Source organism: Pristiophorus japonicus, chromosome 23 (assembly GCF_044704955.1).
Source record: "Pristiophorus japonicus isolate sPriJap1 chromosome 23, sPriJap1.hap1, whole genome shotgun sequence".
Taxonomy (NCBI): domain Eukaryota; kingdom Metazoa; phylum Chordata; class Chondrichthyes; family Pristiophoridae; genus Pristiophorus; species Pristiophorus japonicus.
In genome coordinates, this window is record NC_091999.1 from 17,001,544 (window position 1) to 17,145,722 (window position 144,179).

The 144,179-nt window shown below is 46.7% G+C and overlaps 2 protein-coding genes and 1 pseudogene across 2 annotated transcripts; 2 read left to right on the top strand and 1 right to left on the bottom strand.

The window, feature by feature from the left end:
- Positions 1-2,376: 2,376 nt before the first annotated feature.
- LOC139235407 (zinc finger protein 850-like) lies at positions 2,377-114,768 on the bottom strand (the record flags this gene model as incomplete). Its single annotated transcript, XM_070866536.1, has 3 exons — positions 2,377-2,716; positions 31,455-32,300; positions 114,023-114,768. Coding segments are annotated over 3 exons (1,932 nt in total), but the record flags the coding sequence as incomplete, so codon positions are not given.
- LOC139235311 (zinc finger protein 229-like) lies at positions 75,719-105,399 on the top strand (annotated as a pseudogene).
- Positions 114,769-129,834: 15,066 nt separating the features above from the next.
- On the top strand, positions 129,835-139,032 carry LOC139235408 (probable G-protein coupled receptor 139). Its single transcript, XM_070866537.1, has 3 exons — positions 129,835-129,874; positions 136,175-136,270; positions 138,134-139,032. The coding sequence occupies exons 1-3, from the start codon at positions 129,835-129,837 to the stop codon at positions 139,030-139,032; spliced, it is 1,035 nt and encodes a 344-aa protein (XP_070722638.1).
- Positions 139,033-144,179: the final 5,147 nt, after the last annotated feature.

A 144,179-nucleotide genomic window follows, 5' to 3' on the forward strand; every position in this document is an offset into this window, starting at 1 on the left:
TATAAATTGATCCTGTACCTCTCCCCATTAATCCTGAGCTTCACACGGGTCAAATACTGCTCCTGCTTCCCTTTCTGTAACAACACTGAGCTCAACACAGACCAAAATGATCAGGGCTCAGGGAGGTTGGTTGCTAGGCACTTTAGTGATGTCATAAAGCAGGGCCATCAGCCCAGCTACTCCTCTCCATGTTCCTTTAAAGGAGGAGAACTGGGACATCCTGTCTCAACACACATCCCTCTGTTCATACTGAGAATCCCCGGGAAAGGCCCAAGGCCCATAGTGTGGAACACAACCAAGGGGGAAAGAGGAGCAGAGCTGGGATATCCTGTCTCACCACACATCCCCCTGTTCATACTGCGAATCACCGGGGAAGGCCCAAGGCCCAGAGTGTGGAACACAACCAAGGGGGAAAGAGGAGGAGAAAAGGGGACGTAAATCAAGGAGTGGGGACTGAGGGCCACCAAGCTTCAGTTTTAGAGCCTGTAGACTTCAGGAGGGTTCAGCGAGTTCTGTAGTTTCAGGATCCAGGGAGAGAACAAGGAGCAGATGGGGAGACTGGTGTGGATTCCAGCACAGTGAGGATGCAGGGCGAGAGTGATTGTGTCGGGCCGTGTATTAGGGATGTAGGAGGGACAAGAGAGGAAAGGTTAGAGGAGCAATTACTGCAGCAGTGTCCATCAATAGTGAGAGAGAGAAGGTAGGGGTCAGTGTGGGCCCTGGACAGGCCGGTAAACTGTTTGTTTGCTGTGACCAGCTTTCCTTCTGTCACAAATAGCCTCCTGTAGCCCACTGACAAAAACAGCCCATTAAACGCCCAATGTCCTTTGGTCTGGTGAGGTCTCCCTTTGTGAAACATGGGTTGTTGTTAAAGCTTTTCATTCTGACTCACTAGTGACACAGTATCCGCTGTCCCTTTTATTACATGGACTTCATCTTTGCCGGTATTGGTAACACGCCCGGGATCACTAAACACAAAACGCAGTCTGTTAATCACTTTCAGCTACTTGACTTATTGTGTGCTCCACAGCATCTCTCTCACCTTCAATGTGTGAATACAGCATCACGCCCGCAAAGCTGGTTTAAGTTTATTTCCACGCAGCAAATCTATTTAAGAAAAGCCTGTCGGCCGATGAGACACTGTTCAGGTGCCAGTGTGCTGCTGGTTTGTCCGGCATTTGGCCTGTAATGGAAAATAACTGAACATTTCTCCCAGTGTAACCATTGCTGTAATGAAATGTGTCTTTTAATCAGCCTCATGTCCTTGCTCATGTCTGCTGCAATTGTGCAGAAAGGGGATGTGTGAACAGATAATCTTTGTATTGAGATGTGAAACAAGGAAACGGTATCTGTGTGTGGCAGTGACACAGCCTTGTGGTCAGACGCAGAACCATGCGCCGATATCCTTGTGCTTATGGTTTGAGCAGGGTTAGTTCATGAATTCTCAAGCTAAGAGGTGCCAGGCATTGGGAGCAGCGGCAGTCAATAAAATCTAAATGCAAATTCCGATGTAGTTTATCTTCATTTATTCCTATTTTAATGGCTTTTGCTGAATGTGTCCCATGCCAAGTGCCAGGATATTGGATCAGGCCCACCCGAGAAAATGAGTTTGACATCCTGAGGTAGACAATGTCAACCGGATTCCCCCATCCACATCCTGACAACCTCTTTACAAACTCAAGCTAGTTTGTAAGACATGACCTTGTTTTCCGGAATCCATGTTCAGTATCTCTAATGGCCCCTTCACTTTCCCCATGATGGAAAACAGCATCTCTCAGGATCCGTTCAAGCACCTTCCCAGTGATGGAGGTCACGTTGATGCGCCTTCAGTTCCCGAGCTCTGACTTGTGCACAATTGAAAAATGGGATCTACATTGGCTGCCTTCCAATCTCAGGCAACAACCCATGAATCTACTGAGCTGTTGGCGATATGGGCAAGTGGCTGGCAGAGCACCCATCCCATCTCTTTTAGCACCCTTGCGTGGATATCATCCACACCTTACACTGTCAAGATTAACCCGCACGGGTTGCTGTCAGTGAAGAGAGATGAGAAAGACCAAAGTGCCATTTGCCCCTCTCAGTATGACCCTGAAGAGCTGTGTCCATGCTGAAGTTCTTCCCCCATATGATCCTCCCCCCAGCTTGTCCTCTCTGAGCTCCAGACAGGTGATGCTAAACACTCGGGTAGGAAAGAGAAAAATCTACAGCAATGTGTTGAAAGCAACACGAATTTATTTGTCTCCATCCCTAATATTAAACTGCAGTCCAGTTACAGGAGTTTTCATCAGCGGAAACAAACCCCAACTGTAAGAATGAACACGGTTCAGTCGGATTGTGATTAACAGCAGCAATAACAGCATAATCCAACCCCGACAATCATTTGTGAATTCGCTGGAGCCTCAACACATGGGATGACCGAGTGAATCCCTTCCCACACTCAGAGCAGGTGAATGGCCTCTCCCCAGTGTGAGCTCGCTCGTGCCTCAACAGGTGGGATGACTGAATGAATCCCTTCCCGCAATCAGAGCAAGTGAACGGCCTCTCCCCTGTGTGAATTCGCTGGTGTGTCAGCAGGGTGGATGACTGAGTGAATCGCTTCCCACACACGGAACAGGTGAACGGCCTCTCCCCAGTGTGAATTTGCTGATGTATCAGCGGGTTGGATGACTGAGTGAATCCCTCCTGACACTCGGAGCGGGTGAACGGTCTCTCCCCACTGTGATCTCGCTGGTGTGTTTCCAGCTGGGACGGGTAGTTGAAACGTTTCCCACAGTCCCCACATTTACACAGTTTCTCCGCAGTGTGACTGCGCTTGTGTCTCTCCAGGTTGGATGATCGGCTGAAGCCTTGTCCACACACAGAGCACGTGTACACTTTCTCCCCGCTATGAACAGTGCTTTTTGTATCCATCGTTGCTGGATGATAATCCATTCCCGATGAATCGAGTGATTTCGTCAGATGTTAATCTGATGTTTGGTTTGAGCCTCTGGTCGATAAATCCTCCCATTTTAATACCCTGAAAGGTGAATTTCAGTCAAGAAAAAGGGTGGATGAGAGAGAATCCACAAAAACACAAAGGCACTTTGAGAAATTCAGCTTAATGAACTTGGTAATTTGTGGGGCCAGCACTCGAAATAGTAACCATGAAAATTGCCAATTTGTGGTAAAACCCAACTGGTTTATCAATGTCCTTCAGGAAATGGAACCCACCTTCATTGACTGCCCCACATGGGGAATTGTTGGTCCCACTGGGCCCAGAAATATTGGGGGTGAAACCCAGCAGCTTCTCCTCCATCTCCACTCCAGCTCAAACAGATGCAACAAACAGACCCACACAGGAGGCCAGGTATCCAAAGCGTCTTTCTAACATATGCAGCATAGTTGAGAGGCGATTTATTCTAATTTGTCCGAGATTTGTAGACTTCAGATTCTAGATTTTACATAAGAACATAAGAACAGAAGAATTAGGAACAGGAGTAGGCTATCTAGCCCCTCGAGCCTGCTCCGCCATTCAATAAGATCATGGCTGATCCGGCCGTGGACTCAGCTCCACTTACCCACCCTCTCACCGTAACCCTTAATTCCCTTATTGGTTAAAAATCTATCTATCTGTGACTTGAATACATTCAATGAGCTAGCCTCAACTGCTTCCTTGGGCAGAGAATTCCATAGATTCACAACCCTCTGGGAGAAGAAATTACTTCTCAACTCGGTTTTAAATTGGCTCCCACGTATTTTGAGGCCTTGCCCCCGAGTTCTAGTCTCCCCTACCAGTGGAAACAACCCATCTGCCTCTCTGTTGTCTATCCCTTCCTTGATTTTAAATGTTTCTATAAGATCACCCCTCATCATTCTGAACTCCAACGAGTAAAGACCCAGTCTACTCAATCTATCATCACAAGGTAACCTCCTCTTCTCCGGAATCAGCCGAGTGAATCGTCTCTGTACCCCCTTCAAAGCCAGTATATCCTTCCTTAAGTAAGGTGACCAAAACTGCAAGCAGTACTCCAGGTGCAGCCTTACCAATACCCTATACAGTTGCAGCAGGACCTCCCAGCTTTTGTACTCCATCCCTCTCGCAATGAAGGCCAACATTCCATTCGCCTTCCTGATTACCTGCTGCACCTGCAAACTAACTTTTTGGGATTCATGCACAAGGACCCCCAGGACCCTCTGCACCTCAGCATGTTGTTATTTCTCCCCATTCAAATAATATTCCCCTTTGCTGTTTTTTTTCCCAAGGTGGATGACCTCACACGTTCCGACATTGTATTCCATCTGCCAAACCTTAGCCCATTTGCTTAACCTATCCAAATTTCTTTGCAGCCTCTCTGAGTCCTCTACAAAACCCGCTTTCCCACTAATCTTAGTGTCATCTGCAAATTTTGTTACACTACACTCTGTCCCCTCTTCCAGGTCATCTATGTATATTGTAAACAGTTGTGGTCCCAGCACCGATCCCTGTGGCACACCACTAACCACCGATTTCCAACCCGAAAAGGACCCATTTATCCCGACTCTCTGCGTTCTGTTCGCCAGCCAATTCTCTATTCATGCTAATACATTTCCTTTGACGCCACATACCTCTATCTTGTGCAGTAACCTTTTGTGTGGCACCTTATCGAATGCCATTTGGAAATCTAAATACACCACATCCATCGGTACACCTCTATCCACCATGCTCGTTATATCCTCAAAGAATTCCAGTAAATTAGTTAAACATGATTTCCCCTTCATGAATCCATGCTGCGTCTGCTTGATTGCACTATTCCTGTCCAGATATCCCGCTTATTTCTTCCTCAATGATTTTGCTTTGTACTGGAATCCAGGTCAGCGATTGGAGCATGGGCAGGACCATCGGAACGGCCCAGGTGCAGCAGGCGATGCGGCAAGCAGCAGAGGAGTGGTGAAGTCGGGGTGGAGTAGCGCCGGGAGATCGGGCCTGAGAGATTGCGGCCTACAAGAGGCGAGAGTTCGGGGCTGAGAGTTTGGGGCCAAGGAGAGGCAAGAGTTTGGAATGGAGAGATTGGGGCCAAGGAGAGGCGAGAATTTGGGGAGGAGAGATTGGAGCCAAGGAGAGGCGACAGTTCGGGGAGGAGAGATTGGGGCCAAGGAGAGGCTAGAGTTCAGGCCATAGAGATTGGGGCCCACAAGCGGCGAGAGTTCTGGGTGGCGACATTGGGCCCCATGAGAGGCGAGACTTCGGGCGGAGAGATTGGGGCCCTCGAAAGACGAGAGTTCGGGGCGGAGAGATTGGGCCCCACGAGAGATGAGAGTTTGGGGTGGAGAGATTGGGGCACAAGAGGTGTGAGTTCGGGGCCCGGAATCGGCAAGGGTCCAGGGACAGCATGGGCCAGACCGCACTGCGATCTATGGGCATTGCAAATATGTGCACCAGGTCTGTGCAGCAGAGCTTGGTCACCAGTCGTCTTGGTTAACCTTTGCCGCTGGACCAAGACCTCACTTTGTTCAGCCCGTGTGGTGGCTGGTGTGCAACGGTTACCCACGTTAAAATAATCCACACACAAGCTTCTTTCACACTTTAATATGTAGTTCGGGACCTGGAATATCAGGTCTCATCGTGAAACATCTGTGAACTCATGCGTTTTGGTGTGGAAGTGGGTCATCATCGATGCAAGGGACTGCCTAATTCTATACTGTACAGGAGGCCAGGGAGTGACTTCCGCATTCAGTGCCCACCCTGATACGGAGCAGCTGGGAATTGCTGGACATGCTGTATAAACGCAAGTATTTGTTTTCGTGGTGTGGGGGAGGCACTGCCCCCGGGGTTTGCTGGTGCCAGGCCGGAGGCTTTGACACGCAGGCTGAGAGCCGCATTCGGTGTTGCCCGGGACCTGAGAGCCACACTCGGTGTTGCCCGGGGCCTGAGAGCCGCACTCGGTTTTGCCCGGGGCCTGAGAGCCACTCTCGGTGTTGACCGGGGCCTGAGAGCCGCACTCAGTGATGCATGGGGCCTGGTGCATGGGGCCTGGGAGCCACACTCGGTGTTGCCCGGGGCCTGAGAGCCACTCTCGGTGTTGACCGGGGCCTGAGAGCCGCACTCAGTGATGCATGGGGCCTGGTGCATGGGGCCTGGGAGCCACACTCGGTGCTGCCCTGGACTAAGAGTCACACTCGGTGTTGCCTGGCGCCTAAGAGCCACACTTGGTGATGCTAATGCCATGCTCGCTACAATCAGTTCCCGGGAGCCTCTCCGCACAGGGGCGTGCTCTCCAGGGACCAGCTCTACCCAAGTTGCCCCCCTGCTGATGGAGATAGGGCGTATTCCGACGGGCGGAGCATTCTGGGTAAGATCATCCGCCATTGTCCCCGAGAGGACGGCACAGGAGGCCATGCAGCCCATCCTGTTGTACCGGCTCTTTGGTAGGCTGTTCAATGAGTCTCACTCCTCTGCTCTTTACCCATTGCTAGATATATTTTTCCCAGCAAGTATTTATACAATTCCCTTTTAAAAGTTACAATTCAATCTGCTTCCACCACCATTTCAGACAGTGCAATCTGGATCATAACAATTCGCTGAGTAACAAATGATCCCACATCTCACCTCTCGTTATTTTGCCAATCATCGGAAGTCTGACTCCTTTGGTTACCTACCTTAATGCCACTGGAAACACCTTCTCCATATTTACTCTATCTAAATCGTTCATAATTTTGTACATCTCCATCAAATCTCCTTTTACCATTTCCTGCTCTCTGGAGAAAACGTCACCAGGCTCTCCACATCACGGAAGTCTCATCTCCCTGGCACCATTCCTTCTGCACCTTCTCTAAAAGCTTGCCATCATTACGAAAGTTTGGAGCCCAAACTTGAACACAATTCTGCAGCTGAGGCTTAACCAGTGTTTTATAAAGATTTAGCAAATTAAACATCAAATGCTGATATTTCTCTGATGGGGTTTAAAGGGCGAGGTCCATCTCGTCACTTGGATGTGTCAATGAGACTGTGAACCTAAAGAAGTGCATTTAGAGTGGAGAGCCAGGACATGCTGTGTAACCGGGCGCAAACACTCCTGCACAGCCCACACATCACTTGTTTCCCATTTGGCATGAAAGTAATGTGTTAATTGCAACAATTAATTTAATTTGATTTCAAATAGTTTAGGATAGAAATTGAATCATGTGTCTATGATTTTTCCCCAAATCAGATTCAAGGCCTCAATCTCAAAACCTGAGACTGTACATTGGGATTCCAATCCTGGGACTGAACATGGGGATTCTAACCCTGGGAGAGTACTTGGGCATTCTAACACTGGGAGAGTACATGGGGATTCTAACCCCGGGACCATACATGGGGGTTCTAACCTAGGCACTGTAAATGGGGATTCTAACCCTGGGACTGTACATGGGGATTTTATCCCTGGGTGAGTATGTGGGCATTCTAACCCTGGGAGAGTACATGGGGAATCTAAACCTGGGACTGTACATGGGGATTCTAGCACTGGCATTGTACATGCGGATTCTGACACTGCGAATGTAGAGAGGGATTCTAACCCTTGGATTGTACATGGGGATTCTGACCCTGGGAATGTACATGGCGTCCAGGCATTCGAGCCCCCTTCAGAGATGACTGAGCCTCTACTTCCCCGCAGTGCTCCAGGTGTAGTCTAGCCAGGGCTTTGTGCAGCTGCAGTGGGATGGCAGCACCCATGGAACAGTACGAAGGCAGGTAGGTTACTACTGACTTTCATTTTAAACTTTTAATCAACTTGGGAAAACTTTTAAAACTTCAAGAGAAACTTTTAAACAACTTGGGGAAACTTTTAAAAACTCTGGAGAAAATTTTAAATAATTTGGAAAACCATTTTTAAAACTCCTGGAGAAACTTTTAAAACTTCTGAAGAAACTTTTAAACAACATGGAGGAACTTTTAAGAATAATTTTCTTTTAAAAATGTTTTATTAAGCAATTGAATACTGTACCCCAATCTAAATAGAAAATAGTTTGATGTGTTTTATTAGCATCATTTTCAGCCGTTTGAAAGCAGGTTACTCACGACGACGCCCAGCAAGCAGGTGTGCCTCCGACCCGGCAACCGCGACATCACCCGGCCCTTCCTGCGGTGGGCCTACATCCCTCGAGCGGCGGGTTTTCGTCCCTCCAGCAGCGGGCCTATATGTCTCTCCTCGTCGATGGCTGGACCTCCCCTTCCCCACTAGTGGCCTGGCTATGATTCTTTAACCCTCCTACTCCTTGCTGACCTCCCACTTGGAACTCCAGCAGATAACTGACTTCCTAATGCCTGCCCCCAACTAAGCCTCGGACCACTTACCAACAAGGGTGCTCCTCAACGCCGAGATTGCAGCTAACATTTCGCCTTAGGCAATTCGGCTCATACAGAAGTGCCTGGTCTCCAGTCGTCTTGGATCCCTTGCCACTGGACCAAGACCTTGCTCAGCTATGCCGCCCCACGTTAAAAGAACTCACACACAGGCATCTTCCACTCCGTTAACATGAAGTTCGGGACCTGAAACGACAGGACTCGCATTGGACAGGCCAGAATGCAGCACCACCATAGTTGCCCGGGAACTTAGAAGCTTTGACATCGACATCGCCACCCAAAGCGAGATCCGGCAGGCAGGGGAAGGCTAGCTCAAGGAACAAGATGGAGGTTACAACTTTTTCTGGAAAAGAAAACCAGAGGAAGAACGCCACCTTCATAAAGTCGGCTTCGCCATCAAAATGAGCTGGTCGACAGCCGCAAAGACACCCCTTTGTGGTTAACGAACGCCTCTTGATGCTTCAACTCACCCTATCCCGGAACCAATGCGCCACAGTCATCGGTGCATATGCCCCAACACTGGATGAAATGGATGAGACCAAAGAGGGTTTTTATTCCAACCTCGAAACATCCCTGTCCTGTGTCCCCGCAGGTGACAAACTGATCCTCCTCGGTGACTTCAATGCCAGGGTCGGCAAAGATACAGCCCTCTGGGGATGCGTGATTGGCAGTGAGGGGGTAGGGAAAGCCAACTCCAGCAGTATCCTACTCCTGACAAAATATCTAGAACATGAACTTCTCATCACCAACACTTTGTTCCGCCAGAAGGAAAAATACAAGGCATCGTGGCAACACCCTTGCTCCAAATGCTGGCACCTGCTCGACTATGTCATCGTCCGAGCCAGGGATCGCAAGGGTGTGCGCATCACCCGCGTAATGACAGGAGCTGACGACTGTTGGCCGGACGACCGCCTGACTCATCATCGACATTAACCCCAAAGTGGAGGGGACAGCAGAAGCAGTGCCACAAGAAAGTCAATGCCGGGGCACTTAAAGACCCAGCTAAGACAGCCCTATACAGCCAATGCTTCAGAGCTAACCTGACGTGACTTGATGACGCTGAGATGCTGAATGCCCACAGTTCTTGGTCTGCACTCAAGGCCTCATAACCAGTGCCTGTGAAGAGACACTTGGTCAGTCAACCAGAACACACGAGAACTGGTTTGATGAGAATGATCAGAGATCCAAGAATTTTTATTTCTGAGGCTCAAGCAAAAACCCAACTCAGGAGCAGCAAAGCAACACTTCAGGCGGCTCAATGCTGAGGTCCAACAAAAAATCTGGCACCTAAAGAACAGGTAGTGGATGGAGAAAGCACAGGAGATACAATAACTAGCCAACAGCCCTGATGTGCGAGGATTCTTCATATCAGTCAAGGCCACCTACGGTCGAAACGCCCAAGGCCCCACCCGACTGCTGGCCAAGAATGGGGAAACACTCATCAAGGACACCGAGGTTGTCAAGGCCCGCTGGAAGGAGCACTTCGAAGATCTCCTCAATCGACATTCTGACTTTGACTTGAGTGTTCTCGACTCCATCCCACAGCATGCGTCCCACCCCCACTTCAGTGAAACACCAACGTTGCATGAGGTAGGAAAAGCCATAAGACAGCTCAAGAACAACAAGGCATCGGGAGCGGATGGAATCCCTACTGAGGCGCTAAAGCATGGCGGAGATGTGCTGTTGGCATGGATACATGACCTCATCGCTCTCATCTGGAGGGAGGAAAGCATGACGGGAGATCACAGAGATGCAGTGATCGTGACCATCTTTAAAAAAAGGGGGGCAATTCCAACTGCAGCAACTACAGAGGGATCTCACTGCTAATCAGGCACTGAGAAAGTTTTTGCTCGAGCCCTCTTCAACCGTCTTCTCCCTGTGACCGAGGAGCTCTTCCTGGAATCACAGTGCCCCACGGGGCACTTCGGACATGATCTTTGCAGCGCGACAGCTGCAGGAAAAATGCAGGGACCAGCGCCAGCCGTAATACATGGGCTTTTTCAACCTTACAAAGGGATTTGACACTGTGAACCATGAGGCTCTATGGAGCGTCTTTCTCCAATATGGATGCCCTCAAAAATGTGTCAACATCCTTCGCCTGCTCCATGATGATATGCAGGTGATAATCCTTACCAACGGATCCATTACAGACCCAATCCACGTCCGGACCAGGGTCAAACAGGGCTGCATCATTGCTCCCACCCTCTTCTCAATCTTCCTCGTTGCCATGCTCTACCTCACAGTCAACAAATTCCCTGCTGGAGTGGAACAAAACTACAGAAACTGCAGGAAGCTGTTTAATCTTCGCCGCCTCCGGGACAAAGTCCAAGATAACCCCAACCTCTGTCGTTGAGCTACAGTACGTGGACAACGCCTGTGTCTGCGCACATTCTGAGACTGAACTCCAGGATATAGTTGACGTATTTACTGAGGAACACGAAAACATGGGCCTTACGCTAAATATCCGTAAGACAAAGATCCTCCACCAGCCAGTACTCGACGTACAACACTGCCACCCAGTAATCAAGATCCACGGCGCAGCCCTCGACAACATGGACCATTTCCCATACGGCGGGAGCATCTTATCAACAAAAGCAGACATTCATGAGGAGATTCAACACCACCTCCAGTGCGGCAATGCAGCCTTCAGCCGGCGGAGGAAAAGAGTGCTCAAAGACCAGGCCCTCAAAGCTACCATCAAGCTCATGGTCTACAGGGCTGTAGTAATACCCACCATCCTGAATGGCTCAAAGGCACGGACCATGTACAGTAGACACCTCAAGTCGTTGGAGATATATCACCAATGATGTCTCCACAAGATCCGACAAATCCCCTGGAATGACAGGCGCACCAACATCAGTGTGCTCGTCTAGGCTAACATCCCCAGCATTGAAGCACTGACCACACTCGATCAGCTCCGCTGGGCAGGCCACACAGTTTGCATGCCAGACATGAGACTCCCGAAGCAAGTGCTCTTTATGGGGGTCCTTCTTGGCAAACGAGCCAAACGTGGGCAGCAGAAACGTTACAAGGACACCCTCAAAGCCTCCCTGATAAAGTGCGACATCCCCACTGACACCTGGGAGTCCATGGCCAAAGACCACCCTAAGTGGAGGAAGTGCATCCGGGAAGGCGCTGAGCACCTTGAGTCTCAATGCAGAGAGCATGCAGAAATCAAGTGCAGGCAGCGGAAAGAGCGTGCGGCAAACCAATCCCGCCCACCCCTTCCCTCAACGACTATCTGTCCAACCTGTGACAGAATCTGTGGCTCTCATATTCGACTGTACAGCCGCCAATAAACTCACGTCAGGAGTGGAAGCAAGTCTTCCTCGATTCCGAGGGACTGCCTATGCTAATGATGAGATGGAGATTCTAACCCTGGGACTGAACATGGGGATTCTAACCCATGGATTCAATATTTCTGGCCCTTCTCTGTTACAATTATGTAGGATTTAACCCATAAGGTCGGTACTAAGCATCGCCTTGAGAGGAGATGGTGAGAAATTCGAGGTGTCGAGAGTGAGAATAAAATATCTGAACAATTCCTTTACCCACTGGGACCCGGTTGGAAACACAGTCATCGCTCACTTTGTTCCTGAACCAAGATGGTCGCGCATGTGCGCGGTGCGACTCACCGAATCAAGCTGGCCGAGCGCTGAACCCGCCTTCCTGCACGAAGATGGCCGCCGTTAGCCTGGGCCTGTGACCGGGAGAAAGTCCCAAAACTGCAACCGCCGATATGCCGGTTATTATTCCGGGCTTGCGGCGGGCACCGGTGCTTTATGAAGCCTCCGACGCGACCCGCTGGTCCATTGCTCCCCTCCACCTGCTCAAATGGAGCCCTTCTGCGGAGGTCATGTTGCCCGTTTCTCCTTCGCCACTACATTCGCCGCGCATGCTCCAAAACCAGCCACGACGCGCGCCTGCGCACTGAACTCCTGTAGTTTGGGTTCGGCACCTTCTCGCCCGTGGTGCATACTGGGTAAATAACCCGCCATTTAAAAGCTGCATTGGTGAATAGAACAGGATATAATTTAATTGCATTGGGCATTGAACGATATTCATTCTGGCAGATATTGTTTGTTTCTGCTGATCTTAATAACCCCTATACCTGAGCTGGAGATTAATGTTCTATATAAATATTGAATAAATCAGCTTGGTTCAAACACAGTGTGTCGAATGTTTGATTTCTCCATAATAATATCTACTTAATGTTCTGTTACCGACTGTTCCATTTTGGGCCTTTGCTTACTGTAGATTATTTCACTTCTCACCCAGTTCATCTTTTATGACATAAAATTCCAATGATGTTCTGTTTGAGTATACGGCTTGTGGGTGTCATAAATTGAACCGGAGTGTCTCACGTTACACTCATATGACGTTCCTTTCAACCAACTATTGATTGAACTATGATGCTTTAGACTTGAAATCTATTATTTTATACATTGTTTAACGATTTTTGAATGTGGTTACTATATGTAATAGTCTTTGAAATGTGTGATCTTTGTAACTGTCTTTGTTGATTTTGAAAGTTTTGTTCATATATATTCTTGTTACTTACATAGCTTGCAGAATTTCTTGCATCAAGATAATTGTTTAAATATTTCCATTATCGGGTCTTTAGCTCCTCCACTGATCCCTGTGAATAACCTTTTGTTCGGGACTGGGTTTGGGTGCGAGTTTAGGATTTAGTGGTTGTGGTTTTTTGTTAGGATTGGGGTTAGTGGTTGGGATCGTCAGTAGGATATTAGGCACCTTGTAATCCCTGACCAAAGACCACCGTAAGTGGAGGAAGAGCATCCAGGAGGGCGCTGAACACCTCGAGTCTCATCGCTGAGAGCATGCTGCAAACAAGCGAAGGTAGCGGAAGGAGCATCTGAGAAACCAGACTCCTCACCCAGACATTCCATCAATGACTGTCTGTTCTACCAGTGACAGTGACTATAATTCCCATATTGCACTGTACAATCACCTGAGAACTCACTTTTAGAGTGGAAGCAATTCTTCCTCAATTTCGAGGGATTGCCTATGATGATGATGATGGGGCTTTGGAGATAGTAATTCTCTGAACACCTCGAGTCTCAACACCGAAAGCATGCAGAAATCAAGTGCAGGCAGCAGAAAGAGCGTATACAAACCAGTGCCACCCACACGTTCCCTCAACAACTATCTGTCCCATTTGTGACAAATCAGTGGCTCTCGTATCGGACTGTTCAGCCACCAAAGAACTCACTACAGGAGTGGAAGCAAGTCTTCCTTGATTCCGAGGAACTGCCTATGATGATGAGCAATTAACTTAGAAATCATTATTGACAATATAAGTGACACTGGACGTGTCCTTTTCCATTTCATGCCTTTAACCTCATGCAGACGAGTCACAAAACTGCCTCACAAATTGTTCATTCAAAGAATCTTCTTCCCTGCAAGCCTCATTTCATCCCTTCTTCCGCATCTCTACAAATCTCAACCAACGTTTAATTAGTGACATTCGATTTTGGTATTTTGGAACAAGAACAGACGGATACATTTGCTGCGCTGGTTACATCAAATTATCAGCATGTCTGAAAAGTTCTTCTGACAATAACCTATTACAAAATTGAAAAAAATAGAAAAGCAAATTATAATTTAAATGGAGAAAAATTGCAAAGTGCTGCAATACAGAGGGAGTTGGGGGTCCTTGTGCATGAAACACAAAACGTTCTATGCAGATACAGCAAGTAAACAGAAAGGCAAATGGAATGATGACCTTTATTGAAAGGGGGATGGATTATAAAAGCTGCGAAGTCCTGCTACAACTGCACAAGGTATTGGTGAATCCAAATCAAGAGTACCGCATACAGTTTTCATCTCCGTATTTAGGGAGGAATATGCTTGCATTGGAGGCGGTTCAGAGAAAGTTCACTAGGTTGCTTCCAGTGATGAGGTGATTGACTTATGAAGATAGGTTGAGTAGGTTGGGCCTATACTCATTGGAGTTCAGAAGAATGAGAGGTGATCTTATTGAAAAATATAGGATCATGAGGAAGCTCGACAATGTTCTTGCAGAAAGGATATTTCCACTCACAGGGGAAACTAAAACTAGGGGACAAAGTCTCAGAATAAGGGGCCGCCAATTTAAAACTGAGATGAGGAGGTATTTCTTCTCTCAGATGGTTGTAAATCTGTGGAATTCTCTGCCCCAGAGAGCTGTGGAGGCTAGGTCATTGAATAAATTTAAGGCGGAGATACATTGATTTTTCAGCAATAAGGTAATAAAGGGTTATGGGGAACGGGCAGGAAAGTGGAGCTGAGTCCATGATCACATCGGCCATGAGCCCGATGCCTGTTCCTACTTCTTATGTTCCTGTACCAGGCCCCACGAGTCACCACGTGATTCCACCGTCATATCTTCATCCATTACTCAGCTTTTGCCCTCACTAGAGGTGGTTTCACCATCATGACCATTGCCCACACTAAGACTCTCTAATTCCCGAATGGTGCACAAACGCCAGCATGGACTGGTTATTCCGAATGGCCCATTTGTGTACCGTATATCCTATGTAATTTTGTAGTCTCAGTGTAAGTGGTCCCTGGATTTGGTGCCTCAGTGTAACTGGTCCAAGGATCTCGTGTCGCAGTGTAAGTGGTCCCTGGATTTGGTGTCTCAGTGTAATTGGTCCCTGGATTTGGTGTCACAATACGAGTAGCTTTTGGAGTTGTTGTCGAAAGCACCTCGTCACTGGGACTGAGTGCAAACCCGCAGCCCAGCATTGTATTCAGCACAGAATGATCCCACTCAGTCTATTCCCAATTAACACGGTCCACATTAATTCAACAGAAACAACCCAGTGCCCACAAGTACCTGCTGCCCCACATTTAACTTCAGTGAAACACGCAATTCTAAACATTTTAAAATAAAAATGAACCGCATCAAAGCACAACAGAAGTGATTAATTTCAGTAAATCGCCCTCACTCATACACCTCCTTCACCCCGACTCTTCAACTCCCTCTCTAAATACAACTCCTCTCCCCAGCTCCTCTTTCACCCATACAATTTCATTTTTACCATCAGTTACAGCAATGATCCACACTGGAGGTAAATCTCAGGAGCTTCTGTGTGACGGTGCGATGATCACTGGACAATAAAGCGCAGAGACGGCGGGGAGGAGCGGGGCGGGGGGGGGGGCTGCTCATTATCCTCGATGTGATTTAATCCGCTTTCCCAATGATTACTGCAGACAGACATGGTCACCGTGTAACAGAATGGTCAGTGTGACGTCACGTTCTGAACAAGAGCACACAAGACAATGTGTCATCAATAAATGGTAAAGTTATTAAACACCCCGCAATTGCATTGTAAACAAAATGGAAATAAATTGTTGGAAAATAATTGGCGAAGATAATTATTTATCTCTGTGCAATTGACCAGCAAACATTAAGAGTGTCGTGTTTTGTTTACAAACACACATAAATATTTATATATATAGCAAAGACTCTGTGTGTGCCCTTTTCAATTGTTCTGCTCAACCCTACAATAATCGATGTGGAATTTAGGACCCTGCGGCAGCCCATCCGGCGGTGCTTGCTGGGTCAGGATACAAAGAGACCGTGCGCTGTTCCTCCTCCCACTGCCTGGAGGAATGGGGCAGATATTTAAAGGGACAGGGACTCCCCTTTCTCTGCTACTTTATAGTTAAAGGGACAGTCCAGTTTATCTTGGGTTGTCGGAGGACTTCACTAACCGAGCTCCCATTAACAGTCTCTCCCTTCTGTACTGTGCAGTGAATGGAAAGCTGTCCATTTCAGTGACTTGAGCATTTCTAAAATGTCTCACTGATTTTGATGATCCAATTGTATAATTTGGAAAGAGTCCAGATTTGTGCAGTGTGACGAAGATTTCATTTAAAGGTGGAGTAAAATTTGTTTCAAAATATTCTTTTCTAACCGTTCCCCAACCCCAAAAAATTTTAGAACATTACAATACTGACTGGGAAGGTCCCAAGTTCAATCCTTGATCTGGGCTGTTGGTTGACCTCAGCCAAGGCAGCAGTTCAGGGGTTATAATTGTCCTCAGTACCATTGGCTAAATAAGAGTAAAAATCAGACACTGCCCCTGCTCTTCAGACCGATCAAGTGACATCAACTGGAAAGTGTGTGGATGTCATTTGAGGACAGGATTTGAGGCTGTGATGCCTACCACAGTGGGAATCCTGCTGGCACTCACTGTGTCGACTGACGGTGAGGCACGAGAGGTTTTCTAATGTCTGTGGAATTGCACCCAGCCAGATTCAGCATTTCTGGAGATAATACAATTCAGGCGATGAAAGGAATGTTGATTTTAGAGAGTGAGGATGGAGGGGAGAGCCTTGAATAAGGAATTTACAGCTTAGCGGGGACAGGAGAGGACAGGATGTTCTGTAGAATCTGGAATAGTGTGTTCTGAATTTCAATCCTTTACTTAAAGTAACAACGTTTGTAATCACCATTTGCAGGGTATTAGCAGCTGGGAAACTCAAACCAGACATCACGTCAAGATTTGACAGATTCCCTGGATTAATCAGGATCACCTTATCATCAGCCTTTGTAAAAACACCAATCACAGCGGGGAGAACAGGACACATGTTGTGTGTGTGGATGTACCTGAAACAATCGTTCAGCCTGTGAGACTCGTGCGCCCACCTGACTCAACACTGCAAATGTGGGGACAGTGGGAATGGATGCTGTTGCACGTGGACAGTGATTCAGTCGCTCATCTCACCAATTGACATTCGAGGCATTAGATAACAGACTTTCTCCTGTGAATATAGAGCTAGGTTATTAGGCTGTGATGTGTTTACTTATTCATCTAGTTGATTCTAAACCTTTGCCAATTATTTGATGTGATTGGTTTAGAGAGAGATGCTGTGAGGTGTTTTGGAAAAATATTTCCGAGATTGTATAATATATAAAGAGAGGTTTATTAAATCGGAGACAAAGCTTTGGGAGAAGTGTTAGATACCCCTGTCTCTGAACCAGCTTCTCAATTTGATATCTCCAGTGAGGTTCTTTTATCTTACAAATTACGTCACTTTACATCACGTGCTTTAGCACTAGTCCTTAAGTCCAATCATCGCATTACAAGGTTTACAAAGCTTTTCATACAATTGCTGTCCAAGGCTGAGCTCTTGATATAAACCAGCCTCGCATTGTGACAGGAATTATATACATCCAAGAGGATTAGTTCCCCTTTTAGCAACAAAAAAACAAGTGGCAGGCTTTTTGGCACCGGTATAGACAAACATACCCCCACTTATCTCTCCAGTCGTTCATTATCTCACTTTCCGATCTTCATAACGCAAGGTCAGCATATCTTGAAGTCTAACTGTGTGTTTTTGTATAAAGCATATTGCATCAGTATTGTCCCTTACAAAATTCATTCAAGGGGAAAATAAAAACAAATGTTTGGTCCCGTATACTAGTCAAGTATATGTCCAAAAATCCGCTCCAACAATATTCCCCCTTTTGGTCCTGGAGGATGTTCACAAAATCCAGATGATCACAATGATAGTAGCATGGTGTCATATATTCGTCCTTTGGGATATGTTACTTCCCTGATGTTCCGTATGTCCACCTTGCCTGTAGCTCCAGGCTACCCTTCAAAGATAGTGGTCGGTGTCAACGTCGTCTGTTTCTTCATCCTTGGTGTTTTCATGTATTTCCATCAGGTGTGCTGCTGTATCTTCGGCGATTAGACTGGCTACTGGATCAGTCGGGCCATCATAACTTTACAGCATTTATTAAAACACCCGATAATCAGACAGCAAGTAATTATTATTACAACCAGAATAATTACTCCATGCATAAGATAGGACCCCCAGGATTCCCCTAACAGCCAGTCAAACCAGCCAGATCCTCCTGCTGTCGTGGATAACTTCTTTACCTCCCTTCTTATGTGATCAGCGAGATTGGTTGTTTTCTGAATTATCGGGAATGTAAGTGCAACATTCAGCTCCAATTAAGGCACATGTGCCCCCACTTTGTGCTAGTATCTAGGGCCAAACGGTTCTGGAGTACCATTGTGCGTATGGCTACCATTTCAGCCGTTATGCCCTCCATTGCTTCAGCAGTGTCTTTAACTATCTCTTCCAGTACCCTATCTCGGTTACGTAATTCATGGTACGTCCTATCCTGAATGGGAGCATCATGACCCCAAGTAACCTCTCTACCGGGGTTAGAGCTCGTCTTATTCGACCTGGTGTCTGTACTTCTGCTAAAGTATGTACCCGTCTGACAAAGGGGACCACATATCCCAAATAACAGGACCCCCTCCAGTCCTGTGGCAACCAGGGATAGGCCTTGTGCTCGCACACAAAATAAGTGCCATTGTATGCTGTTAGATTCGATCCCAATCTCTCTCTCTCAGCTCCCGTCGCCACCTAATCTTAGGTCCCATACCTGGCTACTTGTCTGATTCTTCAAAACCTCCATTTCAAGGAACCCCTGGTTTATTGTTTCGCTGTCTGTTATGTTCCAACTGGTGAGGTTAAAGTATTGCGTACAATTGCTATATCCTGCTCAAAACCTGTTTCCTCATCAGTCAGGTTTCGAGTGAAACAAATGTCAGCGGTGGGTCTTCCAACTTCTGAGGTGTTGATCAAAACCAGGAACGGGGGTCGTGCCGAACTATTGTATTCTGGCTGGTACCATCCGTCAATGTATCCAAAAGGTAACCCCCCCCCCCCCCCATCTCCATGTTTCTTTATTACCCACTCCGCTACTTCCGAAATGTTAAGGGAGATTAACCTCAAAGGGATGCCTCCTTTGTTATGTATGGGGATGTGCGAACATACCCAGCAAGTGGAAAAGTTCCCATTTTGCGCATAAACATAAGACATGTACAAAAAGGTATTCACATGTAACTCTCGTTTCGGTCTAGCTAGCAGGCCGGACCAAAAACGAACTATGATAATCGCACCGATCGCAATATATAGTTTCATCTTATTACTCTATAATTAATAAATAGTCAAAATGGCCATATGGCTTGCTTGAAGAATCTTTTGCTGTCAATCTGTAAATAGACAAACAACAACAACTAATACGTGTGCTAAACGGCTGGTTCAAAAACCTTAAGCTGGGTCCAATGCTTCCATTGTCCGTTCCCTTTAACATCGATGCAGGCACAAGTGTCCCTGCTGATTGTAACCTCATATAGTCCTATCCATTTTGGGGCAAACCCCAGTTTTCCCAGGAGGACCCTTACCATAACGTGACTTCCCGCCAACGGGACTTCAGGGAGCTTTGTAAGCTCTGCTTCTGCGTCTCTTTCTTCCTGATTGTCCCTAACTAATTTATGCATCCCTTTTAATTGAGTACTTAGTTCCAAAACATACCGTTTTATTTTGTCTTTTAATGGGCCGACATCGGCCCCACCTGTTATGATGTTCTCTGGTAATTGCATCGCCCTTCCTGTCATTAGTTCATAAGGGGTTAATCCGGTTGTCCGGTTTGTCGTGGTTCTTAACTTCATCAAAATAATGGGTAATACTTCCGTCCACGTTTTACCTGACGTTTGCATGGCCTTTTCCAGGGCGTTCTTAAGGGTATGGTTCATGCGCTCTACCATCCCAGAACTCTGCGGGTGGTAGGGGATGTGGAATTTTTGTTTTATGCCCATCAGCTGGCATATTGTTTTTACAATCTTCCTGGTGAAGTGGGTGCCTTGGTCAGAATATCCTTACCACTGTTGAGGCAGTGCAATCACGTGTGGGGACAGCTTCCACCCACCGGGTAAGTTGATCTATAATCACTAGGCAATATCGTTTTTACATGGGATGGGGACAAAGGACCTGTGAAATCAATGTGTACATGTTCCCATGGCCCCCGTGGACGGGGCCGGTGTCCCATTTTAATTTTAATGGGCCGGCCTGGATAATATTGTGCGCACGTAATGCATCGATGGCAATGTTTGGTGATATCTCTCCCCATCCCTTTCCACCACCAATCTCTCACAAGACTCCCGGTCATGGCCTCTCATCCTGAATGAGACAGGCCATGATGCAACTCCAATAAGGTATTCTGTATGCATTCAGGCGCCATTACCTTGTCGTTTCGTCTCCAAACGTTATCCTTCCCTTGCGTTGCGCCCTGCTTTGTCCACATACCTATTTCCTCTTCAGAAGTGTCCTGGTATAGTTTCTCAATACTTATCTGTTCGTCTCGGGCCCCAGCAACACTGACTTAATTTTAATAATTTAAAATCATTATCAATGGAGAGTGTTTTTTACCTCTTCAAATTCTTTTTTTTCCCCAATTAAACCAATATCTTTTTCACAGCTGATATCAACTGGTATTTAGTAAGTTATGTCTTTATCCATCGCAAACAACTTTATTTTTCCAGCACCTATTTAGTGCATTACGTCTTTTATTTTTAGATCACCTTTCTTCAATTTAGGTTTTGTATTTAAAATCATCAGACAATCGAAGACACTTGTTCTTTCCAATTGTTCAATTTGTTTATTTTCAAAGTTGCGTCTTTATCTTTTTCTTTTCTAAACTGCTAAAGTTTACTGTTTTAGTCTTTTGCAAAGTCCATTTTACACCTTCACAGATAGCTCACCACTCGCCCAGGAGTTTGACCTGATCCCTGAAGGTATTTCTAGATTGAAAACTTTTTTTTTTTTACTGATCTAGAAGCTTTTGTGTCAAGGGTTTACACAAAGGAAAATGCGAGCGTTTTAAAAGGCATTCTTTATCTCATTCCTCGACTAAATTTATGTCTTTCAACCCAATTGCATGTTTTCTTTCGACAAGTAAGTGAGCGTGACAAATAAATTCTTTATTTTTTTACTACCAGGACCATGAATTTTTATATTTTATTCAACAAACCTATCCTTTGTGCATTTCCTAGCTCTGTAACTTATTATCCGTATATATCCACACCTGCGTTTCTAACTTAAAATGTAATACCAGAAGGTTCACACTTTCTTAAACTTCCCACATACAGGACAACACTACGAAGAGTTAAATAAACTTTCACTCTGTTTGGAAAAAGTGGGTGGAGCTAAAACAGGCAGCCACTCCATACCTTACCAAACAGGCTTTTCATTCATTCCGCTGCCAAAATCACACAAGTATTCTCATTCAAAATAGGCATCACAAAAGTCTCTCTTCATTCAACAAAGCTTAAGTATGGCCAGTTCTATTTTTGGATCCATATGTCACTTAAGATAGTCACTATCAGCTTTCTTATGGCATTATGTAATTACGCAAGTTGCAATTAATGTTAGGAATTAATTAATGACCCAGGCAGCCCGCGTTTTACATTCCCTTCTTTACCTTCCATGTTCGTCAGTCTCGGACGCTTCCCTTTGTTTCTGTAATACTCGCGGCCACGACTACTCTGTGGAGACCCTTTGTCTTCGCAACAAAGCTAGCGTGTTTCCTTACCACCGGAGTTTCGCCTCATGGTTGGAGTGATCAGCTCCCTTCTGCACCGACCTTATTTACTAAAGGGACAACTCAAACTGGTTAGTCAGCCTCCTCCTGCTATCTACTTACTCGTATCTTATGCACTATCCCGTCGTGCTCATACACCTCTCTCTCAGTCTCTAACACCAGATTCCAGATACTGTCTTAAGTGATCACTTCTGATCGGACAGTATCCTGTTTGTGACGCCATTTTGTTGTGGAAAAATATTTCCGAGACTGTATAATATATAAAGAGAGGTTTATTAAATCGGAGACAAAGCTTTGGGAGAAGTGTTAGAGACCCCTGAACCAGCTTCTCAATTTGATATCTCCAGTGAGGTTTTTCATCTTACAAATTACGTCACTTTACATCACGTGCTTTAGCACTCGTCCTTAAGTCCATTCATCGCATTACAAGGTTTACAAAGCTTTTCATACAATTACTGTCCAAGACTGAGCTCTTGATATAAACCAGCATCGCATTGTGACAGGAATTATATACATCCAAGAGGATTAGTTCCCCTTTTATCAACAAAAAAAACAAGTGGCAGTCTTTTTGGCATCGGTAAAGACAAACATACCCCTGCTTATCTCTCCAGTCGTTCATTATCTCACTTTCCTATCTCCATAACTCAAGGCCAGCATACCTTGAAGTCTAACTGTGTTTTTTTGTATAAAGCACAATGCATCAGTATTGTCCCTTACAAAATACATTCAAGGGGAAAATAAAAACAAATGTTTGGTCCCGTATACTAGTCAAGTATATGTCCAAAAATCCGCTCCAACAGGGGCACACATTCAGTCCAGTATCTGAAAGTGATTAAGAGACTGGGTTTTGTGTTTAGTGATCCCAGGCATGTTTCTGACACCTTTGCTCGATACCAAGGCAAGGAGAGGTACTCTGGAAGGTAAGAGGAACTGGGACTTGTCCCTGAGAGTAACCAAAGATATGAGACTAAAATAATGTAGAATTAGAAAGTAGAAAATGCACAAAATGGTGCAGTCGGTAACAGGAAATAACTTAGTCCTCTCTTATCTTGGAGACATCAAATATCGACACACTCTGTTATTTAAAATATCAAATTATTAAAATCCAGCCCAGTTATAGGGATTATTCTCATCAGCAGAAACAAATTCCAACCAACACAAGAAACAAGATTCAGTCAGGAAGCCATTAACACCAGCAATAACAGCAGAATCTAACCCCTGCAGTCACTTGTGAACTCGCTGGTGTGTCAGCAGGTTGGATTACTGAGTGAATCACTTCCCACACTCAGAGCTAGTGAACGTCCTCTCCCCAATGTGACTGTGATGATGCATTTCCAGTTTACAACATTGGGTTCAGTTCTGCACCCGCTGTGCACAGAGTGAGAATAAAATCAATGAGCTGCTGATTCTCTCTGCTGGACACTGCATCTTTTGTGCTGGTCCAATAGGGTGAGCCCATGCTGCCCCAATAAGGTGAGCCCGGGCTGGCCAGCAGGCTGAGCCTGGGCTGGCCCAAAAGAGTGCAATTGAGTGGCCCAATAGGGTGAGCCCGTGCTTGCCCAATAGGGTCAGCCCATGCTTGCCCAATTGGATGAGCCCATGCTGGCCCAATAGTGAGATCCTGGGCTGGACCAATAGGGTGAGCCCAGGCTGGCCCAATGGCGTGAGTCCGGCTGGCCCAGAGTCACCAGGCAACAATCAGCACAAGAAGACTCCCTTTCAGGGGCCACTGACCTGGTCACAAACATGTGGTCCAATCAAACTGACAGACAACCTGAAGCCCCGCCCATCCATTGTCCCTGCTGAAAAAGTCACGCATGCGCCACGAGATCCGCCCAGACCAAGATGGCGGCCGCTCAGCACGATCTCCCACGCCCCACCCTGACCAAGATGGCGAACGCTGAGCCCGCTCCCGCCACCTGACCAGTATGGCGGCCGCTGAGCCTGCGCGCCCCGCCCTGACCAAGATGGCGGCCGCTGAGCCCACTCCCCCGGACGCTCATTGACCGTGTCTGTAACCGGTGGGTAAACACGGGGTCTGCAGGCTGTGATTCGGGGCCTGGGGACGAGCCCGGGTGTGTGTGAAGCGGATGGTGCGGAGTGTTGTCTCTCGGGCCTGGGCCCACACTCGGGCTGTGTGACCCCTCTCACTCCCCAGGTTTATTAACCCAGGAAACTATTGGTTCTGCACTTTGTGATTGACAAGCGGCAAGCCCCGCCCCCTCCTGGCCCGAATCATTCCATGCAGGTGGTGCAGGGAAATAGGACTTGGAGAAGGCACTTCGGCTAGGGGAGACATGTACTGGTACTGGGGGAGGGATACATTGGGACTGGGGTAAGGCACTTCAACTGGGGGAGGGATACAGTGGGACTGGAACAATGCACTTCAACTGGGCGAGGGATACACTTGGACTGGTGTAAGGCACTTCGGCTGGGGAGGGATACACTGGGACTGGAACAATGCACTTCAACTGGGGGAGGCATGCACTGGGACTGGGGGTAGGCACTTCAACTGGGCGAGGGATACACTTGGACTGGGGTAAGGCACTTCGGCTGGGGAGGGATACACTGGGACTGGGGTAAGGCACTTCAAATGTTGGAGGGATACATTGGGACAGGAACAAGTTACTTCAACTGGGGGAGGCATACACTGGGACTGGGGTAAGGCACTTCAACAGAGGGAGGGTTACAGTGGGACTGAGGTAAGGCACTACAGCTGGGGGAGGGATAAACTGGCACTGGGGTAAGGCACTTCAACTGGGGGAGGCATACATTGGGACTGGAGTAAGACACTTTGGCTGGGGAGCGATACACTGTAACTGAAGGAAAGGCACTTCAACTGTGGGAGGGATACACTGGGTCTGGAATAAGGCACTTCAACTGCGGGAGGCTTACACCGGGACTGGGCTAAGTCACTTCAGCTGGGGAGGGATACCCTGGGACTGCGGTAAGGCACTAAGGCTGGGGGCGCATATACTGGGACTGGGGTAAGGCACTTCAACTGGGGCAGGGATACACTGGACCAGGGTAAGGCACTTCAACTAAGGGAGGGTTACACTGGCACTGGGGTAAGGCACTTCAACTGGGGGAGGGATTCCCTGGGACTGGAGGAAAGGCACTTCAACTGTGGGAGGGCTACACTGGGTCTGGAATAAGATACTTCAAATGGGGGAGGCATAAACTGGGACTGGGCTAAGGCACTTCAACTGGGGGAGGCATGCACTGGGAATAGGGTAAGGCACTTCGGCTAGTGGAGAATATACTGGCACTGGGGTAGGGTACTTTGGTTGGGGGAGGTGTGCACTGGGACTGGGGTAAGGCACTTTGGCTGGTTTAAGGCACTTTGGTTGGTGGAGGAATATACTGGGACTGGGACAAGGCATTTTGGCTGCGAGAGGCAAGCACTGGCACGGGTGTAAGGGACTTCGACTGGCAGAGGTGTGCACTCGGACTGGAGTAAGGCACTTTAACTGGGGGAGGCATGCACTGGGACTGGGGGAAGGCACTTCAACTGGGGGAGGGATACACTTGGACTGGGGTAAGGCACTTCTGCTGGGGAGGGATACACTGGGACTGAGGTAAGGCACTTCAAATGTGGGAGGGATACATTGGGACAGAAACAAGGTACTTCAACTGGGGGAGGCACACACTCAGACTGGGGTAAGGCACTTCAACAGAGGGAGGGTTACACTACGACTGAGGTAAGGCACTACAGCTGGGGGAGGCATATACTGGGATTGGGGTAGGGCACTTTGGCTGAGGAGGAATGCACTGGGACTGGGGTTAGGCACTACGGCTGGGGGAGGCATATACTGGGACTGGGGTAAGGCACTTCGGCTGGGGGAGGGATACACTGGGATTAGGGTAACGCACTTCAACGGGGGGAGGGATACCTGGAACTTGTGTAAGGTACTTCAACTGGGGGAGGCATGCACTGGGACTGCGGTAAGGCACTTCAACTGGTGGAGGGATACACTGGGACTGGTTTAAGGCACTTTGGCTGGGGGAGGCATTCACTGGGACTGGGGTAGGGTACTTTGGTTGACGGAGGCATGCATTTGCACTGAAAAACGCTACTTCGGCTGGGGGAGGCATATATTGTGAATTGGGTAAGGCACTTCAACTGGGGAGGGATACAGTGGGACTGGGGTAAGGCACATCGGCTCGGGGAGGGATACATTGCGACAGGGGTAATGCACTTCAACGGGTGGAGGGATACACTGGGACTGTGGTAAGGCACTTCAACTGGGGGACGCCAACACTGGGACTGGGGTAAGGCACTTCAACTGGGGGAGGGATACACTGGGACTGTGATGAAGCACTACAACTGGGGGACGCTAACACTGGGACTGGGGTAAGGCACTTCAACTGGGGGAAGGAGATACTGGGACTGGGCTAAGGCACTTCACCTGGGGGAGGCATGCACTGGGACTGGGGTAAGGCACTTCAACTGAGGGAAGGATAAACTGGGACTGGGGTAAGATACGTCGGCTGGGGGAGGCATTCACTTGGACTGCATTAAGGCACTTCGGCTGGGGGAGGCATGCACTGTGACTGGGATCAGGCTCTTCGGCTGCGGGAGGCATATGTTGTGACTGGGGTAAGACACTTCGGCTGGGGGAGGCATGCACTCTAACTAGGGTAAGGCACTTCGGTTGGGGGACGCATGCAATGGGACTGGGGTAAGGCACTTTGGCTGGGGGAGGCACATACTGTGACTGGGGTAAGGCACCACAGCTGGGGGTGGCATGCACTTGAACTTTGGTAAGGCGCTTCGGCTGGGGGGGCGCATGTGCTGGGACTGGGATAAGGTGCTTCAACTGGGGGATGCTAACACTGGGACTGGAGTAAGACACTTCAACTGGGGGAGGCATAAACTGTGACTGGGCTAAGGCACTTCAACTGGGGGAGGGATACACTGGGACTGGGATAAGGCACTTCAGCTGGGGGATGCATATACTGGGATTAGGGTGAGGCACTTCGGCTGGGCAAGGCATGCACTGCGACTGGGGTAAAATACTTTGGCTGGGGGAGGCATGCACTCACACTGTGGCAAGGCACTTCGGCTGGGGGAGGTGTGCACTGGGACTGGGGTAAGGCACTTAGGCTGAGATAGGCATAAACTGCGACTGGTTTAAGGCACTTCGGTTGGTGGAGGCATATACTGGTACTGGGACTGGGACAAGGTACTTTGGCTGGGAGAGGCATGCACTGGCACTGGTGTAAGGGACTTCGGCTGGCAGAGGTGTGCACTCGAACTGGAGTAAGGCACTTCAACTGGTGGAGGCATACACTGGGACTGCGGTTAGGCATTTCAACTGGGAGAGGCATGCACTGGGACTGGGGTAAAGCACTTCATCTGGGGAGGGACACAGTGGGACTGGGGTAAGGCACTTCAACTGAAGGAGGGATACCTGGGACTTGTGTAAGGTACTTCAACTGGGGGATGCTAACACTGGGACTGCGGTAAGGCACTTCAACTGAGGGAGGGATAAACTGGGACTGGGGTAAGGCACTTCAGCTGGGGGAGGCATATACTGGGACTGGGGTCAGACAATTCGGATGAGCGAGAAATGCAATGGGACTGGATTAAGCCACTTCGAGTTGGGGAGGCCTGCACTGGGACTGGGGTAAGGCACTTTGGCTGGGGAAGGCATATACTGTGACTGGGGTAAGGCACTTTGGCTGGGGGAGGCATATACTGGGACTGGGGTAAGGCACTTTGCCTGGGGGAGGCATATACTGGGACAGTGGTAAGACACTTCGGCAGGGAGAGAAATGCAATGGGACGAGGGTAGGGCACTTTGGCTGGGGGAGGCCTGCACTCGGACTTGGGCAAGGCACGTTGGCTGGGGGCAGGTGCACTAGGACTGGGCGAAGGCACTTCAGCTGGGGGAGGCATGCACTGGGACTGGGGTAAGGCACTTCAGCTGGGGGAGGGTTGCACTGGGACTGGGGGGAGGCATGCACTGGGACTGGGATAAGGCACTTCAGCTGGGGGAGGGTTGCACTGGGACTGGGGTAAGGCACTTCAGCTGGAGGAGGCATGCACTTGAACTTTGGTAAGGCCCTTCGGCTGGGGGAGGCAAATACTGGGACTGGGGTAAGACACTTTGGCTGGGGGAGGCATGCACTGTGACTGGGGTAAGGCACTTAGGCTGGGGAGGCATGCACTTGAACTTTGGTAAGGCACTTCAGCTGGGGGAGTGATACATTGTGACTGGGGTAAGGCACTTCAGCAGTGGGAGGCATATATTGGGATGGTGGTAAGACACTTCGGATGAGGGAGAAATGCAATAGGACTAGGGTAAGGCACTTTGGCTGGGGGAGGCCTGCACTGGGACTGGGGTGAGGTATTTTGGCTGGGGGAGGCATGCACTCTGACTGGGGTAAGGCACTTCGGCTGGGGGAGGCATGCACTTGAACTTTGGTAAGGCCCTTCGGCTGGGGGAGGCATATACTGGGACTGGGGTAAGGCACTTTGCCTGGGGGAGGCATTGACTAGGACTGGGGTAAGGCACTTCAACTGGGGGAGGCTTATACTGGTACTGGGGTAAGGCACTTTGGCTGTGGGAGGCATATACTTGGACGGTGGTAAGATACTTTGGCGGGAGGAGAAATGCAATGGGACTAGAGTCGGGCACTACTGCTGGGTGAGGCATGCACTGGTACTGGGGTAAGACATTCAGCTGGGGGAGGCATATCTTGGGACTGGGGTAAAGCCCTTCTGCTGGGGGAGGCATGTATTGGGACTGGGGTAAAGTACTTCGGCTGGGGGAGGCATGCACTGGGATGGCGGTAATGCATTTTGACTGGGGGCGCCATGCACTGGGACTGGGGTAATGTACTTCGGCTGGGGGAGGCATGCACTGGGACTGGGGTAAAGCCCTTCTGCTAGGGGAGGCTTATCTTGGGACTGGGGTAAAGCACTTCGGCTGGGGGAGGCATGTATTGGGACTGGGGTAAAGCTCTTCAGCTGGGGGAGACAGATCTTGGGACTGGAGTAATGTACTTCGGCTGGGGGAGGCATGCATTGGGATGGGGCAAGGTACTTTGGCTGGCCCTTGCTATCTTATGGGGAGCTCTGTCCTCTGTCACTTCAGGAATTCAAAGTGGATCAAGTTACAATTTGCAAAGTCAGTGAGACCTTGGGATGGGCGGTTCCAGTTACACATTCCAGTGAAATCTCAGGGTGTGGCTTATCCTCCAAGGGACCAATCATAGACAAATAGTGCAGCGTGGCGGCCATTTTGGAAGTACAAATAATCGCGTTCTTTATTAACCCGCTCCCTCCCTCTGCCCATCTCTCACCTGCCGACTCACCCACTGTGCATGCTCAGCTCACACTGCCTGGCTGATTGACAGCAGCTCCCGACCAATAGGGAGAGTGGGGGCGGGGCTGGAGGACCAGGCAGGCGGTTGATCCTCCAACCAATCACAGTGTACGAGAGGTGGGGCTTGCAGCCCCGCAGTGGGCGGGGCTGGGTCTGGATCTCGCTCATTGGCTGAAACTCTGCCCCATTGTTAAAGCTGATGTCCCTCAAACTCCAGGAGGAAATGGGACATTTCTGTCGTGGCTTTAAACAGATGGAACTCTGTGGGGTGGAGGAAACATTGCAGCATTTGGTAGTGACATGGATTCATTCAGGCCAGACAGCGGGGATTATTTCAGGAAGTAACACAGTGTAGTTGTTTCTGTTGAAACAGATGAAACCCTGTCGTTGTGGAGCAACCACACTTCTCGTGTCCTGGTCAATCACGTGTGCAACAAGTGTCGTCATGGAAGTAAAGGATGGTATCAAATTGGAAAAAATGGCAGATAATGTTGTGAAGGACAGTGGAAGGCCAGAGGATTGGGAATTTTTAGAAACCTGCAAAGGACAACTAAAAAATGAAAAAGACAGAGAAGATAGCAGATGAGAGCAAACTAGCAAGAAATATAAAAACAGACAGTAAGAGCTTCTACAGGGATATAAAAAGGAAACGAGTATCTAAAGTAAACATTGCTCGCTTAGAGGATGACATTGGAGAATTACTAATGGGAAACACGGAAACGGCAGAGATTTTGAACGAATATTTTGTATTAGGCTTCACGGTAGAGGACACTAAAAACATACCAACAGTTGCTAACCAAGGAGCTATTGCGGAGGGGGAGTTGGGGGGGATGACTTAAAACAATCACTATCACGACAGATAAAGTGCTAATCAAACTAATGTGACTAAAGGTGTACAAGTCCTCTGGACCTGATGGCATGCATCCTCGGGTCTTAAAATAATTAGCTGCAGAGATAGTGCATGCATTGGTTGTAATCCACCAAAATTCCCTGAATTCTGGAGAGGTCCCAGTGGACTGGAAAACTGCAAATGTAACACGCTTATTCAAGTAAGGAGGGAGACAGAGAGCAGGAAACTATACATCAGTTAGCTTACCATCTGTCAGTGGGAAATACTCGAGTTCATCATTAAGGAAGTACTAGCAGGACATTTAGAAAACCATACTGCAGTTAGGCAGAGTTAGCATGGTTTTATGAAAGGGAAATCATGTTTGACAAATTTGCTGTAGTTGTTTGAGGATGTAACTAGCAGAGTGGATAAGGGAGAACCACTTGATGTTGTATATTTTGATTTCCAGAAAGCATTCAATAAGGTGCCACACAAAATATTACTGCACATGCTAAGAGCTCACGGGGTTGGGGATAATATATCAGCATGGATAGAGGATTGTTGAACTAACAGAAAACAGAGAGTCCGGATAAATGGGTCATTTTCAGGTTGGCAAACAGTAACTTGTGGGGTGCCGCAGTGATAAGTACTGGGGTCTCAACTAATTACAATTTATATTAATGACTTGGATGAAGGGACCGAGTGTAACATAGCCAAATTTGCCGATGGTACAAAGATAGGTGGGAAAGCAAGTTGTGAGGAGGACGCAAAGAATCTACAAAGGGATATAGATAGGTTCAATGAGTGGGCAAAAATCTGGCAGATGGACTATAATGTGGTAAAATATCAGGTGATTTCATTTGGTAGGAAAAAAAAAGCAAATTATTATTTAGATGTGGACGATTATAAAATGCTGTTATACAGAGCGATCTGGGGATTCTTGTACATGAAACTCAAAATGTTTGCATGCAGGTACAGCTGGCCTTTATTGCAAAGGGAATGGAGTCTAAAAGTAAGGAAGTCCTGCTACAACTGTAAGACCACACCTGGGCTACTGCGCACAGTTTTGGTCTGGACTTGTCTCCATTCTCGTGCCGAGAGGATTGACACACCCAGATGGGAAGGACAACATTTGGGTACACTGATTCCCCACCAATTCCTATTCCCCTTCTTTCTGGTGGATATGGAGGGGCCACTGTGTGTAATGAGCAAGTCATTAAGAATTGTCAGCAAGCTCATTCCAATTGGAGATTTTATTCACTGGAAACTTTCACACACTATTCTAGATTTTGTACCAAAGATCAATTTAGGATTAAAGTAAAAGTTCATAATTTTATTGCAAACTAAATTTCTGTTGAGAATTGCTGAATTAAGGGGAAAGATAACCAACAGTGTTTCTTAAATGGACACTGCAGCCCCGAGAACACAATCAGCAATATATCCAGAATATTAAAGTCCAGCCCAGTTACAGGGTTATTAACATCAACAGAGACAAACCACAACTGTCAGAATGAACATGGTTCAGTCAGGATGTGATTAACAGCCTCAATAACAGCAGAATCCAACTCCTGCAGTCACTTGTGAACTCGCTGGTGTTTCAGCAGGGTGGATGATTGAGTGAATCCCTTCCCACACTCCGAGCAGGTGAACGGCCTCTCTCCAGTGTGTACTCGCTGGTGTGTCAGCATGTTGGATGACTGTGTGAATCCCTTCCCACATTCAGAGCATGTGAATGGCCTCTCCCCAGTGTGAACTCCCTGGTGTGTCAGCAGGTGGGATGAACAAGTGAATCCCTTCCCACACTCATAGCAGGTGAACGGCCTCTCCCCAGTGTGAACTCGCTGGTGTGCCAGCAGGTTGGATGAACAAATGAATCCCTTCCCACACTCCGAGCAGGTGAACGGCCTCTCCTCAGTGTGCACTCGCTGGTGTGACTGCAGGTGGGATGACTGAGTGAATCCCTTCCCACACTCAGAGCAAGTGAACGGCCTCTCCCCAGTGTGAATTCGCTGGTGTGTCAGCAGGATGGATGGCTGAGTGAATCCCTTCCCACACTCCGAGCAGGTGAACGGCCTCACCCCAGTGTGAACTCGCTGGTGTGTCAGCAGGTTGGATGAACAAGTGAATCCCTTCCCACACTCTGAGCAGGTGAACGGCCTCTCCCCAGTGTGAACTCGCTGGTGTTTCAGCAGGTTGGATGAACAAGTGAATCCCTTCCCACACTCTGAGCAGGTGAACGGCCTCTCCCCAGTGTGAACTCGCTGGTGTTTCAGCAGGTCAGATGATGCAGTGAATCCCTTCCCACACTCCGAGCAGGTGAATGGCCTCTCCCCAGTGTGAACTCGCTGGTGTTTCAGCAGGTCGGATGACTGAGTGAATCGCTTCCCACACTCAGGGCAGGTGAACGGCCTCACCCCAGTGTGACTGTGTTGATGAATTTCCAGGACAGATGGTGATCTGAATCCCTTCCCACAGTCCACACATTTCCACGGTTTCTCCATGGTGCGGGTATCCTTGTGACTCTCCAGGTTGGACGATCAGTTGAAGCCTCGCCCACACACACAACACGTTTACAGTTTCTCCCCGCTGTGAATGGTGCGATGTTTCTTCAGGCTGTGTAACTGGTTAAAGCTCTTTCCACAGATATTTGAAATCTTTTCGCACAGACAGAACAGACAAACATTTCTCCTTCCACTTTCAAAGGCCGATGATATTCAGGTCCTGATGAATCGATTGACTCCATCAGATCTTGACACGATGTTTGATTTGTGTTTCCTGTCTGAAAATCTCCCCTTCTAATACGCTGTAAAAGGAGATAACAAAACTCATCATTGTCAGTACAAGACACAAATTCAGGATAGACACATCTAGTTTCCATTGAACATTCTTTCCTCTCTTGTTCTTCCAAAGCTGTAAATCCCTGTTCCACACATTGTCCCTCCTGCAGCGCTGAAATCCAAATAAACACACATTTCTAGCATGTTTCTCCTCCACTCCCAGTTTTCACCACCAATTCTGGTTGGGTTCACTTCTGTAGTCACTGGTTCCCGTCCCGCTCCTCCCCTGAATGTTCTGACTGTGGCTGGGTTCAGGTCGACACTCACTGGTTCCCCACTTCCCCTGAAGATGCTGAGTCTGGCTGTGCTCAGTTCCGCACTCACTGGTTCCCCTACATCTGCTCCCCTGATGGGGCGGTCTCTGGCTGGGGTCATTTCTATAATCACTGGGTCCTCTCCGTCCCTCCACCACTGAAGATGCTGACTCTGGCTGGGTTCAGTTCTACACTCACTGGTTCCTCTCCCTTGAAGGTACTGACTCTGGCTGGGTTTAGTTCTACACTCACTGGTTCCTCTCCCTTGAAGGTACTGACTCTGGCTGGGTTTAGTTCTACAGTCACTCGTTCCCCTCCCTTGAAGGTACTGACTCTGGCTGGGTTCAGTTCTACACTCACTCGTTCCCCTCCCCTGAAGGTACTGACTCTGGCTGAGTTCAGTTCCAGACACTGACATCATTAACTTTGTTCCTGCACCAAGATGGCCACGCATGCGCTGTACTGCTCAGTAAATTAAATTGGCGGCGTGAACATGCCTTCCTGCACCAAGATGGCCGCCGTTAGCCTGGGCCTGTGACCGGGAGAAAGCCCCAAAGCTGCAACGGCCGATATTCCGGTTATTATTCCGGGCTTGCAGCAGGCACCGGTTGTTTATGAAGCCTCCCCAGCTCCCCGCTGGTCCATTACTCCGCTCCGTCCCACTGACAAAGACACTTCTTCGGAGCCTGTACAAAACGTGTCTCCTCCGCCATTACACGCACCGTGCATGCTCCAAACACAGCCAGGGCCCGCGCCTGCGCACTGAGCTCCTGTAGTCTGGGTGCAGCACATTCTCCCCCCGGGGCATGCTGGGTACATATGACCATGAGAAATAGGAGCAGGAGTGGGCCACCCAGACCCCCGAGCCTGCTCCCCATTCAATAAGGTCATGGCTGGTCTGATCATAGGCTCAGCTCCATTCCCTGCCCACTCCCCAGAACCCTTTACTCCCTTATCGCTCAAAAATCTGGCTATCTCCACCTTAAATATATACGATGATCCAGACTCCACTGCTCTCTGGTGCAGAGAATTCCAGAGATTTACAACCCTCTGAGAGAAGAAATTCCTCCTCATCTCAGTTTTAAATAGGTTGAGGAGAAAGATTGCATTTGTGACTAGAACACGATGTACTGTGATTGCATTGGGCACTGAACCAAGTTCATTCTGGCAGCTCTTGTTTGTTTCTGGTTATCTTAATAACCTCTATACCTGAACATAAGAACATAAGAAATAGCAACAGGAGTAGGCCATACGGCCCCTCGAGCCTGCTCCGCCATTCAATAAGATCATGGCTGATCTGATCATGGACTCAGCTCCACTTCCCCGCCCGCTCCCCATGCCCCCATATTCCCATATCTTTTAAGAAACTGTCTATTTCTGTCTTAAATTTATTCAATGGCCCAACTTCCACAGCTCTCTGAGGCAGTGAAGTCCATAGATTTACAACCCTCTGAGAAGAAATTGCTCCTCATCTCTCTTTTAAATGGCGGCCCCTTATTCTAAGATCATGCAATCTAATTCTAGACTCCCCATTATTAGTGGAAACATCCTCTCTGCATCCACCTTATCAAGCCCCCTCATAATCTTATACGTTTTGATAAGATCACCTTTCATTCTTCTGAATTCCAGTCAGTAGAGGCCCAAACTACTTAATCGTTCCTCATAAGTCAAACCCCTCATGCCCAGAATCAACCGAGTGAACCTTCTCTGAGCTGCCTCCAAAGCAAGTATATCCTTTCATAAATATGGAAACCAAAACTACACGCAGTATTCCAGGTGTGGCCTCACATATAGCTGTAGCAAGATTTTCCTGCTTTTATACCCTATTCCTTTTGCAATAAAGGCCAAGATACCATTGGCCTTCCTGATCACTTGCTGTACCTGCATACTATCCTGTTGCATTTCATGCACAGGTATCCCCAGGTCCTGCTGTACTGCAGTACTTTGCAATCTTTCGCCATTTTTTTCTGCCAAAGTGCATGACCTCACACTTTCCCACATTAGAGTCCATCTGCCAAATTTTTGCTCACTCACTTAGCCTGTCTATGTCCTTTTTCAGATTTGTTCAGTCCTCCTCACACATTGCTTTTCCTTCGATCTTTGTATCATCAGCAAACTTGGCTATGTTACACTCAGTCCCTTTTTCCAAGTCGTTAATATAGATTGTAAAGCTGGAGATTAATACCCTCTATAAATGTTGAATAAATTATCTTTGTTTCAAATAGAGTTTGTTGAATATTTGATTCCTCCATGATCAGAGGAGATTAATTGATGTTCTGTTATGGACTGTTCCTTTTTAGGGCTTTTTCTTAATCTAACTTATATCACTTCTCACCTAGTTCGCTTTCTAGTATATCAAACCCCAAAACTTGTTCCATTTGCATACATGAGTTGTGGTTGTAGTAGACTTAACTGCAGTGTCTCACTTTAAACTCAGCTGAAATCTTTTGAACCACCCCTTTATTGAAATGTCTTGCATAAGATTTGAAATCCGTTAATTTCTAGATCAGTTAACCTGTTTTTGAAACCAATTGAATATTAAAAACTCATCCACACATTTTGCACGTGATAGCCTGTGAAATATTCTGATATTTGTAATCATCATTACCACAAGCTCCGTTCCCGAGTGACCGACTCCATCCCTCTCCCCAACTTCTGTCTGAGCCTGAACCAGACTGTTCGCAACCTTGGTGACATACTTAACCCTGAAATAAGTTTTTGACCACATATCCACAAAATAACTAACAATGCCTATTTCCACCTCTGTAAAATCGCCCATCACCGCTCATGCCTCAACTCATCCACTGCTGAAGCCCTCATCCATGCCTTTTTTACTTCTGGACTTGACTATTCCAATGCACTCCTCCCACATTCTGACCTACATAAACTAGTGTTGATCCAAAACTCGGCTGCCCATGTCCTAACTCGCACCAAGTCCAGCTCACCCATCACCCCTGTGCTCGCTCACCTACATTGGCTTCCAGTGAAGCAACGCCTTGATTTCAAAATTCCCGCTCACACTGCCTCCACAACACGCCCACGCCCGCCGCTCCCGCCCATGAGATATCAGTCTTACTGAGTATCCCTGATTATAATTGTTCAACCATTGGTGGCTTTTGTGGCTGTGCCTTCTGTTGCCCAGCCCTCAATTCTGGAACATCCAGCCTAAACATTTCTGTCTAACCCCTGCTGTACCTGCCCTGGCAGTTTTTAATGGGATAGTGTAGAGCACATTTTTCTCTGTATCTACTCTGTGCTGTATCTTCGCTCAGAGTGTTTGATGGGACAGTGTAGAGTGATTTTTACTCAATATGTAACCCGTGTTGTTCCTGCCCTGGGTGTGTTTGATGGGAAAGTGTAGAGGGAGATTTACTCTGTATCTAACCTGTGCTTTATCTACCCTGGGAATGGTTAATGGGACAATGTAGAGGGATATTTACTTTGCATTATAACCCTTTCTGCACCTGCCGTGGAGTGGCTGATAGGACAGTGTATAGGGAATTTTCTCTGTATCTATCATTTGTGTACTTGCCCTGGGAATGTTTTCTGGGACAGTGTAGAGGGAATGTTACTCTGTTTGTACCCAGTGCTGTACGTGCCCAAGGAGTGTTTGATGGACAGTGTAGAGGGAGTTTTACTCTGTATCTAACCCGTGCTGTACCTGTGATGGGAGTGTTTGATAGATCAGTGTAGAGGGAACTTTACTCTGTATCTAACCTGTGTTGTACCTGCCCTGGGAATGTCTGGTTGAACATTATAGAGGGAGATCTCCTCAATATCTAATAAATGCTGTATCTGCCCTGGAATGCCTGGGACGTTAGAGGGAGATGTACTCTGTGTCTAACCTGTACTGTACTTGCCCTGGGAACTGTATAGCGGAAGCTTTGGTCTGTATTTAATCCATGTTGTACCTGCCCTGAGAGAGTTTGATGGGACAGTGTATTGGGATCCTTACTATGTATCTACTCATATCCGTTATACCCCTTGGAGGACGAAATGTGCACTGTGACTCCGGGAGGAGCTCCTCAGCCGGAGTGACTGGAGTGCATCATCACCCCCAGCAACCAAATTTTAATTTGATTTAAGTTTACTGTCCAAAGTTTAATTGGTTTATTTTGTTGGTTATAGTGCCCCCCCACCCCCCCACCCTCCCACCCTCCCGCCCCAGCTTCAATCAGGGGGCACTTGATTTACAGATCAACAACAAAATAGTTGTGCTTTACCTGCCTTGGGATTTTTTTATTGGAACAGTGCAGAGGGAGTAATTATCCCGTGCTGTTCCTGCCTGGAGTGTTTGTGGGACATGTACTCCATATGTGCTGTACCAGCCCTCGTCTGTTTGTTGCGACAATGTTGAGGGAGCTTTATTCTGGATATAACCCATGCTGTACCTGCCCTGGGACTGTTTAATGGGACTGTGTAGAGAGATTTACTCTCTGTTTAAACCGTGCTGTACTTCACCTGAGAGTATTTAATGTGGCAAAGTAGAGTAGCCGGAGCTCTACACACTGTATCTAACCCATGTATCACATCATGGGCCACCCCAACCTGCGAGAGAACATCTCCACAGGTTGGGGCTATAAAAAGAGATCGACCAATGGGCTCTAGGATATCGTGGGCCACCTCAACCTGCGAGAGAACATCTCCACAGGTTGGGCTATAAAAAGAGATCGACCAATGGGCTCTAGGATATCGTGGGCCACCCCAACCTGCGAGAGAACATCTCCACAGGTTGGGGCTATAAAAAAGAGCAGGAGCGAGCCACTGCAGCTTCAGTGTGAGCAGACACAAATGTGTGACGGCTTCGAGGTAGACGACTGGGTGACATCATCAGGGCCCAGATTGCCACTTGGAGCGTGGGCAGGAGCATCGGCAGGGCCCTGGTACAGCAGAGGAACATGGAAGGTTGTGCTGGACTTGCGACGAGTGATCGGGGCAGAGAAGTGATGAGGGAGCATGCCTGAGATTTGGTGGGTGATCGTGATGGAGGTTCAGTGAATGTTTGGTGCAGAGATGGGGCAGGAGATCGTGGCGGAGGTGCGGCGAGTGTTTTTTTGGAGGGAGAGCGGAGAGGGATCGTGGCGGAGGTGCAGTGAATGTTTGTGGTGGAGGAGTGGCGAGAGATCGTGGCGGAGCTGCGGCGAATGAGGGTACCGGGTGCAAAAGAGGCGAGAGCCCAGGGGCAGCACGGACCAGCCCACACTGTTATATTTGTGCACACTAGCTCCGTACAGCAAAACTGGTCTCCAGTAATCCTGATTAACCTTTGCCACTGGACCAATCCTAGCTCTGTCATGCCCGTGTCGTGGCTGGTGTGCAACGGTCACCACACGTTAAAAACAATCCACCCATCGGCATCTTCCACCTCCTCAATTGGAGGTCAGGACTGGAACATTGGGTCCTTCATTGAAACATCTGTGAACTCATGTGGAAGCAAATCATCCTCGTTCGAGGGGCCAGCTATGATCATCTAACCCGTGCTTTACCTGCCCTGGGATTGTTCAGAACAGTGTAGAGCGAGCTTTATTCTGTATCTATCCCATGCTGTAGTTTCCTCTGGCACTGACTCTCACTGGGGTACAGTTCCTTTGGCACAGATTTACTGTATATTTAATTCGTGCTGTACCTATCCTGGGAGTGTTTGATAGGATAGTGTAGAGTGAGCTTTATTCATTATCTAACCAATGCAGTATCCACTCTGGAAAGCATGGGACAGGTTGAGGGAGATATACTCCATATCTCCCCTTGGAATGTCTCGTGGGATAGTGTTGAGGAAGCTTTACTCTGTATCTAAGCAAGGCAAGGATATCCTTCCTGAGAGAAGGAGACCAAAACAGTGCACAGGTCTCCAGGTGTGGTAAGGGAGTGAAGGGTTCTGGGGAGCGGGCAGGGAAGTGGAGCTGAGCCGATGATCAGACCAGCCATGACCTTATTGAATGGGGAGCATGCTCGAGGGTCGGGGTGGCCCACGCCTGTTCCTATTTCTCATGGTCTTATGTACCCAGCATGCCCCGCAGGGGAGAATGTGCCGCACCCAGACTACAGGAGCTCAGTGCGCAGGCGCGGGCCCTGGCTGTGTTTGGAGCATGCGCGGTGCGTGTAATGGTGGCGGCAACACGTTTTGTACAGCCTCCTCAGAAGTGTCCTTTTCAGTGGGAAAGAGCGGAGTAATGGACCAGCGGGGAGCCGGGGAGGCTTCATAAACAACCGATGCCCGCTGCAAGCCTGGAATAATATCCGGAATATCGGTGGTTGCAGCTTCGAGGCGTTCTCCCGGTCACAGGCCCAGGCTAACGGCGGCCATCTTCGTGCAGGAAGGTAGGTTCAGCGCTCCGCTATTTTGATTCAGTGATTAGCAGAGCGCATGTGTGGCCATCTTGGTGCAGGAACAAAGTGAATGATGTCAATGTCTGGAACTGAACCCAGCCAGAGTCAGTACCTTCAGGGAAGGGGAACCAGTGAGTGCAGAACTGAACCCAGCCAGAGTCAGTACCTTCAGGGGAGGGGAACCAGTGAGTGTAGAACTGAACCCAGCCAGAATCAGTACCTTCAGGGGAGGGGAACCAGTGAGTGTAGAACTGAACCCAGCCAGAGTCAGTACCTTCAGGGGAGGGGAACCAGTGAGTGTAGAACTGAACCCAGCCAGAGTCAGTACCTTCAGGGGAGGGGAACCAGTGAGTGTAGAACTGAACCCAGCCAGAGTCAGTATCTTCAGGCGAGGAAAACCAGTGAGTGTAGAACTGAACCCAGCCAGAATCAGTACCTTCAGCGGGGACAGGACAGGGAGGGGATAATAGTTCATGGGGTTGGGGGTAATATATTAGCATGGATGGAGGATTGGCTGACTAACAGAAAACAGAGAGTCAGGATAAATGGTTGCTTCTCGGGTTGACAATCAGTAACTAACGTAACGAAGCCAAGTTTGCTGATGATACAATGATGGAAGGAAAAGCAATGTGTGAGGCGGGGACACGAATTCTGCAAAAGGACATAGGCAGGCTGAGTGAGTGAGCATAAATTTGGCAGATGGAGTATAATGTTGGAAAGTGTGAGGTCATGCACTTCGGCAGAAAAAAAATTAAACAGCAAGTTATTATTTAAATGTTGAAAGGTTGCAAAGTGCTGCAGTACAGCGAGACCTGGAGGTACTTGTGCATGAAACATAAAAGGATAGTATGCAGGTACAGCAAGTGATCAGGAAGGCCAATGGAATCGTGGCCTTTATTACAAAGGGGATGGAGTATAAAAGCAGGGAAGTCTTGCTACAGTTGTACAGGGTATTGGTGAGGCCACACCTGGAATATTGCGTGAAGTTTTGGTTTCCATATTTCCAAAAGGATATACTTGTTTTGGAGGCAGTTCAGAGAAATTTCACAAGGTTGATTCCAGGGATGAGGGGGTTGACTTATGAGAAAAGGTTGAGGTTGGGCCTCTACTCATTGGAATTCAGAAGAATGAGCGGTGGTCTTAACGAAATGTGTAAGATTATGAGGAGGGTTTGACAAGGTGGATGAAGAGAGGAATTTCCACTGATAATGGGGAGACTAGAACTACGGGGCATAATCTTAGAATAAGGAGCCGCCCACTTAAAAGAAGAAATTTCTTCTCGCAGAGGCTTGTAGATCTGTGGAATTCACTGCCTCAGAGAGCTGTGCAAGCCGGGACATTGAATAAATTTAAGACAGAAACAAAGATTCATAAACGCTTAGGGAATAAGTGGTTATGGGGAGCGGACAGGGGAGTGGACTCTAGTCCATGATCGGATCAGCCATGATCGTATTAAATAGAGGAGCAGGCTCGAGGAGCCGTATGGGCTATGCCTGCTCCTATTTCTTATGTTCTTATGTTAACTCGTGAGTGCAGAACTGAAACCAGACAGATTCAGCATCTGCATTGGATGAGAGGGGAGCCAGTTAGTTTGGAACAGATTCCAGCCAAAGTCAGCACCTTAAGGGGAGGGGACCGGTGATTGTAGAACTTGATCCAGCCAGAGCTGACACCTCTAGGGGAGGAGAGGGAGGGGAACCAGTGAGTGTGGAACTAAACCCAGACAAAGTCAGTACCTACAGGGGAGGAACGAGTGAATGCAGAACTGAACCCAGCCAGAGTCAGTACCTTCAGGGGAGGAGAGGGAGGGGAAGGAGATTGTAGAACTGAACGCAGCCAGAGTCAGTACCTTCAGGGGAGGGGAACCAGTGAGTGTAGAACTCAACCCAGCCTGAGTAAGCACCTTCAGGTGAGGAGAGGGATGGGAACCAGTGAGTTTCGAACTGAAGCCAGACAGAGTCAGCATCTTCAGTGGAGGAGTGAGGAGGCAGTTCAGAGAAGGTTCACAAGGTTCATTCCGTAAATGAGGGGGTTGACTTATGAGGAAATGTTGAGGAGGTTGGGGGCAATATATTAGCAGGTACAAAGGATTGGCTAACTAACAGAAAACAGAGTATTGGGATACATGGTTCATTCTCAGGTTGGCAACCAGTAACTAGTGGGGTGCTGCAGGGATCAGTGCTGGGACCCCAACTATTTACAATCTATATTAACAACTTGGAAGAAGGGGCCGAGTGTAACGCAGCCAAGTTTGCTGATGATACAAAGATTGGAGGAAAAGCAATGTGTGAGGAGGACACAAAAAATCTGCAAAAGGGCATAGACAGGATAAGTGAGTGGGCAAAAATTTGGCAGATGGTATATAATGTTGGAAAGTGTGAGGTCATGCACTTTGGCAGAAAAAATGAAAGAGCAAGTTATTATTTAATGGAAAAAAATTGCAAACTGCTGCAGTACACGGGACCTGGGGGAACTTGTGCCTGACACGCTAAATGTTAGTACGCAGGTATAGCAAGTGATCAGGAAGGCCAATGGACTCTTGGCCTTTATTACAAAGGGGATGGAGTATAAAAGCAGGAAAGTCTTGCTAAAGCTATACAGGGTATTGGTGAGGCCACACCTGGAATACTGCATGCAGTTTTGGGTTCCATATTTACGAAAGGATATACTTGCTTTGGAGGCAGTTGAAAGAAGGTTCAGTAGGTTGATCTGGAGATGAGGGGGTTGGCTTATGAGGAAAGGTTGAGGAGGTTGGGGTTCAGAAGAATGAGAGGTGATCACATCGAAACGTTAAAGCACATGGGATTGGGGGTAGTGTGCTGACATGGATTGAGAACTGGTTGTCAGACAGGAAGCAAAGAGTAGGAGTAAATGGGGACTTTTCAGAATGGCAGGCAGTGACTAGTGGGATACCGCAAGGTTCTGTGCTGGGGCCCCAGCTGTTTACATTGTACATTAATGATTTAGACGAGGGGATTAAATGTAGTATCTCCAAATTTGCGGATGACACTAAGTTGGGTGGCAGTGTGAGCTGCAAGGAGGATTCTATGAGGCTGCAGAGCGACTTGGATAGGTTAGGTGAGTGGGCAAATGCATGGCAGTATAATGTGGATAAATGTGAGGTTATCCACTTTGGTGGTAAAAACAGAGAGATAGACTATTATCTCAATGGTGACAGATTAGGAAAAGGGGAGGTGCAAAGAGACCTGGGTGTCATGGTACATCAGTCATTGAAGGTTGGCATGCAGGTACAGCAGGCGGTTAAGAAAGCAAATGGCATGTTGGCCTTCATAGCGAGGGGATTTGAGTACAAGGGCAGGGAGGTGTTGCTACAATTGTACAGGGCCTTGGTGAGGCCACACCTGGAGTATTGTGTACAGTTTTGGTCTCCTAACCTGAGGAAGGACATTCTTGCTATTGAGGGAGTGCAGCGAAGGTTCACCAGACTGATTCCCGGGATGCATTAAGACGGATTGCAAAAGTTTCTATAGATATGTAAAGAGAAAAAGGTTAGTAAAGACAAACGTAGGTCCTCTGCAGTCAGAATCAGGGGAAGTCATAACGGGGAACAAAGAAATGGCGGACCAATTGAACAAGTACTTTGGTTCGGTATTCACGAAGGAGGACACGAACAACCTTCCGGTTATAAAAGGGGTCGGGGGGTCTAGTAAGGAGGAGGAACTGAGGGAAATCCTTATTAGCCGGGAAATTGTGTTGCGGAAATTGATGGGATTGAAGGCCGATAAATCCCCAGGGCCTGATGGACTGCATCCCAGAGTACTTAAGGAGGTGGCCTTGGAAATAGTGGATGCGTTGACAGTCATTTTCCAACATTCCATTGACTCTGGATCAGTTCCTATGGAGTGGAGGGTAGCCAATGTAACCCCACTTTTTTAAAAAGTAGGGAGAGAGAAAACAGGGAATTATAGACCGGTCAGCCTGACATCGGTAGTGGGTAAAATGATGGAATCAATTATTAAGGATGTCATAGCAGTGCATTTGGAAAGAGGTGACATGATAGGTCCAAGTCAGCATGGATTTGTGAAAGGGAAATCATGCTTGACAAATCTTCTGGAATTTTTTGAGGATGTTTCCAGTAGAGTGGATAAGGGAGAACCAGTTGATGTGGTATATTTGGACTTTCAGAAGGCGTTCGACAAGGTCCCACACAAGAGATTGATGTGCAAAGTTAGAGCACATGGGATTGGGGGTAGTGTACTGACATGGATTGAGAACTGGTTGTCAGACAGGAAGCAAAGAGTAGGAGTAAATGGGGACTTTTCAGAATGGCAGGCAGTGACTAGTGGGGTACCGCAAGGTTCTGTGCTGGGGCCCCAGCTGTTTACACTGTACATTAATGATTTAGATGAGGGGATTAAATGTAATAACTCCAAATTTGCGGATGACACTAAGTTGGGTGGCAGTGTGAGCTGCGAGGAGGAGGCTGTGAGGCTGCAGAGCGACTTGGATAGGTTAGGTGAGTGGGCAAATGCATGGCAGATGAAGTATAATGTGGATAAATGTGAGGTTATCCACTTTGGTGGTAAAAACAGAGAGACAGACTATTATCTGAATGGTGACAGATTAGGAAAAGGGGAGGTGCAAAGAGACCTGGGTGTCATGGTACATCAGTCATTGAAGGTTGGCATGCAGGTGCAGCAGGCGGTTAAGAAAGCAAATGGCATGTTGGCCTTCATAGCAAGGGGATTTGTGTACAAGGGCAGGGAGGTGTTGCTACAGTTGTACAGGGCATTGGTGAGGCTACACCTGGAGTATTGTGTACAGTTTTGGTCTCCTAACCTGAGGAAGGACATTCTTGCTATTGAGGGAGTGCAGCGAAGGTTCACCAGACTGATTCCCGGGATGGCGGGACTGACCTATCAAGAAAGACTGGATCAACTGGGCTTGTATTCACTGGAGTTCAGAAGAATGAGAGGGGACCTCATAGAAACGTTTAAAATTCTGACGGGGTTAGACAGGTTAGATGCAGGAAGAATGTTCCCAATGTTGGGCAAGTCCAGAACCAGGGGACACAGTCTAAGGATAAGGGGGAAGCCATTTAGGACCGAGATGAGGAGGAATTTCTTCACCCAGAGAGTGGTGAACCTGTGGAATTCTCTACCACAGAAAGTTGTTGAGGCCAATTCACTAAATATATTCAAAAAGGAGTTAGATGAAGTCCTTACTACTAGGGGAATCAAGGGGTATGGTGAGAATGCAGGAATGGGGTACTGAAGTTGCATGTTCAGCCATGAACTCATTGAATGGCGGTGCAGGCTAGAAGGGCCGAATGGCCTACTCCTGCACCTATTTTCTATGTTTCTATAAGATTATGAGGGGGCTTGACAAGGTGGAATCAGAGAGAATGTTTCCACTGATGGGGGAGACTAGAACGAGAGGGAATAATCTTAGAATAAAGGGCCGCCCATTTAAAACTGAGATGAGGAGGAATTTCTTCTCAGTTGTAAATCTGTGGAATTCACTGCCTCAGAGAGCTGTGGAAGCTGGGTCATTGAATAAATTTAAGACAGAAATAGACAGTTTATCAACCGATAAGGGAATAAGGTGTTATGGAGAGCGGGCAGGAAAGTGGACCCGAGTCCATGATCAGATCAGCCATGATCGTATTAAATGACGCAGTGGGCTCGAGGGACCGTATGGCCTACTCCTACTCCTATTTATGTTCTTCTGAGTTTGGAACTGAACCCGGCCAGAGTCAGCACTTTCAGGGGAGGGGAACCAGTGAGTGTCGAAATGAACCCAGCCAGGGTCAGCACCTTCAGGGGAGGGGAACCAGTGAGTGTAGAAATGAACCCAGCCAGAGTCAGCACCTTCAGGGGAGGGGAACCAGTGAGTGTCGAAATGAACCCAGCCAGAGTCAGCACCTTCAGGGGAGGGGACAGAGGGCAACCAGTGATTGTCGATGAAATTGGATTTTAGAATCTCACTGTCGAAAGACCCTGGCAATAGTCAAAGTAGGACAGCAGCAAACCCGGTTGCCTGAGCAACAGGAGGATGGAGCTGTAATAATAAAGTACATCACAGACAATGTTCCAAGAAATCGCATGGGACAGGATGTTCGGCTGCGAGAATATAAACCAGTCAGCTGAGACCGCGAGGTGTGCACGTCTCTGTAAATGTCACAGACATTGTGGTTGAGATGCACAAACCACACAATTCGAGCAAAGTTTTATTAATGCACTATCAACACCATGTTTTAGAAGCAATGTTAAATGTCATGAAAGCTTGCGTTAGGCCGAGCAGGTGTGTCTGACCAAAATATGTCAATGTCGCTGTAAAACTGAACCCAGCCAGAGTCAGCACCTTCAGGGGAGGGGAGAGATGGGAGGGAGGGAGAGAGATGGGAGGGAGGGGGAGAGATGGGAGGGAGGGGAAGCATGGAGTATAGAACTGAACCCAGCCACAGAAGGTACCTTCAGGTTCACTCCCTGGTTGACCTCCCGTCTGGTGTAGCAATCCCCTCAGCACGGGAATGGAGACAAGTCCAGACCAAAACTGTACGCAGTATTCCAGGTGTGCTCTTACCAACGCCCTGTCCAGTTGTAGCAGGACTTCCCGACTTTTATGCTCCGTCCCCTTTGCAATAAAGGCCAGCATTCCATTTGCCTTCCTGATTACTTGCTGAACCTGCATACTAACTTTTTGAGTTCCATGTACAAGAAACCCCAGATCCCTCTGTATAACAGTATTTTGTAAGCGTCCATTTAAATAATAATTTGCTTTTTTATTTTTCCTACCAAAGGGGATAACCTGACATTTACCACATTATAGTCCATCTGCCAGATTTTTCCCCACTCAGAGCCTGTCTATATCCCTTTGTAGATTTGTTGCGTCCTCCTCACAACTTGCTTTCCCACCTATCTTTGTATCAGCAACAAATTTGACTGCATTACACTGGGTCCCTTCATCCAAGTCATTGATATAAATTATAAATAGTTGAAGTCCCAGCGGCACCCCACTAGTTAGTTTGCCAACCTGAAAATGACCCATTTATCCCGACTCTGTGTTTTGTGTGTTACCCAATCCTCGATCCATGCTGAAATAGTATCGACAACACCGTGAGCTCTTCGACTGTGCAGTAACCTTTTCTGTGGCACCTTATTGAATACTTTCTGGAAATCCAAATATACAACATCAACGGGTTGTACTTTATCCACTCTGCTCGTTACATCTTCAAACAACTCCAGCAAATTTGTCAAACATAATTTCCCTTTCATAAAACCATGCTGACTCTGATTGACTGTAATATGATTTTCTGAATGTCCTGCTACTACTTCCTTAATGATGGACTCCAGTATTTTCCCATTGACAGATGGTAGGCTAACTGGTCTATAGTTTACTGCTTTCTGTCTCCCTCCTTTCTTCAACAAGGATGTTACATTTCCAGTTTCCAGTCCACTGGGACCGCTCCAGAATTCAGGGAATTTTGGTAGATTACAACCAGTGCATCCACTGTCTCTGCAGCCGCTTCTCTTAAGACCCTGGGATGCATGCCATCAGGTCCAGGGGACTTGTCCACCTTTAGTCCCATTAGTTTGCTGAGTACTTTATCTCCAGTGACAGTGATAGTGATTCTTCTAAGGTCCCCACCCCAGCAATAACTCTTATCAACTATTGGGATGTTTTTAGTGTCCTCTATCGTGAGGACCGATAGAAAATATTTGTTCAAAGTCTCTGCCATTTCCGTGTTTCCCATAATTAATTTTCCAGTCCCATCCTCTAAAGGACCAACGTTTACTTTAGCTACTCTCTGCAGAAGCTCTTACTGCCTGTTTTTATATTTCTTGTTAGTTTGATCTCGTATGCTATCATCTCTGTCTTTATCATTATTTTTAGTCGTCCTTTGCTGGTTTTTAAACATTTCCCAATCCTCTGGCTTTCCATTGTCCTTGGCAACATTGTATGCCTTTTTTTTTTCCAATTTGATACCATCCTTTGCATCCTTCGTTAGCCAGGGATGGTTCATCCTTCTCTTAGTATCTTTATTTCTCTGCTGAGATTATGAAATATCTCCTTAAATGTTTCACAAAGCATTTCTACAGTCTTACCCTTGAACATATTTTCCCAGTCCACTTGGTGTCAGTGACAAGGATTGGTTTATATCACATGGGAGGAGATTGGTGTCAGTGACTGTGGGGTTAATTCAACCTTCTTTGACCTGACCAAGGCCTTTGACACTGTCAACCGTGAGGGATTATGGGGTGTACTTTTCAAATTCGGCTGTCCGCAAATTTGTCACCATCCTCCACTTGTTTGGTGATAACATGCAAGCTGTGATCCTGAGCAATGGATCCACCACAGACCCAATTCATGTACGGACCGGGGTGAAGCAAGGCTGTGTCACTGCACCCACGCTCTTCTCCATCTTCCTTGCTGCATTGCTACATCTCACCGTCAGTAATCTTCCCGCTGGAGTGGAGATAATCTACAGAATAAATGGGAAACTGTTCAACCTCCATCACCTTCAGACCAGATCCAAGGTCGTGCCATCCTCTGTCATCGAATTACAATATGCAGATGATGCTTGTGTCTGCACTCGCTCAGAGGACGAGCTCCAAACCATCGTCAACACGTTCACCGTAGTGTCTGAGAGCATAGGCCTTACACTAAACATCTCCGTAAAAGAAAGGTGCTCCATCAACCTATCCCCACCACACAGCACTGCCCTTCACACCCACCCCACCCCGGTGATCAAAATCCATGATGAGGCCTTTGGCAAAATGGTCCATTTTTCATAACTCGGGAGCCTACTGTCAACAAGGGCACATATCAATGACTAGGTCCAACACCACCTTCTGTGTGTCAGCACAGCCTTTGGTCGCCTAAGTCACAGAGTGTTTGAAGACCAGAACCGTAAAACCAGCACAAAGCTCATGGTCTACCGAGCAGTAGTGATACCTGCCCTCAGACACGCTTCTCAGACATGGACTATGTACAGCAGGCACATCGAAGCACTGGAGAAATAACATCATCACTGCCTCCGGAAGATCCTGCAAATCCATTGGCAGGATAGACAAACCAACGTCTGTTCTCTCACAGACCAACATCCTCAGCATTGAAGCATTGACCTCGCTCGATCAGCTACGATGGATGGGACACATCGTCCACATGCCCGATACGAGACTCCCAAAGCAAAGTCTCTACTTGGAGCTTCAACATGGCAAGCGAGCCCCGGGGGCAGAGGAAACGCTTCAAGGACACCTTCAAGGCCTCCTTGAAGTTCAACATCTCCGCCGACACCTGGGAATCCCTGGCACAAGATCGCTCAAAATGGAAGAGAATAATCCGTGAGGGCGTCGAACACTTCGAGTCTCTCCACCTGGAGCAAGCGGAGACCAAGTGCTGACGGCGGAAGGAGCACACGACAACCCAAGCACTTCAACAAACCGGCACTTTAACCAACGTACTTTCAACCACCGTCTGTCCAACCTGCGACAGAGACTGTAGCTCCCGCATTGGACCGAACAGACATCTGAGACCTCATTTGTAATGTGGAAGCAAGTCATCCTCAACTCCAAGGGAGTGTCTATGATGATGGTTGGTTTATATCAGACAGAAGGGGATTGGTGTCAGTGACTGTGGGGTTGGTTTATATCAGACAGGAGGGGATTGGTGTCAGTGACTGTGGGGTTGGTTTATATCAGACAGGAGGGGATTGGTGTCAGTGACTGTGGGGTTGGTTTATATCAGACAGGAGAGGATTGGTGTCAGTGACTGTGGGGTGGGTTTATTATCAGACAGGAGAAGATTGGTGTCACTGACTGTGGGGTGGGTTTATATCAGACAGGAGGGGATTGGTGACATGGAATCATAGCAGTTTACAACACAGAAGGAAGCCATTTGGTCCACTGTGTCTGTGTGGCTGAAAAAGAGCTATCCAGCCAAATCCAACTTTCCAGCTCTTGGTTCAGAGCCCTGTAGGTTATGGCACTTCCAGTGCGTATCCAAGTACTTCGGTAAATGCGATGAGAGTTTCTGCCTCTACTGTTCTTTCAGGCAGTAAGTTCCAGACTCTGGAGGTTATGCTAGGACTGTGTAAAACACTAGTTAGACCACAGCTAGAGTATTCGCACAGTTCTGGTTACCACAGTGCAGGAAATATGTCTTTGCACTGGAGAGGGTACAGATGAGATTTACAAGGATGTTGCCTGGACTGAAGAATTTTAGCTGAATAATTTTAGATGGGCTGGTGTTATTTTCTTTGGAATAGAGAAGGCTGAGGATAGAATTGCATACAAAATTATGGAGGGTCCCAGATGGAGTGGATAGGAAGGGCACAAGAACATGAGGACAAATAAATAGGAGTAGGCCATCGGACCCCTCGAGCCCACTCCGCCATTAAATAAGATCATGGCATATCTGATCTGATCTTGGTCCCAACTCCACTTCCCTGCCCTCTCGCATAAACCGGTGACTTCTTTGTCTATCAAAAATCTGTCTATCTCCACCTTAAATATGTTCAATGACCAGCCTCCACAGTTCTCTGGGACAAAGAATTCCAAAGATTCACGACCCTCTGGGAGAGAAATTCTTCCCCATTTCCATTTTAAATGGACAACCCCTTATTCTGAAACTATGCACCCTAGTTCTAGTTTCCCTCACGAGGGGAAACATCCTCTCTGCATCGACCCTGTCAAGCCCCCTCAGCATCTTATACATTTCAATATCACCTCTCAGTCTTCTAAACTCCAATGAGTACAGGCTCAACCTATCTTCATATGACAACCCCTTCACCTCAGGAATCAACCTTGTGAACCTTCTCTGAACTGCCTTGTGAACCTTCTCTGAACTGACCTATTTCCCTTCGCAGACAGGTCAATAACCAGGGGGCACAGATTTAAAGTAATTGGTAGAAGGATTAGAGGGGAGTTGAGCAGAAACTTTTCACCCAGAGGGTGGTGGGGGTCTAGAACTCACTGCCTGAAAGGGTGGTAGAGGCAGAAACCCTCACCACATTTGAAACATACTTGGATATGCACTGGAAGTGTCATAACCCACAAGGCTGTGGAGCTAGAGCTGGAAAGTGGGATTAGGCTGGATAGCTCTTTTTCGACCGGTACAGACACAGTGGGGCGAATGGCCTCCTTCTGTGCTGTAAATGTCTCTTATTCTGTGGTCGTTGAAATCCCCGACTATTGCTGCCCTATTGGTTTTGGACTTCTCAGAAACATTCCTCCATATTTGCTTTTCTATCTCCCTCTGAATGTTTATAGTACACTCCCAACATTGTGATTGCCCCGCTTTTGTTCATCAGTTCAACACATATGGTCTCATTTGATGATCCTTCCAACATCTCATCCCTCCTCACTGCTGTAACAACACCTCAGCTTATCTGCCTTATTCCCTAGACTTCTTGCATTGAAGTATAAACCATTAAGCACGGCCAAACTCCTTTGTCGTCGATTTTCCAGCCTTTGTTTCCTCTGCCTTCCAAACTCATTTACGAATTTTCTGCTCCCATTTCCAAGCTTTGCTTCTCTCCCTTCTGAATCTACGCTCAGGTTCCCATCCCCCTGCCAAGCATGTTTAAACCCTCCCCAACAGCATTAGCAAATCCCCGGGAGGATAATGGTCGGGGCCCTGTTGAAGTGTGACCTTATCCGGCTTGTACAGTCCCCAGCCCCTCAGGAATCTGTCTGTTCACCCTCACCCCTCAGAATGACCTGCAGTCTCTCAATGATATCCTTGACCCTGGCACCAGAAAGGCAACCTACCATCCTTGGGCCAGCACAAAAGACCCAATATAAACAGAGACCGGGACTAGTGTAATATAAACAGAGACCGGGTCTAGTGTAATATAAACAGAGACCGGGTCCAGTGTAATATAAACAGAGACCGGGTCCAGTGTAATATAAACAGAGACCGGGTCCAGTGTAATATAAACAGAGACCGGGTCTAGTGTAATATAAAGAGAGACCGGGTCTAGTGTAATATAAAGAGAGACCGGGTCCAGTGTAATATAAAAGGGACAGGGTGTAGTGTAATATAAACAGGGACCGGGTCTAGTGTAATATAAACAGAGACCGGGTCTAGTGTAATATAAAGAGAGACCGGGTCTAGTGTAATATAAAGTGAGACCGGGTCTAGTGTAATATAAACAGAGACAGGGTCTAGTGTAATATAAACAGAGACAGGGTCTAGTGAAATATAAACAGTGACAGGGCCCAGTGTAATATAAACAGAGACAGGGCCCAGTGTAATATAAACAGTGTCAGTGCCCAGTGTAATATAAACAGTGTCAGTGCCCAGTGTAATATAAACAGTGTCAGGGCGTAGTGTAATATAAACAGAGACAGGGCCCAGTGTAATATAAACAGTGTCACGGACCAGTGTAATATAAACAGAGACCGGGTCTAGTGTAATATAAACAGAGACCGGGTCTAGAGTAATATAAACAGGGACAGGGTGTAGTGTAATATAAACAGGGACCGGGTCTAGTGTAATATAAAGAGAGACCGGGTCTAGTGTAATATAAAGAGAGACCGGGTCTCGTGTAATATAAAGAGAGACCGGGTCTAGTGTAATATATACAGAGACAGGGTCTAGTGTAATATAAACAGAGACAGGGTCTAGTGAAATATAAACAGTGACAGGGCCCAGTGTAATATAAACAGAGACAGGGCCCAGTGTAATATAAACAGTGTCAGTGCCCAGTGTAATATAAACAGTGTCAGGGCGTAGTGTAATATAAACAGAGACAGGGCCCAGTGTAATATAAACAGTGTCACGGACAAGTGTAATATAAACAGGGACAGGGTGTAGTGTAATATAAACAGAGACAGGGTCCAGTGTAATATAAACAGAGACAGGGTATGGTGCATTAATAACTGGCACAAAGCCTAGTTTTACACTAAAAACAAGTCTTTAATATTGAAATAATTTTTTTGGCAATAATAATTGAAAGAGGTGATAGTGTCACACTAACAGAAGCCTTTAACACTTTAACAATACCAGAAACATACTCTATAGAATATAACAGAGACACAATCTACAGTTCTAATAATAGAAGTGTGCACTAGAACTGGAACTACAGGGACAGGTTATTTTCAGGTCTCGTGTAACAATTCCAGAGACAGGGTCCAGAGTAATAACAGCAAATGCATGGCCCACTGAGAGTAACAAAGACAGTGTTTGATCCAATAATAACAGAGGCAGACTCTAGTGTAATACTGAACACAATGCTGGATCTAGTGTGATGGTCACACAGGCAGTGTCTAGTGCAACAAAATAAAGATTGGGTCTCCTCTAATAGTGTGTGCAAGTCGGGGCCTATTGCTATAACCTCATTCACCCATCCCTCTGTGCTCACTGACCTACATTGGCTCCTGGTTAAGCAACGCCTCGATTTTAAAATTCTAATCTTTGGTTTCAAAACTCTCCATGGCCTCGCCCCTCCCTATCTCTGTAAACTCTTACAGCCCCACCACCCTCTGAGTTTCTGCACTCCTCCAAATCTGTCCTTGCCCATCCCTGATTTTAATCGCCCCACCATTGGTGGCCGTGTCTTCAGCTGCTGAAGCTCTCAGCTCTGGAAATCCCCCCGAAACCTCCACCTCCTCTTTCAAGGTTCTTTTTAAAAACTACCTCTTCAATTAACCTTTTGGGAATCTGTCCTGATATCTTTCTCTGTGGCTCTGTGTCAAAAATGTTTTCTTATTGATATCGATCGTGTTAAGCACAGTGAGATGTTTCATTGCATTAAAGGCGCTATATTAATGTAAGTTCTGGTTGTTTCCTTGTTGTAACAAATGCTTTGCCGAATGTCTGATAACAGAGTCAAGGCCCACTGCAGTATGAATGTGTGGGTCAGTGAAATAACACCGGCACGGTCTAGTGTAACGGGAACAGGGAACAGACCCTGTCAGCCTTTGCTCAGTGGTAGCACTCTCGGCCGAGTGAGGGTTCAATTCCCAATCCAGAGGCCGAGCACATCATCTAGGCCCAGACTCCAGGTGTCAGTACAGAGGGAGTGCTGCACTGTCAGAGGTGCCGTCTTTCAGATGAGACATTAAACCGATGCCCTGTCTAGATTTTAAGTTGGATGTAAAAGATCCCACGGCCACGATTCAGAGGAATAACAGGCAGAGTTCACCCCAGTGTCCTGGGTAATGTGTATCCCTCAACTTACGTCACTGAGAATGGATTGTCTTGTCATCATTACATGGCTGTTTGTGGGATCCTGCTGTGCACAAATTGGCTGTGGCATTTCCTACATTACATCTCCTCCCCAAAACCCCCACACCCCAACCCCTCCTTCACCCCTACTCTCCAACCCCCCTCAGCCCAACCCCTCCTTCACCCCTACTCTCCAACCCCCCTCACCCCAACCCCTCCTTCACCCCTACTCTCCAACCCCCCTCACCCCAACCCCTCCTTCACCCCTAAACTTCAACCACCTTCACCCCAACCCCTCCTTCACCCCTACTCCCCAACCCTCCTCACCCCAACCCCTCCTTCACCCCTACTCCCCAACCCCCCTCACCCCAACTCCTCCTTCACCCCAACCCCCTCCTTCACCCCTACTCTCCCACCCCCCTCACCACAACCCCTCCTTCACCCCTACTCTCCAACCCCCCTCACCCCAACCCCTCCTTCACCCCTACTCTCCAACCCTCCTCACCCCAACCTCTCCTTCACCCCTACTCTCCAACCCTCTTCACCCCAACCCCTCCTTCACCCCTACTCTCCAACCCTCCTCAACCCAACCACTCATTCACCCCTACTCTCCAACCCCCCTCACCCCAACCCCTCCTTCACCACTACTCTCCAAACCTCCTCAACCCAACCACTCATTCACCCCTACTCTCGAACACCCCTCACACCAACCCCTCCTTCACCCCTACTCCCAGCCCCTCTTGTGTCTGAATTGCCTTCACTGTAATGTAAACTGACAATTGGAACCGGTCAGGATTTGAATGATATTTACAACAGATTCGAGATGTTCTGAGAGTTGGTATCTTTCTCTATTCTGCCAACTTGAGGAGTTAGATGACCAACTTTTTCCTGTGAATATAGAGCTGGAGTATTGGGTCGTGATGTATTCACTAGTTCATCCTGTTGACTCTAAATATTGAGTCTTGTGGTTTCAGACACCAGATAATCAAGCTCAGAACAACAGATTGACTTTTACTGACGTTATTAACAGCACTGCAAACATACAGACAGTATAGTTACCGGATCCGGAGAACAGGGATAATGGAGTGGGTTCCCAGGGCTCCTCTCCCCAGGTGTGTCTAACAAGCTGCGGTTACACTGGCCATATTTATACTGAACTGGTTTGCTACATTCCAGATCTGACCCTGCTCAAACCATAACCTCAAGGATATCGGTGCATGGTTCTGCCTGTGACCACAGGCTGTGTCACTGTCACACACAGTTTCCTTGTTTCACATCTCCATACAAGCATCATCACTTCACACATCCCCTTTATACACAATTACAGCCGACATGAGCAAGGACATGAGCCACATTAAACTACACAAACATTTCATAATAGCAAAGGTTAAACTGGGATAAATGTTCAGTTATTTTCTGTTCAGGCAAAATGCAGAACAATCCAGCAGCTCACCAGCACCTTAACAGCGTCTCATCGGCCGACAGGCTTTCATTAAATCGGGGCCGTCTGGGGGGTGAGAGGGGGCAGGGCCGTTGGGGGTGGGGAGGGGGGGGAGATGGGCCGTCGGGGGGGGGAGAAAGAGGGGGATTGGGCCGTCTGTGGGGGATGGGTGGGGAGGGGGGAAGGGGCCATCTGTGGGGGGGGCGGTGGAATGGGCTGTCTGGAGGGGGGAGGGGCTGTGGGAGGGGCGGTCCGGGAGGAACCAGCTGGTGCAGGGTCACAGCCCAGCGGGTCAGTGATTGGCTGGTGGATTGGTAAATCTTTTTCTTTTGCTTTTCAGTAGGAAACCTTTCGCATTGTTGTAAGTCGGATCTGCCAGTAAATATATGAGAACTTTATTATCGAAGGAGAGCCAGTTAATTAAATCAGCGGATTGCTGAGTAGTTGCTGGGTGTATTTCTCTAAGGTGTAGAGTTTAGTTCTACGTGATAGTTGCGAGTGTAACTAGAGGGATGACAGGACAGCTCAGTCCCGTGGATTACACATCCTGTGGCATGTGGGAAATCCTGGAAGCTTCGCACAGCCGGGACGACCACATGTGCTGGAGGTGTCTCCAGCTGCACCAACTCCAGCTCCGCGTTTTGGAGCTTGAGCGGCGGCTGGAGTCACTGCGGTGCACCCATGAGACTGAGAGCTACGGGGATCTCACGTTTCTAGAGGTGGTCACCCCGCAGCTTAAGAATGTGCAGGCAGATAGGGATTGGGTGACCCCTGGACAGAAGAGGAGGACTAGGCAGGTAGTGCAGGAGTCCCCCGAGTCCATCTCGCTCTACAACTGGTTCTCTGTTCTTAGTACCGGTGAGGGCGATGGTGGCTCTGGGGAGTGAGCCAGAGCCAAATCCACGGCACCACGGGTGTCTCAGCTGCCCGAGGGGTAGGGGGGAGGAAGAAGAATGGAAGATCTATAGTGGCAGGAGATTCAATAGTCGGGGAGCAGACAGGTGTTTCTGCGGCCACAGACGTGACTCCAGGATGGTATGTTGCCTCCCTGGTGCCAGAGTCAAGGATGTCACTGAGCAGCTGCAGGGCATTCTGGGGGGAGAGGGTGAACAGCCGGAGGTTGTGGTCCACATCGGGACCAATGACATGGGTAGAGGAAACTAACAATATTCCGATAGTGGATAGTCAAGGGGCTATAGGGCGGGGGAGGAACTTAACACAATTACAATCACTAAGGAGGTGGTACTCAGCAAGATAATGGGACTGAAGGCAGATAAATCCCTTGGACCTGATGAATTACATCCTAGGGTCTTAAGAGAAGTAGCGGCGGGGATTGTGGATGCATTGGTTGTAATTTACCAAAATTCCCTGGATTCTGGGGAGGTCCCAGCAAATTGGAAAATTGCATATGTAATGCCACTTTTTAAAAAAGAAGGCAGACAAAAAGCAGGAAACTACAGACCAGTTAGTCTAACATCTGTGGTTGGGAAAATGTTGGAGTCCATTATTAAAATAGCAGTTGTAGGACATTTGGAAAAGCAAAATTCAGTCAGGCAGAGTCAGCATGGATTTATGAAGGGAAGTCATGTTTGACAAATTTGCTGGAGTTATTTGGGGATGTAACAAACAGGATGGATAAAGGGGAACCAGTGGATGTGGTGTATTTGAATTTCCAGAAGGCATTTGACAATGTGCCACTTAAACGGTTACTGCACAAGATAAAAGTTCACGGGGTTGGGGGTAATAATTTAGCATGGATAGAGGATTGGCTAAGGAACAGAAAACCGAGAGTCGGGATAAATGGTTCAATCTCTGGTTGGCAACCAGTAACTAATGGGGTGCCGCAGGGATTAGTGATGGGACCCCAACTATTTGCAATCTATTAACGACTTGGAAGAAGGGACCGAGTGTAACGTTGCCAAGTTTGCTGATGATACAAAGATCGGAGGAAAAGCAATGTGTGAGGAGGACACACAAAATCTGCAAAAGGACATAGACAGGCTAAGTGAGTGAGCAAACATTTGTCAGATGGTGTATAATGTTGGAAAGTGTGAGGTCCTGGACTTTGGCAGGAAACAATCGAAGAGCAAGTTATTATTTAAATGGAGAAAGATTGCAAAGTGCCACAGTACAACGGGATCTGGGGGTACTTGTGCATGCAAAAAGGAGAGTATGCAGGTACAGCAAGTGATCAGGAAGGCCAATGGTATCTTGGCATTTATTGCAAAGGGGATGGAGTATAAAAGCAGGGAAGTCTTGCTGCAGCTATATAAGGAATCGGTGAGGCCACACCTGGAACACTGCGTGCAGTTTTGGTTTCCATATTTACGAAAGGATATACTTGCTTTGGGGCAGTTCAGAGAAGGTTCACTCGGTTGATTCCAGGGACGAGGGGGTTGACTTATGAGGAAAGATTGAGTAGGTTGGGCCTCTACTCATTTGAATTCCGAAGAATGAGAGATGATCTTATTGAAATGTATAAGATTATGAGGGGGCTTGACAAGGTGGATGCAGAGAGGATGTTTCCACTGATGGGGGAGATTACAACTAGAGGGCATGATCTTAGAATAAGGGGCCACCCATTTAAAACTGAGATGAGAAGGAATCTCTCTGAGGGTTGTAAATCTGTGGAATTCACTGCCTGAGAGAGCTGTGGAAGCTGGGACATTGAATACATTTAAGACCGAATTAGACAGTTTCTTAAATGATAAGGGGATAAGGGATTATGGGGAGCGGCAGGGAAGTGGAACTGAGTTCATGATTGGATCGGCCATGATGGTGTTAAATGGCGGAGCAGGCTCGAGGGGCCGAATGGCCCACTGTTGCACCTATTTCTGATGTTCTAACCATCCAAGATGGCGGCCAGTGACCCCGCTGACCCGGGCCTATCACCATGGGGCAAACCCGGGGTCTCTGGGCTGTGATTGGGGCCTGGGGCCTACAGCAGGTGTTTGACGTTCACCCGCCCACTCGTGGCTCTAATTCCTGCCCCGCACCGACAGTCAACTGTCTCCTGTCCGACATCATCCGGGTTCCACCAACTGTGGCCGCCGCAGCTCATGCAATCTCAGTGTGGGAGATCCGGGCCCAGCCCCGCCCACTGTGGGGGCCCGCAAGCCCCGCCCCTCGCTCACTCCGATTGGTTGGAGGACCAACTGCACGCTCGGTCCTCCAGCCCCGCCGCTCGCTCTTCCTATTGGCCCAGAGCTGGCCTTGCCAGTGACACCCATATCCCATGTCCCATGAACAAATAAAAAAACAGATCAGCTTTGTTTCAAACGCACAGTTGAGTATTTGTTTCTAATTGATGTCCTGTTACCGACTGTTCAATTTTGGGACCTTTTCTCCTTTCTAACTCTGGATTATTTCAGTTCTCATACCTTCGGTTACTCTCAGGGACAAGTGCCAGTTCCCCATATCTTCCAGAGTCCCTCTTTTAGCTTTGGTATCAAGGGAAGGTGCCTAAAACACACCCGGGATCAATAAACACAAAACCCAGTCTGTTAATCACTTTCAGATAGTGGACTTAGCGTGTGCCCCACAGCATCTCTCTCACCTTCGATGTGTGAATGGAGCAGCACGCCTGCAAACCTGGTTTTAAATTTAAATACACTCAGCAAATGTGCTTCATGAAAGCCTGTCGGCCGATGAGACGCTGTAAAGGTGCTGGTGAGCTGCTGGATTGTTCTGCATTTTGCCTGAACAGAAAATAACTGAACATTTATCCCAGTTTAACCTTTGCTATTAGGAAATGTTTGTGTAGTTTAATGTGGCTCATGTCATTGCTCATGTCGGCTGTAATTGTGTAGAAAGGGGATGTGTGAAGTGATGGTGTTTGTATGGAGATGTGAAACAAGGAAACGGTATCTGTGTGTGACAGTGACACAGCCTGTGGTCACAGTCAGAACCATGCACCGATATCCTTGTGGTTATGGTTTGAGCAGGATCAGATCTGGAATGTAGCAAACCAGTTCAGTATAAATATCGCCAGTGTATCCGCAGCTTGTTAGACACACCTGGGGAGAGGAGCCCTGGGAACCCACTCCATTATCCCTGTTCTCCGGATCCGGTAACTATACTGTCTGTATGTTTGCAGTGCTGTTAATAACGTCAGTAAAAGTCAGTCTGGTGTTCTGAGCTTGATTATCTGGTGTCTGAAACCACAAGACTCAATATTTAGAGACCACAGGATGAACTAGTGAATACATCACGACCCAATACTCCAGCTCTATATTCACAGGAGAAATTTGGTCATCTAACTCCTCGAGTGGGCAGAATAGAGAAAGATACTGACTCTCAGAACATCTCGAATCTGTTGTAAATATAGTTCAAATCCTGACTGGTTCCAATTGTCAGTTTCCATTACAGTGAAGGCAATTCAAGGCACAAGAGGTGCTGGGAGTAGGGGTGAAGGAGGGGCTGGGGTGAGGAGTTGGGGAGTAGGGGGGAAGGAGGGGTTGGGGTGAGGAGGATTGTGGTGAGGGGTGTTGGAGGGGTTGGGGTGAGGAGGGTTGGGGAGTAGGGGTGAAGGAGGGGTTGGGGTGAGGTGGTTGGAGAGTAGGGGTGAAGGAGGGGTTGGGGTGAGGGGTGTTGGAAGTAGGGGTGAAGGAGGGGTTGGGGTGAGGGGGGTTGGAGAGTAGGGGTGAAGGAGGGGTTGGGGTGAGGATGGTTGAAGAGTAGGGGTGAAGGAGCGGTTGGGGTGCGGTTTTTTTTTGTTGAGATGTAATGTAGGAAATGCCGCAGCCAATTTGTGCACAGCAAGATCCCACAAACAGCCATGTAATGATGACAAGACAATCCATTCTCAGTGATGTAAGTTGAGGGATACACATTACCCAGGACACCGGGGTGAACTCCGCCGGTTCTTCCTCTGAATCGTGGCCGTGTGATCATTTACATCCAACTTAAAATCTAGACAGGGCATCGGTTTAATATCTCACCTGAACGACGGCACCTCTGACAGTGCAGCACTCCCTCTGTACTGACACCTGGAGTCTGGGCCTAGATGATGTGCTCGGGCTCTGGATTGGGAATTGAACCCTCACTCGGCCGAGAGTGCTACCACTGAGCCAAGGCTGACAGGGTCTGTTCCCTGTTCCTGTTACACTAGACCGTGCCGGTGTTATTACACTGACCCACACATTCATACTGCAGTGGGCCTTGACTCTGTTATCAGACATTCGGCAAAGCATTTGTTACAACAAGAAAACAACCAGAACTTACATTAATATAGCGCCTTTAATGCAATGAAACATCTCACGGCGCTTAACACGATCGATATCAATAAGAAAACATTTTTGACACAGAGCCACAGAGAAAGATATCAGGACAGATTCCCAAAAGGTTGATTTGAAGAGGTAGTTTTTAAAAAGAACCTTGAAAGCGGAGGTGGAGGTTTAGGGGGAATTCCAGAGCTCAGAGCTTCGGCAGCTGAAGACACGGCCACCAATGGTGGGGCGATTAAAATCAGGGATGGGCAAGGACAGATTTGGAGAAGTGCAGAAACTCGGAGGGTGGTGGGGCTGTAAGAGTTTACAGAGATAGGGAGCGGCGAGGCCATGGAGAATTTTGAAACCAAAGATTAGAATTTTAAAATCGAGGCGTTGCTTAACCAGGAGCCAATGTAGGTCAGTGAGCACAGGGGGATTGGTGAATGAGGTTATAGCAATAGGCCCTGACACTATTAGAGGAGACCCAATCCTTGTTTTGTTGCACTCGACACTACCTGTGTGACCATCACACTAGATCCAGCATTGTGTTCAGTATTACACTAGAGTCTGCCTCTGTTATTATTGGATCAAGCACTGTCTTTGTTACTTTCAGTGCGCCATGCATTTGCTGTTATTACTCCGGACCCTGTCTCTGGAATTGTTCCACTTGACCTGAAAATAACCTACCCCTGTAGTTCCAGTTCTAGTGCACACCTCTATTATTATAACTGTAGATCTTGTCTCTGGTATATTCTTTCGAGTATGTTTCTGGTATTGTTAAAGTGTTAAAGGCTTCTGTTAGTGTGACACTATCACCTCTTTCAATTATTATTGCCCAAAAATTATTTCAATATTAAAGACTTGTTTCTAGTGTAAAACTAGGCTTTGTGTCAGTTATTAATGCACCATACCCTGTCTCTGTTTATATTACACTGAGCCCTGACACTGTTTATATTACACTACACCCTGACACTGTTTATATTACACTGGGCCCTGTCTCTGTTTATATTACACTGGGCCCGGACACTGTTTATATTACACTGGGCCCGGACACTGTTTATATTACACTGGGCCCTGACACTGTTTATATTACACTACACCCTGTCTCTGTTTATATTACACTGGGCCCTGTCTCTCTTTATATTACACTGGGCCCGGACACTGTTTATATTACACTGGACCCTGTCTCTGTTTATATTACACTGGGCCCTGTCTCTGTTTATATTGCACTGGGCCATGACACTGTTTATATTGCACTGGGCCCTGACACTGTTTATATTACACTAGACCCTGTCCCGGTTTATATTACACTAGACCCTGTCTCGGTTTATATTACACTATACCCTGTCTCGGTTTATATTACACTGAGCCCTGTCTCTGTTTATATTACACTAGACCCTGTCCCTGTTTATATTACACTAGACCCTGTCCCGGTTTATATTACACTAGACCCTGTCTCTGTTTATATTACAGTAGACCCTGTCTATCTTTATATTACACTTCACCCTGTCTGTTTATATTACACTAGACCCTGTCTCGGTTTATACTGGGTCTTTTGTGCTGGCCCAATAGGTGAGTCCAGGCTGGCCCAAAAGTGTGTGCCGCGCCTGGAACCGGGGGGTGAATACGGGGCCTGCGGGCTGTGAGTCGTGGCCTGGGCCCGAGCCCGGGTGTGTGTGAAGCGGATGGTGCGGAGTGTCGTCACTCTGGCCTGGGCCCGCACTCGGGCTGTGTGACCACCCCCTCCCTCCCCGGGGTTTATTTAACCCAAGGGAACTATTTGTTCTGCACTTTGTGACCGACAGGCGACAAGCCCCTCGCACTGTCTAGCCCCCGCTCCCACTGAATCATTCCATGCAGGTGGTGCTGAGAAACAGGACTGGGGTAAGGCACTTCAGCTGCGGGAGGCATGCACTGGGACTGGGGCAAGGCACTTTGGCTGGGGGAGTGCATTTCAAGAGATGGAACCCTGTGAGGTGGAACAAACATTGCAGCGTTTGGGAATGACATGGATTCATTCAGGCCGGGCAGCGGGGATTATTTCAGGGAATAACAGTGGAGTTGTTTTTTGTTTAATCAGATGAAACCCTGTCATTGTGGAACAACCACGCTTCTCGTGTCCTGGACAAGTACATGTGCAATAAGTGTCGTCATCTGGAGGAGCTCGATCTCCGGGTTTCAGAGCTTGGGCAGCAGCGAGTGTCGCTGCATCCGCGAGACTGAGAGCTACGTGGATAGCACCTTTCAGGGGGTCGTCACCTCGCAGCATAAGAGTGTGCAGGCAGAGAGGGAAAAGGTGACTGCCCAGACAGACATGGAGGACCAGGCAGGAAGTGCAGAACACCTCTCAGTGCATCTCACTCTCTGTACTGGTGGTTCCTCAGGGAGTACAGCCAGAGCCAAATCCAAGGCATCATGGGTGGCTCAACTGTACGGAACGGGGGTAAGGGCAAGGTCAGGTAGGCAATAGTGAAAGGGCTTTCAATAGTTCCAGGAACAGACTGACCTTTCTGCGGCCACCGACATAAATCCAGGATGGTCGGTTGTCTTCCTGGTGCCAGGGTCAAGGATATCATTTAGAGGCTGCAGGACATTCTGAGGGGCGAGGGTGAACAGACAGATTCCTGAGGGACTGGGGACTTACAAGCCGGATAAGGTCACACCTCAACAGGGCCCCGACCATTATTCTCCCGGGGGTTTGCTAATGCTGTTGGGGAAGGTTTAAACTTGCTTGGCAGGGGGATGGGAACCTGAGCGTAGATTCAGAAGGGAGAGAAGCAAAGCTTGGAAATGGGAGCAGAATATTCGTATATGAGTTTGGAAGGCAGAGGAAACAAAGGCTAGAAAATCGACAACAAAGGAGTTTGGCTGCGCTTAATGGTATATACTTCAATGCAAGAAGTCTAGGGGATAAGGCAGATAAGCTGAGGTGTTGTTACAGCAGTGAGGAGGGATGAGATGTTGGAAGGCTCATCAAATGAGGCCATATGTGTTGAACTGATGACCAAAAGCGGGGCAATCACAATGTTGGGAGTGTACTATAAACAGTCAGGGAGATAGAAAAGCAAATATGGAGGAAGGTTTCTGAGAAGGCCAAAACCAATAGGGCAGCAATAGTCGGGGATTACAACGACCACAGAATCATCGACATTTACAGCACAGAATGAGGCCATTCGGCCCACTGTGTCTGTACCGGTCGAAAAAGAGCTATCCAGCCTAATCCCACTTTCCAGCTCTTGCTCCACAGCCTTGTGGGTTATGACACTTCCAGTGCATATCCAAGTATGTTTCAAATGTGGTGAGGGTTTCTGCCTCTACCACCCTTTCAGGCAGTGAGTTACAGACCCCCACCAACCTCTGGGTGAAAAGTTTCTGCTCAACTCCCCTCTAATCCTTCTACCAATTACTTTAAATCTGTGCCCCCTGGTTATTGACCTGTCTCCGAAGGGAAATAGGTCAGTTCAGAGAAGGTTCACGAGGTTGATTCCTGAGATGAAGGGGTTGTCATATGAAGATCGGTTGAGCCTGTACTCATTGGAGTTTAGAAGACTGAGAGGTGATATTGAAATGTATAAGATGCTGAGGGGGCTTGACAGGGTCGATGCAGAGAGGATGTTTCCCCTCGTGAGGGAAACTAGAACTAGGATGCATAGTTTCAGAATAAGAGGTTGTCCATTTAAAATGGAAATGAGGAAGAATTTCTCTCCCAGAGGGTCGTGAATCTTTGGAATTCTCTGTCCCAGAGAACTCTGGAGACTGGGTCATTGAACATATTTAAGGTGGAGATCGACAGATTTTTGATAGATAAAGAAGTCGACAGTTTATGCGAATGGGCAGGGAAGTGGAGTTGGGACCAAGATCAGATCAGCCATGATCTTATTGAATGGCGGAGTGGGCTCGAGGGGTCCGATGGCCTACTCCTATTTATTTGTCCTCATGTTCTTGTGCCCTTCCTATCCACTCCATCTGGGACCCTCCATAATTTTGTATGCAGTTCTATCCTCAGTCTCCTCTATTCCAAAGAAATTAACAACAGCCCATCTAAAATTCTTCAGCTAAAATTCTTTAGTCCAGGCAACATCCTTGTAAATCTCATCTGTACCCTCTCCAGTGCAAAGACATATTTCCTGCACTGTGGTAATCAGAACTGTGCGAATACTCTAGCTGTGGTCTAACTAGTGTTTTACACAGTCCTAGCATAACCTCCAGAGTCTGGAACTTGCTGCCTGAAAGAACAGTAGAGGCGGAAACCCTCATCGCATTTACCGAAGTACTTGGATACGCACTGGAAGTGCCGTAACCTACAGGGCTCTGAACCAAGAGCTGGAAAGTGGGATTAGGCTGGATAGCTCTTTTTCAGCCACAGACACAGTGGACCAAATGGCTTCCTTCTGTGTTGTAAACTGCTATGATTCCATGTCACCAATCCCCTCCTGTCTGATATAAACCCACTCCACAGTCACGGACACCAATCCCCTCCTGTCTGATATAAACCCACCCCACAGTCACTGACACCAATCCCCTCCTGTCTGATATAAACCAACCATCATCATAGGCAGTCCCTTGGAGTCGAGGATGACTTGCTTCCATATTACAAATGAGGTCTCAGATGTCTGTTAGGTCCAATGCGGGAGCTACAGTCTCTGTCGCAGGTTGGACAGACGGTGGTTGAAAGTCCGTTGGTTGAACTGCCGGTTTGTTGAAGTGCTTGGGTTGTCGTGTGCTCCTTCCGCCATCAGCACTTGGTCTCCACTTGCTCCAGGTGGAGAGACTCGAAGTGTTCGACGCCCTCACGGATTATTCTCTTCCACTCTGAGCGATCTTGTGCCAGGGATTCCCAGGTGTCGGTGGGGATGTTAAACTTCTTCAAGGAGGCCTTGAGGGTGTCCTTGACTTATGACTTAGGCGACCGAAGGCTGTGCTGACACACAGAAGGTGGTGTTGGCCCTAGTCATTGATATGTGCCCTTGTTGACAGCAGGCTCTCGAGGTATGAAAAATGGACCATTTTGCCAAAGGCCTCATCATGGATTTTGATCATCCGGGGTGGGGTGGGGGTGAAGGGCAGTGCTGTGTGGTGGGGATAGGTTGATAGAGCACCTTTCTTTTACAGAGATGTTTAGTGTAAGGCCTATGCTCTCAGACACTACGGTGAATGTGTTGACGATGGTTTGGAGCTCGTCCTCTGAGTGAGCGCAGACACAAGCATCATCTGCATATTGTAATTCGATGACAGAGGATGGCACGACCTTGGATCTGGTCTGAAGGCGATGGAGGTTGAACAGTTTCCCATTTATTCTGTAGATTATCTCCACTCCAGCAGGAAGCTTACTGACGGTGAGATGTAGCAATGCAGCAAGGAAGATGGAGAAGAGCGTGGGTGTAGTGACACAGCCTTGCTTCACCCCGGTCCGTACATGAATTGGGTCTGTGGTGGATCCATTGCTCAGGATCACAGCTTGCATGTTATCACCAAGCAAGTGGAGGATGGTGACAAATTTTGAGGACAGCCGAATTTGAAAAGTACACCCCATAATCCCTCACGGTTGACAGTGTCAAAGGCCTTGGTCAGGTCAAAGAAGGTTGAATTAACCCCACAGTCACTGACACCAATCTCCTCCCATGTGATATAAACCAATCCTTGTCACTGACACCAAGTGGACTGGGAAAATATGTAAAAGGGTAAGACTGTAGAAATTCAGTGGCAAACATTTAAGGAGATATTTCTTAATCTCAGCAGAGAAATAAAGATACTAAGAGAAGGATGAACCATCCCTGGCTAACGAAGGATGCAAAGGATGGTATCAAATTGAAAAAAAACACATACAATGTTGCCAAGGACAGTGGAAAGCCAGAGGATTGGGAAATGTTTAGAAACCAGCAAAGGACGACTAAAAATAATGATAAAGACAGAGATGATAGCATACGAGATCAAACTAGCAAGAAATATAAAAACAGGCAGTAAGAGCTTCTGCAGAGAGTAGCTAAAGTAAACGTTGATCCTTTTGAGGATGGGACTGGAGAATTAGTAATGGGAAACACAGAAATGGCAGAGACTTTGAACAAATATTTTCTATCGGTCTTCACGATAGAGGACACTAAAAACATCCCAATAGTTGATAAGAGTTATTGCTGGGGGCAAGGACCTTAAAAGAATCACTCTCACTGTCACTGGAGATAAAGTACTCAGCAAACTTATGGGATTAAAGGTGGACAAGTCCCCTGGACATGATGGCATGCATCCCAGGGTCTTAAGAGAAATGGCTGCAGAGATAGTGGATGCACTGGTTGTAATCTACCAAAATTCCCTGAATTCTGGAGCAGTCCCAGTGGACTGGAAACTGGAAACGTAACATCCTTGTTGAAGAAAGGAGGGAGACAGAAAGCAGTAAACTATAGACCAGTTAGCCTACCATCTGTCAATGGGAAAATACTGGAGTCCATCATTAAGGAAGTAGTAGCAGGACATTTAGAAAATCATATTGCAGTCAAGCAGAGTCAGCATAGTTTTATGAAAGGGAAATTATGTTGGACAAATTTGCTGGAGTTGTTTGAAGATGTAACGAGCAGAGTGGATAAAGGACAACCCGTTGATGTTGCATATTTGGATTTCCAGAAAGTATTCGATAAGGTGCCACACAAAAGGTTACTGCACAAGCTAAGAGCTCACGGGGTTGTCGATACTATTTCAGCATGGATCGAGGATTGGGTAACACACAAAACACAGAGTCGGGATAAATGGGTCATTTTCAGGTTGGCAAACTGTAACTGGTGGGGTGCCGCTGGGACCTCAACTATTTATAATTTATATCAATGACTTGGATGAAGGGACCCAGTGTAACGCAGTCAAATTTGCTGCTGATACAAAGATAGGTGGGAAAGCAAGTTGTGAGGAGGACGCAACAAATCTACAAAGTGATATAAACAGGCTCAGTGAGTGGGGAAAAATCTGGCAGATGGACTATAATGTGGTAAATGTCAGGTTATCTCCTTTGGTAGGAAAAATAAAAAAGCAAATTATTATTTAAATGGACGATTACAAAATACTGTTATACAGAGGGATCTGGGGTTTCTTGTACATGGAACTCAAAAAGTTAGTATGCAGGTTCAGCAAGTAATCGGGAAGGCAAATGGAATGCTGGCCTTTATTGCAAGGGGGACGGAGTATAAAAGTCGGGGAGTCCTGCTACAACTGGACAGGGTATTGGTAAGACCACACCTGGAGTACTGCGTACAGTTTTGGTCTGGACTTGTCTCCATTCCCGTGCTGAGGGGATTGCTACACCAGACGGGAGGGCAACCAGGCAGTGAACCTGAAGGTACCTTCTGTGGCTGGGTTCAGTTCTGTACTCCATGCTTCCCCTCCTTCACATCTCTCCCCTCCCCTGAAGGTGCTGACTCTCGCTGGGTTCAGTTTTACAGCGACATTGACCTATTTTGGTCAGAGACACACCTGCTCGGCCCGACGCAAGGTTTCATGACATTTAACAATGCTTCTAAAACATGGTGTTGACAGTGCATTAATACAATTTTGCTCGAATTGTGTGGTTTGTACATCTCAACCACAATGTGTGTGACATTTCCAGAGAAGTGCACACCTCGCGGTCTCAGCTGACTGGTTTACATTCTAGCAGCCGAACATCCTGTCCCATGCGATTTCTTGGAACATTGTCTGTGATGTACTTTATTATTACAGCTCCATCCTCCTGTTGCTCGGGCAACCGGGTTTGCTGCTGTCCGACTTTGCCTATTGCCAGGGTCTTTCGACAGTGAGATTCTAAAATCCAATTTAATCGACAATCACTGGTTGCCCTCTGTCCCCTCCCCTGAAGGTGCTGACCGTGGCTGGGTTCAGTTCTACACTCACTGGTTCCCCTCCACTGAAGGTGCTGACTGTGGCTGGGTTCATTTCGACACTCACTGGTTCCCCTCCCCTGAAGGTGCTGACCGTGGCTGGGTTCAGTTCTACACTCACTGGTTCCCCTCCCCTGAAGGTGTTGACTGTGGCTGGGTTCATTTCGACACTCACTGGTTCCCCTCCCCTGAAGGTGCTGACCGTGGCTGGGTTCAGTGATGCACTCACTGGTTCCCCTCCCCTGAAGGTGCTGACTGTGGCTGGGTTCAGTTATGCACTCACTGGTTCCCCTCCCCTGAAGGTGCTGACTGTGGCTGGGTTCAGTTCTACACTCACTGGTTCCCCTCCCCTGAAGGTGCTGACTGTGGCTGGGTTCATTTCTACACTCACTGGTTCCCCTCCCCTGAAGGTGCTGACTGTGGCTGGGTTCAGTTCCAAACTCATAAGAACATAAATAGGAGTAGGAGTAGGCCATACAGTCCCTCGAGCCGACTGCGCCATTAAATACGATCATGGCTGATCTGACCATGGACTCAGTTCCACTTTCCTGCCCGCTCTCCATCACCCCTTATTCCCTTATCGGTTGATAAACTGTCTATTTCTGTCTCAAATTTATTAAATGACCCAGCTTCCACAGCTCTCTGAGGCAGTGAATTCCACAGATTTACAACTTTGAGAAGAAATTCCTCCTCATCTCAGTTTTAAATGGGCGCTCCTTTATTCTAAGATTATGCCCTCTAGTTCTAGTCTCCCCCATCAGTGGAAACATTCTCTCTGCATCCACCTTGTCAAGCCCCCTCATAATCTTATACGTTTCGATGTGATCACCTCTCATTCTTCTGAACTCCAACCTCCTCAACCTTTCCTCATAAGCCAACCCCCTCATCTCCGGATCAACCTACTGAACCTTCTCTCAACTGCCTCCAAAGCAAGTATATCCTTTCGTAAATATGGAACCCAAAACTGCATGCAGTATTCCAGGTGTGGCCTCACCAATACCCTGTCTAACTGTAGCAAGACTTCCCTGCTTTTATACTCCATCCCCTTTGTAATAAAGGCCAAGAGTCCATTGGCCTTCCTGATCACTTGCTATACCTGCGTACTAACATTTAGCATGTCAGGCACAAGTTCCCCCAGGTCCCGTATACTGCAGCAGTTTGCAATTTTTTTCCATTAAATAATAACTTGCTCTTTCATTTTTTTCTGCCAAAGTGCATGACCTCACACTTTCCAACATTATATACTATCTGCCAAATTTTTGCCCACTCACTTAGCCTGTCTATGCCCTTTTGCAGATTTTTTGTGTCCTCCTTACACATTGCTTTTCCATGATCTTTGTTTCATCAGCAAACTTGGCTGCATTACACTCGGCCCGTTCTTCCAAGTTGTTAATATAGATTGTAAATAGTTGGGGTCCCAGCACTGATCCCTGCAGCACCCCACTAGTTACTGGTTGCCAACCTGAGAATGAACCATTTATCCCAATACTCTGTTTTCTGTTAGTTAGCCAATCCTTTGTACATGCTAATATATTGCTCCCAACCTCCTCAATATTTCCTCATAAGTCAACCCCCTCATTTACGGAATCAACATTGTGAACCTTCTCTGAACTGCCTCCTCTCCTCCACTGAAGATGCTGACTCTGTCTGGTTTCACTTCTAAACTCACTTGTTCCCATCCCTCTCCTCCCCTGAAGGTGCTTACTCTGGCTGGGTTCAGTTCGGCAATCACTGGTTTCCCCTCCCCTGAATGTGCTGACTCTGGCTGGGGTCAAGTCTACACTCACTGGTTCCCCTCCCTCTCGTCTCCTGTAGGTGTAGACTCTGGCTGGGTTCAGTTCGACACTCGGTTCCCTTCGCATTCCTCCTCTGAATGTGCTGACTCTGGCTGGGTTGAGTTCTACACTCACTGGTTCCCCTCCCCTGAAGTTACTGACTCTGGCTGGGTTCAGTTCTACACTCACTGGTTCCCCTCCCCTGAATGTGCTGACTCTGGCTGGGTTCAGTTCTACACTCACTGGTTCCCCTCCCCTGAAAGTACTGACTCTGGCTGGGTTCAGTTCTACACTCACTGGTTCCCCTCCCCTGAATGTGCTGACTCTGACTGGGTTGAGTTCTACACTCACTGGTTCCCCTCCCCTGAAGGTACTGACTATGGCTGGGTTCAGTTCTACACTCACTGGTTCCCCTCCCCTGAAGGTGCTGACTCTTGCTGCGTTCAGTTCTACAATCTGTTTCCCCTCCCTCTCCTCCCCTGAAGGTACTGACTCTGTCTGGTTTCAGTTCTGCACTCACTAGTTAACATAAGAACATAAGAAATAGGAGCAGGCATAGCCCATACAGCTCCTCGAGCCTGCTCCTCTATTTAATACGATCATGGCTGATCCGATCATGGACTCGGGTCCACTCCCCTGTCCGCTCCCCATAACCACTTATTCCCTTAGCGTTTATGAATCTCTGTTTCTGTCTTAAATTTATTCAATGTCCCGGCTTGCACAGCTCTCTGAGGCAGTGAATTCCACAGATCCACAACCCTCTGCGAGAAGAAATGTCTTCTTTTAAGTGGGCGGCCCCTTATTCTAAGATTATGCCCCGTAGTTCTAGTCTCCCCATTATCAGTGGAAATTCCTCTCATCATCCACCTTGTCAAACCCCCCTCATAGGGCCCAAGTTTCCACATGATTGGCACCTGATTTTTAGGAGCAACTGGTGGAGAACGGACTATCTTAGAAATCGCAATTCTCCACTTTTTTTTCTTCAGTTCTAGTGAGGTAGAACAGTTCTACTTTAGAACAGAATTTTTTCTTCAAAATGGGGCGTATCCGGCCACTGACGCCTGATTTCAAAGTTTCCACAGTGAAAATGTACTCCAAACTAAAGTAGAATGGAGCAAGTGAAGATTTTTGTAGAACTGAAAAAACCTGTTCTACACATTAAAAAATCAGATGCAGGTTACAAATTAGGCATCCAGAACGAGGTCAGGGGGGAAGGGAACTCATTAAATTCTACAATCAGTCCTCATTAAAACTTTTACAAATATTATACAAATAAATCCAAACTGAATAAACATTTATAAGCAAAGAAAAGATTAAATAAACCATCTTCCTACCTGTGTGAAAGTGCTTCAGCCATTGTTCGAAGGAAACCGCCGTTTGTTGCTGCGCAGGGGAGGGAGGGGAAGGAGACAGCGGCTTGTTGCCGCGCAGGGGAGGGAGGGGAAGGAGACAGTGGCTTGTTGACGCGCAGGGGAGGGAGGGGAAGGAGACAGTGGCTTGTTGCCACGCAGGGGAGGGAGGGGAAGGAGACAGCGGCTTGTTGCCACGCAGGGGAGGGAGGGGAAGGAGACCAGTTTGTTGCCATGGAGGGAGGGGAAGGAGACCGGTTTGTTGCCGCGGAGGGAAGGGAGGGGGAGGAAACCGCCGTTTGTTGCCGTGGAGGGGACGGGGGGAGGAGACAGTGAGAAGGATAGCCTCAGTGCTGATGTGCTGATGGCAATTTGGTTCAATTAAAAAATGTTGAAAAATTAAACAGCTACAAAGAACTACAAAAATGGCCGAGTGCCAATGTTTGTTTTCACACTGAGCATGCGCGAACGCTCCAACGCGCATGCGCAACGGCAGGTAAAAACTAATTTAAATAGTACCCGTCCCCTCCCACTTACAAAATCGGAGCGAGTGTAGGCTCCGCCCCCTTGGCGCCGCGCCAAACAGACAAGGAGCTGCAAAGCGCTCGAGAATAGCGCGTTTTTTTTCTGGCACCGTTTTGGGTGCGAAAAACGGGCGCCCAGCTCGGAGGGGCGCCCGTCTTTTATCCTGTGGAAACTTGGGCCCATAATCTTACACGTTTCATTAAGACCACCGCTCATTCTTCTGAATTCCAATGAGTAGAGGCCCAACCTCAACATTTTCTCAAAAGTCAACCCCCTCATCCCTGCAATCAACCTTGTGAAAATTCTCTGAACTGCCTCCAAAGCAAGTAGATCCTTTCCGAAATATGGAAACCAAAACTGCACGCAATATTTCAGGTGTGGCCTCATCAATACCCTGTACAACAGTAGCAAGACTTCCCTGCTTTTATACTCCATCCCCTTTGCAATAAAGGCCACGATTCCATTGGCCTTCCTGATCACTTGCTGTACCAGCATATCCTTTTATGTTTCATGCACAAGTACCTCCAGGTCTCGCTGTACTGCAGCACTTTGCAACCTTTCAACATTTAAATAATAACTTGCTGTTTAATTTTTTTCTGCTGAAGTGCATGACCTCACACTTTCCAACATTATACTCTGTCTGCCAAATTTATGCTCACTCACTCAGCCTGCCTGTGTCCTTTTGCAGAATTTGTGTCCCTGCCTCACACCTTGCTTTTCCTCCCATCATTGTATCATCAGCAAACTTGGCTTCATTACACTCGGTCCCTTCTTCCAAGTCATTAATATGGATTGTAAATAGCTGGAGTCTCAGCACTGATCCCTGCGACACCCCACTAATTACTGATTGTCAACTCGAGAAACAACCATTTATCCTGACTCTCTGTTTTCTGTCAGTCAGCCAATCCTCCACCCATGCTAATATATTACCCCCAACCCCGTGAACTGTTATCTCCTCCCTGTCCCCCCCACCCCCTGAAGGTACTGACTCTGGCTGGGTTCAGTTCGACACTCACTGGTTTCCCCCGCCTCCTGAAGGTGCTGACTCTGGCTGGGTTCAGTTCTACACTCACTGGTTCCCCTCCCCTGAAGGTACTGACTCTGGCTGGGTTCAGTTCAACACTCATAGGTTCCCCTCCCCTGAAGGTGCTGACTCTGGCTGGGTTCAGTTCTACACTCACTGGTTCCCCTCTCCTGAAGGTACTGACTCTGTCTGAGTTCAGTTCTACACTCACTGGTTCCCCTCCCCTGAAGGTACTGACTCTGGCTGGGTTCAGTTCCAGACATTGACATCATTCACTTTGTTCCTGCACCAAGATGGTGCATGCGCTCTGCTACTCACTGAATCAAAATAGCGGAGCGCTGAGCCTGCCTTCCTGCACGAAGATGGCCGCCGTTAGCCTGGGCCTGTGACCGGGAGAAAGCCTCGAAGCTGCAACCACCGATATTCCGGTTATTATTCCGGGCTTACAGCGGGCATCGGTTGTTATGAAGCCTCCCTGGCTCCCCGCTGATCCATTACTCCGCTCTGTCCTGCTGAAAAGGACACTTCTGAGGAGCCTATCCAAAACGTGTCGATTACGTCATTACACGCACCGCGCATGCTCCAAACACAGCCAGGACCCGCGCCTGCGCACTGAGCTCCTGTAGTCTGGGTGCAGCACATTCTCCCATCCAGGGCATGCTGGGTACATAAGACCATGAGAAATGGGAGCAGGAGTGGGCCACCCGGACCCCTGAGCCTGCTCCCCATTCAATAGGGTGATGGCTGGTCTGATCATAGACTCAGCTCCACTTCCCTGCCCACTCCCCAGAACCCTTCACTCCCTTACCACACCTGGAGTCCTGTGCACTGTTTTGGTCTCCTTCTCTCAGGAAGGATATCCTTGCCTTACTTAGATACAGAGTAAAGCTTCCTCAACACTATCCCACGAGACATTCCAAGGTGAGATATGGAGTATATCTCCCTCAACCTGTCCCATGCATTCCAGAGTGGATACTGCATTGGTTAGATAATGAATAAAGCTCACTCTACACGATCCTATCAAACATTCCCAGGATAGGTACAGCACGAATTAAATATACAGTAAATCCGTGCCAAAGGAACTGTACCCCAGTGAGAGTCAGTGCCAGAGGAAACTACAGCATGGGATAGATAGAGAATAAAGCTCCTTCTACACTGTTCTGAACAATCCCAGGGCAGGTAAAGCACGGGTTAGATGATCATAGCCGGTCCCTCGAACGAGGATTATTTGTTTCGACATGAGTTCACAGATGTTTCAATGAAGGACCCAATGTTCCAGTCCTGACCTCCAATTGAGGAGGTGGAAGATGCCTATGGGTGAATTATTTTTAACGTGTGGTGACCGTTGCACACCAGCCACTACACGGGCATGACAGAGCTAGGATTGGTCCAGTGGCAAGGGTTAATCCGGATTACTGGAGACCTGTTTTGCTGTACGGAGCTAGTGTGCACAAATATAACAGTGTGGGCTGGTCCGTGCTGCCCCTGGGCTCTCGCCTCTTTTACGCCCGGTACCCTCATTCGCCGCACCTCAGCCACGATCTCTCGCCACTCCTCCACCACAAACATTCGCTTCACCTCCGCCACGATCCCTCTCCGCTTCCCCTCCAAAAAACACTCGCCACACCTCCGCCACAATCTCCTGCCCCATCTCTGCACCAAACATTCACTGAACCTCCATCACGATCACCCACCAAATCTCAGGCATGCTCCCTCATCACGCCTCTGCCCCGATCACGCCGCCAATTTGATTCACTGAGCAGCACAGCGCATGCGCGGCCATCTTGGTGCAGGAAGAAAGTGAATGATGTCAGTGTCTGGAACTGAACCCAGCCAGAGTCAGCACCTTCAGGGGAGGGGAACCAGTGAGTGTAGAACTGAACCCAGCCAGAGTCAGTACCTTCAGGTGAGGGGAACCAGTGAGTGTAGAACTGAACCCAGCCAGAGTCAGTACCTTCAGGGGAGGGGAAGCAGTGAGTGTAGAACTGAACCCAGCCAGAGTCAGCACCTTCAGGTGAGGGGAACCAGTGAGTCTAGAACTGAACCCAGCCAGAGTCAGTACCTTCAGCGGAGGGGAACCAGTGAGTGTAGAACTGAACCCAGCCAGAGTCAGCACCTTCAGGTGAGGGGAACCAGTGAGTCTAGAACTGAACCCAGCCAGAGTCAGTACCTTCAGCGGAGGGGAACCAGTGACTGTCGAACTAAACCCATCCATAGTCAGTACCTTCAAGGGAGAGGAACCAGTGACAGTGGAACTAAACCTAGCCAGAGTCAGCATCTTCAGCGGTGGGGAAAGAGGGGAGGGACGGAGAGGACCCAGTGATTGCAGAAATGACACCAGCCAGAGACCGCCCCATCAGGGGAGAAGAGGTACGGGAACCAGTGAGTGCGGAACTGAACACAGCCAGACTCAGCATCTTCAGCGGAAGTGGGGAACCAGTGAATGTCGACCTGAACCCAGCCACAGTCAGAACGTTCAGGGGAGGAGAGGGACGGGAACCAGTGAGTGTAGAACTGAACCCAACCAGAATTGGTGGTGAAAACTGGGAGTGGAGGAGAAACAGGCTAGAAATGTGTGTTGATTTGGATTTCAGTGCTGCAGGAGGGACAATGTGTGCGACAGGGATGTACAGCTTTGGAAAAAAAAAGAGAGGAAAGAATGTTCAATGGAAGCTAGATGTGTATATCCTGAATTTGTGTCTTGTACTGACAGTGATGAGTTTTGTTATCTCCTTTTACAGCATATTAGAAGGGGAGATTTTCAGACAGGAAACACAAACCAAACATCATGTCAAGATCTGATGGAGCCAATCGATTCATCGATTCATCGAATATAATCGGCTTTGAAAGAGGAAGGAGAAATGTTTGTCTGTTCTGTCGTTGCGAAAAGATTTCAAATATCTGTGTGACTGGAAAAGCACCGAGACACACAAACCCGAGTGAGTGTTCCAGTGCACTGCCTGTGGAAAGAGCTTTAACCAGTTACACAGCCTGAAGAAACATCGCACCATTCACAGCGAGGAGAAACTGTAAACGTGTTGTGTGTGTGGGCGAGGCTTCAACTGATCGTCCAACCTGGAGAGTCACAAGGATACCCGCACCATGGAGAAACCGTGGCAATGTGGGGACTGTGGGAAGGGATTCAGATCACCATCTGTCCTGGAAATTCATCAACACAGTCACACTGGGGAGAGGCCGTTCACCTGCCCTGAGTGTGGGAAGCGATTCACTCAGTCATCCGACCTGCTGAAACACCAGCGAGTTCACACTGGGGAGAGGCCGTTCACTTGCTCGGAGTGTGGGAAGGGATTCACTCAGTCATCCCACCTGCAGTCACACCTGCGAGTACAAACTGAGGAGAGGCCGTTCACCTGCTCTGAGTGTGGGAAGGGATTTACTTGTTCATCCAACCTGCTGGCACACCAGCGAGTTCACACTGAGGAGAGGCCGTTCACCTGCTATGAGTGTGGGAAGGGATTCACTTGTTCATCCAACCTGCTGAGACACCAGCGAGTACACACTGGGGAGAGGCCGTTCACCTGCTCGGAGTGCGGGAAGGGATTCACTCAGGCATCCCACCTGCTGAAACACCAGCGAGTTCACAAGTGACTGCAGGAGTTGGATTCTGCTGTTATTGAGGCTGTTAATCACATCCCGACTGAACCATGTTCATTCTGACAGTTGGGGCTTGTCTCTGTTGATGTTAATAACCCGATAATTGGGCTGGACTTTAATATTCTGGATATATTGCTGATTGTGTTCTCAGGGCTGCAGTGTCCATTTAAGAAACACTGTGGGTTATCTTTCCCCTTAATTCAGCAATTCTCAACAGAAATTTACTTTGCAATAAATTTATGAACTTTTACTTTAACCCTAACTTGATCTTTGGTACAAAATCTACAATAGTGTGTGAAAGTTTCCACTGAATAAAATCTCCAATTGGAAAGAGCTTGCTGACAATTCTTAATGACTTGCTCATTACACACAGTGGCCCCTCCATATCCACCAGAAAGAAGGGGAATAGGAATTGGGGAATCAGTGTACCCAAATGTTGTCCTTCCCATCTGGGTGTGTCAATCCTCTCGGCACGAGAATGGAGACAAGTCCAGACCAAAACTGTGCACAGTAGCCCAGGTGTGGTCTTACAGTTGTAGCAGGACTTCCCTACTTTTAGACTCCATCCCCTTTGCAATAAAGGCCAGCATTCAGTTTGCCTTCCTGATTATTGCTGTACCTGCATGCAAACATTTTGAGTTTCATGTACAAGAATCCCCAGATCTCTCTGTATAACAGCATTTTATAATCGTCCACATCTAAATAATAATTTGCTTTTTTTTTCCTACCAAAGTAAAGCACCTGTAAAATTTAACCCATCTGCCAGATTTTTGCCCACTCATTGAACCTATCTATATTCCTTTGTAGATTCTTTGCGACCTCCTCACAACTTGCTTTCCCACCTATCTTTGTACCATCGGCAAATTTGGCTATGTTACAATCGGTCCCTTCATCCAAGTCATTAATATAAATTGTAATTAGTTGAGGCCCCAGTACTTATCACTGTGGCACCCCACTAGTTATTGTTTGCCAACCTGAAAATGACCCATTTATCCGGACTCTCTGTTTTCTGTTAGGTCAGCAATCCTCTATCCATGCTGATATATTACACCCAACCCCGTGAGCTCTTAGCATGTGCAGTAATATTTTGTGTGGCACCTTATTGAATGCTTTCTGGAAATCAAAATATACAACATCAAGTGATTCTCCCTTATCCACTCTGCTCGTTACATCCTTAAACAACTACAGAAAATTTGTCAAACATGATTTTCCTTTCATAAAATCATGCTAATTCTGCCTAACTGCAGTATGGTTTTCTAAATGTTCTGCTCGTACTTCCTTAATGATGAACTCGAGTGTTTTCCCACTGACAGATGGTAGGCTAACTGATGTATAGTTTCCTGCTCTCTGTCTCGCTCCTTACTTGAATAGGCATGTTACATTTGCAGTTTTCCAGTCCACTGGGACCTCTCCAGAATTCAGGGAATTTTGGTGGATTACAACCAATGCATGCACTATCTCTGCAACTAATTATTTTAAGACCTGAGGATGCATGCCATCAGGTCCAGAGGACTTGTCCACCTTTAGTCACATTAGTTTGATTAGCACTTTATCTGTAGTGATAGTGATTGTTTTAAGTCATCCCCCCAACTCCCCCTCCGCAATAGCTCCTTGGTTATCAACTGTTGGTATGTTTTTAGTGTCCTCTACCGTGAAGCCTAATACAAAATATTCGTTCAAAATCTCTGCCATTTCCGTGTTTCCCATTAGTAAATCTCCAATGTCAATCTCTAAGCGAGCAATGTTTACTTTAGATACTCGTTTCCTTTTTATATCCCTGTAGAAGCTCTTGCTGTCTGTTTTTATATTTCTTGCTAGTTTGCTCTCATCTGCTATCTTATCTGTCTTTTTCATTTTTTAGTCGTCCTTTGCAGGTTTTTAAAAATTCCCAATCCTCTGGCCTTCCACTGTCCTTCACAACATTATCTGCCATTTTTTCCAATTTGATACCATCCTTTACTTCCATGACGACACTTGTTGCACACGTGATTGACCAGGACACGAGAAGTGTGGTTGCTCCACAACGACAGGGTTTCGTCTGTTTCAACAGAAACAACTACACTGTGTTATTTCCAGAAATAATCCCCACTGTCTGGCCTGAATGAATCCATGTCACTACCAAATGCTGCAATGTATCCTCCACCCCACAGAGTTCCGTCTGTTTAAAGCCACGACAGAAATGTCCCATTTCCTCCTGGAGTTTGAGGGACATCAGCTTTAACAATGGGGCAGAGTTTCAGCCAATGAGCGAGATCCAGACCCAGCCCCGCCCACTGGGGGGCTGCAAGCCCCACCTCTCGTACACTGTGATTGGTTGGAGGATCAACCGCCTGCCTGGTCCTCCAGCCCTGCCCCCACTCTCCCTATTGGTCGGGAGCTGCCGTCAATCAGCCGGGCAGTGTGAGCTGAGTGTGCACAGTGGGTAAGTCAGCAGGTGAGAGATGGGCGGAGGGAGGGAGCGAGTTAATAAAGAACGCGCTTATTTGTACTGCCAAAATGGCCGCCACGCCGCACCATTTGTCTATGATTGGTCCCTTGGAGGATAAGCCACACCCTGAGATTTCACTGGAATGTATAACTGGAACCGCCCATCCCAAGGTCTCACTGACTTTGCAAATTGTAACTTGATCCACTTTGACTTCCTGAAGCGACAGAGGACAGAGCTCCCCATAAGATAGCAAGGGCCAGCCAAAGTACCTTGCCCCCATCCCAATACATGCCTCCCCCAGCCGAAGTGCGTTACCCCAGTCAAATACATGCCTCCCCCAGTCAAAATGCATTACCCACATCCCAGTGCATGCCTCCCCCAGCCGAAGTACTTTACCCCAGTCCCAATACATGCCTCCCCCAGCAGAAGGGCTTTACCCCAGTCCCAAGATATGCCTCCCCCAGCTGAATGTCTTACCCAGTACCAGTGCATGCCTAACCCAGCAGTAGTGCCCGACTCTAGTCCCATTGCATTTCTCCTCCCGCCGAAGTATCTTACCACCGTCCAAGTATATGCCTCCCACAGCCAAAGTGCCTTACCCCAGTACCAGTATAAGCCTCCCCCAGTTGAAGTGCCTTACCCCAGTCCTAGTCGATGCCTCCCCCAGGCAAAGTGCCTTACCCCAGTCCCAGTATATGCCTCCTCCAGCCGAAGGACCTTACCAAAGTTCAAGTGCATGCCTACCCCAGCCGAAGTGCCTTACCCCAGTCACAGTGCATGCCTCCCCCAGCCAAAGTGCCTTACCCCAGTCAGAGTGCATGCCTCCCCCAGCCAAAATACCTTACCCCAGTCCCAGTGCAGGCCTCCCCCAGCCAAAGTGCCTTACCCTAGTCCTATTGCATTTCTCCCTCATCCGAAGTGTCTTAACACCGTCCCAATATATGCCTCCCACTGCTGAAGTGCCTTACCCCAGTCCCAGTGTATCACTCCCCCAGCTGAAGTGCCTTACCAAAGTTCAAGTGCATGCCTCCCCCAGCCGAAGTGCCTTACCCCAGTCACAGTGCATGCCTCCCCCAGCCAAAGTGCCTTACCCCAGTCCCAGTATTTGCCTCCCCCAGCCGAAGGGCCTTACCAAAGTTCAAGTGCATGCCTCCCCCAGCCGAAGTGCCTTACCCCAGTCACAGAGCATGCCTCCCCCAGCCAAAGTGCCTTACCCCAGTCAGAGTGCATGCCTCCCCCAGGCAAAGTGCCTTACCCCAGTCCCAGTATATGCCTCCCCCAGCCAAAGTGCCTTACCCCAGTCACAGTATATGCCTCCCCCAGCCGAAGTGCCTTACCCCAGTCCCAGTGCAGGCTTCCCCCACTCGAAGTGGCTTAATCCAGTCCCATTGCATTCTCGCTCATCCGAATTGTCTTACCGCAGTCCCAGTATATGCCTCCCCCAGCTGAAGTGCGTTACACCAGTCCCAGTGAATGCCACCCCAGCCGAATTGCCTTACCCCAGTCCCAGTTTATCCCTCCCTCAGTTGAAGTGCCTTACCGCAGTCCCAGTGTTAGCATCCCCCAGTTGAAGTACCTTACACAAGTCCCAGGTATCCCTCCCCCAGTTGAAGTGCGTTACCCGAGTTGCAGTGTATCCCTCCCACAGCCGAAGTGCCTTACCCCAGTCCCACTGTGTCCCTCCCCAGATGAAGTGCCTTACCCCAGTCCCAGTGCATGCCTCTCCCAGTTGAAATGCCTAACCGCAGTCCCAGTGTATGCCTCCACCAGTTGAAGTGCCTTACTCCAGTTCGAGTGCACACCTCTGCCAGCCGAAGTCCCTTACACCAGTGCCATTGCATGCCTCTCCCAGCCAAAGTACCTTGTCCCAGTCCCAGTATGAGTATATGCCTCCACCAACCAAAGTGCCTTAAACCAGTCGCAGTTTATGCCTATCCCAGCCGAAGTGCCTTACCCCAGTCCCAGTGCACACCTCCCCCAGCTTAAGTGCCTTGCCACAGTGTGAGTGCATGCCTCCCCCAGCCAAAGTATTTTACCCCAGTCGCAGTGCATGCCTTGCCCAGCCGAAGTGCCTTACCCTAATCCCAGTGTATCCCTCCCCCAGTTGAAGTGCCTTAGCCCAGTCACAGTTTATGCCTCCCCCAGTTGAAGTGTCTTACTCCAGTCCCAGTGTTAGCATCCCCCAGTTGAAGCACCTTACCCCAGTCCCAGCACATGCGTCCCCCAGCCGAAACGCCTTACCAAAGTTCAAGTGCATGCCTCCCCCAGCTGTGGTGCCTTACCCCAGTCACAGTATGTGCCTCCCCCAGCCGAAGTGCCTTACCCCAGTCCCATTGCATGCGTCCCCCAGCCGAAGTGCCTTACCCTAGTTAGAGTGCATGCCTCCCCCAGCCGAAGTGTCTTACCCCAGTCACAACATATGCCTCCCCCAGCCAAAGTGCCTGATCCCAGTCACAGTGCATGCCTCCCCCAGCCGAAGTGCCTTAACGCAGTCCCAGTGAATGCCTCCCCCAGCCGACGTATCTTACCCCAGTCCCAGTTTATCCTTCCCTCAGTTGAAGTGCCCTACCCCAGTCCCAGTGCATGCCTCCCCCAGTTGAAGTGCCTTAGCCCAGTCCCAGTGTCTCCCTCCATCAGTTGAAGTGCCTTACCCCAGTCCCAGTGTTAGCGTCCCCCAGTTGAAGTGCTTCATCACAGTCCCAGTGTATCCCTCCCCCAGTTGAAGTGCCTTACCCCAGTCCCAGTGTTAGCGTCCCCCAGTTGAAGTGCCTTACCACAGTCCCAGTGTATCCCTCCACCCGTTGAAGTGCATTACCCCAGTCGCAATGTATCCCTCCCCGAGCCGATGTGCCTTACCCCAGTCCCACTGTATCCCTCCCCAGTTGAAGTGCCTTACCCAAGTCACAATATATGCCTGCCCCAGCCGAAGTAGCGTTTCTCAGTGCAAATGCATGCCTCCGTCAGCCAAAGTACCCTACCCCAGTCCCAGTGAATGCCTCCCCCAGCCAAAGTGCCTTAAACCAGTCCCAGTGTATCCCTCCAGCAGTTGAAGTGCCTTACCGCAGTCCCAGTGCATGCCTCCCCCAGTTGAAGTACCTTACACAAGTTCCAGGTATCCCTCCCCCCGTTGAAGTGCGTTACCCTAGTCCCAGTGTATCCCTCCCCCAGCCGAAGTGCCTTACCCCAGTCCCAGTATATGCCTCCCCCAGACGTAGTGCCTAACCCCAGTCCCAGTGCATTCCTCCTCAGCCAAAGTGCCCTACCCCAATCCCAGTATATGCCTCCCCCAGCTGTAGTGCCTTACCTCAGTCCTAGTGTAACGCTCCCTCTGTTGAAGTGCCTTACCCCAGTCCGAGTGTGTGCCTCCCCCAGTTGAAGTACCTTGTTCCTGTCCCAATGTATCCCTCCCACATTTGAAGTGCCTTACCTCAGTCCCAGTGTATCCCTCCCCAGCAGAAGTGCCTTACCCCAGTCCAAGTGTATCCCTCCCCCAGTTGAAGTGCCTCCCCCAGTTGAAGTGCATTGTTCCAGTCCCAGTGTAACCCTCCCACAGTTGAATTGTGTTACCCCAGTCCCACTGTATCCCTCCACCAGTTGAAATGCCTAACCACAGTCCCAGTGTATGCCTCCACCAGTTAAAGTGCCTTACTCCAGTCCGAGTGCACACCACTGCCAGCCGAAGTCCCTTACACCTGTGCCAGTGCATGCCTCTCGCAGCCAAAATGCCTTGTCCCAGTCCCAGCATATGCCTCCACCAACCAAAGTGCCTTAAACCAGTCAAAGTTTATACCTATCCCAGCCAAAGTGCCTTACCCCAGTCCCAGTGCACACCTCCCCCAACCGAAGTATCCTACCCCAGTGCCAGTATATTCTCCACTAGCCGAAGTGCCTTACCCTATTCCCAGTGCATGCCTCCCCCAGTTGAAGTGCCTTGGCCCAGTCCCAGTTTATGCCTCCCCCATTTGAAGTGTCTTATTCCAGACCCAGTGTAGCCCTCCCACAGTTGAAGTACCTTTCCTCCAGTCCCAGGGAATCCCTCCCCCAGTTGAAGTGCCTTACCCCAGTGCCAGTGTAACACTCCCTTAGTTGAAGTGCCTTACCCCGGTCCAGTGTATCCCTGCCCCAGTTGAAGTGCCTGACCTCAGTCCCAGTATATGCGCCCCCAGCCTTAGTGCCTTACCGCAGTCCCAGGGTATCCCTCCCCCAGTTGAAGTGCCTTAGCCCAGTCCCGGTGTAAGCCTCCCGCAGTTGAAGTGCCTTATTCCAGACCCAGTGTATCCCTCCCACAGTTGAAGTGCCTTTCCTCCAGTTACAGTGCATCGCTCTCCAGCCGAAGTGCCTTACTCCAGTCCCAATGTATGCCTCCCCCAGTTGAAGTGCATTACCCCAGTGCCAGTTTATCCCTCCCCCAGTTGAAGTGCCTTACCCCAGTCCCAGTATATGCTTCCCCCAGCCGTAGTGCCTTACCCCAGTCCCAGTGCATGCCTCCTCAGCCAAAGTGCCCTACCCCAATCCCAGTATATGCCATCCCCAGCTGTAGTGCCTTACCTCAGTCCCACTGTAACCCTCCCTCTGTTGAAGTGCCTTACCCCAGTCCCAGTGTATGCCTCCCCCAGTTGAAGTACCTTGTTCCTGTCCCAATGTATCCCTCCAACATTTGAAGTGCCTTACCCCAGTCCCAGTGTATCCCTCCCCAGCTGAAGTGCCTTACCCCAGTCCAGGTGTATCCCTCGCCCAGTTGAAGTGCCTACCCCCAGTCCCAGTGCATGCCTCCCCCAGTTGAAGTACCTTGTTCCTGTCCCAATGTATCCCTCCAACATTTGAAGTGCCTTACCCCAGTCCCAGTGTATCCCTCCCCAGCCGAAGTGTCTTACACCAGTCCAAGTGTATCCCTCGCCCAGTTGAAGTGCATTGTTCCAGTCCCAGTGTATCCCTCCCACAGTTGAAGTGCGTTTCCCCAGTCCCACTGTATCCCTCCCCCAGTTGAAGTGTCTTACCCCAGTCTAAGTGTATCCCTCCCCAGCCGAAGTGCCTTCCCCCAGTCCCAATGTATCCCTCCCCCAGCCGAAGTGCCTTACCCAAAACTCTTTTAGAGTCTACCTGCAAAACATAAACATTAAACTGTGCCACCCGACCTGGGTGACACACCAGACATTTTCAAGACCCTTTTTTTCCTTTTGAAGAGCCTGACACAAGTCCTATTTCCCTGCACCACCTGCATGGAATGATTCGGGCCAGGAGGGGGCGGGGCTTGCCGCTTGGCAATCACAAAGTGCAGAACCAATAGTTCCCTGGGTTAATAAACCCGGGGAGTGAGAGGGGTCACACAGCCCATGTGTGGGCCCAGGCCCGAGAGACAACACTCCGCACCATCCGCTTCACACACACCCGGGCTCGACCCAGGCCCCGAATCACAGCCTGCAGACCCGGTGTTTACCCACCGGTTACAGACACGGTCAATGAGCGTCCGGGGGAGTGGGCTCAGCGGCCATCATTTGGTCAGGGCGGGCGAGCAGGCTCAGCGGCCGCATTCTTGGTCTGGGCGGGTCTCGCGGCACATGCGTGGCTTTTTCAGCAGGGACAATGGGTGGGCGGGGCTTCAGGTTGTCTGTCAGTTTGATTGGACCACATGTTTGTGACCAGGTCAGTGGCCCCTGAAAGGGAGTCTTCTTGTGCTGATTGTTGCCTGATGACTCTAGGCCAGCCCGACTCACCTTATTGGGCCAGCCTGGGCTCACCCCATTGGGCCAGCCTGGGCTCACCCTATTGGCCATCCCGGGCTCACCTTATTGGGGCAGCATGGGCTCACCCTATTGGACCAGCACAAAAGATGCAGTGTCCAGCAGAGAGAATCAGCAGCTCATTGATTTTATTCTCACTCTGCGCACAGCGGGTGCAGAACTGAACCCAACCTTGTAAACTGGAAATGCATCATCACAGTCACATTGGGGAGAGGACGTTCACCTGCCCTGAGTGTGGGAAGTGATTCACTCAGTCATCCAACCTGCTGACACACCAGCGAGTTCACAAGTGACTGCAGGGGTTAGATTCTGCTGTTATTGCTGGTGTTAATGGCTTCCTGACTGAATCTTGTTTCTTGTATTGGTTGGAATTTGTTTCTGCTGATGTGAATAATCCCTATAATTGGGCTGGAGTTTAATAATTTGATATTTTAAATAACATAGTGTGGCGATATTTGATGTCTCCAAGATAAGAGGGGACTAAGTTATATCCTGTTACCGACTGCACCATTTTGTGCATTTTCTACTTTCTAACTCTACATTATTTCAGTCTCATATCTTTGGTTACTCTCAGGGACAAGTCCCAGTTCCTCTTACCTTCCAGAGTACATCTCCTTGCCTTGGTATTGAGCAAAGGTGTCAGAAACACGCCCGGGATCACTAAACACAAAACGCACTCTTATAATCACTTTCAGATACTGGACTGAATGTGTGACTCTGTTGGAGCGGATTTTTGGACATATACTTGACTAGTATACGGGACCAAACATTTGTTTTTATTTTCCCCTTGAATGTATTTTGTAAGGGACAATACTGATGCATTGTGCTTTATACAAAAAAACACAGTTAGACTTCAAGGTATGCTGGCCTTGAGTTATGGAGATAGGAAAGTGAGATAATGAACGACTGGAGAGATAAGTGGGGGTATGTTTGTCTTTACCGATGCCAAAAAGCCTGCCACTTGTTTTTTTGTTGATAAAAGGGGAACTAGTCCGCTTGGATGTATATAATTCCTGTCACAATGCGATGCTGGTTTATGTCAAGAGCTCAGCCTTGGACAGTAATTGTATGAAAAGCTTTGTAAACCTTGTAATGCGATGAATGGACTTAAGGACTAGTGCTAAAGCATGTGATGTAAAGTGACGTAATTTGTAAGATAAAAAACCTCACTGGAGATATCAAATTGAGAAGCTGGTTCAGAGACAGGAGTCTCTAACACTTCTCCCAAAGCTTTGTCTCCAATTTAATAAATCTCTCTTTATATATTATACAGTCTCGGAAATATTTTTCCACAACAAAATGGCGTCACAAACAGGATACTGTCCGATCAGACGTGATCACTTAAGACAGTATCTGGAATCTGGTGTTAGAGACTGAGAGAGACGTGTATGAGCACGACGGGATAGTGTATAAGATACGAGTAAATAGATAGCAGGAGGAGGCTGACTAACCAGTTTGAGTTGTCCCTTTAGTAAATAAGGTTGGTGCAGAAGGGAGCTGATCACTCCAACCTAGAGGCGAAACTCCGGTGGTAAGGAAACACGCTAGCTTTGTTGCGAAGACAAAGGGTCTCCACAGAGTAGTCATGGCCGTGAGTATTACAGAAACAAAGGGAAACGTCCGAGACTGGCGAACATGGAAGGTAAGGAAGGGAATGTAAAACGCGGGCTGCCCGGGTCATTAATTAATTCCTATCATTAATTGTAACTTGCGTAATTACGTAATGCCATAAAAAAGCTGATGGTGACTATCTTAAGTAACTTATGGATCCAAAAATAGAACTGGCCAGACTTAAGCTTTGTTGAATGAAGAGAGACTTTTGTGATGTCTATTTTGAATGAGAATACTTGAGTGATTTTGACAGCGGAATGAATGAAAAGCCTGTTTGGGAAGGTATCGAGTGGCTGACTGTTTTAGCTCCACCCACCTTTTCCAAACAGAGTGAAAGTTTTTTTAACATTTCGTAGTGTTGTCCTGCATATGGGAAGTTTAAGAAAGTGTGAACCTTCTGGTATTACATTTTAAGTTAGAAACGCAGGTGTGGATATATACGGATAATAAGTTACAGAGCTAGGAAATGCACAAAGGATAGGTTTGTTGAATAAAAGATAAAAATTCATGGTCCTGGTAGTAAAAAAATAAAGAATTTATTCGTCACGCTCACTTACTTGTCGAAAGAAAACATGCAATTGGGTTGAAAGACATAAAGTTAGTCGAGGAATGAGATAAAGAATGCCTTTTAAAACGCTCGCATTTTCTTTTGTGTAAAACCTTGACACAAAAGCTTCTAGCTCAGTTTTTAAAAAAAGCTTTAAATCTAGAAATCCTTTCAGGGATCAGGTCAAAATCCTGGGCGAGTGGTGAGCTATCTGTGAAGGTGTAAAATGGACTTTTGCAAAAGGCTAAAACAGTAAGCTTTAGCAGTTTAGAAAAGAAAAAGATAAAGACGCAACTTTGAAAATAAACAAATTGAACGATTGGAAAGAAAAAGTGTCTTCGATTGTCTGATGATTTTAAATACAAAACCTAATTTGAAGAAAGGTGATCTAAAAAAAAAGACGGAATGCACTAATTAGGATCTGGAAAAAAAAGGGTTGTTTGCGATGGATAAAGACATAACTTAATAAATACCAGTTGATATCAGCTGTGAAAAAGATATTGGTTTAATTGGAAAAAAAAAAGAATTTGAAGAGGTAAAAAACACTCTCCATTGATAATGATTTTAAATTATTAAAATTAAGTCAGTGCCGCTGGGGCCCGAGACGAACAGACAAGTATTGAGAAACTATACCAGGACACTTCTGAGGAGGAAATAGGTATGTGTACAAAGCAGGGCGCAACACAAGGGAAGGATAACATTTGGAGACGAAACGACAAGGTAATGGCGCCTGAATGCATACAGAATACCTTATTGGAGTTGCATCATGGCCTGTCTCATTCAGGATGAGAGGCCATGACTGGGAGTCTTGGGAGAGATTGGTGGTGGAAAGTGATGGGGAGAGATATCACCAAACATTGACATCGATGCGTTACGTGCGCACAATATAATCCAGGCCGGCCCATTAATATTAAAATGGGACACCAGCCCTGTCCACGGGGGCCATGGGAACACATACAAATTGATTTCTCAGGTCCTTTGCCCCCATCCCATGGAAAAAAGATATTGCCTAGTGATTATAGATCAACTTACCCGCTGGGTAGAAGCTTTCCCCACACGTGATTGCACTGCCTCAACAGTGGTAAGGATATTCTGACCAAGGCACCCACTTTACCAGGAAGATTGTAAAAACAATATGCCAGCTGATGGGCATAAAACAAAAATTCCACATCCCCTACCACCCGCAGAGTTCTGGGATGGTAGAGCGCATGAACCATACCCTTAAGAACGCCCTGTCAAAGGCCATGCAAACGTCAGGAAAAACGTGGACGGAAGTATTACCCATTATTTTGATGAAGTTAAGAGCCACGACAAACCGGACAACCGGATTAACCCCTTATGAACTAATGACAGGAAGGGCGATGCAATTACCAGAGAACATCATAACAGGTGGGGCCGATGTCGGCCCATTAAAAGACGAAATAAAACGGTATGTTTTGGAACTAAGTACTCAATTAAAGGGGATGCGTAAATTAGTTAGGGACAATCAGGAAGAAAGAGACGCGGAAGCAGAGCTTACAAAGCTCCCTGAAGTCCCGTTGGCGGGAAGTCACGTTATGGTAAGGGTCCTCCCGGGAAAACTGGGGTTTGCCCCAAAATGGATAGGACTATATGAGGTTATAATCAGCGGGGACACTTGTGCCTGCATCGATGTTAAAGGGAACGGACAATGGAAGCATCGGACCCAGCTTAAGGTTTTTGAACCAGCCGTTTAGCACACGTATTAGTTGTTGTTGTTTGTCTATTTACAGATTGACAGCGAGAGATTCTTCAAGCAAGCCATACGGCCATTTTGACTATTTGTTAATTATAGAGTAATAAGATGAAACTATATATTGCGATTGGTGCGATTATCATAGTTCGTGTTTGGTCCGGCCTGCTAGCTAGACCGAAACGAGAGTTACATGTGAATACCTTTTTGTACATGTCTTATGTTTATGCGCAAAATGGGAACTTTTCCATTTGCTGGGTATGTTCGCACATCCCCATACATAGCAAAGGAGGCATCCCTTTAGAAACATAGAAACATAGAAAATAGGTGCAGGAGCAGGCCATTCAGCCCTTCTAGCCTGCACCGCCATTCAATGAGTTCATGGCTGAACATGAAACTTCAGTACCCCCTTCCTGCTTTCTCGCCATAACCCTTGATCCCCCGAGTAGTAAGGACTTCATCTAACTCCCTTTTGAATATATTTAGTGAATTGGCCTCAACTACTTTCTGTGGTAGAGAATTCCACAGGTTCACCACTCTCTGGGTGAAGAAGTTTCTCCTCATCTCGGTCCTAAATGGCTTACCCCTTATCCTCAGACTGTGACCCCTGGTTCTGGACTTCCCCAACATTGGGAACATTCTTTCTGCATCTAACCTGTCTAAACCCGTCAGAATTTTAAACGTTTCTATGAGGTCCCCTCTCATTCTTCTGAACTCCAGTGAATACAATCCCAATTGATCCAATCTTTCTTGATAGGTCAGTCCCGCCATCCCGGGAATCAGTCTGGTGAACCTTCGCTGCACTCCCTCAATAGCAAGAATGTCCTTCCTCAAGTTAGGAGACCAAAACTGTACACAATACTCCAGGTGTGGCCTCACCAAGGCGCTGTACAACTGTAGCAACACCTCCCTGCCCCTGTATTCAAATCCCCTCGCTATGAAGGCCAACATGCCATTTGCTTTCTTAACCGCCTGCTGTACCTGCATGCCAACCTTCAATGACTGATGTACCATGACACCCAGGTCTCGTTGCACCTTCCCTTTTCCTAATCTGTCACCATTCAGATAATAGTCTGTCTCTCTGTTTTTACCACCAAAGTGGATAACCTCACATTTATCCACATTATACTTCATCTGCCATGCATTTGCCCACTCACCTAACCTATCCAAGTCACTCTGCAGCCTAATAGCATCCTCCTCGCAGCTCACACTGCCACCCAACTTAGTATCATCCGCAAATTTGGAGATACTGCATTTAATCCCCTCGTCTAAATCATTAATATACTTTGAGGTCAATCTCCCTTAACATTTCGGAAGTAGCGGAGTGGGTAATAAAGAAACATGGAGATGAGGGGGTTACCTTTTGGATACATTGACGGATGGTACCAGCCAGAAAACAATAGGTCGATACGACCCCCGTTCCTGGTTTTGATCAACACCTCAGAAGTTGGAAGACCCACCGCTGACATTTGTTTCACTCGAAACCTGACTGATGAGGAAACAGGTTTTGAGCAGGATATAGCAATTGTACACAATACTTTAACCTCACCAGTTGGAACATAACAGACAGCGAAACAATAAACCAGGGGTTCCTTGAAATGGAGGGTTTGAAGAATCAGACAAGTAGCCAGGACTGGGACCCTAAGATTAGGTGGCGACGGGGGCTGAGAGAGAGAGATTGGGATCGAATCTAACAGCATACAATGGCACTTATTTTGTGTGCGAGCACAAGGCCTACCCCTGGTTGCCACAGGACTGGAGGGCGTCCTGTTATTTGGGATATGTGGTCCCCTTTGTCAGACGGGTACATACTTTAGCAGAAGTACAGACACCAGGTCGAATAAGACGAGCTCTTACACCGGTAGAGAGGTTATTTGGGTTCATGATGCTCCCATTCAGGATAGGACGCACCATGGATGAATTACGTAACCGAGATAGGGTACTGGAAGAGATAGTTAACGACACTGCTGAAGAACTGGAGGGCATAAAGGCTGAAATGGTAGCCATGCGCACGGTGGTACTCCAGAACCGTTTGGCCCTATATACTAGCACAAAGTGGGGGCACATGTGCCTTAATTGGAGCTGAATGTTCCACTTACATTCCCGATAATTCAGGAAACGTAACCAACCTCGCTGATCACATAAGAAGGGAGGTAAATAAGTTATCCACGACAGCAGGAGGATCTGGCTGGTTTGACTGGCTGTTAGGGGAATCCTGGGGGTCCTATCTTATGCATGAAGTAATTATTCTGGTTTTAATAATAATTACTTGCTGTCTGATTATCGGGTGTTTTAATATCTGCTGTAAAGTTATGATGGCCCGACTGATGCCAGTAGCCAGTGTAATCGCCGAAGAAGCAGCAGCACACCTGATGGAAATACCTGAAAATGATTTAGACGAGGGGATTAAATGTAGTAGCTCCAAATTTGCGGATGACACTAAGTTGGGTGGCAGTGTGATCTGCAAGGAGGATTCTATGAGGCTGCAGAGCGACTTGGATAGGTTAGGTGAGTGGGCAAATGCATGGCAGATGAAGTATAATGTGGATAAATGTGAGGTTATCCACTTTGGTGGTAAAAACAGAGAGATAGACTTTTATCTGAATGGTGACAGATTAGGAAAAGGGGAGGTGCAAAGAGACCTGGGTGTCATGGTACATCAGTCATTGAAGGTTGGCATGCAGGTACAGCAGGCGGTTAAGAAAGCAAATGGCATGTTGGCCTTCATAGCGAGGGGATTTGAGTACAAGGGCAGGGAGGTGTTGCTACAATTGTACAGGGCCTTGGTGAGGCCACACCTGGAGTATTGTGTACAGTTTTGGTGTCCTAACCTGAGGAAGGACATTCTTGCTATTGAGGGTGTGCAGCGAAGGTTCACCAGACTGATTCCTGGGATGGTGGGACTGACCTATCAAGAAAGACTGGATCAACTGGGCTTGTATTCACTGGAGTTCAGAAGAATGAGAGGGGACCTCATAGAAACGTTTAAAATTCTGACGGGGTTAGACAGGTTAGATGCAGGAAGAATGTTCCCAATGTTGGGGAAGTCCAGAACCAGGGGACACAGTCTAAGGATAAGGGGGAAGCCATTTAGGACCGAGATGAGGAGGAATTTCTTCACCCAGAGAGTGGTGAACCTGTGGAATTCTCTACCACAGAAAGTTGTTGAGGCCAATTCACTAAATATATTCAAAAAGGAGTTAGATGAAGTCCTTACTACTAGGGGAATCAAGGGGTATGGTGAGAAAGCAGGAATGGGGTACTGAAGTTGCATGTTCAGCCATGAACTCATTGAATGACGGTGCAGGCTAGAATGGCCGAATGGCCTACTCCTGCACCTATTTTCTATGTTTCTATGTTTCTAACACCAAGGATGAAGAAACAGACGACGTTGACACCGACCACTATCTTTGAAGGGTAGCCTGGAGCTACAGGCAAGGTGGACATATGGAACATCAGGGAAGTAACATATCCCAAAGGACGAATATATGACACCATGCTACTATCATTGTGGTCATCTGGATTTTGCGAACATCCTCCAGGACCAAAAGGGGGAATATTGTTGGAGCGGATTTTTGGACATATACTTGACTAGTATACGGGACCAAACATTTGTTTTTATTTTCCCCTTGAATGAATTTTGTAAGGGACAATACTGATGCAATATGCTTTATACAAAAAAACACAGTTAGACTTCAAGGTATGCTGACCTTGCGTTATGAAGATCGGAAAGTGAGATAATGAACGACGGGAGAGATAAGTGGGGGTATGTTTGTCTATACCAGTGCCAAAAAGCCTGCCACTTGTTTTTTTGTTGCTAAAAGGGGAACTAGTCCTCTTGGATGTATATAATTCCTGTCACAATGCGAGGCTGGTTAATATCAAGAGCTCAGCCTTGGACAGCAATTGTATGAAAAGCTTTGTAAACCTTGTAATGCGATGATTGGACTTATGGACTAGTGCTAAAGCACGTGATGTAAAGTGATGTAATTTGTAAGATAAAAGAAGCTCACTGGAGATATCAAATTGAGAAGCTGGTGCAGAGACAGGGGTATCTAACACTTCTCCCAAAGCTTTGTCTCCGATTTAATAAACCTCTCTTTATATATTATACAGTCTCGGAAATATTTTTCCAAAACACCCCACAGCATCGCTCTCTAAACCAATCACATCAAATAATTGGCAAAGGTTTAGAATCAACTAGATGAATAAGTAAACACATCACAGCCTAATAACTTAGCTCTATATTCACAGGAGAAAGTCTGTTATCTAACGCCTCGAATGTCAATTGGTGAGATGAGCGGCTGAATCACTTTCCACGTGCAACAGCATCCATTCCCACTGTCCCCACATTTACAGTGTTGAGTCAGGTGGCCGCACGAGTCTCACAGGCTCAACGATTGTTTAAGGTACATCCACACACAGAACATGTGTCCTGTTTCTCCCCGCTGTGATTCGTGTTTTTACAAAGGCTGATGATAAGGTGATCCTGATCAATCCAGGGAATCTGTCAAATCTTGACGTGATGTCCGGTTTGAGTTTCCCAGCTGCAGATCCTCCTCTTCTCATACCCTGCAAATGGTGGTTGCAAACGTTGTTACTTTAAGTAAAGGATTGAAATTCAGAACACACTATTCCAGATTCTACAGAACATCCAGTCCTCTCCTGTCCCCCCTAAGCTGTAAATTCCTTATTCAAGGCTCTCCCCTCCATCCTCACTCTCTAAAATCAATATTCCTTTCATCGCCTGAGATGTATTATCTCCAGAAAGTGCTGAATCTGGCTGGGTGCATTTCCACAGACATTAGAAAACCTCTCGTGCCTCACCGTCAGTCGACACAGTGAGTGCCAGCAGGATTCCCACTGTGGTAGGCATCACAGCCTCAAATCCTGTCCTCAAATGACATCCACACACTTCCCAGTTGATGTCACTTGATCGGTCTGAAGAGCAGGGGCAGTGGCTGATTTTTACTCTTATTTAGCCCAATGGTACTGAGGACAATTATAACCCCTGAACTGCTGCCTTTGCTGAGGTCAACCAACAGCCCAGATCAAGGATTGAACTTGGGACCTTCCCAGTCAGTATTGTAATGTTCTAAAATTTGCGGGGTTGGGGAACGGTTAGAAAAGAATATTTTGAAACAAATTTTACTCCACCTTTAAATGAAATCTTCGTCACACTGCACAAATCTGGACTATTTCCAAATTATACAATTGGATCATCAAAATCAGTGAATCATTTTAGAAATGCTGAAGTCACTGAAATGGACAGCTTTACAATCACTGCACAGTACAGAAGGGAGAGACTGTTAATGGGAGCTCGGTTAGTGAAGTCCTCCGACACCCCAAGATAAACTGGACTGACCCTTTAACGATAAAGCTGCAGAGAAAGGGGAGTCCCTGTCTCTTTAAATATCTGCCCCATTCCCCCAGGCAATGGGAGGAGGAACAGCGCCCGGTCTCTTTGTATCCTGACCCAGCAAGCACCGCCGGATGGGCTGCCGCAGGATCCTAAAATCCACATCGATCCTTGTCGGGTTGAGCAGAACAATTGAAAAGGGCACACATAGAGTCTTTGCTATATATATACATATTTATGTGTGTGTGTAAACAAAACACGACACTCTTAATGTTTGCTAGTCAATTGCACAGAGATAAATAATTATCTTCGCCAATTATTTTCCAACAATTTATTTCCATTCTGTTTACAATGCAATTGCGGGGTGTTTAATAACTTTACCATTTATTGATAACACATTGTCTTGTGTGCTCTTGTTCAGAACGTGACGTCACACTGATCATTCTGTTACAAGGTGACCATGTCTGTCTGCAGTAATCAGTGGGAAAGCGGATTAAATCACATCGAGGATAATGAGCAGCCCCGCACCCCCCCCCTCCCCGCCGTCTCTGCGCTTTATTGTCCAGTGATCATCGCACCGTCACACAGAAGCTCCTGAGATTTACCTCCAGTGTGGATCATTGTTGTAATTGATGGTAAAAATGAAATTGTATGGGTGAAAGAGGAGCTGGGGTGAAGAGTTGTATTTAGCGAGGGAGTTGAAGAGTCGGGATGAAGGAGGTGTGTGAGTGAGGGCGATTTACTGAAATTAATCACTTCTGTTGTGCTTTGATGCGGTTCATTTTTATTTTAAAATGTTTAGAATTCGTGTTTCACTGAAGTTAAATGTGGGGCAGCAGTTACTTGTGGGCACTGGGTTGTTTCTGTTGAATTAATGTGGACCGTGTTAATTGGGAATAGACTGAGTGGGATCATTCTGTGCTGAATGCAATGCTGGGCTGCGGGTTTGCACTCAGTCCCAGTGACGAGGTGCTTTCGACAACAAATCCAAAAGCTACTCGCATTGTGACACCAAATCCAGGGACCACTTACACTGAGACACCAAATCCAGGGACCACTTACACTGCGACACGAGATCCTTGGACCAGTTACACTGAGGCACCAAATCCAGGGACCACTTACACTGCGACACGAGATCCTTGGACCAGTTACACTGAGGCACCAAATCCAGGGACCACTTACACTGACACTACAAAATTACACAGGATATACGGCACACAAATGGGCCATTCAGAATAACCAGTCCATGCTGGCGTTTGTGCACCATTCGGGAATTAGAGAGTCTTAGTGTGGGCAATGGTCATGATGGTGAAACCAGCTCTAGTGAGGGCAAAAGCTGAGTAATGGATGAAGATATCACGGTGGAATCACATGGTGACTGGTGGGGACTGGTACAGGAACATAAGAAGTATCAACAAGCGTCGGTCTCATGGCCGATGTGATCATGGACTCAGCTCCACTTTCCTGCCCGTTCCCCATAACCCTTTATTCCCTTATTGCTGAAATATCAATGTATCTCCGCCTTAAATATATTCAATGACCGAGCCTCCACAGCTCTCTGGGGCAGAGAATTGCACAGATTTACAACCCTCTGAGAGAAGAAATTCCTCCTCATCTCAGTTTTAAATTGGCGGCCCCTTATTCTGAGACTTTGCCCCCTAGTTTTAGTTTCCCCTGTGAGTGGAAATATCCTTTCTGCAAGAACATTGTCGAGCTTCCTCATTATCCTATATTTTTCAATAAGATCACCTCTCATTCTTCTGAACTCCAATGAGTATAGGCCCAGCCTACTCAACCTATCTTCATAAGTCAATCACCTCATCACTGGAATCAACCTAGTGAACTTTCTCTGAACCGCCTCCAATGCAAGCATATTCCTCCCTAAATACGGAGATGAAAACTGTATGCAGTACTCTTGGTTTGGATTCACCAATACCTTGTGCAGTTGTAGCAGGACTTCTCAGCTTTTATAATCCATCCCCCTTTCAATAAAGGTCATCATTCCATTTGTCTTTCTGTTTACTTGCTGTACCTGCATACTAACGTTTTGTGTTTCATGCACAAGGACCCCCAACTCCCTCTGTATTGCAGCACTTTGCAATTTTTCTCCATTTAAATTATAATTTGCTTTTCTATTTTTTTCAATTTTGGAATAGGTTATTGTCAGAAAAACTTTTCAGACATGCTGATAATTTGATGTAACCAGCGCAGCAAATGTATCCGTCTGCTCTTGTTCCAAAATACCAAAATCGAATGTCACTAATTAAACGTTGGGTGAGATTTGTAGAGATGCGGAAGAAGGGATGAAATGCGGCTTGCAGGAAAGAAGGTTCTTTGAATGAACAATTTATGAGGCAGTTTTGTGACTCGTCTGCATGAGGATAAAGGCATGAAATGGAAAAGGACACGTCCAGTGACACTTATATTGTCAATAATGATTTCTAAGTTAATTGCTCATCATCATAGGCAGTTCCTCGGAATCAAGGAAGGTTTGCTTCCACTCCTGTATTGAGTTCTTTGGTGGCTGAACAGTCCGATACGAGAGCCACTGATTTGTCACAGATGGGACAGATAGTTGTTGAGGGAACGGATAGGTGGGACTGGTTTGTGCACGCTCTTTCAGCTGCCTGCACTTGATTTCTGCATGCTTTCGGCGTTGAGACTCGAGGTGTTCAGAGAATTACTATCTCCTAAGCCTCATCATCATCATCATAGGCAATCCCTCGAAATTGAGGAAGAATTGCTTCCACTCTAAAAGTGAGTTCTCATGTGATTGTACTGTGCAATATGGGAATTATAGTCACTGTCACTGGTAGGACAGAGAGTCATTGATGGAAAGTCTGGGTGAGGAGTCTGGTTTCTCAGATGCTCCTTCCGCTACCTTCGTTTGTTTGCAGCATGCTCTCTGCGCTGAGACTCGAGGTGTTCAGCGCCCTTCTGGATGCTCTTCCTCCACTTACGGTGGTCTTTGGCCAGGGATTCCAAGGTGCCTAATATCCTACTGACAATCCCAACCACGAACCCCAATCCTAACAAATAACCACAACCACTAAACCCTAAACTCGCACCCAAACCCAGTCCCGAACCAAAGGTTGTTCACAGGGATCAGTGGAGGAACTAAAGACCCGATAATGGAAATATTTAAACAATTATCTTGATGCAAGAAATTCTGCAAGCTATGTAAGTAACAAGAAATTATATCAACAAAACTTTCAAAATCAGCAAAGATAGTTACAAAGATCACACATTTCAAAGACTATTACATATAGTAACCACATTCAAAAATCGTTAAACAATGTACAAAATAATAGATTTCAAGTCTAAAGCATCATAGTTCAATCAATAGTTGGTTGAAAGGAACGTTATATGAGTGTAACGTGAGACACTCCGGTTCAGTTTATGACACCCACAAGCCGAATACTCAAACAGAACAACCTTGGGATTTGATGTCATAAAAGATGAACTGGGTGAGAAGTGAAATAACCTACAGTAAGAAAAGACCCAAAAAGGAACAGTCGGTAACAGAACATTAAGTAGATATTATTATGCAGAAATCAAACATTCGACACACTGTGTTTGAACCAAGCTGATTTATTCAATATTTGTATAATCTCCAGCTCAGGTATAGGGGTTATTAAGATCAGCAGAAACAAACAATATCTGCCAGAATTAATATCGTTCAATGCCCAATGCAATCAAATTATATCCAGATCTATTCACCAATACAGCTATTAAATGGCGGGTTATTTACCCAGTATGCACCACGGGCGAGAAGGTGCCGAACCCAAACTACAGGAGTTCAGTGCGCAGGCGCGCGTCGTGGCTGGTTTTGGAGCATGCGCGGCGAATGTAGTGGCGAAGGAGAAACGAGCAAAATGACCTCCGCAGAAGCGTTCCACTTGAGCGGGTGGAGGGGAGCAATGGACCAGCGGGTCGCTTGGAAGGCTTCATAAAGCACCGGTGCCCGCCGCAAGCCCGGAATAATAACCGGCATATCGGCGGTTGCAGTTTTGGGGCTTTCTCCCGGTCACAGGCCCAGGCTAACGGCGGCTATCTTCGTGCAGGAAGGCGGGCTCAGCGCTCGGACAGCTTGATTCGGTGAGTCGCACCGCGCATGCGCGGCCATCTTGGTTCAGGAACAAAGTGAGCGATGTCAGTGTCTGTTTCCAACCGGGTCCCAGTGGGTAAAGGAGTGTAACAGATATTTTATTCTCACTCTCCACACCTCGAATTTCTCAACATCTCCCCAAAAGGCGATGCTTAGTACCGACCTTATGGGTTAAGTCCTACATAATTGTAACAGAGAAGGGCCAGAAATATTCAATCCTTGGGTTAGAATCCCCATGTTCAGTCCCAGGGTTAGAATCCCCATCTCATCATTATCATAGGCAGTCCCTCGGAATCGAGGAAGACTTGCTTCCACTCCTGAACTGAGTTTATTGGCGGCTGTACAGTCGAATACGAGAGCCACAGATTCTGTCACAGGTGGGACAGATAGTCGTTTTGGGAATGGGTGGGAGGGACTGGTTTGCCGCACGCTCTTTCCGCTGCCTGCACTTGATTTCTGCATGCTCTCTGCATTGAGACTCGAGGTGCTCAGCGCCCTCCCGGATGCACTTCCTCCACTTAGGGCGGTCTTTGGCCAGGGACTCCCAGGTGTCAGTGGGGTTGTCGCACTTTATCAGGGAGGCTTTGAGGGTGTCCTTGTAACGTTTCCGCTGCTCACGTTTGGCTCGTTTGCCAAGAAGGACTCCACAAAAGAGCACTTGCTTCGGGAGTCTCATGTCTGGCATGCAAACTGTGTGGCCTGCCCAGTGGAGCTGATCGAGTGTGGTCAGTGCTTCAATGCTGGGGATGTTAGCCTAGATGAGCACACTGATGTTGGTGCGCCTGTCATTCCAGAGGATTTGTAGGATCTTGTGGAGACATCATTGGTGATATATCTCCAACGACTTGAGGTGTCTACTGTACATGGTCCGTGCCTCTGAGCCATTCAGGATGGTGGGTATTACTACAGCCCTGTAGACCATGAGCTTGGTGGTAGCTTTGAGGGCCTGGTCTTTGAGCACTCTTTTCCTCCGTCGGCTGAAGGCTGCACTGCAGCACTGGAGGTGGTGTTGAATCTCCTCATCAATGTCTGCTTTTGTTGATAAGACGCTCCCGCAGTATGGGAAATGCTCCATGTTGTCGAGGGCTGCACCGTGGATCTTGATGACTGGGTGGCAGTGTTGTACGTCGAGTACTGGCTGGTGGCGGATCTTTGTCTTACGGATATTTAGCGTAAGGCCCATGCTTTTGTGTTCCTCAGTAAATACGTCGACTATATCCTGGAGTTCAGCCTCAGAATGTGCGTAGACACAGGTGTTGTCCACGTACTGTAGCTCAACGACAGAGGTTGGGGTTATCTTGGACTTTGTCCCGGAGGCGGCGAAGATTAAACAGCTTCCTGCTGGTTCTGTAGTTTTGTTCCACTCCAGCAGGGAATTTGTTGACTGTGAGGTAGAGCATGGCAACGAGGAAGATTGAGAAGAGGGTGGGAGCAATGACGCAGCCCTGTTTGACCCTGGTCCCGACGTGGATTGGGTCTGTAAAGGATCCGTTGGTAAGGATTATCACCTGCATGTCATCATGGAGCAGGCGAAGGATGTTGAGATATTTTTGAGGGCATCCAAAATGGAGGAGGATGCTCCATGGAACCTCATGGTTCACAGTGTCAAATCCCTTTGTAAGGTTGAAAAAGCCTTTGTATCACGGCTGGCGCTGGTCCCTGCATTTTTCCTGCAGCTGTCGCGCTGTAAAGATCATGTCCGATGTGCCCCGTGGGGCACTGTGACTTCAGGAGGAGCTCCTCGGCCACAGGGAGAAGACGGTTGAAGAGGACTCGAGCAAAAACTTTCCCAGTGGCTGATTAGCAGGGAGATTCCTCTGTAGTTGCTGCAGTTGGACTTGCCCCCCGTTTTTAAAGATGGTCACGATCACTGCATCTCTGTGATCTCCCGTCATGCTCTCCTCCCTCCAGATGAGAGCGATGAGGTCATGTATTCGTGCCAACAATACATCTCCGCCATGCTTTAGCGCCTCAGTAGGGATTCCATCCGCTCCCGTAGCCTTGTTGTTCTTGAGCTGTCTTATGGCTTTTCCTACTCATGCAACGTTGGTGTTTCACTGAAGTGGGGGCGGGACGCATGCTGTGGGATGGAGTCGAGAACACTCGAGTCAAATTCAGAATCTCGTTTGAGGAGATCTTCGAAGTGCTCCTTCCAGCGGACCTTGACAACCTCGGTGTACTTGATGAGTGTTTCCCCATTCTTGGCCAGCAGTCGGGTGGGGCCTTGGGAGTTTGGACCGTAGGTGGCCTTGACTGATATGAAGAATCCTCGCACATCATGGCTGTTGGCCAGTTATTGTATCTCCTGTGCTTTCTCCATCCACTACCTGTTCTTTAGGTGCCAGGTTTTTTGTTGGACCTCAGCTTTGAGCCGCCTGTAGTGTTGCCTCACTGCTCCTGAGTTGGGTTGTTGCTTGAGCCTCAGAAATATAAATTCTTGGCTCTCGGATCATTCTCATCAAACCAGTCCTCGTGTGTTCTGGTTGAATGACCAAGTGTCTCTTCACAGGCACTGGTTATGAGGCCTGGAGGGCAGACAAAGCACTGTGGGCATTCAGCATCTCAGTGTCATCAAGGCACGTCAGGTTAGCTGTGAAGCGTTGGCTGTATAGGACTCTCTTAGCTGGGACTTTAAGTGCCCCGGCATTGACGTTCTTGTGACACTGCTTCTGCTGTCCCCTCCACTTTGGGGTTAATGTCGATGATGGGTCAGGCTGTCGTCCGGCCAACAGTCGTCAGCTCCTGTCATGATGTGGGTGATGCGCACACCCTTGCGATCCCTGGCTCGGACGATGACATAGTCGAGCAGGTGCCAGCGTTTGGAGCAAGGGTATTGCCACGATGCCTTGTATTTTCCCCTCTGGCGGAACAAGGTGTTGGTGAAGAGATGTTCATGTTCTAGATATTTTGTCAGGAGTAGGATACTGCTGGAGTTGGCTTTCCCTACCCCCTCACTGCCAATCACGCCTCCCCAGAGGGCTGTATCTTTGCCGACCCTGGCATTGAAGTCACCGAGGAGGATCAGTTTGTCACCTGCGGGGACACAGGACAGGGATGTTTCGAGGTTGGAATAAAAATCCTCTTTTGTCTCATCCATTGCATCCAGTGTTGGGGCATACGCACCGATGACTGTGGTGCATTGGTTACGGGATAGGGTGAGTTGAAGCATCAAGAGGCGTTCGTTTACCCCACAGGGTGTGTCTTTGCGGCTGTCGACCAGCTCATTTTGATGGCGAAGGTGGCGTTCTTCCTCTGGTATTCTTTTCCAGAAAAAGCTGTAACCTCCATCTTGTTCCTTGAGCTGGCCTTCCCCTGCCTGCCGGATCTCGCTTAGGGTGGCGATGTCGATGTCAAAGCTTCTAAGTTCCCGGGCAACTATGGTGGTGCGGCATTCAGGCCTGTCCAATGGGAGTCCTGTCGTTTCAGGTCCCGAACTTCATGTTAACGGAGTGGAAGATGCCTGTGTGTGAGTTCTTTTATCGTGGGGTGGCATAGCTGAGCAAGGTCTTGGTACAGTGGCAAGGGATCCAAGACGACTGGAGACCAGGCACTTCTGTATGAGCCTAATTGCCAAAGGCAAAATGTTGGCTGCAAGCTCGGTGCTGAGTAGCACCCTTGTTGGTAAGTGGTCCGAGGCTTGGTTGGGGGCAGGCATTAGGAAGTCAGTTGTCTGTTGGAGTTCCAAGTGGGAGGTCAGCAAGGAGTAGGAGGGTGAATGAATCATAGCCAGGCCACCAGTGGGGAAGGGGAGGTCCAGCCGTCGATGAGGAGAGGGATGTAGGCCCGCTGCTGGAGGGATGAAAACCCGCCGCTGGAGGGATGTAGGCCCGCCACAGGAGGGGCTGGGTGATGTCGCGGTCGCCGGGTCGGAGGCACACCTGCTTGCTGGGCGTCGTCGTGAGTAACCTGGTTTCAAATGGCTGAAAATGATGCTAATAAAGCACACCAAACTATTTTCTATTTAGATTGGGGTACAGTATTCAATTGCTTAATAAAACATTTTTAAAATAAAATTCTTAAAGGTTCCTCCACATTGTTTAAAAGTTTCTTCAGAAGTTTTAAAAGTTTCTCCCGGAGTTTTAAAAAAGGTTTCCCAAGTTATTTAACATTTTTTCCAGAGGTTTTAAAAGTTTCCCCAAGTTGTTTAAAAGTTTCTCTTGAAGTTTTAAAAGTTTTCCCAAGTTGATTAAAAGTTTAAAATGAAAGTCAGTAGTAAGCTACCTGCCTTCATACTGTTCTATGGGTGCTGCCATCCCACTGCAGCTGCACAAAGCCCTGGCTAGACCACACCTGGAGCACTGCGGGGAAGTAGAGGCTCAGTCATCTCTGAAGGGGGCCCGAATGCCTGGACGCCATGTACATTCCCAGTGTTAGAATCCCCATGTACAGTCCCAGGGTTAGATTCCCCATGTACTCTCCTAGGGTTAGAATGCCCACATACTCGCCCAGGGATAAAATCCCCATTTCCAGTCCCAGGGTTAGAATCCCCATTTACAGTGCCTGGGTTAGAACCCCCATGTATGGTCCCAGGGTTAGAATCCCCATGTACTCTCCCAGTGTCAGAATGCCCCAGTACTCTCCCAGGGTTCGAATCCTCATGTGCAGTCCCAGAATTGGAATCCCAATGTACAGTCTCAGGTTTGGAATCCTGTGACTGCACACAGATGAAGAGAAAAATTGAGGCCTTGAATCTGAGTTGGGGAAAAATCATAGAAACATGATTCAATTTCTATCCTAAACTATTTGAAATCAAATCAAATGAATTGTTGCAATTAACACATTACTTTCATGCCAAATGGGAAACAAGTGATGTGTGGGCTGTGCAGGAGTGTTTGCGCCCAGTTGCACAGCATGTCCCTGGCTCTGCACTCTAAATGCACTTCTTTAGGTTCACAGTCTCATTGATACATCCAACTGACTAGATGGACCTCGCCCTTTAAACCCCATCAGAGAAATATCAGCATTTGATGTTTAATTTGCTAAACCTTTATAAAACACTGGTTAGGCCTCAGCTGGAGAATTGTGTTCAAGTTTGGGCTCCAAACTTTCATAATGATGGCACGCTTTTAGAGAAGGTGCAGAAGGAATGGTGCCAGGGAAATGGGAGTTCCATGATGTGGAGAGCCTGCTGAAGTTTTCTCCAGAGAGCAGGAAAGGATAAAAGGAGATTTGATGGAGAGGTACAAATTTATGAACGATTTAGGTAGAGTAAATGTGGAGAAAGTGTTTCTAGTGGCATTAGGGAAGGTAACCAGAGGAGGCAGACTTCCGACGATTGGCAAAATAACGAGAGGTGAGATGTGGGATCATTTGTTACTCAGCAAATTGTTCTAATCCAGATTGCATGGTCTTAAAGGGTGGTGGATTGAATTGTAACTTTTAAAAGGGAATTGGATAAATACTTGCTGGGAAAAATATATCTAGCAATGGGTAAAGAGCAGAGGAGTGAGACTCATTGAACAGCTCCACCAAAGAGCCGGCACAGACAGGATGGGCTGCATGGCGTCCTGTGCCGTACTCTCGGTGACAATGGTGGATGATCTTACCCAGAGTGCTCCGAATACGCCCTATCTCCATCAGCAGGGGGCAACGTGGGTAGGCCTGATCCCTGGAGAGTATGCCCCTGTGCGGAGAGGCTCCCGTGGACTGATTGGAGCGAGCATGGCATCAGCATCACCAAGTGTGGCTCTCAGGCACCAGGCAACACCAAGTGTGACTCTCAGTCCCGGGCAGCACCGATTGTGGCTCCCACGCCTCATGCACCAGGTCGCATGCATTATTGAGTGCAGCTCTCAGGCCCCGGGCAACACCGAGTGTGGCTCTCAGGCCCCGGGCAACACCGAGAGTGGCTCTCAGGCGTTGGGCAACACCGATTGCGGCTCTCAGCCTGCGTGTCAAAGCCTCCGGGCCCGACACCAGCAAATCCCAGGGGCAGTGCTCCCCCACACCATGAAATACAGCATGCCCAGCAATTCCCAGCCGCTCTGTATCAGGGTGGGTGCTGGATGCGGAAGTCACTCCCTGGTCTCCTGTACAGTAAAATATTAGGCAGTCCCTTGAATCGAGGATGACCCACTTCCACACCAAAACGTGATGAGTTCACAGATGTTTCAATATGAGACCTGATATTCCAGGTCCCGAACTACATATTGAAGGGTGGGAGATGTCTGTGCATGGATTTTTTTAACGCGTGTGTCCGTTGCATACCAGCCACCACACGGGCTGAACAGAGCGAGGTCTTGGTCCAGTGGGAAGGGTTAACCAAGATGACTGGAGACCAAGTTCTGCTGCGCAGACCTGGTGCACACACTCCTACTGCCCATAGATCGCAGTGTGGTCTGGCCCATGCTGTCCCTGGGCCCTTGCCTATCCCGGGCCCCGAACTCGCGCCTCTTGTGACCCCAATCTCTTCACCCCAAACTCCTGTCTCTTGTGGGGCCCAATCTCTCCGCCCCGAACTCTCGCCTTTCGTGGGCCTCAATCTCTTCCCCCACTGAACTCTCGCCTCTCGTGGGTCCCAATCTCACCGTCCAGAACTCTCGCTGCTTGTGGGCCACAATCTCTCAGCCCCGATCTCCCGGCGCTACTCCACCTGGACCTCACCACTCCTCTGCTGCTTGCCGCACCACCTGCTGTACCTGAGCCGTTCTGATGATTCTGTCCATGCTCCAATCGCTGACCTGGATTCCGGTACAAAGCAAAATCTAGAATCTCAAGTCTACAAATCTAGGGCAATTTAGAATAAATCGCCTCACAACTATGCTGCAAACGTTAGAAAGACGCTTTGGATACCTGGCCTCCTGTGTGGGTCTGTTTGTTGCATCTGTTTGAGCTGGAGTGGAGATGGAGGAGAAGCTGCTGGGTTTCAACCCCAGTAATTCTGCGCCCAGTGGGACCAACAATTCTCCATGTGGGGCTCTCAATGCAGGTGGGTTCCCTTTCCTGAAGGACATTAATGAATCAGTTAGGTTTTACCACAAACTGGCAGCTTTCATGGCTACTATTTATAGTGCTGGTGCCAGAAATTACCAAGTTCATTAAGCTCAATTTCTCAAAGTGCCTTTGTATTTTTGTGGGTTCTCTCTCATCCACCCTTTTCATGAATGAAATTCACTTTAAAGGGTATTAAAAGGGAAGGAATTATCGACCGGAGGCTCAAACATCACATTAACATCTGACGAAGTCACTCGATTCATCGGGAATGGAATATCATCCAGCAGCTATGGATGCAAAAAGCACTGTTCTTTGTGGGGAGAAAGTGTACACATGCTCTGCGTGTGGACAAGGCTTCAGCCGATCATCCAACCTGGAGAGACACAAGCGCAGTCACACTGGGGAGAAACTGTGTAAATGTGGGGACTGTGGGAAACGTGTCAACTACCCGTCCCAGCTGGAAACACACGAGCGAGTTCACACTGGGGAGAGGCCGTTCACCTGCTATGAGTGCGGGAAGGGATTCATTCAGTCATCGCACCAGTTGAGGCACGAGCGAATTCACACTGGGGAGAGGCCATTCACCTGTTCTGAGTGTGGGAAGGGATTCAATGAGTCATCCAACCTGCTGGCACACCAGAGAATTCACACCGGGGAGAGGCCGTTCAACTGCTATGAGTGCGGGAAGGGATTCATTCAGTCATCGCACCTGTTGAGGCACCAGCGAGTTCACAAATGATTATAGGGGTTGGATTATGCTGTTATTGCTGCTGTTAATCACAACCCGACTGAACCATGTTCATTCTGACAATTGGGGTTTGTTTCCGCTGATGAAAACTCCTGTAATATTCGGGATATAGACAAATAAATTCATGTTGCTTTCAACACATTGCTGCAGGCTTTTCTCTTTCCCACCCGAGTGTTTAGCATCACCTGGCTGGAGCTCAGAGAGGACAATCTGGGGGGAGGATCATATGGGTGAAGAACTTCAGCATGGACACAGTCCTTCAGGGTCATACTGAGAGGGGAAAATGGCACTTTGTTCTTTCTCATCTCTCTTCACTGACAGCAACCCGTGCGGGTTAATCTTGACAGTGTAAGGTGCGGATGATATCCACCCAAGGGTGCTAAAAGAGATAGGATGGGAGCTCTGCCAGCCTCTTGCTCATATCGCCAACAGATCAGTAGATTCATGGGTTGTTCCCTGAGATTGGAAGGTAGCACATGTAGTTCCCATTTTTCAATTGTGCACAAGCCAGAGCTCGGAAACTGAAGGCCCATCAACGTGACCTTGATCACTGGGAAGGTGCTTGAAGGGATCCAGAGAGATGCTGTTTTCCATCATGGGGAAAGTGAAGGGGCCATTAGAGATACTGAACATGGATTCCGGAAAACCATGTCACGTCTTACAAACTAGCTTGAGTTTGTAAAGAAGTTGTTAGGTTGGTGGATGGGGGAATCTGGTTGACATTGTCTACCTCAAGGTGTCAAACTCATTTTCTCGGGTGGGCCTGATCCAATATCCTGGCACTTGGCATGGGACACATTCAGCAAAAGCTATTAAAATAGGAATAATTGAAGATAAACTACATCGGAATTTACATTTAGATTTTATTTACTGCCGCTGCTCCCAATCCCTGGCACCTCTTAGCTTGAGCATTCATGAACTGACCCTGCTCAAACCATCAGCATAAGGATATCGGCGCATGGTTCTGCCTGTGACCACAAGGCTGTGTCACTGCCACACACAGATACCGTTTCCTTGTTTCACATCTCCATACAAACACCATCTCTTCACACATCACCTTGCTACACAATTGCAGCAGACATGAGCAAGGCCCTGAGGCTTATTACAATACATATTTCATTACAGCAAAGGTTACACTGGGAGAAATGATCAGTTATTTTCCATTACAGGCAAAATTCCGGACAAACCAGCAGCACACTGGCACCTGAACAGTGTTTCATTGGCCTACAGGCTTTTCTTAAATAGATTTGCTGCCTGGATATAAACTTAACCAGCTTTGCAGGCGTGATGCCCTATTCACACATTGAAGGTGAGAGAGATGCTGTGGGGCACACGCTAAGTCCTGTAGCTGAAAGTGATTAACAGACTGGGTTTTGTGTTTAGTGATCCCGGGCGTGTTACCAATACCAGCAAAGATGAAGCCCATGGAATAAAAGGGACAGTGGATACTGTCTCACTGTGAGCGAGTCAGAATGAGAAGCTTTAACAACAGCCGATGTTTCACAAAGGGAGACCTCACCAGACCAAAGGACATTGGTGGTGTTTAATGGGCTGTTTGTGTCACTGGGCGACAGGAGGCTATTTGTGAGAAGGAAAGCTGGTCAAAGCAAACAAACAGTTTACCGGCCTGTCCAGGGCCCACTCTGACCCCCACCTTCTCATTCTCACTATTGATGGACACTGCTGCAGTAATTGCTCCTCTGACCTTTCCTCTCTTGTCCCTCCTACACCCCTAATACACGGCCCGACACAATCTCCCTCCCCAACACCCTCACTGTGCTGGAATCCACACCAGTCTCCCCATCTGCTCCTTGTTCTCTCCCTGGATCCTGAAACTACAGAACTCGCTGATCCCTCCTGAATTCTACAGGCTCTAAAACTGAAGCTTGGTGGCCCTCAGTCCCCACTCCTTGATTTACCTCCCCTACTCTCCTCCTCTTTCCCACTTGGTTGTGTTCCACACTCTGGGCCTTGGGCCTTCCCCGGGGACTCTCAGTATGAACAGGAGGATGTGTGTTGAGACAGAATGTCCCAGCTCTCCACCTTGAAATGGACAAGGAGAGGACCAGCTGGGCTGAATGGCTCTACTTTATGACATCACTGCAGTGCCGAGCAACCACCCTCCCTGAGCCCTGCTCATTATGGGATGGGTTGAGCTTAGTGCTGTTGCAGGAACGGAAACAGGAGCAGGATTCGAGCCGTGTGGAGCCCAGGATTAATGGGGAAAGGTACAGGATCAATTTATACCTTATTGAGTGAGAAATGTCAGTGTCCCGGACACTCCCTGTCCCTCAGTATCTGTGTCAGGGAGCGACCGATGGGTTCACTGTGTATCTGACCCGTGCTGTGCCTGACTGGAGAGTGTTTCATGCTGACATGGGCTGCTCAGCTCGATGAACACAACATTTAACTCAAAGATGATCAGATAAACCCATCAGCTTCTCCCCTGGACACAGGTCCTGAAGGACAGGAGTGTCTCTATTAATTTGGCTGGTGTCCTTGATCAAATTTAAATACCTCATCTCTTTTTAAACATTCGTTCATGGGATGTGGGTGTCGCCTCTCACCTCTCATTCTTCTAAACGCTGGAGAATATAGGCCTGGTCTACTCAATCTCTCATAGGACAATCCCCCATCCCAGGAATCGATCTGGTGAATCTTCATTGCACTCCCTCTATAGCAAGTTTATCTTTCCTTAAAAGCACCTGAAGGTAACAATGATGTAATTTACTGTGTTCTGTAAGCATGTGCTATTTTTTTTGATTTTTTCTGCACTGTATTGTGTTTAGTTCATAAAATATTAATCTGAATTAAATTGGAGTTATTGAAATTAACTAAGCTATGTTTTATTCAAGGTCAATAATGATAGCTTTACGAATGATTTCTGCTGTTTTAACGAATTTTTAATTCCGAAGGAAGTTTTGAAGTTCCAAACTTAAAAAAAAGAACCAAGTGTTGATTTAAAACAAACTTCTGTTTGTTCACTTGAGAAGCAACGAATTCAGTCTTCTGTTTATAAACAATTTACAAGTGGAGTATAGTCACAGATGGAGCACGTGTAACCAGGCACGGGTATCTCCACGCTAACAAACAAAGGAAAAAGCTTACATTTATTGACTTTTTTCTTATCAAACTGGAGCCGGCATGGCCTAATATGGTAGTCTCTGGCTACTGCATAATCCAGAGACACAAGTTTACATCAGCAACACATTTAGAAGCATTGCGGCCTGGCTATGGTGATTATAATCCACCAGTTCTTGACTTTTCTTATCCAAACAATATTTCTAATCAATTTTATTATTAATATCGAAGCCTGGTTGGTCGCAAAACACCAGCTGTTGCTCAGTGAAATCTGTCTCTCTCTCCCTAATAATACGAACTACATTTTTTCCTCTATCGAATGAATGAAACATAAACCCTTTTCAGAAGCTGAATTAACCAGGGTCCACATGTCAACCAGTCCCACAGGTTTTTTTTATGGGTTATATTACCTGTTGACAAAGTGTTTTATATCTTTCTTTGTCTTTACTAATCCTGGTTTCCTCTCAGCGTCCTTCCCTTTCCTTATATTTTCAATGTCCCTTATTGACTTCCTTACAGCATAATGCAATGACCAGAATCCCTGAAGCTATTATCCGTGCTATCACCAATCCCAGCTGGAACAATCTAACTAGATCCGACTTTCCACCATTCCTGATTGGCAAGTCTCGGGATTGCCTGTTCTGTCTCTCTATTCCTCTATATGATTTGCACTGTGTGTTTCTGGGATGTCCTAATTCGCAGAATTATGAGCTTTAAAGCCAGAAACAGGGAGCATATAGTGTCCTATGTGTGGAATGACTCGACTGGCTTCATCCTCCAGAGGCAGTCTTGTCTGCAGATAAGTTGCGTTGTGATGATGTACCAGAACCAATGTTTAGCACCGATGCATGTGTTCCTCGGTGGAATCAAGCTAAAGTGATGTTCTAGTATGGGGCATCGGGTTGAACCCACAGTCATATACGTGACAGTAGTAGTCACACAATACTGTCCTTTTCCTTTATACACGGTATTATTTTGGCCTTCGCCCCATTTATTTATTTCAATCTGGCATTCTGGAGATTTATTTGTCGAGGGTGAACCCACAAGCTGGAACATCTACAAACCCATGTTGTCCCTTTCAGAGTACAACACTGTATATCTGGTGCTATCCAAGTTCCTCCCCTCATAATCAGATATCTTGGATATTCCTCATACTGTTTATGGATCGGACCTAACTCAGTCTTCCACCCTTGCAAACGATTCTACCCTATACACCGTCCAAGGTTTCGTTTCATTTCCATTTTTCCTTAGCAAAGGCAAGATCAATCCCACTGGTCTAATATCTTCACTTCTTTCTCCTTCCCTCGGGGCCAAAATCCCCATTCCTATTGGCTGCATCACATCAAAGCCTCTGACTTGATTCCCCTAAACCATTTTCTCAGTTGTCCTTCATGAATAAACAAAGGGATTTGCTTACTCTCTCTTGTCCAGTCCCTTCTGTACCACATTCATCATAAATGTCACAGAGGCTACATACAATACCACCAGTGAGCCACATCGTGTTCCCATTCGCTTTCTATATCTATTTTGTTTACTCCTGTTAACCTTACTGTGGCTCCTATTCTGAGCTACCCAGTCAGCTCTCACTTTCCTTGCGATTTAAACTGATTCTCCTTGTGTTACCCATCTTCCTCATCCCTTGGTTCTTGTTTTCTATTCTTTCCTAACACATCCTTTTACAAATTCTCTTCCCATTTTGTCTATTAATTGTGAATATCTCCCTTCACATAATCTAGTTGATAGATTCAAGCTCATGTTTAAAACTTTTGATTTCAATTAATAATTTAAAAACACACATTGTCATATAATACATTTCCTGATTCAGTTACTTCTAGTCCATTAAAATGTGGGCTCTTTTACTGGATCGGACAGGTAGAGTTATTTTTGTGAGGTGGGATGTCATTTTATTTAAGTCCCACATATGATGATCACTATCAGCGTTTGTTCTTGGCAAACCAATAGTTAACATTACTGATCAACATACGACATGTCTTACTTTAAAATAACCTGCCATCATTACCTTTTAAGTTTGTATTGAAGTATTTTATAATGGTCTTGAATTACTTATTGTCCTGATGTGATACTAACTCATTAAGTGAACTCTATTAATTTAGTGTTTGGGGTCAGGGTGTGTCCCAACCCACCTGGTTCAGGGGAGTCTTCCTGGTCTCCCAATCTTCCCAAGGAGCAGGCTTTAGGGTTCTTTCTCTATTACCACCAAAATTATGCTTTTGAGGGTCTTTTCTCAGTTTATCAAGGATTCCAAAACTAACCCTTTTGAGGTCCTCTGTTTCCTCCTGGAGATCGCCTCTCACTTGGATCCATGTTTTGTTATGGAGCCTGAGAGGTCTGGCCTCGTTATCGCCCACCTTCAGCTTGTAGCTGATCTGTACACAGCCATGGCCACCTTGTCCAGACAGAGACAGGCTGACTTTTTTTGTTTTTAGCCTCTCTACAAGCTTTCTTTGTTCAGTACTTAGTGGAGGCCTTGAAACTGATGACCATTCTAGCTGTAAGGAAATCCTAATTTGATCAGCATTCTCGCCACTGTAAATTCTAATGCCTCTGACAGGGAGCAGTGTGTTTAACTCTATCCTGATTATTTCAAAGTCGCTTTCTCTATGGAGAATGTGTCACGGCCTCGATGGTTTAAAAAGTTCTCTCACTCTCCTGAGCCACATTAGCCATTTCATGTTGTGCTGTTGTCCATAACTGAGCATGCCTGAGACTCGTTCACACACACACGCAGTGGTATCCCAATATCATGCCACATGTGACATCTGATCCAAGCCATTTGAGGTGATCTTATCAAAAGATCGTGGGGTGTCTGAAGATCTTTGCTCATCTCCCTCTGCACGGTCCCGATGTCTCGGGTAGTGGCCAGGCGATCAAATTCAGTTTTCTTATTGTTCAGTGTAGGCAATGACACAAACATCTGAGAGAGAAATATTAGCAATTTCCTACACTTCCCTGACTTTAACAAGAATTTACATTAACACCAGATTGTACCCAGGTGATTTATGACAATTCGCCCAGGAACAATGAGTGAAGAAATATTTCTATTTGGAGGTGTAACTTTCCTGTTATCCTCTTATATCCTCACTCAATTCATCTCATTACATTTTATACAGTGTTCACCTTTTCATTCATGAGCACGGAGGAACTTTACTGTCTGATACAATATTATCATACTGTCTTTAAACATCGATCAAACATTCCCACTTGCTCCAAGTTTTGACCCAGTTTCTTTGTTTAATTTAATTTAACCGAACCTCTTCTTGGACCTTTTATTCTCCAAAATATGCCAGAGAGCAATTCAGTCTCCAAGACGAAGGATGTTAGTTACCTTTAGCATAACAGTCGCCCCCAAAAACTTATTTCTGAATACATAGTTTGGACAGAACCATAGGGACGGGACTTGTTCAAAAATAAAACATAATTATCTCAATTTTCAGCTAAATTTTCCTTCCCATGCTATTTGACCAGCGACGCTTTGCAATATATATATATATATATATATATATATATATAAAATCAGTTTTAATTTCACAAACAAATTATGCCCAGACTTTGTCATTTTACGAAGAAGACAAAAGTAACAATTGCGTTTGGATGCAAGTCATTTATCTTCCCCTTCGAGCAGTGTGACTTGGACAATAGGATAACATCGGATATACGGCACAGGAACAGGCCATTCGGCCCAACCAGTCCATGCCAGCGTTTATGCTCCACTCGAGCCTCCTCCCTTCTTTCCTCATCTAACTATATCCACATAAACCTCGATTCCCTTCTCCCTCATATATTTCTCTAGCCTCCCCTTAAATGCATCGATACTATTCTCTTCAACCACTCCTTGTGGCAGCGAGTTCCACATTCTCACCACTCTCTGGGTCGAGGTTTCTTCTGAATTCTCTATTTGATTTCTTGGTGACTATCTTATGTTGATGGCCTCTAATTTTGCTGGTCCCCACAAGTGGAAACACTGTATCTACTCAATCACAACCTTTCATCATTTTAGAGACATTATGTCACCCCTCAGCCTTCTTTTTTCAGGAGAAAAGAGACCTGGCCTGTCCATCCTTTCCCGATAGGTATCCGCTCGCCTTTCTGGTATCATCCTTGTAAATCTTCTCTGCACCCTCTCCAGTGCCTCCATACCCTTTTTATAATATGGTGACGAGAATTGCACACACAAAGTCTAACCAAGGTTCGATACAAGTTTAGCATAACTTCACCACTTTTCCATTCGATAACAATTCAATTCTAAAACAATCGATTACAATAATTTAACACAATACTTTAAATTCTTAAGTCCAACTTTGTCAGCATGCTGCGACATTCGGTGTCTGCAGATAACTGGAGATAATTTTGTTTTAACTGCTGGATCTTTTGCTATGCCATCAACCTCTCATCCAACTGGAACTGGCATTGCCTGATATGGTAGTCTTTGGCTATGGTATGGTCCAGAGACACAAGTCTGCATTTTCTTCAACATACATCAACAATGTTAGAAGCACGTAAAACACTGGTCTTCCTGTGGCAAGCACAAACCACTAGTCTCTGAACTTTTCTTATTCTAACATAATATTTCTAATCTAAACATTCGATGATGAAAATATCCATGGCCAGTTGGTTGCAAACACCAACTGTTGCTCAGTGAAATCTTTCTCTCATGATAACAACCACATTTTCCCCGATATGGAATGAACTAAACATGAACACCTTTCAGAAGCTGAATTAACCGAGTTCCCTATACCAACACCCCTCACATCTTCCTTTAACTTCAACTGAAAGGAAAACACCAGATTGCATCAGTCGGAATTTGAAAGATATTTACAACAGATGCTCGATATTCTTAGAGTTAGCATTGTTCTATATTCTGTCTACTCGAGGAGTTTGATAACAGACTTTCTCCTGTGAATGTAGAGCTGGAATATTGGGCCGGGATGTATTTACTTGTTCATCTTGTTGACTCTAAACCGTTGCCAATTATTTGACGTGACCTGTATTTTCTTAAATCCATTTCCTGAAGGGATTCAAATTTAAATTGAACCCAGGTTTGCAGGCGTAATGCTCCATTCACACATCGAAGGTGAGAGAGATGCTGTGGGGCACACGCTAAGTCCAGTATCTGAAAGTGATTCACAGACTGGGTTTAGTGTTTAGTTATCCCGGGTGTGTTACCGACACCTTCCCACAATACCAAGGCTAGGAGAGGCACTCTGGAAGATATAGGGAACTTGAACTAGTCCACGAGAGTAACCAAAGGTATGAGAACTGAAATAATCCAGAGTTAGAAAGGAGAAAAGACCCCAAAATGGTGCAGGCTGTAACAGGACATCAATTAGTCTCCTCTTATCTTGGAACATTAAATACCGACACACTCTGTTATTGAAACATCAAAATATTATATTCCAGCCCAGTTATAGGGTTATTATCATCAGAAACAAACTTCAACTGTCGGAATGGACACGATTCAGTCAGGATGTGATTAACAGCAACAATGATAGCAGAATCCAACCACTGCAGTCACTTGTGAACTTGCTGGTGTCTCAGCAGGTGGGATGACCGAGTGAATCCCTTCCCACACTCAGAGCAGGAGAATGGCCTCTCCCCAGTGTGAACTCGCTTGTGCCTCAGCAGGCTGGATGACACAGTGAATCCTTTCCCACACTCAGAGCAGGTGAACGGCATCGCCCCAGTGTGAACTCGCTGGTGTATCAGCAGGCGGGATGACACAATGAATCCTTTCCCAAACTCCGAGCAGGTGAACGGCCTCTCCCCAGTGTGAACTCGCTGGTGTGCCAGCAGGTCGGATGACTGCGTGAATCCTTTCCCACATTCAGAGCAGGTGAACGGCCTCTCTCCAGTGTGAACAAGCTGGTGTTTCACCAGGCTGGATGACTGAGTGAATTGCTTCCCACACTCTGAGCAGGTGAATGGCTTCTCCCCGGTGTGAACTCGCTGGTGTTTCAGTAGGTAGGATGACTGAATGAATCGCTTCCCACACACGGGGCAGGTGAACGGCCTCTCCCCAGTGTAAACTCGCTGGTGTGCCACCAGGTCGGATGACTGAGTGAATCCTTTCCCACATTCAGAGCAGGTGAACGGCCTCTCCCCAGTGTGAACAAGCTGGTGTTTCACCAGGCTGGATGACTGAGTGAATCGCTTCCCACACACGGGGCAGGTGAACGGCCTCTCCCCAGTGTGAATGTGTTGATGAATTTCCAGCGCAGATGCGTAGCTGAATCCCTTCCCACAGTCCCCACATTTCCACGGTTTCTCCGTGGTTCGGGTGTGCTTCCGTCTCTCCAGGTTGGATGATCAGTTGAAGCCTCCTCCACACACAACACGTTTACAGTTTTCCCCCGCTGTGAATGGTTCGAGGGTTTTTCAGGCTGTGTAACTGGTTAAAGCTCTTTCCACAATCAGTGCACTGAAACACTCTCACTCGCGTGTGTGTGTCTCTGATTTTTCAGTCACACTGATGTTTGTCATCTGTCCCCACAGACAGAATAAACAAACATTTCTCCTTCCACATTCAAAGGCCGATGATATTCAAGTTCTGGTGCATCGAGTGACTCTATCTGATCACGACGTGACGTTTAATTTGAGTTTCCCTTCTTCAAATCCTCCCCTTCTAACACCCTGCAAAAGTAGTTTACAAAAGTCATCACTGTAAGTACAGGATTGAAATTCAGAAGAGACAATTCTAGTTTCTCTGGAACATTCTTTCCTTCTGCTGTGTGGTTTTAAGTATTGTCTTAAAAAAATAATAAAGAGGGAGAAGATAGACTGAGAGTAAACTGGCAAGAAATATAAATACAGTCAGAGCTTCTACAGATATATAAAAAGGAAGAGATAGCTAAAATAAACGTTGGTCCCTGAGAGGATTAAACAGGGAAATGGCAGAGACTTTAAACAAATATTTTGTGTGGTCTTCACGGTGGAAGACACTAAAAACATCCCAATAATAATAGATAATCAAGGGGTCACAGGGAGCGAGGAACTTAAAACAATCACTATCACTGGAGAAAAAGTACTAGACAAACTACTGGGACTAAAGGTGGACGTCCCCTGGACATGATGGCCTGCATCCTGGGGTCTTAAAAGTGGCTGCAGAGAAACATAGAAACATAGAAACACAGAAAATAGGTGCAGGAGTAGGCCATTCGGCCCTTCTAGCCTGTTAGTGAATTGGCCTCAACAACTTACTGTGGTAGAGAATTCCACAGGTTCACCTCTCTTTGGGTGAAGAAGTTCCTCCGCATCTCGGTTCTAAATGGCTTACCCCTTATCCTTAGACTGTGACCCCTGGTTCTGGACTTCCCCAACATTGGGAACATTCTTCCTGCATCTAACCTGTCCAACCCCGTCAGAATTTTAAATGTTTCTATGAGGTCCCCTCTCATTCTTCTGAACTCCATTGAATACAAGCCCAGTTGATCCAGTCTTTCTTGATAGGTCAGTCCCGCCATCCCGGGAATCAGTCTGGTGAACCTTCGCTGCACTCGCTCAATAGCAAGAATGTCCTTCCTCAAGTTAGGAGACCAAAACTGTACACAATACTCCAGGTGTGGCCTCACCAATGCCCTGTACAACTGTAGCAACACTTCCCTGCCCCTGTACTCAAATCCCCTTGCTATGAAGGCCAACATGCCATTTGCTTTCTGAACCGCCTGCTGCACCTGCATGCCAACCTTCAATGACTGATGTACCATGACACCCAGGTCTCTTTGCACCTCCCCTTTTCCTAATCTGTCACCATTCAGATAATAGTCTGTCTCTCTGTTTTTACCACCGAAGTGGATAACCTCACATTTATCCACATTATACTTCATCTGCCATGCATTTGCCCACTCACCTAACCTATCCAAGTCGCTCTGCAGCCTCACAGCATCCTCCTCGCAGCTCACACTGCCACCCAACTTAGTGTCATCCGCAAATTTGGAGATACTACATTTAATCCCCTCATCTAAATCATTAATGTACAGTGTAAACAGCTGGGGCTCCAGCACAGAACCTTGCGGTACCCCACTAGTCACTGCCTGCCATTCTGAAAAGTACCCATTTACTCCTACTCTTTGCTTCCTGTCTGACAACCAGTTCTCAATTCATGTCAGTACACTACCCCCAATCCCATGTGCTCTAACTTTGCACATCAATCTCTTGTGTGAGACCTTGTCGAACGCCTTCTGAAAGTCCAAATATACCACATCAACAGGTTCTCCCTTATCCACTCTACTGGAAACATCCTCAAAAAATTCCAGAAGATTTGTCAAGCATGATTTCCCTTTCACAAATCTATGCTGACTTGGACCTATCATGTCACCTCTTTCCAAATGCACTGCTATGACATCCTTAATAATTGATTCCATCATTTTACCCACTACCGATGTCAGGCTGACCGGTCTATAATTCCCTGTTTTCTCTCTCCCTCCTTTTTTAAAAAGTGAGCTTACTTTGGCTACCCTCCACTCTGTAGGAACTGATCCAGAGTCAATGGAATGTTGGAAAATGACTGTCAATGCATCCACTATTTCGAAGGCCACCTCCTTAAGTACTCTGGGATGCAGTCCATCAGGCCCTGGGGATTTATCGGCCTTCAATCCCATCAATTTCCCCAACACAATTTCCCGGCTAATAAGGATTTCCCTCAGTTCCTCCTCCTTACTAGACCGCCCGACCCCTTTTATAACCGGAAGGTTGTTTGTGTCCTCCTTCGTGAATACCGAACCAAAGTACTTGTTCAATTGGTCCGCCATTTCTTTGTTCCCCGTTATGACTTCCCCTGATTCTGACTGCAGGGGACCTATATTTGTCTTTACTAACCTTTTTCTATTTACATATCTAAAGAAAGTTTTGCAATCCGTCTGAATGTTCCCTGCAAGCTTCTTCTCATACTCCATTTTCCCTGCCCTAATCAAAACCTTTGTCCTCCTCTGCTGAGTTCTAAATTTCTCCCAGTCCCCAGGTTCGCTGCTATTTCTGGCCAATTTGTATGCCACTTCCTTGGCTTTAATACTATCCCTGATTTCCCTAGATAGCCACGGTTGAGCCAACTTCTCTTTTTTATTTTTATGCCAGACAGGAATGTACAATTGTTGTACTTCATCCATGCGGTCTCTAAATGTCTGCCATTGCCCATCCACAGTCAACCCCTTCAGTATCATTCGCCAATCCATCCCAGCCAATTCACGCCTCATACCTTCAAAGTTACCCTTCTTTAAGTTCTGGACCATGATCTCAGAATTAACTGTTTCATTCTCCATCCTAATGCAGAATTCCACCATATTATGGTCATTCTTCCCCAAGGGGCCTCGCACAACGAGATTGCTAATTAATCCTCTCTCATTACATAACACCCAGTCTAAGATGGCCTCCCCCCTAGTTGGTTCCTCGACATATTGGTCTAAAAAACCATCCCTTATGCACTCCAGGAAATCCTCCTCCACCGTATTGCTTCCAGTTTGGTTAGCCCAATCTATGTGCATATTAAAGTCACCCATTATATCTGCTGCACCTTTATTGCATGCACCCCTAATTTCCTGTTGGATGCCCTCCCGAACATCACTACTACTGTTTGGAGGTCTGTACACAACTCCCACTAACGTTTTTTGCCCTTTGGTGTTCTGTAGCTCTACCCATATAGATTCCACATCATCCAAGCTAATGTCCTTCCTAACTATTGCCTTAATCTCCTCCTTAACCAGCAATGCTACCCCACCTCCTTTTCCTTTTATTCTATCCTTCCTGAATGTTGAATACCCCTGGATGTTGAGTTCCCAGCCCTGATCATCCTGGAGCAACGTCTCCGTAATCCCAATCACATCATATTTGTTAACATCTATTTGCACAGTTAATTCGTCCATCTTATTGCGGATACTCCTTGCATTAAGACACAAAGCCTTTAGGCTTGTTTTTTTAACACCCTCTGTCCTTTTAGAATTTTGCTGTACAATGGTCCTTTTTGTTCTTTGCCTTGGGTTTCTCTGCCCTCCACTTTTCCTCATCTCCTTTCTGTCTTACCTCAGGGACCGCCATTTAAAACTGAGATGAGGAGAAATGTTTTCTCTCAGGGGTTCATAAATCTGTGGAATTCTCTGCCCCAGGGAGCTCTGGAGGCTGGGTCATTGAATATACTTAAGGTGGAGATAGACAGATTTTTGAGCGATAAGGAAGTAAAGGGTTATGGGGAACGTGCAGGGAAGTGGGGCTGAATCTATGATGAGTTCAGCCATGAACTTATTGAATGGCGGAGCAGGCTCGAGGGGCCAAATGGCCTACTCCTGCTCCTATTTCTTATGTTCTTATGTTTTTAACATTCCCACAACCGGCACAGTACGGGTTAGATACAGAGTAAAGCTCACTCTACACTGTCCCATCAAACACTCCGAGGGAAGATACAGCACGGGTTAGACAGAAAGATTTAGGCTAGGAGTTCCAGAACTTGTGGTTCAGGCAACAGAAGGCACAGCCATCAGTGGTTGAACAATTATAATCAGTGATGCTCAGGCAGACAGAATTAGATGAGCACGGATATCTTGGGGGCGGGGGTGGGCTGTTATGGGGCTGGAGGAAATTACAGAGCTCGGGAGGGGCGAGGTCATGGAGGGATTTGAAAATAAAGATGAGAATTGTGAATTCATGGCGTTGCTTAACCAGAAGCAAATGTAGGTCAGCGAGCACAGGGGTGATGGGTGAGCGAGACTTGGTGCGAGTTAGGACATAGTCCGCCGAGTTTTGGATCAACACTAGTTTATGTAGGGTAGAATGTGGGAGAAGTGCATTGGAATAGTCAAGTCCAGAGGTAACAAAGGCATGGATGTGGGCTTCAGCAGTGGATGAGCTGAGGCAAGAGCGGAGACGAACGATGTTAGAGGTGGAAATAGGCAGTCTTAGTTATGCTGCAGATCTTGGTCAAAAACTCATTTCAGAGTCAAATATGACACCAAGGTTGCGAATAGTCTGGTTCAGTCTCAGACAGAAGTTGGAGAGAGGGATGGAGTCGGTGGCTCGGGAACGGAGTTTGTGACAATGACAATTACAAATATCTGAATATTTCACAGGCTATCACATGCAAAATGTGCGCATGAGTTTTTAAATTAAATCAGTTCCAAAAACGGGTTAACTAATACAGCAACAACAGATTTTCAAATCTTATGCAAGACAGTTCAATAAAGGGGAGGTTCAAAGGATTTCAGCTGAGTTTAGAGTGAGACACTGCAGTTAAGTCTACTACAACCACAAGTCATGTACTCAAACGGAGCAAGTTTAGGGTTTTATATGTTACAAGGCGAACTTGGTGAGAAGTGATATCAGTTAGAGTAAGAAAAAACTCTAAAATGGAACAGTCAGTCATCATCAAAGGCAGTCCCTTGGAATCGAGGAAAACTTGCTTCCACTCTTATAATGAGTCCTTAGGTGGTTGAACAGTCCAATACGAGAACCACAGTCCCTGTCACAGGTAGGACAGATAGTCGTTGCGGGAAAGGGTGGGTGGGACAGGTTTGCCCTCTGCTCTTTCTGCTGCCTGCACTTGATTTCTGCATGCTCTCGGCGATGAGACGCGAGGTGCTCAGCGCCCTCCCGGATGCACTTCCTTCACTGAGGGTGGTCTTTGCCCAGGGACTCCCAGCTGTCAGTGGGGATGTTGCACTTTTTCAGGGAGGCTTTGAGCGTGTCCCTGTACCGTTTCCTCTGCCCACCTTTGGCTCGTTTGCCGTGAAGGAGTTCCAAGTAGAGCGCTTTGGGAGTCTCATGTCTGGCATGCAAATGATGTGGCCCGCCCAGCGGAGCTGGTCGAGTATGGGTAGTGCTTCAATGCTGGGTATGTTAGCCTGGTCGAGGACGCTGATGTTGGTGCGTCTGTCCTCCCAGGGGATTTGTTAGATCTTGCGGAGGCATCATTGATGGTATTTCTCCAGTGACTTGAGGTGTCGACTGTACATGGTCCACGTCTCTGAGCCATACAGAAGGGCAGATATTACTACAACCCTGTCGACCATGAGCTTGGTGGCAGTTTTGAGGGCCTGGTCTTCGAACACTTTTCCTCAGGCAGCCGAAGGCTGTACTGGCGCACTGGAGGCGGTGTTGAATCTCGTCGCCAATGTCTGCTCTTGTTGATAAGAGTCTCCCGAGCTTTGGGAAATGGTCCACATTGTCCAGGGCCGCGCCGTGGATCTTGATAACTGGGGGGCAGTGCTGTGTAGCGGGAAAAGGCTGGTGGGAGACCTTTTGTCTGACGGATGTTTAGTGTAAGGCCGATGCTTTCGTACGCCTCAGTAAATACGTCGATTATGTCATGGAGTTCAGCCTCTGTATGCGCGCAGACGCAGGCGTCATCCGCGTACTGTAGCTCGACGACAGAGGTTGGGGTGAACTTGGACCTGGCCTGGAAATGGCGAAGGTTGAACAGGTTCACACTGGTTCTGTAGTTCAGTTCTACTCCAGCGGGGAGCTTGTTGACTGTGAGGTAGAGCATGGCAGCGAGGAAGATTGAGAAGAGGGTTGGGTTGATGACGCAGCCCTGTTTGACCCGGGTCCGAACTTGGATTGGGTCTGTGCTGGATCCGTTGGTAAGGATCATGGTCTGCATGTCGTCATGGAGCAGGCGGAAGATGGTGACGAACTTTTGGGGGCATCCAAAATGAAGGATGACGATCCATAGACCCTCGCGGTTAATAGTGTCAAAGGTCGAGGAAGGCCATGTATAATACCTGGTGCTGTGCCCTGCATTTTTCCTGCAGCTGGCCCGCTGCAAAAATCATGTCTGTTATGCCCCATACAGGACGAAATCCGCACTGTGACTCTGGGCGGAGCTCCTTAACCACAGGGTGAAGACAGTTTGAAAAGGACTCGAGCGACGACTTTACCAATGGCTAATAGCAGGGAGATATCTCTGTAGTTACCAGTCGGACGTGTCTCCTTTGCTGAAGATGGTCACGATCATTGCATCTCTGAGATCTCCCAGCTTGCTCTCCTCCCTCCAGATGAGAGAGATGAGGTCCTGTATTCGCATCAGTAGTACCTCTCCGCCATACTTCAGTGCCTCAGCCAGGATTCCTTCTGCTCCCGTAGTCTTGTTGTTCTGAAGCTGTCTTATGGCTTTTTCTACATTGTGCAGTGTTGGCGTTTTATTAGGGTAGCTGCTGCAGGATGGAGTCGAGAACACTTGACTCAAAGACAGAGTCTCAATTGAGTAGATCTTCGAAGTGCTCCTTCCAGCGGGCCCTGACTGCCTCGGTGTCCTTGATGAGTGTTTCCCCGTTCTTTGCCAGCAGTGGGGTAACAACATCAATTAATCTCCTCTGATCATGGAGAATTCAAACATTTGACACTGTGTTTGAAACAAAGCTGATTTATTCAATATGTATACAGGATATTAGTCTCCAGCTCAGGTACAGGGGGTATTGAGATAATCAGAAACAAAGAATAACTGCCAGAATGAACATGGTTCAGTGCCCAGTGCAATCACAGTAAGTCCTGTTCTATTCACTACTATGGCCTTACAATGGCGGGGCAACTACCCAGCATTAACCACGAGAGTGTTGCCTGGACTGGAGAATTTTAGCTCTGAGGAAAGTTTGAATAGGCTGAGGTTGTTTTCTAAGGAAAAGAGGACGCTGAGTTGAGACCGCATTGAGATGTATAAAATGATGAGCGGCCTGGATAGTGTGGATAGGAAGGACCTATTTCCCTTAGCCGAGCGGTCAATAACTGGGGGGCATAGATTTAATGTAATTGGAAGAAGATTTAGAGGAGAGACCTTATTGAGATGTATAAAATGATGACGGGCCGAGATAGAGTGGAGAGCAAGGACCTATTTCCCTTAGCAGTGGGGTCAGCTGTGACTCAGTGGGTAGCACTCTCACCTCGGAGTCAGAAGGTTGTGGGTTCAAATCCAACTCCAGGGACTTGAGCACAAAAGCTGTAGGCTGACAGTGCAGTGCAGTGCTGAGGGAGTGCTGCACTGTTGATGAGAGGTTAAACCGAGGCTCCATCTGCTCTCTCTGGTGGCTGTAAAAGATCTCATGACATTAATTCCATCAAGAGCAGGGGAGTTATCCATGGTGTCCTGGCCAATATTTATCCCTCAACCACGTTGCTGTGTGCGGGTGCTTGCTGTGTGCAAATTGTGCGCAGTGACGGGCGGCCCTGTGACAGAATAGCCTAACACCTGGGCCTCAGCCATAAACCCGAAACCCAATCCTAGTTCCCAGACTTTAACAAGAAACCCTAAAATTAGTCGCAAACCTTAACAGAGAATGCACTTTACCAAAAAGAAGAAACCAGAATAGAAAGAATCATACTCTTAATTAAAATAATTTAAAACAATGAAAATAACTAATCCGAACTCCAGACCCTAACCCTCATAAACCTAAACCCAAAATTTGTAAACACAGACCCCAGCCCCAAAACCAAACCCTAATCCAGGATCCTAACCCACCTAAAATCTAACCCGAACATGAAACATAACAGCCAAAGCCCCAACCCTAACTCTGGATCCTAAACCCTGGAAACTGAACCCTAACAGAAAACTGCACAGCCCCCACCACAGCTCCCAAACCCAATCCTAACCCCAGACCCTAGACCCCCAAAACTGAACCCTAACCTAAAACATATTAATGCAGACCCTAACCCCAAGACCTAACTCTAAATGACCCAAAATCAACCCCTAGCCCTTCCCTCCTCCTCAAGGAAACAGGAACAAAATAGAAATGTGTGTAAAAAGAGGCCTAAGCTGCCCTCCCCCGAGCAGACCAGGAACCAGAAGGATGCAAAACAATCGGGGACAACAGACGGTGCAGGGAACCAAACCGGCAATAAAACAAAGCACTGGATTGAATGAAAATGGTAATAACAAAAACATAACAAAACTAACCCCCAAGCTACAACAAAACCAAAAAAAAATCCACAAATTTAATTTTTTTTTTAATTTATTAAAATGAAAACAACAAAAATTTACCAGAAGGAAGGGGAAAGTGGGATAAAAGAGTTAAAAGAAACAAACAAACTGTCAGTAAACCAAAACATTCGACCCCCACAAAAAAATCCCAACCCCAAACCACGGACATTGAACCAGGGGAGGCATCACACACTACCCACAAACACTAACAAAAAGAGGGGGGAGCTCCACATTTGTACCTAACAAACAGGGAGGACCAATGAGCACACAGAGACAACACACCAGGAGTATAAACAAGAACCATAACACCAGACAAATCACACAATTATCACCTCATCACTGAGAAGGAGGAGGTTTAAATCGTTTCTTTCCCATCTCCTAGCCCTTCTTGTTTTGACTGACCTGGTGGAAGATAGGGAGCTCTAAACCCTCCATAAACTCTCCCTGTAAGTTTTTCACTGATACCCTCTGACCCTTGAGCCACCCCCCCCCCCGGCCCCCCCCCCCCCCCCACACACACACCTTTGCTTTTCCTGGCCTCTGGTGAAGCCCCATTAAGGGTGAAACATTAGGCCTATGGACTATAATCAGCCACCTAGATGACCGATCGTGAAGTGAGTATAAATCCCCCTGCCCCAAAAACCCCACCTTACTTTTCTCCCCCCACCCTTGGGAGACTTCTTCCTCACTCTCTTCACACTTCCAACCCACCGTGCCGGTCTTTTTCTTTTAAAAAAAAAAAGCCGATCTCTCATTTCCCTTCGTTCTCAACAAAACATGTTCTCCGTATCAGCTCGAATTGTACTGCCATTTAGAGCTAGTAGGATAAGTGTTTGCTGCGGGACTGTGATTTCTCTGCTCCCCCCCTTCCCACCCCCACCCTACCCAACAGAAAACTATTGCCATCGAACCGCTACGTACACCCACACCTCGAGTGTCACCTCGAGTCTCATCGCCGAGAGCATGCAGAAATCAAGCGCAGACAGCGGAAGGAGCATGTGGCAAACCAGTCCCACCCTCCCTTACCTTCAATGACTGCTTGTCCCACCTGTGACAGAGACTGTAATTCTCATATTGGACTGCTCATCATCGGCAGTCCCTCGGAATTGAGGAAGACTTGCTTCCACTCGTAAAACGAGTTCTTCTGTGGCTGAACAGTCCAATACGAGAACCACAGTCTCTGTCACAGGTGGGACAGTGCGTCATTGCAGGAAAGGATGGGTGGGACAGGTTTGCCGCACGTTCTTTCTGCTGCCTGCACTTGATTTCTGCATGCTGTCGGCGATGAGACTCGAGGTGCACAGCGCCCTCCGGATGCACTTCTCCCACTTAGAGCAGTCTTTGGCCAGGATTCCCAGGTTTCGGTGGGGATGTTGCACTTTATCAGGGAAGCTTTGAGGATGTCCTTGTAACATTTCCTCTGCTGACCTTTGGCTTGTTTGCCGTGAAGGAGATCCAAGTGGAGCGCTTGCTTAGGGAGTCTCGTGTCTGGCACACGCCAATGTGGCCTACCCAGCGGAGCTGATCAAGTGTGGTCAGTGCTTCAATGCTGGGGATGTTGGCCTGGTCGAGGACGCTAACGTTGGTGCATCTGTCCTCCCAGTGGATTTGTAGGATCTCTCCGATCCTCGATTGTTCAGTCACCTGAGGACTCACTTTTAGAGTGGAAGCAAGTCTTCCTCGATTCCCAGGGACCGCCTGTGACGATGACACACACAAGATTTAAGAAAATAAATTTTAAAACAATCAAAGGAAAAAGTGCTTCCTAAATTATCCCTGTCCCTTCCCCCCACGCGGTCCTCCAACGCGGAAAGTACCCTGATCAACCCGCTAAGACCATTAACAATTAAAAGGACATAATCCCTCCTTCCCCATCCTACAACTGAATTACTCATTAAAACAACCCTCATCCAAAAACAGTCATTGCTAAAATAAATAACATAAAACAACAAATAACATTTAAAATCTTAAAAATAAAAATCAGCACATCAAAGTACATAAATTCATCTTCCAAAAAGAAGGTAACAGCAACTTAAAATAACCACTTTAAAAATCCGGAGACATAGAAACATAGAAACATCGAAAATAGGTGCATGAGGAGGCCATTCGGCCCTTCGAGCCTGCACCGCCATTCAATGAGTTCATGGCTGAACATGCAATTTCAGTACCCCATTCCTGCTTTCTCGCATCTAATTCCTTTTTGAATATATTTAGTGAATTGGCCTCAACAACTTCCTGTGGTAGTGAATTCCACAGATTCACCACTCTCTGGGTGAAGAAGTTTCTCCTCATCTCGGTACTAAATGGCTTACTCCTTATCCTTAGACTGTAAGCCCTGGTTCCGGACTTCCCCAACATTGGGAACATTCTTCCTGAATCTAATAATCCCTTTCCTGGGAACAACAAGATCTCCGCTCCAACCTGCCCCCTCAGCCGCATGTTAAATCCAGGCCGAGGTTTTAATTGGCACTAGGCCCAAAAATAACAATGAATTGACCTGACTACTCGATCCCTAAAAGCCACAAAAAGTAAAGAGACCACCCCCCACACACAACCTAACTGAGATCCCCCACACAACCTAACAGAGACCTCCCCACACACAACCTCACCGAGACCCCCCTCACACACAATCTAGCCGCGAACCCTCCACATGCACAACCTAATCGAGACCCTACAACACAACCTAACCAAGACCCCCATACACACAACCTAACCATGACCCCTCCCAAACACAACCTAACCGAGGCCCGCAGCAAGACCCTCACCCACTGACTCAGGCCCACCCATTGACTACTTAATCAGAAGCAAACGTAGGTCAGCGAGCACAGGCGTGATGGGTTTGTGGATCCCTTTCTGCTTATTTATCTTAGCCTTTTACCTCTTCAATTTGTTTTGTTTGAGTATCTATTTCTTTATTGTATCAGGCAAGTATTATTACATAAGCTAGTTCTGTTTTTATATTTATTCTGACTATCGCACCATTCCTCTGTTAGGTGAGTCTTTTTTCTATTAAGAAATCCAAATTGATAATGTTCAGTGTGAAACGGCTGTCAATGGAAAGGGTTAACTCCTTTACAGGTTTGTAAGAAGACCTGATGTCATTATGTGACTTCACGTAACCATCTGAGAAAAAAAAAATCTTTTCATCAGGAAAGGCAGCATTTGATTAAACTCCAATTCAAGTACTTGCCAAAGATATATTTTTTAATTGATTTAAAACGAGACCACACATTTGTTTACTGAAATTCAATTTTGTCATCAGCCTCGGTCAATGCAAAGCCAACCATTTTAACTAAGTAGTGTATCGATACATTTCTCAGAAGTCCCAGTGAAACTCTGAGTACGTTTCTCGTGCGTGCAATCTTTCTTTTAGACGTCTACGGTTTTTAATATGTCCTCCTTCTGTCAATGAAAGCCCTAATTTAAAGGAGTTTTTCTGCCAACTCCACAGGAGTGATTTTTTTTAGACTGCAGTGGAATTTTTCTCATCATTTAAAATCTCAGAACATTTTTTTTTCTTTCAGCACCTATTTAGTACGTTACTTTTTTTTTTGTCTTTTCCATAACTAGAGGGAAGTCTGTCACGTAGGCTGTGGACTTCTTTTCGTTATCTCAATTGTTCCAGCCTCAAGGTCGTGTTATTTTATTTTTTGAATCCTTTTGAATCCATCTCAGTATTTTCTGTGCCTTCTCTGAATATCTGAAAATCCCGATTCAAACTTTGTAATTCAATAAGGTTCACACTCTTAAACTTCCCACATACAGGACAACACTACGAAGGGTTAAAAAAAACTTTCATTCTGTTTGAAAAAGTGGGTGGAGCTAAAACAAACCACAACTCCCCGGCTTTTTTTTACCAGTAAAACTCTCACAAGCATTTCTCATTTAAAACAAACGTTCACAAGAGTCTCTTTTCTTTCTTATTAATTTTTGGATTCATGATTGATCATCTATCCCTATCTAGCTCTAACTATCCCTACTTTCCGTGTCACCGCACAGATCGACTTGGGCCTCGAACCCACACAGACACTGGGCCTCGAACCCAGGCAGCTTTCCAAGTCGCCGCTTGGTTTGCCTCACCGCGCAAGACTTACCTATTCGAACCTATCTTTCCAAGTCGCCGCTTGGTTTGCCTCACCGCGCAATACTTACCTATTCTAAGTTTGAAAGGTATTCACCAGATTGTCCTGGATCTCGTTCAGACACTACCTGAGAACCAGCTAAACTTATCTCAGACTTTTGAAACCGGGGGTATCTGGAACAGTATTGAAATCATACTCACTCCAGTGGCCACTTTCCCCTCGTCTCGTCCAAGGCTAGTCTGGCTCTTAATTCGCAAGTTTTCGGCAGTCGTCCGTTGAAATCCCACTTCTGACACCAAATGTAAATGTAGATTCTTTACTCTCAATCTGGTTCAGCAACATTACTGAAGCGAATACCGTTTGTGCTTTAAACAAAGCAAGCTTTTATTTAAAAAGCAAATCCCGATCGGGGACTTATCAGACAGAAGGAATGCAACTCTGATAGAACGCACCCACTTCCTATGGACAAAGTGACGTTACATTGTAAAGGGATGACGGTTATACATCTTTGGCAAAAGATAACAAGATAGGGCTAGAGTGACATCCTACTCCAGCCTATCCCTTTTGATCCCTCTTTCCCTTTGTCCACTCATAAGCCGACCTAAGTGTGGTCTGATTTTAGACAAAGACCTTCTGTTAATTTTTCAGGTTAATAACATGATTTAATAAGACCTTGAGGTTTATCTGCAAGCTGTGGGTTTTGTTTCAATATGTGTTAGTGTTGTAACATTTCGCAATCTCGAGTCTGAGATGTCATGGCTATTCCTCCATGAATTCTTTGTTAGCTTATACTGTCCCTATACAATTCCCACGTTCTCAACTTCAATGTCTCTATAAATTTTTAAACATTCACATTCCCCCCTTTTATCATTCCATGATAACCCTGGTGACTATTCCAGGAGTATCGCATTCAGCCGTTCGCACTCTCTTTCCTGATCCATATTGTTGTTATTGTCGAGTAGTTCTTTACTTCGTTGGATCATAACTCGGGTCCCCTTGACCACAAGAGGGTTTGCTAACCTTGCCATCATTACTTTACAACAAAGGTTACGACAACCAACAATTAGATAGGATCTCCAAGATCCATCTGATAGTCAATCAAACCAACTAGATCCTTCTGCTGGTGTGGATAACTTCTTCACCTCCCTTCTTATGTGATCAGCGAGATTGGTTATGTTTTCTGAACTATCAGGAATGTAAGTGCAACATTCAGACCCTATCAGGGCACACGTTCCCCCTTTCTCAGTTAACAGGTAATCGAGGGCCATTCGGTTTTGTAATGCTATGGTCCTTATTGCTACCATTTCAGCTATGATGCCCTCCAGAACTTCAGCAGTATTGTATTGGCCCCCCTCCTCTCGTGATAGTTTGGCTCTGAATCCATCTGACAGTCTCAGTTAGGGTTAGTGGAACGGAGCGCAAAGGAATTCCCCCTTTGGAATGTATAGGGAATGTATAGGGAATGTGAAAACACCCAACATCTAGAAAAGTTCCCATTTTGCACATAAACATAAGACATGTACAAAAAGGTGTTTACATGGAGCTCTCGTCTCTGTCTCCCCTCCCATGCGCCGAAACGGTCATATATCAAGACTATTATACAGACTGTGGCATACAGACACAGTTTCATCTTATGGCTCAGGATTCAGATAAATAGTCCAATTATTTTGCTGATTAAAAGAGTTCAGTTTTCCCGTCTCTCTTCTCAGGTCACCGTCAGTGTAGCTGGCTATCTATCACTACGGGTAAAAGTTCAAACTGGTCCACGTTCCAATTAAGATGCCAAGGACCTTGTTCAGCTATGGAGAAGAGGAAGTCTGGAACAGAAACAGGAGTTAGAATAACCAGTAAAATAGGTTCGTTAGAGGGTGGTGAGCTTGCAGTGGTGCACGTGAACCCAGGCACTTTCCCCCTCAACCTTGGTTGCAGTGGGGGTAGTGAGTAACACCTGAAAAGGCCCCCCACATTGTGGCTCTAATCCCTTCCGAATCCATACTTCCCTGGTGCCAGGAGGGACAATTCGGGCAAAACTGGGAGGTCGGGGTGAGCATCTTGCACCTGGTTGTGAGCTAATCGCAGAGCCTGAGTCAGAGAAAGAACATAGGTGGTCATCAGTCGAGCTGAGATACCATATCTAGGAACAATTTCCCTCATTAACACCTTAACAACAGTTTGAGCCTTATTGTCCAGGGTAGGGTAGGCTTCAATCCATCTGCTAAACACATCTGCTATTACTAACAGATATTTGTAACACTGAACTTTTTGCAACTCAATGTAGTCCAACTGAAATGTCTCAAAGGGCCCTTCGGGTAGGGGCGTTTTACCCCAATCACAGGGGACTGCCTTCCCTGGATTATGTTGCTGGCAAACCAGGCAACGACTACTGATGTTCTGGGTGAGCGTCTGGAGTCTAGGTTGCCACCAAGTAGACAAAAGTGTATCACTCGTGGTCCTTGCTCCACAATGAGTAGCAAAATGGATACATTCAATAACCCATAGAGCCAACTCGTCAGACATGCAAGTCTGTTCCGCGGGAGTGGTCCAGAGTTTAGAAACATTGTCATAAGTACATCCATAATATTTCCACAACAGTTTATCTTTTTCAGGAGCGTCCTCCTGTGCTTGTATAACAACTTGGATGGTTGGCATTGGTTTTTCCGAGGCTAACTGATCCTTCGCAGGATTTTTTTAGTCTGACTCATCATTTTGGGCACCACCATCTGTTGGTCACGAGAGGCCTGTTTAGCCTCTTTGTCAGCACAGTGGTTCCCTATATCAACCGGGGATTTTCCGGTGGTGTGGGTGGTACATTTAACAACGGCAATGAGCTTGGGGAGCATGAGGGCTTGCAACAAATCAGATACTAGTTGCTTATGGGATATCTCATTCCCCTGTGAGGTTAGGAATCCTCTATTTTTCCATAATTGTCCGAAATCATGGGCCACACCAAAGGCATACCTAGAGTCGGTATAGATATTGACTTTGATGTCTTTGGCCAAGATACTGGCTCGGGTGAGGGCGAATAGTTCAGCTTGTTGGGCAGAATAGGCGGTTTCAAAAGCGGCAGATTCCAAGACCTGATTCTCCTGGTTTACTATGGCGTATCCTGAGATTTGTGTACATTCTGGATTAATAGAAGAACTTCCGTCAACATACATAATACAGTCTGGATTTTCCATTGGTACATCAACTAAATCTTCCCTGACTGATGTGGCCTCTTGAATTAAAGATAAACAATCAAGACTGGGTTCTTCCTCATCTTGGGGTGGCTCAGTAAGAAAACAGGCCGGATTAATGGCAGTACAGTGCCGAAAGGTCAGTTAGGATTGTTTAGTAAGTAGATCTCATATCTGCTTTGCCTGGCCATGGTAAGGTGTTGAGTCTGCAGTTGGCCCAGGAGGGCAGCTACGGAGTGAGAGGTGTTAAGACAACGGTAGCACAGTCTTTTGGAATTGTACAATACAGTTGAAAGAGCCGGTCATAGAGGGGCCGACCCAAAGCCGGAGCTTGCAGCAGGGCTGTTTTTAGTTCCTTAAAGGCTTGGACGTCTGCGGTTTCTATTTCAAAACTGCCTTACTTATTTGTATACGGGGTGAGGTGCTTAGTCATCAGGGCAACATTAGAGATCCAGGATCTGCAGTAATTGATCATCCCCAACCACTGTCGCATTTGTTTAGCCGTGCTAGGGACTGGAAACTGGCAAATTGGTTCGACTCGGCTAGCCTCCAAAGCTCGGTGGATACTCGGTATTGCCTGTGATTTCAGTGGGTACTGTCGGATAAGGGCCAGTCCACATTGCCCTGCACTGGGATCTCAGTCGGATCAATGCGAGTATAACCCACTTGGGAGGGGTCCTCTGCCCACACATGAGGATCCACATAGTCAGGTATGTCAGAGACAGTATGATGCTGCAGAGTCGTTAAGACATTTCTCTGGGTCCCCGTGGAATTGGCCTGTTTGGCCATGTTTTACAATTTGCACATCCCGGCTGGTAGGGTCAGCCTCGTCTATAGCCTGGCGCACCATAACTCCCAAATCTTTAGCGTGGTGGGGAGGTAATACTTCACGAGTAATATGTGTTGCCACCGTTGGGGGCTGTCCATTTCCACAAAATCTGCCTTCCCTTCCGGTCCAGTCACTCTAGCCCTTAATAGAATTTCCTTCACTTCCCCTTCGTGATCGTGATAAAAGTTCTGCAGGTCCTGATTCTTTCCACTGGGATCTTATGCTAGGGTCACGTGATAGGGTGCCTGCGACAGGTCCAGAGACCACCACTGAGGGGTTCTAGTGGTATAATACTGCCGCTTAAGCGTTCCCTGTTTTACAATGATCCAATCATCTCCACACTGCAAATGCAACTGGAATTTGCAGAGGAGGTCTCTAGCCATCAAGTTACAGTCCAGATTGGTTATGAAAACACATCAATGTTCCACCGATTCTTCCTGGTAAATCATTTTAACCGGTTCTGACACTGGGAATATAGAGACTTGTCCCAGGAATCCTGACAGTCCCTGTGTTTCAGTGAAGGCGGGGAGTTGAAGCTTTGATTGTACAGAAGACATGAAGGCTCCCGTATCTATCAAGAAGGGTTGCCACTCATTCCGAATTTTTAACAATATCATCGGTTCGTCATCCAGGGAGGGTCCCTGCACAATCAAGCTGCGTAGTCAATTCAAATCGCGGGACGGTTGGCCAAAGGGGTTGTTCTGGGAGAAGTTAGTGTAAGATCGCTGTCCTCTCCCCACTTTCCCCCCTCCTCTTCCTCCTCTTCCTTTTTCGTGCTGACGGGAGGGACAATTTCTATTCCAATGTCCTTCTTGCCCACAAATAACGCATCCATCTCGTCTTTCCCAGCCCCGACCTCTTCCCATACCAGGCTGGGAACAGTAGGGCGGTCCGTAATTAGCAGGGCCCGGGCCGTTTGGGTGTTTAGTATAACCGTATCCCTGTTTATCCACCCAATCCTGCGTGCATTACTGCGGTTCCATCTGGTATCCCCTTGGGTTGGGTTTTGGTCCTTCCACCCGAGGCGGCTCTTCTTTTCTAGTCACTTATTCAGTCTTGACCCGGGTTGGGGGCGCACCTCCCCCCTCTCCTTTCTTTTCCTGCCAGTAATATTTAACCGCCCTTTCCATCTGGGCTTTACTGTTAGCTGTCCAATTATTTGTCCGGATAGCGTGAGCAACCGAATAGGGCAGGCACTGAAGTAGGATAGCGCCGAATTGAGGAGAATCCTCTCCTGCCCTGAAGGCATTTTCTCCTGATTGACTTCCATATATTTCAAATAAATCTTTCCATGAATTCATCGGCAGTTTCTTCTCGTTTGGGTTTAGTTTCTAATACTGCGGCCATAATGATGGGCTTCTGAAGGGTCGTGGTGAGAGCATTAAAGATAGCGTTTAGGCGATCCTGGACATCGTTCGGGTGAGCAACCACCAATGCATCATGAGTAGCACGTCCTAGGTGAGTTAGAAATCGGGCATGCTCAGTTGGGCTCAGGGTTTGCTTTACCAGGGCTCACAGGACCCTTGATTCTGCATTATATCCATGCATGTCGAGGTCACTCCGTGAAATCGGAGGTCAGGGTTAAGTTGGGTTTGTGGATCCCTTTCAGCTTATTTATCTTAGCCTTTTAACTCTTCAATTTGTTTTGTTTGAGTATCTATTTCTTTATTGTATCAGGCAAGTATTATTACATAAGCTAGTTCTGTTTTTATTTTTATTCTGACTATCGCACCATTCCTCTGTTTGGTGAGTCTTTTTTCTATTAAGAAATCCAAATTGATAATGTTCAGTGTGAAACGGCTGTCAATGGAAAGGGTTAACTCCTTTACAGGTTTGTAAGAAGACCTGATGTCATTATGTGACTTCACGTAACCATCTGAGAAAAAAAAAATCTTTTCATCAGGAAAGGCAGCATTTGATTAAACTCCAATTCAAGTACTTGCCAAAGATATTTTTTTTAATTGATTTAAAACGAGACCATACATTTGTTTACTGAAATTCAATTTTGTCATCAGCCTCGGTCAATGCAAAGCCAACCATTTTAACTAAGTAGTGTATCGATACATTTCTCAGAGGTCCCAGTGGAACTCTGAGTACGTTTCTCGTGCGTGCAATCTTTCTTTAAGACGTCTACGGTTTTTAATATGTCCTCCTTCTGTCAATAAAAGTCCTAATTTAATGGAGTTTTTCTGCCAACTCCACAGGAGTGATTTTTTTTAGACTGCAGTGGAATTTTTCTCATAATTTAAAATCTCAGAACATTTTTTTTTCTTTCAGCACCTATTTAGTACGTTACTTTTTATTTTGTCTTTTCCATAACTAGAGGGAAGTCTGGCACGTAGGCTGTGGACTGCTTTTCGTTATCTCAATTGTTCCAGCCTCAAGGTCGTGTTATTTTATTTTTTGAATCCTTTTGAATCCATTTCAGTATTTTCTGTGCCTTCTCTGAATATCTGAAAATCCCGATTCAAACTTTGTAATTCAATAAGCTTCACACTCTTAAACTTTCCACATACAGGACAACACTACGATGGGTTAAAAAAAACTTTCATTCGATTTGAAAAAGTGGGTGGAGCTAAAACAAACCACAACTCCCCGGCTTTTTGTTTTACAGTAAAAATCACACAAGCATTTCTCATTTAAAACAAACGTTCACAAGAGTCTCTTTTCTTTCTTATTAATTTTTGGATCCATGATTGATCATCTATCCCTATCTAGCTCTAACTATCCCTACTTTCCGTGTCGCCGCACGGATCTACTTGGGCCTTGAACCCACACAGACACTGGGCCTCGAACCCAGGCAGGCTCTGGGCCTCGAACCCAGGCAGCTTTCCAAGTCGCCGCTTGGTTTGCGTCACCGCGCAAGACTTACCTATTGGAACCTATCTTTCCAAGTCGCCGCTTGGTTTGCCTCACCGCGCAATACTTACCTATTCTAAGTTTGAAAAGTATTCACCAGATTGTCCTGGATCTTGTTCAGACACTACCTGAGAACCAGCGGGTGGCTAAACTTATCTCAGACTTTTGAAACCGGGGGAATCTGGAACAGTATTGAAATCATACTCACTCCAGTGGCCACTTTCCCCTCGTCTCGTCCAAGGCCAGTCTGGCTCTTAATTCGCAAGTTTTCGGCAGTTGTCCGTTGAGATCCCACTTTTGACACCAAATGTAAATATAGATTCTTTTCTCTCAATCTGGTTCAGCAACATTACTGAAACGAATACCGTTTGTGCTTTAAACAAAGCAAGCTTTTATTTAAAAAGCAAATCCCGATTGGGGACTTATCAGACAGAAGGAATGCAACTCTGATGGAACGCACTCACTTCCTACGGACAAAGTGACGTTACATTGTAAAGGGACGATGGTTAAACATTTTCGGCAAAAGATAACAAGATAGGGCTAGAGTGACATCCTACTCCAGCCTATCCCTTTTGATCCCTCTTTCCCTTTGTCCACTCATAAGCCGACCTAAGTATGGTCTGATTTTAGACAAAGACCTTCTGTTAATTTTTCAGGTTAATAACATGATTTAATAAGACCTTGAGGTTTTTCTGCAAGCTGTGGGTTTTGTTTCAATATGTGTTAGTGTTGTAACATTTCGCAGTCTCGAGTCTGAGATGTCATGGCTATTCCACCATGAATTCTTTGTTAGCTTATACTGTCCCTATACAATTCCCACGTTCTCAACTTCAATGTCTCTATACATTTTGAAACATTCACATCCCCATGTGCCCTTACTGACCACTGTATTATCTGTCCCCATGAACCATTACTGACCAATATATGATCTGCCCCATGTCCCCTTACTAACCATTGTATTAACTGTCCCCATGTACCCTTACTGTCCATTGTATTATCTGTCCCAGTATATCCTTATTGACCATTGTATTATCAGTCCTCATGTACCCTTACTGACCATTGTATTATCAGTACCCATGTACCCTTACTGACCACTGTATTATCTGTCCCCATGTACCCTTACTGACCACTGTATTATCAGTCCCCATGTATCCTTACTCACCATTACATTAATAGTCAACATGTACCCTTACTGACCATTGTATTATCAGTCCTCATGTCCCCTTACTGACCACTGTATTATCAGTCCCCATGTACCCTTACTGACCATTGTATTATCAGTCCTCATGTATCTTTACTGACCATTGTGTGATCAGTCGTCATATATCTTTACTGACCATTGTATTATCAGTGCCAATGTATCCTTACTTAGCACTGTACTGTCAGTCCCCATGTATGTTACTGACCTTCACTTAGAAATCTATCCTTCCATTTGTTTTATTTCACTTGTGTTACCCCGAGAAGTGAATTGAAAATCTGAAATTACAGAGTTATTTTACATCTCAGCAATAATAGAAACTCCCTAAATGAAGCTGCTCCCTTCACATGCATGCTGTGATTCTGTGGACTTAACTATTTCTGCTTTTACCAATAGTGCTTGGTTTTGGATAAAGTTATTTGATCTGAAAGCCACGTTGCTTTTAAGATATTTTGCAATTGAAAGTGATGCAAAGAAAAGGTTCGGACAACTTGTTTATTCAGTGACTGTGATTAATATCCTTCAGTGTGCAGTTTAATTGTCTCACTGGAGAGTTCCTTCAGGCTATAAATAGGGATTTTTTTTCAGTCTGTACAGCAACGTTTGACTGAAGTTGTTGTCTAAAATGAACAGTTCTCATTGGAGGTCACAGAAAGTCAAATCATGTTCTGGGAGATTCCAATGTAGAACGTATTTATTACCCGCTCCTCGCTGCTGTTGGTGTTCCTGGTGATTCCTTCATCTGCAATGAATTATGTAACCCATGTTTCACTGTATTTTTTGTCCTTGTCCTTTAGTTCTAGTTATTAATTGTATTCAATTTAAACCTCTTGTTCTGTGTCTGGCAATGCAAAGAAGTTTCTGTCATGTAATGTTTGATAATTTGCTGATTCGCTGCTCCCAGTTCAATGAACAGTATGTTGTTTTCACAAACTAAATCTCTTGTTCTGTGTCTGGCAATGCACAGAAGTTTCTGTCATGTAATGTTCGATCATTTGCTGACTCACTGCTCCCAGTTCAATAAACGGTGTGTTGTTTCCACAACTTGTTTCCAGTGATCGTGGTTTACAGGATTTGACAGAAATTTGATTTTATTGACACAAGATATGTTAGTGAACGATTATATTAATGAACAGCTTGCAGTCAGCTTGCTGCACTGATGCCCAGTGTTGGATAATAAATATGTGTTCAGCGGTAATACGTGTTTTAAGGACCGCTGGTTATTGTTAATGACACTGCTCTGTGGAAATCAGAGTTGAGAGATCCTTCACAAATACACTGAGATATGAGACATTATTCACTAATGATTCAGCTATAGACAGTTGTCGTAATTTCCACCGCCTCCCGCTCTGCCTCACAGTCACTAATTCCAGATGGTCAGGACAGGGTTAAAACTGCAATACGGATTCCAGTAAAATGTTTATTCAGTTGTGTTTGAATTGATTTATTTCCCTTGTTCAGCCACAGTTCAGGAGATCTTGGTGTGGGCCGCACGATAGCAACTATTCAAAATGTAGCACTATATTGTGATATATATTGAAATTTCCAGTCTCAAACTCTTTCTGTCAACTGGAAGTCTGTAACTTTCTCATACCAGGTGACAGGCAGCAGGTTGACACTGTTCCAGCTGTAAACAGACACGTTCGAAAATCTTCTGTGACATCATATAACATGGGTCATCATCAGTCCATCAGTCTATTGTAAAGTGACAGTCCCTTCTTTAAAGATTATTTTCAATATTGTTGGAAAGTGTACTTTCAATACAATGGTTGTAAAGGTTCCGATTTCGACACATAACACAATTCAATTCATCTTCTTCAGCCTTCAACACAACTGCAGTAACCTCGCCAAAGACTCCATTCCCCTCTGGCCACAGATTGCATTCCCCACCTTGGCCACAGATTCCATTTCCCTCCCTGTCACTAACTCCATTCCTTTCCTTGGCCACAGACTCCATTCCATCCCCTGGCCCACAAGTCCATTCTCCTCCCTGGACACAGATTCCATTCCCCTCGCTGTCCCCATACTACATTCCCATCCCTGGACAATGACTCTATTCCCTCAATGTACACAGGTTATTCACAAACTCGCGGCTTCTTGTGCTGAATTATTGTTACCACTGACTTGGATATGGCGTTATATCATAGTCTCATTCTGAGCTTTACCCACCGGCAAAAGTCCAAAACATTAATTCTTCAGTCATGACCCAGCACCCTCACATCACATCCACCGCTTCACTCACTTCCTGTCACAACACTCAAACATCCCATCCACTGGTACATTCAGTCCAGAGCCAAAACCCACACGTTCCATCCATTGGTACATTCAGTCCTTGTCCCGACACCCACACGTCCCATATATTGGTACTTTCAGTACCTGTGCCAAACATCACACGTCCCATCCGCTGGTGTAATCAATCCTGACCCAAACAGCACACGTCCCATCCGATGATTTCATCAGTCCTGACCCAAACACCACACGTCCCATTGGATGGTTCATTTAATCCTGACACATTTCACACAAAATTCTTTGAGACAGCTGTTGTTGCTCTCAATCTGAAATATAAATTTCCTGTTTTTCTCTTTCTTGCAGTGAACTTAGTGACGATAATGATCCTGTCTCGAGGAAAGTGCGGTCTCTCCAAGTGTGTCAGCCGTTACCTGGTGGCAATGGCAGCGGAGGATCTACTAGTCGTTATCCTCGACCTGATATCCAGGCAGATACCTATTCGTTATTCAACCGCGTTTGAGTTCATGTGGAAGGTTAAAGTGTGTAATATCCATGCCATCCTGCTTTACGCAGTCACGGACTGTTCCATCTGGTTCACAGTTGCTTTTACCTTTGATCGATGTATAGCCATTTGTTGTCAGAAGCTTAAAACCAAATATTGCACCGAGAAAACGGCGACTGTGGCTGTGGGAATATTGAGTGTGCTGTTCTGTGTAAAGAACACTTTCTGGTACTTTATGTATGGAGGTGTGTATCATATTTTCAATAGTCCCTGGTTTTGTATTGTTAGATGGGAAGTCTCTGAGTCACTATCATGGGCAGTAATTGAATTCCTTCATTATATTATAACACCGTTTATTCCATTTGTTCTGATCCTTCTGCTCAATACTTTAACTGTCAGACACGTTTTAGTGTCGAGCAGAGCCCGCAGGAGACTCCGGGCCCACAGCAGTGGGGAGGCTCCCAGTGATCCAGAGATGGAGAAGCGAAGGAAATCCATAATTTTACTGTTTGTTATATCCGGCAATTTTATCCTGTTATGGGCAGTGTTTTTGTTGTATTCTGTGGTTCAACGTTTGTATTCGTTAAACTTTATTCCTGTATATCTACCTGAATATGTACTGGAAATGGGATTTATGCTTCAGCTCCTGAGTTGCTGCACCAATACATGTATTTATGCCGTGACCCAGACGAAATTCAGAGAGGAGTTGAAGAATGTGGTGAAATATCCCTTCACTGTAATTGTTAAATGTATTAAATAATAAGAATCACACAATGTTTTGGGCGTGTATTCTGCCCAATCCCCTCATCTCTGTGATACACACACAGTGAGGCCTGTTTTCATCTTTCACCGCCCGGATTCAGCGACTAACAAAAATGATAGAGGTGGGGAAGTCCACGGGGATCAGTCCCGCTGGACTCCTGCAGGTTTTATCCCCGCTAAAACGTCTGCTGCGGCCTGGGACGGGTTTATAATGCTCCCAACCGCCAGGCTCGTGTCGGATGTGTTTATCCAAAGGGGGAGGCGTGGGGAAGGTGGCTCTGTTACTTTTCAGTCCATGGGCTGGCCGCTCAGTCCCCAGCACTCCCAGGGAAAGCTGGGGGGAAATGGCCTGGGACCAAACAGCAGCCAGGGAGGGATGATTTCAAAGGTTCAAAGGTCAGTGCCTTCATCCATTTACAGGCTCCTTGTGTTTTTCTCCCAGTGGGGTTTAACCTGAGCAGCCCCAGCGCCCGGAGACAGCGACGTATCCTTGTTTCAGATAATCTTCCTTTGGGATTAAAGGGTCTCCTGCAGACGGAGTATATCCCAGTGACATTCACCACTATAACGTTCCTTTGTAAGTTTGCCTGAACAATGCGGTGAGCTGCAGGATGAAGTGTTCCCCGCACACACTCGACACACGTTAAACTCAGCTCCTCCTCACTCTCTGTAAAATCTCCGAGCTAAACATAGGCCATAATATGCAGTGTTCAGGGAGGGTGGTAACGAGCTTTGTTGCTAGGTATTGCAGTATGTGTGATGTAATAAAGCGGGGAAAATCGCATGACACTGTGCCTGAGCATTGTGACATCACAGACCTGCCCTTCTGACCACGCCCTGGTCTGTGGTTGAAGCAGAATCGCATTTCAGACATCCCTTCTCCTTCACACCTCACTTTACATAGAGTTACTTAATGTCTGCAGCACAGAAATAGGCCATTCGGTGCTCGCGGCTCCAAACTGGTCTGAGGCGGTTCCCCTGAGTTTTCGCTGGGGGTGCTGGGAGTTAGCAGCCCGTCTGCCTGTAGACTGCAAATTTACAGAGCGACCTTCCCCACCCCGACCATTTCAGCCCAGCAGAGCATGCGATAGTTTACTGTATCATCACGGAGTGCAAAAAGAGAGTGGTAAACTTGGGAACTTAGAGAAAGTGAGATTCAATGGTAAGTCCGGGGTGAGTCTGGCTGAGTATTAGCTGTAAGAATGGAAATTTAGTTTAACCTTTTGAATTGAACTTAGAACTTTAAAAACAGAAGTTAGCAGAAACCGCCTGTTAGTGGTAGTTAACTATCAGTCAGCTGTAAGTGTTAGTCTTAAATATGTGCTAATTATTGCGAGCAATGGGCATGGAGCTGAGACAGCACTTGTAACTTGTGTGTGGCTCCAAAAGGAGAAACTAAACACTAACTGCCGATTCACAGTGTGTTCTGCACAGTGATATTAAACGGAATTTGGTGAAAGTTGGTATGATAACAGTGGTTGAAGGAGGTGCTGCTTTGGCCTCCAAAATACAGCAGGTAGATGAATGTTTGGTGAGTATTAACTTTTTTCTCGAAGCTTGGTCTAAACTAAGACCTGGGAGCAATAACAATACTTTATTAAATTAATAATTTAGCTATAATTACTAATTAATTAATATCATTATAAAAAAACATTTGAATAAAAATTAAGTAGTTAAATTAATTCAGTGTGTAAATAAGCAAATAATTTATAAAAAATAACTAAAGATGGCAGGGTAGACAATGAGTCAAGACTGCAGTGTGTGTGAGTTTGTGCACATCAAATCTGTCCCACATTCCCACATCTGCAGCAAATGTCTCTGCTTTATTCGCTCTGGCTCAGGGTAATTGGGCTGGAGTGCGAGTTCGACACACTCTGAAACACACAGGATAAGTGATTTAATCCAGAAAACAGTCACATCCCACAGAAAAGCGCAGGTTCAGGAAAGTCCGTGGCTGATTGGGTGCCATGAAGCGAGAAATGAGAAGAGACTGAGAATGAGACAATGCTCCTGTCCAACAGGTACGAAATACTCATTACCTTTAACGATAAGGATAAAGAATGCGTGGAGGACATCCACAATACATAGCAAGGTACGTGGCTCAGAAAGTTGTCCACAGGCAGAGTTAGGTAGAAATATTAAACAATTACTTTGCATCAGTATTTATCAGGGAGACAACACAGGTGGACATGACATCGGATGATATTAGAAATGAAATAACTGCATTGAAAATAACAAGAGGAAAATATTATATAAACTAATCAAACCGAAAATAGATAAAATATCGACTTTGGACGAATTACATCGAGGGAAGAGATAGCAGAGGCATTAATAAACATATTTAATACTTCGTTAGAATAAAATGCAGTGCCGGAGGATTGGCAGACACCTAATGTAATACCTTTTTTTAAGAAGTAAGGTAGAACGTGTCTGAGGAACTATAGTCCAGTCAACTTAACATCGTTGGGAGGAAAAATAATGGATTCCCTACTAAAGGAGAAAGTGGAAGAACGATGAGAAACCAAACATGAATAGTCAGCATGGATTATAAAAGGGAAAGTTTTGAATTGACCAAATTCTTTGAATTTTTCGAAGAAGTAACAGATAGCGTAAACTAACATAATGTAGTAGATGTAATTTATCTAGATTTTCAAAGGCCTTCAATAAGATAACCCATAATAGATTGAAAGGGCAGATCACAAATCGTAATTACAATTAATAATAATAATTGGGAAGTTTTAAAATGCAGTTAAAATAATTTTAAAATGGATCCCACAGCCTGTGGGAAGCATGTGTGAGATGCCTTCTGCAGAGGGTCAGATGGTCCAATTCACAGACCAAAGGCCTTGGGAGCTGGGCACAGAGACAGATAACATAGAATTTGAATTCTATACAAGATACAAGTTAAATAAAAAGAATCATAACAACATGTATCCTGAATTACCAATTAAACATACAGAGGCCAGATTGGAGGAAGCAACCGACCAGATAATCATGTATTAATCAATCAGCACATATTAATTGCAACTTGCGTAATTACGTAAGGCTATAAATCTGAAACTGTATAAAATAAGATGTCTCTGGCAGTTTCTCTGAGCATTCCTTCAAGGATAGCTCCCCTGCCGGCTTGTATATTTTATTAATAAAAATTGCATTTACTTTAAGGCTAACGGACTCCGAGTGGTGGTTTGAAGTTAACTCTAACAACTTGGCGCAGTCAGCAGGATCTACTGGACGAGCAGATTAGACTCAAAAAGCCCAAGCAACCTAACAACGAGTGAGTAGAGAATTACCTTGAGAAATTCTCGTCCGAATCTGAGGTAGAGTCCATGCAACCAGTAAATCCAGTTGAGGGGCGCGTCAGGACACTGTAAGTAAATACTGTAAGTGTCGGTCGAATAAATACATATACGGGATATTGGGGGAAAAGCCTCGGTGTAAATAGTTCCGCATAAGTAAAGGCGAAAAAACAGCACTAGGTAAAAAGCCTCGGTGTAAATAGTTCCGCTTAAGTAAAGATGGTAAAACAGGAACTGGGGAAAAAGCCCCGGTGTTAGAAATGGCAAAGGAATCTGCCAAGGCCCTTGGAGGGCTGAGGTATAAACTACCAGAAGAGTTTCTGAGAGATAAATCTGAAAAGGTTAAAAGATGGTTAAGGCAGGATATGATGAAGGGAAGAAGATCATTTTTAACAGAAGGAATGATGAATAGAAAGATACCCGCAGGTGAGATGGGCAGAGAAAGTGACAAACAAAAGGATGTAAGTATAAAAATAGATATAGCTGACAGAAGGGAATGGACAGAGGAATTTGACCCAAATTTGTATCCCCCACTAACAGGGTTATGATTAGGAGCCGAGGAAAATAAAGGATTGATTGGGAGCCAGAAGACTTGCATAGTAGATATTTTTCGGAAGTCCACAACAAAAACTGTTCGTGACTATCTTAAGTGAAGTATGGATCAAAAATAGAGCGGGCCAAACAATAAGCTTTGTTGAATGAAGAGAGACTTTTGTGAATGTCTATCTTTGAATGAAAGTGCTTGTGTGATTTTTGACTGCGGAATATTTGAGGTGGGAATTAATGAATTTTTCAGGTGTCAGAAAGCCTGCTTCAGAAAGTGGTGGAGCTGTCTGTTGTTTTGGCCCCACCCACTTTTTCAGAGAGAGTAAATTTTTTTTTAACTCTTTGCAGTGTTGTCCTGTATGAGGGAATTTTTAAGAAAGTGTGAACCTAGAATTCAATTACATTTTAAGTTAGAAACCCAGGTGTGGATTTATTCAGATGATATATTATGGAGCTAGGAAATGCACAAAGGATAGGTTTGTTGAGCAAAAGATAAAAGATTCGTGGTCCAGTTGGTTTTTAAAAAAATGTTTTGACACGCTCACTTGTCAAAAGAAAATATGTGATCATTGATTACATTTGTTTGAAAGACAATACATTTAGTCTAGGAATGAGATAAAGAACGGAGAAGGGAAATTGTAATGCTTTAAAAAAAGGAGCCTGTGTGGGTGTCTCGAGGTTGCGGGCTGGGGAAGTACGCCTCCACATTCCTTTGTGAAAAATCTTGATGCGAAAGCTTCTAGCTCAGTAAAAATATTTTTAAATGAAAGATAGGCAGTACAATATTTGAATTGGGATTTTGAGATATTTCAGGTGATTCTCCTTGATCAACATTTTGGTTGTATTGGAAAATCTTGGGTTTGGAAGACTTTTAATAATAGTAAACATACTGCGTCAGAAACTGAAGCTTAAAACGATTAAATTTATGAGATACTGTATCACAAAATTGAAGTTACAGCGCAAAAGATTAGAGTTTTTGATGTTCAGCTTCTAAAACAGAAGTTAGGCACATAATTACAAAACAAGTACTTCGCATTCTGTGATCTGTGAATCACTTAAGCTTAAATGATAAGTCCGATTAAAAAAAAGTATCACCATGTTTGATATTTCATAATCCAACAATAAATACAAATACTAAAAAATGGGAGCAGAAATTAGGATGGGAGCAGTGAAGAGTTAATTTTGTTGTGAAGATTTCAAGTACCACTGTTTAAGAAAATACAGAACAAAATGAGATACATTTAAAATAAAAATTTAAATCTGATCTCTTAAAAAAAAAAATACTATAATGTTTGGAAAC

Excerpts from the sequence above, each read along its gene's own strand:
- LOC139235408 (XM_070866537.1), top strand. The coding sequence starts at position 129,835 with ATGTTGCTGGCAAACCAGGCAACGACTACTGATGTTCTGG. Across the intron at positions 129,875-136,174 it reads AACGACTACTGATGTTCTGG|TTCTCATTGGAGGTCACAGA; the intron begins GTGAGCGTCTGG and ends TAAAATGAACAG. Across the intron at positions 136,271-138,133 it reads CGCTGCTGTTGGTGTTCCTG|TGAACTTAGTGACGATAATG; the intron begins GTGATTCCTTCA and ends TCTTTCTTGCAG.